Source organism: Miniopterus natalensis, chromosome X (assembly GCF_054644295.1).
Source record: "Miniopterus natalensis isolate mMinNat1 chromosome X, mMinNat1.hap1, whole genome shotgun sequence".
NCBI classification, from domain to species: Eukaryota; Metazoa; Chordata; class Mammalia; order Chiroptera; family Miniopteridae; genus Miniopterus; species Miniopterus natalensis.
The window spans coordinates 79,022,433-79,166,611 of NC_142103.1; the positions used below are offsets into that span (position 1 = coordinate 79,022,433).

Consider the following 144,179-nt stretch of genomic DNA (forward strand, 5'->3'; position numbering starts at 1 on the left):
CTAGAGTTATGTTTGCTTCATGTGCCAATTTAAAAAATATTTTTTCTAACACATAAATTTAGTCTATTTACATTTATTGTTATGACCTACATCTTTCAACTCTATCAATTAATGTTATAATTTTTTTATTCTGTTATATTTAGTTTGTTTTGGTCTCTTTTTTGTTGATTATTTCTGATTTTATTACTCTTATATTTAGGAAATTTATATTTTCCTTGTGTTTACATTTATATTTATATCTTTCATAGTGACACCATTTTGTAATAATTACTTTGTTTCCTCTTTTTCCCAGATCAGTCTAGCCAGAAATATAACCATTTTACTAATATTTTTTTCTAAAACAGCTTTTGCTTTGATGATCCTACTTATTTAGTTATTTTCATTTATCAATTTTTATTCTTAGGTCTATTATTTCATTTCCTCTGCTCTTTGCATTTATTCCATTGCTTCTATTTTCATGAGTCAAAGGAAATAAATTTATTTCTAAATTTTATAGTTCTCTTATCAATGATTTAAGGCTATATAAGCAAATTCAATTTCTGACAACCACCACTTATTGTATATATATGGGTATACCTAAAACTGAGTTCTTGATTATCATTATTGACAGTCATTTCTAATTATAATTAAAGATAAAATAACTGTGTCAGCATGAAAATAGGTGAAGCCAAGTTGCTTTTAACTAATTTAAAAATTTGTATTGATTGATTGATTTTAGACAGGGGGTGGGGGCGTCATTTTGTTGTTTCCCTTATTTATGCATTCATTGGTTATTTCTTGCATGTGCCCTGACTGGGAATCAAACCCAAAAAGTTGCTGTATCAGAACGATGCTCTAACCCATTGAGCAACCAAGCTGGGGCTTTAATTTTAGATTTTAAATTCTAAATTAACCAAGAATACAATTTCAAGATGATACAAAAAAATGTTGACCAATGCTCTTTTAAAAAAAGACTTCTTTCTAAATGAGTTATTTTATTTCCTTATTGGAGATAATTGTTTACACACTAATTTTATTTTTATGTGAAACAGGAATCATTGCTGAAACTAATATTGCTCTGCCATGCATTTACTGAAAAATTAAAAAGAAAAAAATGAAGAAATTATCTAAGTAATTCAAGCAAAAGCATATCCATAGCTCACTATTTTTAGTGAAATGTTTGGCTACATTTCTGTGATGTGTTTTGGTTGCATGCAATGCCCCCTGAATCATTTTGACAATAGCTTCAAATCTCCATTTGGCATGGCCAATAAACATTTTAAACCTCAAATGAAAAATAAAAGAAACTGTGAAAAAGACAGTTGTTTAAAAATCCAGGGGCTATTATTTACAGTTCTAGGCCTATGAATCCTTCATGACCAACTAGGTAATTCTACTTCTAGGTACTGTTCTTTCTTTAATTTTGCTAGGGTAGAACCAAAATACTTTTGCTCCCATTTCACAAGGACTTTCACCTCAATCATTTAGTCTAAATTCTTGAAAGTGAAAGTAAGAATTGTGGTATCCTTATTCAATTTGGACACCAAAGTGAATATAATGGTTACCTGGCACTCAGTGAACATGGTGACAGGCTCCTGTCTATAAATAGGACATTCTGGTAATTCTTGTGAAAGAATAAAGAAAAATGTGACATTACTAATAATTGTGTAAGAATTCCTGGGACCTGAGTTGAGGTTTTATGTAAAATATTTTAGAAAATATCAGAAACCCAATTTTAAAACATTTTTGCTTATGCTTGCTTTATGCAAGTATTTTATAGATTTCCCTATACAACATCTCTGTAAGTTAGTCCAATATTGTTACTTTAATACTGCTGACCAACAATTGAGTTATAGGCTGAATATTTAATTAACCCATCAGAATTCTGAATGGCTTTGAAATTAGAATTCTTCATTCTGAAATTGAAATTTTTTGTTTTTATATTATATATCTATCTTAGTCTGCTAAGGCTATTATAACAAAATATCATAGACTGGTGGCTTAAACAACAAATATTTATTCCTCACAGTTCTGGAGGCTAGAGGATCCAAGATCAAGGTGCTGGCAAATTCAGTTCCTGGTGAAGGTCTGCTTCCTGTGTTGTAGTCAGCTGCTTTCTTGTTGTGTCCTCACTTGGCCTTTTTTCAGAGTGGGCTCATGGAGACAGATGTCTTTCTCTCTCTCTCCTCCCACTTCTTATAAGGGCACTAATCCCATCAAGAGGATACCACTCTCATGACCTAATCTAAACATAATTGCCTCCCAAGCTTCTCCCTGCCACAAAACACCATCACATTGGGGGTTGGGGCTTCAACATATGAATTTTGAGGGTATACAAACATTCAGTACATAACAATGAATATAGATACTGCTTTTGAGAAAAACATTTCTATAGTTCATGGGTTTCAATGAAGGAAGGAGAGGCCCTAGAACTGTGCTTATGATGTTTCTGAGAATATTGGGCTAGAAAGGAGCTCTTTATCATGTGTGTGTGTGTGAAGGTAAAGAATGTAGATTACCCCACAATGGAGAATTATTACCTTCCATAGAGATGAATAGAGAAGACAGATACCAGTATCTCTACTTAGGAATACTTATTCTTGATTGCAAGCAAACACTCAATCTCAGCTAAATATAGACATATGATTTCATCCAACTCAGGTAATGGTCCATCTGAATAACTAATTTTATTCTATTAAGATTACTGAATTTTGGAAATTGATTTTAAAGAAATTCTTCACAATATTGTAGAAGAGGTGATTAGTAGTATGTCAAATAATTTAAACCAAAGTTTTATACCAAAGAAGGAATTTCTGCTTTCAGTCAAGGTGAAGTTACAGGAACTATATTTATTCTACTATCTGAAACAACCCACAAGCCAGAAAAAAAATAAAACAATGCTTTTCAAGATACCTGACAACAGGTGATGAAGGATAGTGATATTTGTGAGATAGGAAACAAAGTGAGCCCTGAGATTCCTCCAATTTACTACCTTGAGATAGTTTCCAGGCCCTGGTAAAGAGAAGAAACTGAGATAGAGCCTGGCAGACTCTGAGTTTTAGAGATGAACCCAACCTTCTAGATACACGGAGACCGATAAAACTCACAAGACAAAATACCAAAGAAGAAATACAGGGCATAAATATTAAAAAGAAAAAACTGAAACTGTATTCACAGAAAAACCCCCGACCATTTCTGTAGAAAATCCAGTGGAATTTACAAAAAAGCTACTAGAACTACTAACTGAATTTAGTAAGTTTGCAGAATATAAGATCAAAACTACAAAAGGTTGTTGAAGGAAATTAAAGGAAAAAATAAAGGAAGCCTAAATAAATGGAGAAATATAGCTTTTTTATATATTGAAAGACTCAATATTCACATTTCAAATCTCCCAAAATTAACCTATAGAGTCAGTGTGATTCCTATCAGAATTCCAGTGGATTGTTTTATAGACATTTACAAACTGATCCTAAAATTAATATGAAAATAAAAAGGGTTTACAATAAACAAAATCACTGTGAAAAAAAAAAGAAAACATAGAGGGTTAACACAACCTCATTTTAAGGTTTATTATAAAGCTAGAGTAGTAAAGATGGTATGGTATTGCTGTCAAGATAGACAAATGAATCAGAGGTATAGAATAGTGGATTCATAAATAAACCAACACATTCGGACAATTTTTAAAAAACATACAAAAGTTATTCAGTGAGGAAAAGTTACTCTTAAAAGTTACTCTTAAAGTTACTCTTAAGGGGTACTTAAAAATTGAATAAGCTAGTAGTATATGCTAAATAAAAACTTCTATCTGTACCTCACACCATATTAAAAAATTAATTCCAAATGGATCAGAGATCTAAATGTAAAAACTAAAACTATAAAACTTCTAGAAGAAACACTGGAGAAAATCTTTGTGACCTTAGGTTAGGCAAAGATTTTTGAAATCTGATATCAAAAGCATGACCTATAAAGGAAATAATTGATAAATTGAAGTTCATCAAAGTTAAAAATCTTCTACTTTTACAAAGACACCATTAAGAGAATGAAAGAGCAGATGACATACTGGGAGAAAATACATCCAAGGCATATGTTTATTAAAGAACCTGAATCCAAAACTATTCTCAAAACACAATAATAAGAAAACAAAGAATCCAATTAAAAATGAACAGGTACAAAGAAATTTTCAAAGTGATGAAAATGTTTCATATGATACTGTGGTAGTTGATATATGACTCAATGTATTTGTCAAATCCCACAGAAATACACAAAACAAAGAGTAAACATTACTATATGTGTATATAAAAATAACAACCAGTTATTTGGTTCTTGTAAGGATAAAAAGAAAAGAACTGTATATAAATAGTGTACTCTAGTTGATAAATGGGTTTTACAAAGGAGTATGCTATTTTGAAGTTATGTTGCATGTGTGCTAGGGTTAAACAAATCAGTAAATAAATTGTAGATAATGAAAGCTAGGTCTCTCAGAGTCAGAAAAGCTCAAATAGGCAAAGGGAGAAGGCCAGAATGAACACTGGGGTTCTGGATTAGAGTTGGAGATATTGGTATAAATTCATATTTTTATATTCATATGTATGTTTAAATAAAGATATAATTATATATGTGTGTACCCATAACCAGCATGCATATATGTATTTTCTAGCATTGTCTACTAAAAAGGCCTAAAAACAATGACACCCCAGTTAATGAGTATACTCAGTGTCCAGATCTTTGTTTCTAGATGACATTCTCAAAAAACAAAAATTAAAATTAAAAGCTGGCTGGTAGTTCAGTGGTTGAGTGTCAACCCATGCACCAAGAGGTCACCAGTTCAATTCCCAGTCAGGGCACTTGCCTGGGTTGCTGACTCCAACCCAGCAGGAAGCCGTGCAGGACACAGCCAATCAATGTTGATGTTTCTATCTCTCTTTCTTCCTCCTTCTTTTTCTAAAATCAATAAAAACATATATTTTTTAAATAAAATAAAATAAATAAAAACTGAGTCACCTTGGAGAAATTGGTGATACTGGGGTTGGGTCAGAAAAAATACAAGATGACCTTGGAGCTTCTTTTGTGTCAGAAAGGGAGTACTCACAAAAACAAGCAAACAAAACCATGTTAAACATACACAAGAGCCAACCTGAAAGATTCCCTAAATAACTAAATTTGGAATAAGTTGAGCAACAAAATAAGTAATTTAGTGTTGGATTATAGCCCAAAGAATAAAATAAATATACTACATGACCTCATTGATATAAATTAATGACAGAATAAGTAAATAAACAGAGGAGAGACAAATATCTCAAATAATAAGTGTAGAAGGAATGAGACAAATAAAAAATCATCACTAGCATAACACAGTAAGAATTGCTGCAGGGAAGAGCCAGTAATGAAGGCTAAAGTTATTGAGTGAATATTTTAAAAGGTATAAGATATTAAAGTAGCTTCACATATCTTTCCCATAATATTTTTCATTAATTATCAATTATATTATACATAAATTATATAAAGTTAATTACATTTATTAATTAGAGTGGTGGTTTTAACATATAGCCACAGATTCTTAGATATGCCTTCCTCCACAAGATGGAGTTTAATTCCTCTCAGCTTGACTGTGGGCTGGACCTAGTAACATACTTCTAACTAACAGAGTATAAAAAGGGGACAAAAAGAAACTTTAGAGGAAAAAATTGCAGACACCACCTTAACCAAATGGTCTAGGTTAACATAAAAAGGGATTATTCATATCGATATCATATGCCATTGATATGATGTGGTGAGAAGGGCATTTATATCTCTACAATTCTTTCCAAACTCCAGAACACCAATCTACTCATAAGAAAATATCAGACAAACCCAAATCAAGGAACATTCCACAAAATACATGACCTTTGCTTTTCAAAAGTGCCATGCTCATTGAAAACTAGAAAAGATTTAGAAACAGCTGTTGATTGAAGGAAACTAAGAAGATGCCAAGTAAATGTGATAAGGTATCTTGGATTGCCTTCTGGAAAAGCAAAAGGCCATCAGTGGGGAAACTAGTGATATCTGAATAAAGTCAGAAGTTTGTTTAATAGCATAGTATCAATGTTAAATTTTTAATTTTGATAAATGTGTTATGGTTATATAAGATGTTAACATTAGGGATAGCTGAATGAAAGGTATATTATCTTTACAACTCTTCTATAAGTTTAAAATTATCTTTACAACTCTTATATATTATCTTTACAACTCTTCTATAAGTCTAAAATTATTACAAAACTAAAAGATTTACTAAAATGAGCTTTTTAAACTGACTCTTCACCAAAGGAGATATACTGATGACAAATAAGCAAATGTAAAGATGATTGTTGTTACTCATTAGGGCATTGTAATGAGACACTGGTACAGACATATTAGAATGTTTAATTTTAAGAAAAGAAAAACTCAAACTAGCCATATTGAATGTTGATGAGAGTATAGAACAACTGGAATATTCATAATTGTTGGTAGGAATGTAAAATAGTACTACTGTTTTAAATAACCAGTTTCTTGAAAACTTAAACATACAACTACCATATGACCCAGCCAAGAAAAAAGAAAGCATAGTTTCATACGTAGAATAGCACATAAATGTTCATAGCACTTTTACTTGTAATAGCCAAAAACTGGAAACAACTGAAATGTCCATTGACAGGTGAATAAACAAATTGTGGAATGTTAATTTATAAAATACTGCTGTGCAACAAAAGGAACAAAATATTGATACAAACTAACAGGGTAAACCTAAAGTAATTATACTGACAGAAGTAAGACAAAAAATATGTATTGCATGAATCCATTTCTATAATACTCTAGAAAATGCAAACTAATCTGTAGTGATGAACAGCAAATGGATGGTTGCTTGTGGAGAGAGAGGTTGGGCATTGGTGAAAGTAAAGGATTACCAAGAAGCATGAGGAAACTCTGGGAGTGATAGAAAAGTTTACTACCTTGATTATGGTAGTACTTTCATGGGTATACACAGGTCAAAACTTTTCAAATTATACACTTTAAATATGTTCAGTTTATTATATGACAATTATACTTCAATAAATCTATTTAAATATATTTATTTCATATTTTAAACTTAATTTTGATAATATGTTAATTTTATTAATTAGCATAATCAATGTATAATGTCAAATATAATTAAATAGTAGTTGAAAGTATTGGTTCTCAGACCTCAGCATACATTGAAATCTGCTTGTGGGCCTTTTCCAAAGCAGATTTCTTGGCCTAACCCCCAGAATTTCTAGTTCAGTGGGTTTGGAGTTGGATCTGATATTTTGCATTTTAAAAACGTGCTCCCAGATAATGCTGACTTTGAGAACACTGATATGGGTTCCAAGTATGGTCTTTGGAATAAGAAACACCTACATTTTAATCCTGGATACACTGTTTACTAATTGTATGACCTCATACAATTTTTTAATATCTCTAAGCAACAGACTCCCTTAATGAAAAATGGTAATGATAATAATTGTCCCACAGGGCCATTGTATGAATTAAATGGTTAAAGTGATTAGCATAATTATTGACATGTAATAAGCCAATACAATAACTGATAGTTTGTTTTTGTTTTTGTCAGTTTGGTCCCATTTCTCCATTGATGAACTGGTGGAGAAAATAAATAGTGGTGGTGTCTTAAAATAGATTTCTTTCAGATGACAGTGGTTTTTACCATAAGAATTAGTTGGTAAATAAAAAAGGGGGACATCTGCAATGCCTTCAGAAATAAAGATAAATAAAAGAAATAAAAAAATAAATAAAATAAATTTAAAAAATAGGTAGTTGGTTTCTTATTTTGAAAGAAGAGAGGCACAGAGGGGCCCCTTTGAGGCTTCAGAGTTGAATCTGCATTTCCCATCAGTTATTGCCATGTATCTACACACATTTTAAATGAATTTAAATATTTGTATTTTGCAACAAATTCTTTTTAATTTTGTTATTTAATTTTACTTATTTTATATGTTTTTTAAATTGACTTTTAGAGAGAGAGGAAGGGAGAGGGAGAGAGAGAGAAACATGGATGTGAGATAGAAACATCAATCAGCTGCCTCTTGCATGCCCCCTTCTAAGGATCATGCCCACATCCCGGCATGTGCCCTGACCTGGAATCTAACCAGTGACATTTTAGTGCATAGAACAACGCTCAACCAATTAAGCCACACCCGCAAAGGTTTGTTATTCATTTTTAGTGTTCCTCTTTTATTTGTGATGATTTCATGTGTGTGTTTTTTAAAGGTAAAATTGCTTCATAACCAATTTGTTATGTGGTGAAAATATTTGCAGTAAAATATGTCTATAGCTAAGATGCTAGAGCAGAAATAGTAGAGAGAGTAATAACCATTAGATGATAAATATTATAATTTTTATGATATATTAGAGACCACCCAACAATGAAAAATGCTGCACTCAGCATCTTGGAAAGGGCAGGTCTGCTTTTCCAGAAGCACTGTGGTGATACAAATGTCTGTTGTATTAATAATTATTTGGATACAGGTATTCCCCTTCTCTCTGAGTTCACATTACTCCCCTTGGATTTTATGAAAGACCTACATTAGTATAGTACCTGTTTTCACTAACCAAAAGAAATCTGAAGAGATCTTTTGCTTTTACAAAGAAAAGAAAAAAAAGCCATTACAGTACTGATGTAGGTGTTTCATAAAAGTAAAGTGGCATAACATGAATTTTCACAAAGCAGGAGACACTCTTCACTTTATGCCATTTTGGCTTACAAAAAGTTTAATAGGAACTCTACTTTCTGATAGTGAGGGAAACCTGTGTAGGTAGAGATGTGTTCCCTATATATTTTTTCACCCTCCTCCTTTAAGCATGTGACTCAGCATGCATCGAAGAGCAATTTATTTTACCAGCCATCTTTTCCCTTCTTCATGTCTACTGAGGCAGAAACAGAGACTGCTATATTTGGTGTACAGTGTTGTTGGTCAGGGTCATTTATATGTCATGCGTTTATATGTCACAGAAAATAAAGGGAGATGAATAACAAAAACAAAAATTAGAGAACACTCTCAAAGTGTGCTGGTAAGACCACAATGAGACCAGTAATGGGACCTCTATTTAACTGACAAGTTTTTCATATCTTGTTTACTGAAGTTTTCCTCCAGATTACATATCTTGTTTACTGAAGTTTTTCATATCTTGTTTACTGAAGCTTTTCATATCTTGTTTACTGAAGTTTCCTCCAGAAACTTTCATCGTGATGACATATGTTGCCCATTCAGATTTTTTTGACTTGTCAGTGGTTTCCTTGACTCTTAGAATAAGGTCATAATAAAATTTCCAATTCAAAAATGAAGGGACTGAGGCCAAGGACTGATAGTTGGAAGGTGGAAATAGGAGAGAAATTTGTTTCAAAGAAAATGGCAAAAACAGCCTGTATATCTTTAATATCCAGCACCAGGTTCTGATTTTTAAAATTCAGATGAACATTGTATTTATTTATTTATTTTAAAATATATTTTTATTGATTTCAGAGAAGGAGAGAGAGATAGAAATATCAATGATGAGAGAGAGTCACTGATCGGCTACTTCCTACACGCCCCCTACTGGGGATCGAGCCCACAACTCGGGCATGTGCCATGACAGGAAATTGAACCTCAATCTCCTGGATCCTAGATCATGCTCAACCACTGAGGTACGCTGGCTGGGCGAGTATTTTTTTTAAACATGGAAAATTTTTTGACATTTTAGGTTGCATCTAAATAGTTTAAAACATTTAAAAATATTCTCTGATAAAAATGTAACTTAACATCTGAGTTTGAGGTTTTTTTAATTTATCTTTATTGTTGAAAGTTTTACAGATGTCCCCCTCTTTCCCTCATTTATCTCCACCCTCCCCAGGCCTTCTCCACACTATTGTCTATGTCCATGGATTATGCATACATGCATGTAAGTGAGCTTGAGTTTTAAAAAAATATACTGTGCAATTATTTTGTAAGGTGATTTAGAGAAGGTGAAAAAATTCTTTCAGAGAACATTTGGAGAGTGTAGGGTTGGGGAACAGATATGCATGCCCAGCTCTAGAATTTGTTCATGCCAAGGCAGAGCAATAGGTATCCTTTTGAATAAGATTTTGATGAGCCACAGGAAAAGAAACTGCGAGAAACTTTGGATTGATGGTCTCATTCTTGGACCTTGGGTTTAAAGCCCAAAAGTGAGCACTAGCAGTAAGGGTCTTGAGGAAGACAGTTGACACTTTGAAGTAGGGAATAATTGATATACCCAGATTTCATGCTTGGATACTGGGAAGGGATACCCACTTTGGATGAAGTATCAGATGGCATCCTCAAATCTCTTAAATTGCCCTGAGAAAGAATTGGTTTATGTATCTATAGAAGGGTGAGCTGTGCATAAAATTGGGAAAGTAAACTCTCAATTAAAATAGCTGTGATAGTAGTGGTGGGAAACCCTCCCAAATTAGAAGAACACAGTCAATCTGTGTGTGTGTGTGTGTGTGTGTGTGTTGTGTGCATGTATGAAGTGATGGGCACAGAGCAGCAAAGGGTCCAGTGCCACTGGGCCCATATTGGTAGTGAAGGTAATGACAAGACTTAGTATAATACCTGATCATTAAAGCCCCACAAAGCCGAGAAGATGTGACACCAACAGATGCAATAGGGAAATTATAATGGCCAGCAAGAGGCCATAAGCCTATACCGATTCATTTGGAGAAAAAGAGGGGATTTGGGGAGAGGGTGATTTGTGGTCTAAGCAACTTTTCTGGTGGGGTGCTGCAATCCAGTAAGTATTTTCATTCTGATTGCTACTCTAATGCATGTGAATACAAGTACTCCTCATGTGCTGTCACCTGGAGAAGCAAAGGTTACTCAAACAGAGTATTGTCAAAATGGCTGAAGATTTAGTAACAGAGAGAGAATCAAGCTTGGCAAGTGTGTATGGAGAGCCATAATGCATATTATATTCTTGGTGAGAGTGAATACACACACAAAAATCAGAAAAAAGTTAAAAACATAAGGGTCATCAATTCAATGAGCAATAATCAAGCACTTACAATATATTAGGTACTATGCAAAATGGTAGGAATACCAGGCAAGTAAAAAATATCCATGTCATATGTAAATAACTATACTACTGTTTCTGCATGACTAGAGCTATAACAGATGAGAAAATGAAGAGCTTTGGATGAAAGAGCAAGAAATTTAAATAGTTATAAAATAGTGGCAGGGTGGACTATTAAAAAGAAGAGTGGATTTGGGGTTAGTAGTTACTAGTTTGGGATGTTAGTCTTGATTATAGCCTTTTGAAATTAGAAAACCATATCAAGAGAAGTAACTTACACAAATTGCATGGTTATGGTATTGTTAGAATAGAGATCAGCTCTGTTACTGCTAGACCATGCTCCTTTCATTCCACCTTATTTCAGGGCCATGTATTACCAGGACACTTTTACAGAAATATTTTACAAAGAAAAGGAGAGAGACTAGCAGCCGTGTGTCATTTGGTCTCTGGACTTATAGAGCCTGAGTTTAGAGAGGATGACAGCATGCCTTAAAAGCTACAGCCTGCCTATTATTAAATAGTAAAGACATTTTTTCTTTTAGCAGTCTTTTGGCTCATAACACAATAAGACTTTTCAGTTAAGGTGGTTTCAAGAGGTGAAGAAACTGCACAAATGCTTTACTGTAAAATTCAAACTAAAATTACCTTTGTCATAAGGAAAATAATCTTCTTAACGAACACACCCTGGAACACTAACAGCAGTACACTCAGGTCATTTGGAATTAATCAAGTAGTTAGTGACCAATCAACTTTCTTTTCACCCTTCCCCCACCCTACTGCAGTGCAGTAATGTGTCTGCTTCCAGACTGAAAATGTATTCCTAGGGATATTGTATCAGGCAAGTGAAAGCAATAAACTTATCTTGGGTACCTGTTCCACTTCTGAAGCTAAAATAAAAAAGGCACTAAGTCAATACCCAAACTTTCAAGCCAGATTCCTGATTACTTGAGAAACATTTTGACCATACTGTGGAATGTGATTTTCCTTAGGTGCATTCTCCCTACCACCAGTTAATGCTAGTTACAAGGTATTGTTGATCCACAGCATTAAGCACACTCTACTGGCAACAAGCTCTAAATGGGGGAGAAAATTCTGTCCTATTGGTTGAAATAGAATTTCAGGAGCTATCTATAAAAGGTGGCTCATATGACAGAAACATAGTTCAAGAAAGTTGTTAAGAACAGGAGAAAAGGAGCTTAGTGCAGCCTTCTTCCTGAAGTCTACATTTTTTTTTTTTTTTTTTTTTTTTTTACTTTGGGCCCTCCCTTCTTAGTAGGCATCTTCTTTCTGAGGGTCCACATATATATGATTGAATGAATGAATAAACAAACAAATAAATAAATAAAAATGGAAAATAGAAAAATCTCTTGTGCAGAAGAGTTCCAAATAATTTATGTAGCTACTTCACCTCAAGGACATAGAGCATAACTTTTTACACCTTAAATATAAGCTACATCTAATGACTTGATTCCACAGATTATAGCATACAAAAGAAGGATCAAAACGAGTAGCTTTACAATAAAGAAACCTAACAAACTTCAGCCAGATGATCAAGGTCAACATCAACAGTGATCAGTCATTTTGATAGTTGTATATTTGGTATGATGTTATGAGAATGGCAATTTACCTCTGTGATCTTCCTCCCTAAAACCTGCAAGCACAGTGCAATCATAAGAAAAACTTCAGAAAAACCTCAGTTGAAGGACATTCTACAAAATATGTTTCCAGTGTTCCTCACATCTGTGAAGGAAGGTCATTAAAAAAAAAAAAAAATCTGAGAAACTATTACAACTAAGAGGAGTCTATGGAGGCATAATAACTCTATGTCTTGTGGTATCTTGGATGGTATCCTGGAAGAGAGAAGGGACATTAAGTAAAAACAAAGGAAATTTGAATAAAGTATGGACTTAGTAAATACTGCATAGACATTGGTTCATTAATTGTGACAAATGTGCCATTGCAATATAAGATATTAAAAATAAGAGAAATAGTGTGGTGTATATAGGAAATCTCTGTACTATCTTTGTAATTTTCTGTAAATCTAAAAGTATTTCAAAATAAAATGAACAAAAGCTAATTCAAATTACACAGTACCAGTTCCCTGGGAATAAGAGGGTCTTAGAAACTAAATATGGATGTCAGACCTTTGCTTATATATAAATATATTTTGAAGTAACCCACCTGAATCCAATGTGTTGAATTACAAGCCATTCTATATCATTTTCCATTACTTGGGTTGGCACATATGTGGTGAAGGAAGTGGCTAATGTAGCTTCTACAGTAAGCTACAGGTCACCTCTTCTCACCCCAGTACTTCCAACCCACCTCCTCTACCCCCTCAGAATCAAGCAGCACTAACTAAAAGAAATACCACTTTAGCCCAGATGGCATGACAAAGTGGTTGAGCATTGACCTCCGATCCAGGAGATGGAGGTTTGATTCCCAGTCAGGGTACATACCTGGATTGCAGGCTTGATCCACGGTGGGAGGCGTGCTGGAGGCAGTGGATCAGTGACTCTCTCTCATCATTGACATTTCTATCTCTCTTTCCCTCTCCTTTTCCCTCTCTGAAATCAATTAATAATTTTTTTATTTTTTTTAAAAAAGAAATACCACTTTAAATGACCTCTTTAAGAAAGTGATATCACAACAGGTTAATTTACTAGATTTTCACTTCTGACAAAATGAATTTAATTATTTTAATTATTACTGTTATTTTTTAATGTTTCTCTGCTCTAGCCAGTGGAAGTAAACTATCAAATTCAATAAACTTGTGTTACTTTTTTGCCTAAGTTTTTAATTTTAGTATTCTTCTCTAGGTCAGCACTGAACACTACTCTGGTTTACCTTAATATAAAAAAAAAAAAAGATTGTCTGGGATAATTTAAGGAAAGTTTGTACCCTAAATAGAGTTTGCCCTTATTTCTTGTATCCCCTTTTAGATGATGTGACTGGAGTCAGAAATTTAGTTTTATTGTGTTTTCCTAAAACAGAAACCCTACCAGTCTAGTCCTTCTAAAATAGGGCCTCTGACGTTGTTCTACCTTTCTTCCTTCACTTTTAAAAATTGTTGTTTACTCAGTGCTTTGATTTTTGACATTTGTCAAAAAGGAAGAAATTCATATTCTTATTTATATTAATGTGTGACTGGTAAAAATGAGTGCTATTCTCTTTGAAGTTATAACACATTAAAATGTGAATGAACAGTGTGACTAGCAGTTGTGTGAAATTATTTAGTACAGAATTCCTCCTATCCCCAAGTTTAGGGAGATCATCCACTCCGGTTTGCCAAGATAGTTCCACTTTATGCCTGTTGACCTGAAATAATTATTAGTTGAACTGACTTTTATTCTCAAAATTATCTCTATTTGTATGATAAATTATATGAACACCTTACTAAAATCATACAAGGCAAAATCCTGCTTCAACAAATTAATTTTTGTATATGAAGTGCATAAATGGTGAGGAAGCCAGTTAATGCTAGTTACAAGGTATTGTTGATCCCAAGCATTAAGCACACTCTATTGGCAACACATGCAATTTTGTTGCTGATAGATGTAATTAATTTGTTCCCTAACTCTGTGTTATTTTTTTTCTCACTCATTTTTTTTTTTTTTTTAATATATCTTTATTGATTTCAGAGAGAGGAAGGGAGAGGGAGAGAGAGAAAGAAACATCAATGATGAGAGTCATTGATCGAGCCCGCAACCAGGGCATATGCCCTGACCGGGAATCGAATCCTGATTGCCTGGATCCTGGGTCGACTCTCAACCGCTGAGCCACGCCCGGCCAGGCTAACTCTGTGTTATTTTGATATAAAGTCAAATCAGGGGAAAGAGAGTAAGTCATAAACTGACCTCTTTGAGAAAATATCCCTTTGCTGGTTGAAGTAGTGTTGCCCCAAGACCCATAGCATTGTGTGCAGCTCCCTGAGACAGAGTGATTTTCCTCCAAAATTTTGGCTTTGTTCAATACTTTGAGGGCCTTGGGGATCTGAAATTTAGAGTTGAGGTTTTCAGACATATTATTTGTAGAGGAGTTCTAACATATGAAATAAAAAGAAGTGTTAACTATTCTGCCCTCCCATTCCTCTTTCTTCCCATATATATCCATGACATGACCCTAAGAGAACTTTTGACAAACGTTTCTAGGGTGAAATAATGAGGACTATACTGGCAATATAAGTACTAGTTCTGCATGCAGCATTTGCTATGATGAGGAACCCATCCTCGCAGGCCACCACAAAGCCAGGGACAAGGGTGAGGAGGGAAAAAAAAGAGTGGAAGTTAGAATCATCATTTGTCTCCAGAACCAACATATCCAGTGGCCAGCTTCAGAAAAAGATATCTGACCAGGAACCAGGACCTGCTGAGCCAAATTCAGCTTCTTGTGCTCAGCACCTGCACAGCAGCCTATACCCTGCAGTCAGGGTCAATCCTCACAGACAGCTAGCCTGAAGGTCAACCGCACAAAAAACTGGCCAATAGCAATCAAGACTTAATTAGAAGAAGAAGAACTACATAATTCACAAAAGGGAAATTTCTGGAAGGCCCAGATCAGGTGACCAAGGAGACTGTACCACTGGGTCCCACAGGACACCTACTACATAAGGCCAGCTTTCCAAGACTGGGATTCATAGCAGACCTACCTAATAAATATATAGAAACAAGCACAAGGAAGCAGTCAAAATGGAGAGACAAAGAAATATGCAGCAAATGAAAGAACAGGAGAAATCTCCAGAAAAAGTTAAATGAAATGGAGACAAGAAATGTACCAGATATAGAGTTTAAAAAAGTGGTTATAAGAATGTTCAAAGAGGGGGGATTAAAGATGGCGGCAGACTAAGTGGAAGCTACACTAACACTACCTGGAACAAACTGGAATTACAATTAAAATATAGAAAAAACACTCCCAAGTAATCAACTTCAACTGAAGACAAGCTGGGGAGTACCCTCTTAACCAAGGAGGAAAAATGGAGACCTCATAGAGACTGGTAAGAAGCGTGGAGGCATGAAGGCTCCCACAGGCAGCGTCTGAAGATCTGAGGGATATCTCAGCTGTGGGGGAGTCCCAGTAAGAACTCTGGAGCTTAAACTCCAGGCTGGGTTTCCTAGCCAAGAACACCAGAGCTGAGAAAGGTGGCGACATAACAACTGGCTGTGAAAAGCAGCCGGGTTTCTGTCTGCCAGGGAGAGATGGCTGGAACTGCATGCACACTCTTAAAAAGCCAACACAGAAAGTTTTGTGTGCAGCCACTCACCTTGGGTTCCAACTGAGGGAGGGCAGAGTGGACTGGGAAGTTTCTGCAGTCTGAGGCTCATTAAGAGTATCAGATTAATCAGCCTGTAGCCAGAGACAGACTTCAGAGTGCCTTGAGTCTTTTCTTAATCTGCTCCTGGACCCAGGTCTTGGAAAAGCAGAATTTAGTGTGCATCTTGGACCTGTCCAAATGCATGCAGCCCAAACAGAGGGGACCTCAAGCTGTATATTTTTGATAGCTCCAAACAGAGTACTCAGGGCCAGTCACAAACTGTGTCTGACATTGGCCTGCACCAGAGACCCTCCAAAAAGACTGAGAGTCCTAGCAGATCTACCTAATACATAGAAACAAACCCAAATAGGCAGCCAAAATAGGGAGACAAAAAAGCAAGCTCCAAATGAAAGAACAAGAAAAGTCTCCAGAAAAAAAAAAAACTAAATGAAATGGAGATAAGCAATCTATCAGATATGGAGTTCAGAATACTAATTGTAAGGATGTTCAACAGCATGAAAAAAATATGAAAACTACAAAGGAAATTAAGAATGACATAGTAGAAATAAAGAATACATTGGAAGGAACAAAGAGCAGATTAGAAGAAGCTTAGGATCAGATCAGCCAATTAGAAGACAGGGTAGAAAAAGTTACTCAATCAGAGATCCAAAAAGAAAATGATGATTAAAAACCTGGATGACAGTTTAAGGGAGTTGTAGGACAACATGAAACTTAAAATATTTTCATCAAAGGAGTGCCAAAGGAGGTCAAAAGTAAGCACAGGTTAGACAACCTTTGTGAAGAAATAATGGTAGAAACCTTCCTTAACCTGGTGAAGGAAAATGTCACACAAGTTCAGGAGGCACAGAGAGTCCCAAGCAAGAAGAATTCAAAGAGGCCCACGCCCAGACACATCATAATTAAAATTCCAAAAATCCAAGACAACGAGAGAATCTTAAAAGCAGCCAAAGGAAAGTATTTCTGTTACCTACAAAGGAGCTCCCATAACGCTGTCAGCTGACTTCACATCAGAAACTCTACAGGCCACAAGAAAATGGCATGAAGTATTCAAGGTAATGCAAAACAAGAATCTGAAACCAAAGCTACTCTATCCAGCAAGGCTATCATTCAAGATAGGTGGTGAAATAAAGAGCTTCCTAGACAGAAAAATCTAAAGAAGTTTATCACCATCAATCCAGCATTGCAGGAAATGTTAAAAGAACTGTTGTAATTAGAAGTAGAAATACAGAGAAAGAAAAACATAAGCATAATGAATTAAAATGGCAATAGATAAGTATCTATCAATAATAATCTTAAATGTAAATGGATTAAATGCTCCAATCAAAAGATATAAGGTGGCTGAATGGATAAGAAAACATGATCCAAATATATGCTGTCTACAAGAGACCCACCTCAGAACAAAAGACTCACACAGGATGAGAGTGAAAGGATGAGAAAATTTCCCATGCAAATGAGAATGAAAAAATGCTGGGGTAGCAGTACTTGTATTGGACAAAATAGGCTTCAAAATGAAGACCATAATGAGAAACAAGAAAGGTCATTACATAATACTAAAGGGATTGATTGATCCAACAAGAAGATATAACCCTGATAAACACATATGCACCCAATGCAGGAGCACCTAAATTTATAAAAATTTTCTAAAGGACTTTAAGGGAGAAATTGGCAGCAAAACAGTCATACTAGGGGACCTTAACACCTCATTGATTTCACTGGATAAGTTTCCAGACAAAAAATTAACAAGGAAACAGTGACCCTATGTGACACCGTAGATCAGATGGATTTAATTGATATTTAAAAAACATTTTGCCCCAAGGCTGAAGAATATACATTCTTCTCAAGTGAACATCAGTAGATGAGTGGATAAAAAAGCTGTGGTACAGTTACACCTTGGAATAGTATGCATCTGTATAAAAGAAGGATCACATCCTTTGGGACAGCATGGAGAGAAGCGGAGAGTATTGTGCTTAGTGAAATAAGCCAGTAAGAGAAAGACAGGTACAACATGATCTCACTCATATGTGGAATGCAATAAACAAAATTGACTGATGAACAAAATAGATCCAAAGACATAGAAGCATGGAACAGACTGAGGGATCTCAGAGAGAAGGTGAGGTAGGAGAGTGGGTAAGGAGAGATTAATCAAAGAACTTATATGTCTATAAGCATAACCCATGGACACATATATTGTTATGGGGGAGGCCTGGGAGTGGGGTGGATGCAGTGTGGAAGGGATCAATGGGAGAAAAGAGGGACATCTTTAATACAACAATAAAAATAAATTTTTAAAAAAAGAATGCTCAAAGAACTTAGTGAGAATTTTAACAAAGAGATAACAAGCATATAAAAGTACAGAGAAACCATAAAAATGAACCAGTCAGAAATGAAGAATACTTTAAATGAAGAATACACTGGAAGAAATAAACAGTAGGTTGGATGAAGCAGACGATCAAATCAACAACTTGGAAGACAAGGTAGCAGAAAACACCCTATCAGTGCAGCAAAATGAAAAAGGAATTATAAAAAATGAGGGTATTTTCAGGGACTGTTGGGACAACATGAAGCATAACAACATCCGCATCATAAAGGATACAGTAGGAGAAGAAAGAGAGCAAAGGATCAAGAAGCTATTTGAAGAAATAGTGACTGAAAACTTCCTTAGCCTGGTGAAGAAAAAGACACAGAAGACCAGGAAGTGCATTAAGTCCCAAACAATATAAACTCAAAGAGGCCCACATTGAGGCACATCATAGTAGAAAAGGCAAAGACTAAACCAAAGAAAGAATCTTAAATTGTTTGCGGGTAGTTTTTATTGCGCGCTCTACTACCAGTCAACGTAAAATGTATAAATACATTTCCTGCATACAATGTGTTAAAAGAAGCAAGAGAAAGTTAGTTACCTACAAAGGAACTCCTATCAGACTCTCAGTTGATTTCTAAACAGAAAATTTTAGACCAGAAGGGCCTGGCATGGAATGTTCAAAGTGATGAAAAGCAAGGACCTAAACCAAGATTATTTTACCCAGCAAGACTATCATTTATAATTGAAAGAAAGTCCTAGCTGGGGAGCTCAGTTGATTAGAGAATTGTCACAATATGTCAAGGTTGAAGGTTCTATTCCCAGTCAGGGCACATATAAGAATCAACCAATGAATTCATAAATAAGTGGAAAAATAAATCAATGTTACTCTCTGTGTGTCCCTTTCTTGTTCTCTCTCCAACATCAATAAATAAGATGTTAAAAAACTGAAGGAGAAATAGAAAGATTCCCAGACAAAAATGCTACAGGAGTTTGTTACCACCAAACCAGCATTAAAAGAAATATTAAAGAGTCTTCTTTAAAAAGAGCAATAATAATAATAAACAGAGATACATATTTAAAAGAATAAAATGGCAATAAATATGTACCTGTCAATAATCACTTTAAATCTAAAAGGCTTAGATACTCCAATCAAAAAACCCACAGCTGAATTAATACAAAAACAAGACCCATATGTATGCTGTCTACAAGAGACCAACCTCAAAACAAAAGATGCACACAGACTAAAAGTAAAGGGATAGAAGAAGTATTTCATGCAAATGGAAATTTTAAAAAGCTGTGGTAGCAATACTTATATTTGGCAAAATAGACTTGAAAACAAAGGCTATATTCAGAAACAAAGGAGGGCACTACATAATGATAAAGGGAATAATCCAACAAGAGGTTATAACCCTTGTAAACATTTATGCACCCAGCATAAGGGCACTAAGTATACAAAGCAAATCTTAATTGACATAAAGGGAGAGATTGACAGTAACAAAGTCATAGTAGGGGACTTAAACATCCCACTGACTTCACTGGATAGATCTTCCAGGCAGAAAATCAATAAGAAACAGCAACCTTAAATGACACACTAGATCATATGGATGTAATAGACATCTTCAGAGCATTTCACCCCAAAGCAGCAGAATATACATTCTTTTCAAGTGCACATGGAACATTTTTTAGGATAGACCACTTGTCAGGACACAAAACAAGTCTTGATAAAAACAAGAAGATTGAAATCATATCAAGCATCTTCTCTGACCATAATGATATGAAACTAGAAATCAATCACAGGAAAAAAAGTGAAGAACACACAAAAACATGGAAGCTAAATAACGTATTACTAAACAATGAGTGGCTTAACAATGAGATCAAGGAAGAAATAAAAAGAGATCTTGCAACAAATGAAAATGAAAACACAACTGCTCACAATTTATAGAACACAGCGAAAACAGTCCTAAGGGAGAAATTCATAGCATTACAGGCCTACCTCAAGAAATAATTTTAAAAATCTCAAATAAACCATCTAACTTTACCTTAAAAGATCTAGATAAAAACAATAAGCAAAGCTTAAAGTGAGTAGAATAAAGGAAATAATGAAGATCACAGCAGAAATAAATTAAATAGAATTAAAAAAATAATACAGCCCTGGTAGGTTTGGCTCAGTGGTTGGAACATCACCCCATGGACTGAAGGGTCTTGGGTTTGCTTTTGTAAGCATGATCTCTGGCCCTGTGGGGGATGTGCAGAAAACAAGCCAATCAATGACTTTCTCATCATTAATGTTTCTATCTCTTTCTCTCCCCTCCCTTCATCTCTCTGAAATCAATAAAGACATATATATACATATTGTTTTTAAAAGGCCACATACAAAAAACCGAGAGCCAACATACTATTCAATGGGCAAAAATTAAAAACATTTCCCTTAAGATCAAAAACAAGACAAGGATATCTTCTTTCACCACTCTTATTCAACATAGCATTGGAATGCCTACCCACAGTGATCAGACCAGAAGAAATTAAAGGCCTCCAAATTGAAAAGGAAGAAGGAAAACTGTCATTATTTGCAGATGCCATGATACTCTATATGGAGAACCCCAAAGAGTCCACCAAAAAACTACTAAACTAATAAATGAATTTGTAAATTAACAGAATACAAAATAAATATCCAAAAGTCAGTTGCAGTTTTATACACCAATAGTGGACTATTGGAAATAGAAACTAAGAAAACAATCCCATTTACAACTGTACCAAAAAAATAAAATGCCTAGGAATAAATTTAACCAAGGATGTGAAAGACCTGTACTCAAAAAATTATAAGACAGCAAAGAAAGAAAATGAAGATACAAATAAGGGGAATCATATACTGTATTCATGGATTGGAAGAATTAACATCATTAAAATGTTTATACTCTCCAAAGCTATCTATAAATTCAATGTAAATGCTATCAAGATACCAATAGCTTATTTCACAGAACTAGGACAAATATTTCAGAAAGGTATACGGAACCACAAAAGACCATGAATAGCCACAGCAACCTTGAGAAAGAAGAAAAAGTTATAAGAATCCTGCTACCTAATATCAAATATACTACAAGGCCATAGTAATCAAAACAGCATGGTTTGGCTTAAAAACAGACATATAGATCAATGAAAAAGAATAAAGACTCCAAAAATAAACCTACACTTTAAAAAATATATATCTTTCTTGATTTCAGGGAGAAGAAGGGAGAAAGAGTGAGAGATAAAAACATAAACGATGAGAGAGTCATTGATTGGCTGCTGCCTTCATGCCCTCTACTGGGGATTGAACCCACAACCCAGGTATATGCCCTGACCAGAATTGAACCTCAATCTCTTGGATCATAGGTTGATGCTCAACCACTGAGCCATGCCAACTGGGCTACACCCACACTTTTATGGTCAATTAATATCCAACAAAGGAGGCAAGAACATACAATGAGGTAAAAATAGTCGGCTTAATAAACAGTGTTAGGAAAATTGGACAGACAAGTCCAAAAAAAAAAAATAGACCACCTTCTTAAACTGTACACAAAAATAAACTCAAAATGGGTTAAAGACTTATAAGACTCAAAACTATAAGAATAGTAGAAGAAAACCTAGGCAGTAAAATCTCAGACATTTCTCACAACAATATTTTTTCTGATATGTCTCTTTGGGCAAAGGAAATAAAAGAACAAATAAACAAGTGGGGCTATATTAAACTAAAAAGCTTTTGCACAATAAAGAAGACCATGAACCAAATGAAAAGACAAACCACTAAATAGGAGAATATAATCACCAATGATACATTTGGTATGTGGTTAATATCCAAAATTTATAAAGAACTTATACAATTCAACACGAAGAAACAAACAATCTAATTTAAAAATGGGCAAAGGACCTGAATAGACACTTCTCCGAAGAGAACATACAGATGGCCAATAGACCTATGACAAAATGCCGAATGTCACAAATCATCAGAGAGATGCAAATTACAGTTAGTGAGATATCACCTCACACTTGTCAGAATGGCTATCATCAAAAAATCAACAAATAAAATACACATTGGGTAAAAATGGAAACATGACAAGTAGATGCTATTTTTAACTAATAACATTACAGCAGGAAAAAGATTGGCCCTGTTCCATCTAATTAGCACAATCATTAGCCAGCATACAGGTGAGTAATTACTAGATGTTAGATATTCCTCAGAATTCCTACATTCTGAGAAATAGGGATTGTGTACAACAGGTTCTTGTTAGAAAAGAAGCCTAGAAAAAATACTCAGCCATGAGTCACTGTTAGTGTTATAGATAATATTGCTATCCAACAGTCTCAAAACTTAATGACTAAATATTATAATGATTTCTGCTCAGAGCTTAGCTAGTTCTGGAACAACTAGGATCTCCTTCATCACCTAATAGTCCAGCATCTTTTCAAAACTGTTCTGGCTTAAAAAAAATCCAAGAAGAAAATCCTCAATGTACAAGGTTTATTGATAACTGATAACTTAAGAAATAATCAGAATGTCTGGACTCTAATTCTGGTTTAGTCTCCAATATTGTCAACTTGGGTATTTGTTTTAACTTCTGTGGACCTCAGATTCTTCTATGAAATCAACAGTTGACTAAATGATTTCTAAACATCTTTTGCAGCTTATTTACAAAGAATATGTTATTCTTAGCTGTTTCTCAGGAAACTTTGGAGGAATGTGGAAGCACAGTAGAAAATGGCATATTCATTGTTACCACTTCATGGTCCAAACCAACCCATTCTCAAATCTTATTGTCCCCTATCAGAAATTCAGCAGACCCACTTCTGTAGTGCACCAAACTTTCCTTTTACTTTCTAAGCTCAGCTATTTTTTTCATTCCCATCATAGAATGTCAGTTTATCCTGAAGATCTCTTGAATTCAAGTCTAGTGTACCACTTTTTAATTGAATGTATGGGGTGACATTGGTTCACAAAACCATACAGGTTTTAAGTGTAAAAGTCACTAAACATCATCTGCACATGGCATCATGTGACTATTGCCCAAAGGAAAGCCTTTTTCTGCCCCCTTTTATCTCCTCTTTGCCCACTTCAACCTACCCCCACCCCTCATTCCTCTGGTTATCACCACACTTGTCTGTGTATATGTGTTGTATATACCAGAAGAAGAAGAGAGGGAGAAAGAATGAAGAGCCTCTTCAAGCAAGCAGTTGATGAGAACTTCCCAAAGCTATGAAAAGAGCAAGATCCTCAAATCCAAGAAGCAAACAGAACACCTAATTTCTTCAATTAAAAAAGGTCTTCTCCAAGGCATATTATATTAAAACTGTCAAAAATTAAAGACAAAGTTCTCAAAGGAACCAGGGAAAAGAAAGAAGTGACCTACAGAAGAAAATCCATCAGAATTTCATCCGTCTTCAGAGCAGAAACTCTACAAGTCAGAAGAGAGTGAAACCAAATATACAAACTACCGAAAGAGAGAAATTACCAGCCAAGAATAATATATTCAGCAAAGTTATCCTTTAGACATGAAGGAGATAAAGACTTTTCCAGACATACAGAAACTGAGAAAATTTATAACCAGAAAACCTCCAGTACAGAAAATATTAAAGGGTGTTACTCTATCTGAAACCAAGAACAAAAGGTCAAAAAACTACAAGTAAGATCATTCATAAACAGGGATAATTTGTGACAACAAAAATATAAAAGGGGAGAGAGTAAAGGTCTGAATTTGCAAGGGAAGATGAAGATCAGATGCATTCAAAAGAAAAAGGACTACTATATATATAAACCTATATTTTGCAAAAACCTAATGGTAACCACACACACATGCACACACACACACACACACACAAAATCAAAAAACAAAACAAAACAAAAAAATAACAGAAAAAAAAAAAGAGACACATAACTTAAAAAAGGAAACAGAGAAAACATGTATGGAATATTACCAAACAAAACACTAGTAGGAAACACAAAGGAAAAGAACCAATGGAGAAACAGAAGTACCAGGAAAAAAAAACAAAAAACGGTAAAATGGCTATAGGAAATCCTCAAACATGATTAAATACTCAAAATATTAATGGACTGAATTCACCAATAAAAAGCAGAGAGTAGCAGATTGGATAAACAAAATAAAACAAAGCAAACACATATTAGCTTCAGGATACACATCTAAGCTGTTAAAACAAAAATAGACTAAAGGTGAAAGAGTTGAAAATATTTCTCCAAGCAAATAGCATCCAGAGAGAAACAGGTGTTGCCATATTTATATCTGACAAAACAGAATTCAAGATAGCAAAAATAACAAGAGACAAAGATGGACATTTTATAATGATAAAGGGGACACTACATCAAGAAGACTTAACACTTTTCAATATATATGTAACCAATCAGGGAGTACTGAAATATATAAAACAGCTACTAACAGAACTAAAGGGAGAAACTAACAAAAACACAATCATGGTAAGGGATCTAAATACTCCATTGATAGTTCTAGCAAGATCAACTACACAGAAAATCAATAAATACTGGCCTTAAATGACACATTAGACCAAATGGACATAATTGACATTTACAGAGTATTTTATTCCAGTGCAAAGATTATACATTCTTTTCCAGTGCACATGGGATATTCTCAAGGATAGACCATATTCTGAGTCACAAAACTAGCCTCAACACCTGGAGATTATTATGCTAAGGGAAATAAACCAGTTGGTGAAAGACAAATACTGTATGATTTCACATATGTGTGGAACCTAATGAACAAAAATAAACTGAGGAACAAAATGGAAATAGAGACATGAATACATGGAACAGTCTGACAGTTGTTAGAAGGGAGGGGGAGGGGAGACTAGATGCAAGAAGGTGAAGGGATTAACCAAAGAACATATATACATAACCCATAGACAAAGGCAAGAGTGTGGTGATGGCTAGAGGGAAGGGAGGGAGCTAGGGCACAGGGGGGTGGGCAAAGGGGGGGGGATGGGAACATCTATAATAGTGTAAACAATTTAAAAAGTAAAAATAACATGAATCTCAACAAATTTAAGAAGATTGAAATCATACCAAGCATGTTCTCTGAACACAATGTTTTGAAATTAGAAATAATCTGCAAAAAGGAAGTAAAATAACCCCCAAATATGTGCATATTAAACAATGTAGTACTAAAAAATGACTGGGTAAAAAGAAATAAAAAGTGAAATCAAAGGTACAGACAATAGTGTGGTGAAGGCCTGAGGTAGGAGGTAGGGATGGGTTAGAAGGGTTAATGGAGAAAAGAAAGGGACATCTGTAATACTTTCAACAATAAAGATAAATTTTAAAAAATGATATATAGAGACAAATGAGCATGATAATATGACATATCAAAAAGCATGGGATGCAGCAAAAGCAGTAACAAGAGGGAAGTTTATATCATTACAGGCCTCTCTCAAGAAACAAGAAAAATCCCAAGTAAATGACCTAACATCACATCTTAAAGAACTAGAAAAAGAAGAATAAAAGTAACTCAAAGTCAGCAGAAGAAATGAAATCATAAAAATTAGAGCAGAATTGAATGAAATAGAGAACAAAAAGACTATACACAAAAGTAATACAACAAAGAGATGGTTCTATGAAAAGATTAATAAAATTGACAAACCCCCAGCTAGACTCACTAAGGATAAAAGGGAAAAGACCCACACAAACAAAATCAGAAATGAGAGAGGAGAAGTCACCACAAACATCACAGACATACAAAAGATCATACTAGAATATTATGAAAGACTATATGCCACCAAATTCAATAACCTAGAAGAAATGGATAGGTTCCTAGAAATATGTAATCTTCTTAGGCTAAATCATGAAGACATGGAAAGTTTAAATAGACCGATCAGCAGAGAGGAAATCGAAACAACCAACAAAAACCTCCCAAAAAATAAAGGTACAGGACCAGATGGTTTCACCAGTGAATTCTACCAAATGTTCAAAGACTATTTAAAACCTATCCTTCTCAAACACTTCCAAAAATTTGAAGAATAGGCAATACCTCCTAATACAGTTTATGAGGCCAGTAGAACCCTGATACCAAAACCTGGCACAGATAACACAAAAAAGGAAAACTACAGACCAATATCACTGATGAATACAGATGGAAAAATCCTAAACAAAATACTAGCAGATCAAATGCAACAATACATCAAAAAAATAATGCATCACAGTCAAGTGGGGTTCATTCCAGGGACACAAAGATGGTTCAACAAACACAAGTTGATCAATGTAATACACCACATTAACAAAAGAAAGGCTAAAAATCATATGGTCTTATCAATAGATGCAGAAAAATCTTTTGGTTAGATACAACAACCAAAGCATCCTGCAATAGAGGACTGGATATTGATGTGGTGCATGTACACAATGGGAAACTACTCAGCCATAAGAAAGGATGAAATACTGCCATTTGCAACAATATGGATGGACCTTGAGAATATTATGCTAAGTGAAATAAGTCAGTTAGAAAAAGCTAAGGACCATATGATTTTGCTTATATGTGGGACGTAAAACTAAATCTAGTGGACACAAGCAGCAGTGTGGTGGTTGTCAGGGGAGTGAAGGGGTTCCTAATATATAGTGATGGAAGAAGATTTAACTTTGAGTGGTGGGCATACAGTGCAATATACAGATATTGTATCATAGAAACCCACACCTAAAACCTGTATGATTTTATTAACCAAAGTCACCTCAATAAATTTAATTTAATTTAAGAAATTAAAAATGGAACTGCCAGCAATTTCACTTCTGGGAATTTATCAGAAAAAACACAAAACCTAATTCAAAAGAATATATGCACCCCTATGTTCATTGCAGCATTATTTAAGATAGCCAAGATTTGGAAACAGCCCAAGTGCCCATCAGTAGATGAGTGGAGAAAATGTTGTGGTACATTTACACAATGGAATTCTACATGACTATAAAAAGGAGAAAATTTTACCCTTTATGACAGCATAGATGGATGTGAAGAGCATTATGCTAAGTGAAATAAGCCAGTCAGAGGAAGACAAGTGCCATATGATTTCACTCATATGTGGAATTTAATGAACAAACTGAACTAGCAAACTGAATAAAGGCAGACTCATAGAGTAGTCAGATAGTTTTGGTGGGGAGGTGTGTGTGGGGGGGTGGAGGGATTGATAACAAAAAAAAGAGAGAAAGAACTCATGGAGATGAACAACAGTGTGGGTATTGGAGGGGGAAAAGGGTGGGTAGAGGTGGAAGAGTGTACAGAGGGGCTAAATGGCGACAAAAAAAATAAAATAAAAGGAAAAAAATCAAATACACCAATACATTTAAAAAATAACTCATCATGATCCAGTGGTGTTTATTCCAAGGGAGCAGGCTGGTTCAACATATGCAAATCAATCAATGTGATACACCACATCTACAAAACAAAAGATAAAAATCATATGATCTTATCAATAGATGCAGAAAAAGCATTGGATAAGATACAACATCTATTTATGATTAAAACACTCAATAAAATAAGAATAGAAGGAAATTATCTAAAATAATAAAGGCCATATACTCTAAACACTCAGCTAATATCATACTCAGTGGTGAAAAACTGAAAGCTTGCCTCTAAGATCAGGAACAAGACAAGGATGTGCACTCTCACCACTCTTATTCAGCAAAGTTCTGGAAGTCTTAGCCAGAACAATAAGGCAAGAGAAAGAAATAAAATGCATCTATATTGGGAATGAAGAAGTAAAAGTGTCACTTTTTGCAGATGACATCATTCTGTATATAAAGAACCCTAAGGACTGCACCAAAAAACTATTAGAAACAATAAACATATACAGTAAAGTTATAGGATACAAATAAAAGTACAAAAATCCACTGATTTTCTATATGCTAACAATGAAATTTCAGAAAAAGAAAATTTAAAAAAATTATTTTGCAACTTTAACAAAAAATAAGATACCTAGCAATAATCTTAATAAAGGATGTCAAAGAACAAAATACCAAAAACTACAAAACATTATTAAAAGAGATTGAAAAAGACAATGCAATGGAAAAATATTTAGTGTTCATGGATTGGAAGAATCAACGTAGTTAAAATGGTTATAGTATACAAAGCAATATACAGATTTAACTCAATCCTCATCAAAATACTAATGCCACTTTTTAAAGAAATAGAAAGAAGAAAGCATCAGATTTGTGTGGAACCACAGAAGACCCTGATTAGTCAAAGCTGGAGGTGTCACACTACCTGACTTCAAATAATACTACAGAGCAATGATAATCAAAACATCATGGTATTGGCAGAAAAACAGACATACAGACCAATGGAACAGAATTGAGAGTTCAGAAATAAAACTACATGAATATGGGAAAGTAATTATTGGCAAAGCAACCAAAAACATACAATGGAGAAAAGAAAGTGTCTTCAGAAAATGGTTCTTGGCCCGGCTGGGCAGGGCTCACTGGTTGAACATCAACCTAGGATCCAGGAGATCGCAGTTCAATTCCAGGTCAGGGCACATGCCCAGGTTTCAGGCTCGATCCCTAGAAGGGGGTGTGTGGGAGGCAGCCAACCAATGACGACTCTCATCATTGATGTTTTTATCACTCTCTCCCTCTCATTTCCTCCCTCTGAAATCAATAAAGATATATTTTTTAAAAATGGTTCTTGGAAAATTGGAAAGCCACATGCAAATGCTTGAAAAAAGACTGCAGTTTCTCTCCATGTACAAAAATTAATTCAAAATGGATTAAAGACCTAAATGTAAGATCTGAAACAATGAATTACATAGAAGAAAACATAGATACAAAACTTATGAACCTTGGTTTTAGAGAAGGTTCTATGAATCTGACCTCAAAGGCAAGGGAAGTAAAAGCAAAAATAAATGAATGAGGCTATAGCAAACTAAAAAGATTCTGCACAGCAAAAGAAACTGGCAACAAAACAAAGAGGCAGCCAACCAGATAGGAGAATATATTTGCAAACAACTTCTCTGACAAGGGGTTAATATCCAAAATATGTAAAGAACTCATACAACTAAACATCAAACAAACAATGCAACAAAAAAATGGAGAGAGTACCTGAATGGACACCTCTCCCAAGAAATCATACAAATGGCCAACAGACATGGCAAATATGCTCAACTTCACTAACTATTAGGGAAATGCAAATCAAAACTACAATGAGATACCACCTTACACTTGTTAGAATGGCTATTACCGACAAGTAATAACAAGTGTTAGAGAGATTGTGGAGAAAAGGGAACCCTCATTCACTGCTGTTGGGAATGTAAACTGGTACAGCCACTATTGAAAGCAGTCTGGTGATTCCTCAAAATATTAAGAATAGAGCTACCATACGACCCAGCAATCCCTCTTCTGGGTATCTACCCAAAAAATTTGAAAACATTTATTCACAAGGACATATGCGCCCCTATGTTCATTGCAGCATTATTCATGGTGGCCAAGACATGGAAACAACCAAAGTGTCTTTTGATAGATGATTGGATAAAGAAGATGTGGTATGTACATATATACAGTAGAATACTTATACAGTATTCTACATATATACAGTAGAATACTTCTCAAATATAAGGAATGATGAAATACTGCCATTTGCAATGACACGGATGGACCTTGAGAATATCATGCTAAGCAAAATAAGGTAATCAGAAAAAGCCAAGAACCATATGATTTTGCTCATATGTGGCATATAAAACTGAAACTCGTAGACACACACAGCAGTATGTGGTTACCAAAGGGAAAGGGGGTAGGGGTGGTAGCAAAGGGCAAAGGGGGACAAATATATGGTGACAGAAAATTACTTGACTTTGAGTGGTGGGCACACAATGCAATACACAGATCTTGTAACAAAGAAATAAACACCTGAAACTTATATAATCTTATTAACATGTCACCCCAATAAATTTAATAAAATAAAAATTGAAAATAAATAAATAAATTTTATATATTTCGTGAGAGGAAGATCTATAATTATTTCAAAATATTTAGCCAGTATTATTAACATTAGCTATTGAATAATCAAGCTTTTTCTCATTATGAAGAAAATTTGTCCTTTTTACTGTACCTTTTGAGTTATGTAGGCAGTGCATGAATACATTACCATTGTGAAAAACTTTAAGAAAGTACATAAAAAAGCAAATTACCCAACTCAGTCACCAATGGCCTGTCAATTTCATTTTTCCTCCAGAAGATATTTTATCAGTTTTGTGCTTATCCTTCTAGTTTCTCTCTATTCATTTAGAATCACATGTGAGCATGTCAAATATATAGTATTGTTTTATGGGGGCTTATACATGAATGTATTCATATGGTATACATTGTACTATAATGGTTTTTATTCTTCAGTTACATCATAGGGATTATTTTGTAGCAGTGCCTTTAAATAGACTTGATTATTTTAAATAGTTTCATAGTCTCTCATGTTATAAATAAGAATTTAATATATTACTTTCATATTGAGGTTTTAAGTTACTTCTAATTTTTCACACAGATAATTTTTTTCAATAAACTTTATATGCATCTTTATACTCCAAAGTATTTCTATATAGAGATTGCCATATAACTGGAAGTGATACATATACTAATACATATATATTCATATATATATAATTCAAAAGGTTTCATCAAGTTTTACTTCTCCTGATGTGTAAGATAATAAATGTCTCATTATCATCAATAAAACTAAAGATTTTAGTTTTTCCCCCCAGTTTTATTGAGATATAATTGACATACATTACTGTATAACTTTAAGGTATACATCATAATGGTTTGACTTACATATATTGTGAAATGATTACTGCTATAAGTTTAGTTAGCATCCACCATCTCATATAGATACAATAAAATGAGAAAGCAAAAAATAAAATAATAATAAAATAAAATAAAAATTTCCTTGTGATGAAGACTGTTAGGAGTCACTCTCTAAACAATTTTCATGCATATCATAGAGCAGTGTTAACTTAGTCATCAAGCTGTACATCATGTTCATAGTACTTATTTATGTTGTAACTGAAAGTGTGTACCTTTTTGATCACCTTTCTCCTATTCTCTCTCCCTCTCTTACCTCTGGTAACCACAAATCTGTTGCCATTTTCTGTGAGTTTTTGTTTGTTTGTTTGTTTTTTATTCCACATATAAATGAGATCATACAGTATTTGTCTTTCTCTTTCTGACTTATTTCATTTAGCATAATGCCTTCAAGGTCCATCAATGATAGGATTTCCTCTTTTTTCTTGGTTATTGCAAATAGTGTTGCAAGGAACATGGAAGTGCATATAGCTTTTTGAGTTGGTGTTTTCATTTCCTTTAGATAGTTTCCCAAAAGTAAAATTGCTGGATTATACGGTAATTTTATTTTTAATTTTTTAGTATCCTCCATCTTGTTTTCCATAGTGGCTGTACCAGTTTACAATATAATTGGATATTTTATTTTTTCATCTTTTCTGCTTCTAAGTATGTCAGTATCATATTTGAGTTTGCAGTTATCTTGTAGTTATCCATTTATTCAAGTCAGGAAATATGTCATATCCTTTGACCCCTTCAACCTCAATTGCTACCTATGTAAAATAAGAAATGTAGAACTCTTCTTTCCCCAGCCCTTCCTTTCATACCCCCTAGTCTTAGAACATGGTAATCTGGCATTTTAGAGCCAACTACAAAATATATATTTCAATTATATCTCATCCCTTTCAAAAACTATTTTTTATACTTCCATTCTCTTTTGTAAGTCTACTTTCAACAATAACTGTATGTTTAACTAGTAGTGCTGCTTAAATTTGGATTATACCACTATATTTCTTTCTTATGCTATTTATTTTCATCCCTCAATTGGCAATGGAATAAGTATTTCCCTTATGTTAAATGAATAGTCTTAGGGAAGGTTCCCCAGAAACAGACTTTGAGACAGAGATGTACATGCTGCAAAATAACTGCAGAGTGATCTCGAGAACAGAGATGGGATGGTTCTTCAGAGCTGTCCCAAATTTTGGTGTGAAGGGTCAGACCTTTGTACATCTACACAGACCATCCTATCCTATGGGAGAGTGTAATCTTGGGTTCCCATCTGCTAAAGACAATACATAGAGAGGGACTCAGCCATGAGCTCTCAGCAGCCAGCCCTCCCAGAAGTTGACAGAATGAGAATCTCTGTTTTGAAGTGGGAGATCTACAGCAGCAACTATAAATAAAAAATTCACCTGAAATAGAATATTTTAACTCCCAAATTTTTCTCCTCAGAATTGCAGAGATGCTGTTTCTTGATTTCTGGAACTTTATGGTGTGGGGAGGGAATATGAGGCTGGGCAAATTCTCATTCTTTCCTGGCTAACCTATTTTTTTCTGACCAAACACATTTTTTCCTTTTTTTTCTCAGAGTTCAAAATGTGCATCAGAATATCTCAGACATGAGTGTCTTCATTAATCATTCTTTGTATTCAGCAGTTGAAGACCGTTTTCTTCTGTTGTACCACAAATTATTGCAATATTTCTTGTCTTCTTCAAGAACACAGATTTTCATCAGAAAAGTAAGTCTCCATGCTCTTGATTTCATAGTTATCTTCTTCTCTTTCTTTCATATTACCTTTGGCTACTTTTTCTATCTTCAGTGAATGCTTATTAAATCTTTTCTCATCAGCGACTGAGGTTCCTGCAGTGTTAAATCTGTTGTTTTCTGATTGGGCTGTGAATTTAAATTTTGTTATTACATTTTTATACCTCTTGATGTCTTTCTCTCAAGCTACTTTCCACTTTATATGAGTCTATATCTCATCCAGTCTTTTGTCATCTCAGTTTTCCTCTCATCTCACCTTTTCCCTTCTTATTAAATCTATATTTTCTTTATTTTTCTTGAGAACAACTAATGCTTTCTTGCTAAACTTTTTTTTAAAAAGTATGATTATATACTGTAGCTTCAAGTTAACACCTTGCTGACTGTTTATTTTGAGCCAGAACTTCCCCATGCAGCCAGTTACTTTCCACACTTGAATATTAAATGAAAGCACCTGAATAAATTTATGTGTATTTTATTTTGTCATATCTTATATTTATACTACCATAAGTTGAAATTAAATGTATTTTGTTTTTTAAATATTTTTTGAGTGTGATATGTTGTATAACATGTGTCTACATGCATTGGTACTAAACAAGTTTTACATACATATCATGTTTCACTATGCTTTACCTTAGAAAAATATACTTTACATACCCTAGTGGGATTTTTTTTTTTTTATCACTGGTTACTATATTTTATAAAACATTATCTTTTAATTTTCCTGATAATCTGAATGGCAAATCTTTATTTGGCACACATAATGAAGAGGAAAGCCAGGTACGGCCAAAATAAGTGCTGAGAAGTGAAGAGTGAAGTGCAGACACTAGTTATCTCGTGACCAGTCAACGACATTTGGGAATGGAGACATGAGTTAACTCATGACTGGTTAGCAAGGTGTATTCTTTTTCTCTGATATAATCAAATATTTCTTGTTAAGACCCACATTTTAGCTTGGCTTATTTTCACTTGTAACTAAATGATAAGAATCAATCCAGGCTCAGTGTAGATTCCCCTTATCCTCTCTCACTGTTCAACTGATTGCTAAGAGTATCCCCTTTTTGTGATATTTAGCTGAATGACAATTGACATACATAGCTCCTAACCAAATATCTAGAGTCCAACAACCGTTAACCTGTTGCAACACTCCTAACCAAGAAAGGAATTTCTCCTGATCCTGTGAATTTACATTATGGAGTCCAATTGATTTCTGAATAAGAAGTTTTCTAGGATTTTATGGTTCTTTTATTTTATGTATATATTTCATTAAAATATTGCATAACATCCCAAAAGTTTTAGCATGCATAGCCCTGCTGCATCTCTTCCAGCTTGAGATTTCAGAAGGCAATTTATGACCATTGTGGTAATTCAGCACTGGTTATGTTGCATTTCTAGGGACTTAAAGACTTTGAAAGGCCTAGAGATGTTTCTGTTTCCTTGACTTAGACCTAACTAACATATTTAATTTTTCAAATTAGTCCTTTTGCTTAGTAGAAATCCCTCCTAGGATCTTGGAGTTATTAATTCCCAGAGTTGTGGTAATCTTACATGCTACTCCATGTTTGTTTATTTTTTATGAGTATTTCAATGAAGAAAGTACAGAAAAGCAAAAATAATGTCTTAACAAACAACTATCATAATACATTTGTCCCTGGCTACACAATTAAGTATAATTTAATTATATCGTGAGGTCATTGTTCTTTGAGGAAACTCATGCCCAAGTACAAGATGAAAACCGTTAGGAATAGAAACTTTAAGAGTCATCATTTTACCCGAAAGTTAGTTTTATGATATATTTCTGTGAGACTATGAACACTCTATATGAAGAGTTAGTGGCAGAGACAGTAGGAAATTTTTAGAGATGAAATACCTAAGGAAGTGATACTGCAGTTAATCAGTGTTTGACAGTAATTGTTTTCATTTATGGCACAATGTGCCTGATTAGACATGTCCACTATGAAGACAATTGGCATGGTGTTTGCAGAGTTCAGTAATCCCCAAGACCACTCACTTCCAGCACCAACTGCAAGTTTGAGGACTCCCAAGATCAAGTTTCAAGTTTAGATTCCCCAAGAACTCCCTCAGGTTCAACAACTTACTAGAAAGGTTTTTAAAAACCCACTAAAGGCATGGTTACACTGTAGTAAAGTTAAAAGATACAGATTAAAATCAGCCAAATAAAGAGACACATGTGGCAAACTCCAGGAAAGTTCCAAAGTGTGAAGTTTCCAGTTGTTCTCTCCTGGTAGAGTCATAAACATCATTAATTTTTCTTGGCAACAATGTGTAAAAATACACACAGAATATTACCAACCTGGAAAGCTCAACTGAGCCTTGGTGTCCAGAGATTTTACTGGGGCTCAGTCACAAAAAGCCTGGCTGGCTGCTGGCACATGGCTTGCCTTTAGTCTCCAGCCCCTTTGGAAATCAAGCTGATACTACATGGTACAAAGTCCCTACTATACATCACATTGTTAGACTGTCCAGTGTGTCCTAGGGCCCTCAGGTAAACAAAGACATTCTTATCAGTCAGGGCATTCCAAGGGCTTAGGAATCACCTCCCAGAAGTTGAGGGCAAGGGCCAGACCTCTCTTTGGGTGAGGCTAAATTACTTACTACACAGTGTCCAAACATCTAAAATAAGTTCAAGTTAAAAAATTATATAAGAATGATGGAATTAAATCTTATTGAATTTCAGAAGACAGTTAATGGTAAAGGGGCCATTAGACTTTAAAATATGAGCCCATGAATGGTCTGTGCTTTGTAGTTGACATAAGCATCTTACATTGCAAAGTCACACTTCCAATGTGACTTTGTGCCTGATCAAATACAAATACTAAAAATTGATTTCTGATTGGAGTCTCTTGTTAAATATTTGTGTATTTTCCTCTCAGAGCAGAAAAAAAATCATTAGAAATAAGGAAATAGATTAGGTGACTGAACTATGGACTCTGATCCATAAATCCCATATAAAAATACTATAAGAATAAATTGTAGGCAAAGTACTTTATGTGTACTGGAATTTTATTCTAATTATTGGAAAGTAGTAAGCCGTACTACTTAACTTGAAAGAGAAAAACAGCAAAGCAATTTAATTTAGAACTTGTTAGTCTTATTAGGTCTTTTATCTCATGGTGAAAGTGCTGCTACTAGAAACTGGCAGAAACATTCTGGAAGGGATGCACTGACACTTTCTAAGGTTGAACAAAGTAAACATACTTGTTTTTGATTAGATGTTCAAGAACTATCTCTATATGTTTATCTCTATCTCTATCATTTCTATCTTTCTTTACAATGTGTTAAATGAGGTATAAATGTCCAACACATAATCAAGATGTGCTCTCAGAAGAGCAAAAATAAGCTCTGTGAATAATTTAATTGGGAGACAACTTAAATGGAAAGAACAACTCGGTCTACACTTGGTTTTTTAGTATCATCTATATTCTCTTTCACAAGATGAGTATAGTAATAAGACAGAGCAGGAGACCACTTGCATGGCATAATTTGGGGAAGGACAAAGTAAACTGACTTTTCAATTATTGATTTTTAGTGGAGCTCAGTTCTTCCCTTCATTCCTCACCCTTTAAAAATACACTCACAAAGAAGTCACAGACATTCACTCAGGTGGGGGTGCAGGAGACTGTTTCTCCTTCCACTGTGGAAATATGATTGTCTGGGAGCAACTCCTAAAGAACCTCTTTCTCCTCCTCTCCCAGAAACCTGTGAGGTGAGTCAATCATATGAACTTTGCCCTAGGTCTTAACAAGATATTCACAGCATTTCTCTTTTCTCACTCATTCTTCTGTGGATTAGGTTGCCCTCTTTTCACCTTTGGAATGCTAATATACTTTCCTAAAAACTTATATTTCTTACTTAAAGATCATCATAAGAACTGTTAGTATATTATTTTTCTCATCTTTAGTCTATGCAGTTGGTGATTACTGGGTTTTGGTAGAATATCTATACTCAACTCCACATGTATCAGACTCTACTGTACTCCTGATCTACCAAAATAATTGAGAGAGATGATAGTCAGTGAAGGTGATGTTATAACAGATAATTTTTGAATCTCAGAGGCTTAATTAAATTAAATTGTATTTCTTTGTCATAGTATCCTCATCTAATATAGTCAGTAGGGGAAATATTTTCTTAACATGGCCACTTATGAACCAGGAAAGAGAGTGGGATAGATAAAGAGTTTTATGGCTAGGCCTAGAAGTAGTTTACATAACTTTTGAACATATTCCAAATCAGAACTCAGACACATAGACTTGACTGAACTTCAGAAGGAGCTGGATAATGCAGTTAAAGCCTTGTACAGGAGTAAATGAAAATGGGTTGAGCCCTGGCCAGTGCGGCTCAGTTGACTGGGTTTTGTTCCATACACCTCAAGGTCTCCGGTTCAGTTCCTAGTCAGGGCACATGCCCGGGTTGTGGGCTTCATCCTCGGTAGGGGATGTGCAAGAAGTGGCTGATCAGTGTTTTTCTCTCTCATGAATGTTTCTCTCTCTCTTCCTCTCCCTTCTTCTCTCTCTGAAATCAATAAAAACATATTTAAAATAAAGAAATGGGTTAGTGAACATAGACTAGTGGCTCTGCCACAGTGGTAATTTATTGTTCATGTTCTTGGGAACAAAATAGAATAGGCCTCACATGACCCCAAAGTTACCCAGTATTGACCAATTGTTTCCACTATAGCATTTGAGAGTCTGCCTGCTGATGAGAATATGAAAACTCTGGAAAAGTAAGACAAATGATCACACTTTTATGGTAATTTTCTTAAATATTTTTATAATATAATTTTGTAGTTCATTACTCAACATTTAAAAAGAAAGGTGTAGCAATTAGAAATAGTTTCAAGGGGTAATTAGGCACAAAGAAAACAAAATATTATGACTGTCAGATACTCAGAGCCCTATTAAGCATGAGCATTATAAGGCTAAGCTTTGAATTGCACATACATTTTGAATTCTAAGATTCTAAGGAGTAGACTAGGAGAGCAGTTCTTGTGCTAGCTCCAGTGGCTAGTTGAATAGTACAGCTGTGTATGAGTTGTTGGAGAAAGGCAGGGGTTAAATAAAGGGCACTATCCCATAAAGATGGCAGCATTGGCCAGCTTTGGTAGCTGGGATTAGGGTCAGAGGTAAAACAGGTGTTTTTTGAAAAGTTTAGAAGAATAATCTTAATTATATAGTAAACTATGTTTACATTCTTTAATAAAATAATCATTGCACAACTGAGTTTGCTTTGTTGGTATATATTCCCTTTAGTTCCTTAGAATCCTGTTGATCAGATCAGCTGAAGTTCACTACATGATTTCCTGTCTTCATCAGCGAGAAGTAGTGATTTTAAATTATAAGTACCATATGATTTCACTTATATGTGAAATCTAATGAACAAAGTTAACTAACATACAAAATAGAAATAGACTTATATACATAGAGAGCAGACTGACAGCTGTCGGGGGGGGGGGGGGGCTGGGACCTGAGTAAAAAGGTGAAGGGATTAAGTAAAATAAACAAAAACCTCTCATAGACAGACAACAGCATGGTGATTATCAGAGGAAAAGGGGGTGGGGAAAGTTAAAGAAAGTAAAGGGGGAATTAATGGATGATGAAGGGAGACTTGACTTGAGGTGGTGAACACACAATACACTATATACTTGATAGTATAGAACTGTACACCTGAAACTGATATAATTTTATTAACCAATGCCACCCCAATAAATTCAATAAAAATTTTAAAAAATCATTGCAAAAAAAAAATTATACCTGCAAATTCTTTCTTATACCTTCCATTAAGAAATAGAAGCTAATTTCTATCTCGGAATATGGACTGGCCTGAGTGACTTGCTTCTAAAAAATAAAATGAAACAAAAGTGGTGATATGTGACTTCTCAGAACCTGGCGCTCTGCTCCTCTTTGGGTTTTTTGTTCTTAGAACTCAGGTTCCATACTGTGATAAAGCTCAGGCCACACAGAGACTCCACTTGTAGGTATTTGGCTCACAGCCCCAACTGAGGTCTGAGCTGAGAGCAAACATCAACAGGCAGAAAGAAATCTGAGTAAGGAAGCCTTCCAGATAACTCCAACTCCAGTTACCATCTGACTGTAAGAAATACCCCAAATGAGAACCACCTAGCTATGCCTATTCAGTCTCCAAAACTGTGAAAGATAATGATGATGATGATGATGATGATAATTATAATAATACTTTTTAATACAACTAAGTTTAGGGTGATTTATTATATAGCTAAAGTTAACCAAAAGAAGAGGCAATACCATGGAAAAACCATTCTCATTTTTCTCAAACTCCTGCATGCATCAAAGGTAATTTAAGGTACGGTATTTGAAAGACTGGAATACTTGGAGCCTGGGAGACAGAGAGGGCAGAGTGATTCAGACTGACTGGGCCTTGAAGCCCAGCTCTACAAATCAGCAGTACTGCCAAGGAGTAAAGGAAAGCTGCTTTCTCCTGCAATCTCCAAAAAGGACAAAGAAAATAAAATAATGTTGGAACTACAAAATGTATGTTCCCTAGGTCTTATGCAAAATGTGAATAAGTAAAAGCATCTTTGGAAAACTTTGATATTTTTATTCTTCTGTAATAAACAATCTAATTAAAAATGTGTGCTAACAATGTAAATGTGTGTTCAAGACAGGTTGTAACCAGTCTTACTTTCCTCCAAAACTAGATGTCTGCCCTTAAGCCATTTATTCTCTCTAAATCCCTTTTCATTATCTACACAATGTTGATAACTTACCCACCTTATAAGATTATTCTAATGAGATGTTAATGTATGTATTTCACTGAGGCTAAGACTTGACAATACCCAGGAAATATACAGTAAATATTAGCCAATTTTATGCAAAGTATCAACACTATCAGCAACATGTTACTCCATGGAAAAATCGCTATTGACAATCTATGTCTGATAGGCCTCAATTTGGTAGTATTTGTGCATTTGTTTCTCCTCTTGAGAGTTGGAGCAGACACCAAGTTGCAGCTTAGCTAAGTGCTAGCTGCATGATCATGAGCAAGTTTTTCAACCTCCTGCATTTCCTCATCTGTAAAATGGGATGATAATAGCTACTGTACAGGATGACTGCGAGAGCTCATGAAGCTATATGGGGACAATAGCTGCCTTAAAGTCAGGAAGAGGGACAGTTGTGTCTTTTCTCATCAGTGTCATTTGCATTTTCCTAGTTTATGAGTTTCAAGGAAAGTTATCAGAAACTAAGTAGTTAAAAAAACAAAACACTCAGTAAGTATTTTCTGTAAGTACAACTAGTATCTTTCATTTTGCTTCCAAGTGGTGTGGGAGGGATATGACACAGGCTCATAATAGCGGCACAGAGCCACGTACAATCAACAATAAAGCCAGTGCATGGTAAAATCACCACATGGACATGGCAAAGTTCCAGAGCTGGTGCTGCTTCCCCTCTTTTTTAAGCAGTCTGAGATTGAGGCTTTTAAAAGGGTCATTAGCTCTGGAGTAACAGGCAAATCTATCAGCTCATTGAAATTAATTCAAGATTTTTAAATTATTCCCTGATTTTAAAAAATGTTATTTTTCTCCCCACTGTGCACCCTGTTGGTCAGAAGTGGATGACTATATATATAAACACCCGTTGAATATTTCTGACAAGGGCCTCAGTTGCTGTAGCTCTGTAATAAAATTAAATTTATAATTGGATTTGTAGACTCTCAATTTTGAATAGATTTATCTTCAAGTGGACCACTTTTCCTGTATTTAATATCAGCAAACAGCACCCCCACCTCACTCTCCACTCCTTGTAAGAGAATTGTCATGTAAATGACAAAAATCCAAGCTTTGTTTTAATTTACATTAATTATTCTTTATTTTTCTTAGTAGTAACATGCTAAATATTTTAGATTTTCAATATTTATTCAGAATCTGTATAGAATATATGTTATTCTTCAATATGTACTTTAAGAATGTATTAATATTTAAGAACCCAGACCTTCAGATTATACCTCAGTTTGGCAGAGGTAATACTACTCAGTTTTAATATTTGGACTTAACTTATATTTCTTCTCCCTAAACAGACAGTTTTAACAGTAAATAATTGAATTTCATATCAAAATACAGTAGAAAAATAGAAAGCAGATTTGTAAATACTAATTATTCAAATTCAATATATTGGTTTTGAATATATTGATTTTAATTGTGTCAAGATTCAGGGAAATTGTCTTTTTTCTCATTGACTTTTTTTTTTTTTTATATATATATTTTTTCATTTTTTTAAATTTTATTTTTGTTTAAAATTCTCATTGACTTTAATATTGTCAACATTCAGGGAAAATGATTTATTTCTCAACATTTTTAGGAGCACATTAACTTGTGTTAGATTACAAGAAAAATGAGAAATTCAGTAACAATAAGAACTACTGTAATGAAAGAAAAGTAGCTGTTTGAGGAAGAGAACCATTTCAATATTTCATAAGTTTTCAACCAAAAAAATGTTCTTCCCTTTGTAGAGCTTCAGCACTTTCTCTTCCAAAGCTTCAGAACCTTAGTAACATACCAATTCTTGTTACCTTCTATTGATCTTTGACTCAAGAAACAAAATTTGTGGTTGAATGTATGCTGATTTCTATAAGTCATTTTCACCTTGTGAATCAGAATGTTTTAAAACTATATGTAAGATAAAAACAATAATATAAGTAAAACTCATGTATTCCCCTTAGCCATTTTAAGAAGAAGAAGAAGAATATCTTTGAATACTACTCAGCTATAAAAAAGTTTGAAATATTACTATTTGTGACAACATGGATGGATTTTGAGAGTATCATGCTAAGTGAAATAAGTCAGATGGAAAAAGACAAATACTAGAAGATTTCATTCATATGTGGGGTAAAAAATGGAAAGTAACAAATGAGCAAAGGAAACAAACAAACTGACAGGCACAGACAATGTTATGGTGGTTACCAGAAGAGAATGGGTGAGGGGGATAGTAAAGGCTAAAGGGAGTCAAATATATGGTGACAGAAAAAGACTAGATTCTGGGTGGTGAGCACACAATGCAATATACAGATGATGTACAAGGTGTTCTCAAAACATGTATACACATTTTAACAGCATATAACACTTAATTTTCACTCCTTTTCAGGTTTGAATGTTTTGAAATAATGGGTGAAGCCAGACTAAGCTTTGAACAAAGAAAATGTATCCGCTAGACTTTTTTATGGGGATACATAAAAGATAAAGTTTATGGTACAAAACTGGCAACAGTTGACAAATTGAAGGCATACAAATACCTAATGAAATGTTTTTTTTTTTTATATCTTTATTGATTTCAGAGAGAGGAAAGGAGAGGGGGAGAGAGATAGAAACACCAATGATGACAGAGTCATTGGGGATCGAGCCCTCAACCCGGGCATGTGCCCTGACCGGGAATCGAACTTCGATCTCCTGGATCCTAGGTCTACGCTCAACAGCTGAGCCACACCCAGCCGGGCTAATGAAATCATTTTTGATGTTTGCAATTCCATTGCTTCACATCAGCAGTGCCTGAACCAGAACGGTCATCAGTTTGAAAACAGGCATTACAAAAATTATGCATTTCTATAGATTATTTTAAATTTTGAAAATGAACTGTATGTTAGTAAACACTGTATAATCATTCAAGGTGTGTATACATTTTTGGGGACAGCCTATATTACAGAACTACACACTTGGAAACTATATAATGTTATTAACCAATGTTATCACAATAAATTTAATCAAATAAAAAAATAATATCTATGAGAACCCCTGTGACAACTACTCTGAGCTCAACCCCATTTTCTCCCCACTCAGATGTATGTTTTGGTTTTTCTTTCTTTTTTTAACTTTTTATTGAATATATTGGGGTGACATTGGTTAACAAAATTATATAGGTTTCAGATGTACACTCCTATAGTACATCATCTATGAATCGTATTGTGTGTTCACCATCTCAAGTCAAGTCTCCTTCCATCACCATTTATGCCTCCGTTACCCTCTTCTACCTCCCTCTACTCCCTTTTCCCTCTGGCAATCCCCATACTGTTATCAGTGACCATGAGTTTTACTGTTGTTTTTGCTTAACCCCTCCACCTTTTCTCACCCATCTCCCAAACCCCAATCCCCATTATAGCATTGATTTCTAACTTAATTGTTTTGTGCTCCAAGAACATAATATCTGGGATCTTTTGGAAATTATGGAGACTTGTTTTATATGCCAGTACATGATAAATTTATATATACATAAATATATGTGTGTATACATATATATTTCATGTGTGTTTGAAATTGATCTTGTAAAGAATTTAAATTTGACCAAAAGATTGTGATAAAAATTTTAGCTGCTGAGTTAAAACATTTAATGATTATAAAACTTTGGTTTTTTCATTTCTCTTTGGGTTACTATTACTGAGATATTATTAACTTCATCAAATATATATTCTAGTTTCTATTTTTCTTATCAGCTATTTCTATTCTGCTGTTATACACATTCACTGAATTTTTTATTTTTATTTATTATATTTCTGACACTTTGAAGTGCCTTGATTTTTTTCAAATCTGTTTATTTGTTTGCATAGTTTATTGTTTATTCATATTTTAGCACCTTTTTATATCTTTTAATGTATTAGACCTATTTAGAAAACCTATGGTCTTTTTAATAATTCAATATCTGCATCATTCTGGGCTTGATTCTGTGCTCTGTGGTTTTTGATGTTTTGCACTCACCATGTTTGATGTTCTACTCCTTGTAACTGTGAACTCATATTTTGGGGAACATGATCTAAGAGAATTTTTTTGAGGTAAGGATTGAAATTCAGTTTGTTCAAAGGTACATTTATTTTTGTCAAGTACCTGGAGCATGTTTAGCTCAGGAGCACGTTAACTAAATCTCCTTAGGTTTTATTGGGTCATCCAGATTGTGTGAATTCCTCTGCAATCTACTAGTTGCTACATACATTGTCAAAGGAGATTTTTTTCCCCCTCAATTCATTACCAAATTTTAATATAAGCATTTTCTTTTAGTCTTCTTGTGGGAAAGGTGTTTAATCCACTCTTATTTGGGAAGTATAGCCTGTTGGGTTCCAGCATTATACATGAATGTAGGCATATGGGTGATCTTCTAATAGACTCTTTGTTCTGGATGGGCTCAGAGCTTTTTATTTTATATCCCATGTCTATGAAGCCAAGACATCTTAAGCTCACTTTCACCTGGTTTGGCAAATGCTCCCAAGATCAAAGCTAGATTAATGGTTCCTTCACCTCTGTAAGTTCCTACTTTAATTTAATTTTCAGCTCACAGTAATGGTTACTAATTTGAGAGTTCATTGATATATCACAAATAATTGAATGTTTTGTATATAGATTTTTTAGTTATATTTAGTGGGAGATTTTTTACGGTATGTAGACTGCTATACTGTTGTGTAGGAAAGTGATTTTCACATGGTTTTATTCTCACATTCCCTCAATTATATCTATTTTGTTTTAGAGATTTTTTTAAAAGCTCTATTTTTTAGGCAACTTTGTGAAATTGCTAACAATTTCTGTTCTTTCAAAACTGTAATACATTAAAAAGGACCCAAATTTTATATTTGATATGTACAAGTAGAAAAGTACATTTTGTACATATAAAAAAATGTTTCCCTGATAGTTGAAATGCAATTATTGTTAGGATTAAGGAAAAAGTAAGTGTAGGAATATTGTAAACTTTATTATTTTTTAATTGCTTTGCCCTCTCCTGTAAGTGCATTATCTAACTCCACTCATTGCCATATAACTTGCCATACCTTCTATGGGAACAGTGTACATTCCCAATTCGCTCCTGGTTGAATGAGGGGGAAAATTTGAACTTTCCTTTGCATTTAACTAATCAAAATTATTTTGTACCTGTCATATTGAAAAGACTGTGCTAGGTGTGGAAAATATAAGAATCAATGAGACTTCCTCTCTGCCCTAGAATAGCTAACAATGGCATGGAAAATATAGGTGCATTTTTTAAAAGCTGAAATGCAAGGTAAACAGTAAAGAGTGTTACCAACTGCCAAGAGAGAATAAGGGAAAGGAGAATATATTCCATTAGGAGAAGTTGGGAATGGTATACTTATAAATGTTTAACAACTGACCCTCTAAGGATAAAAGCCCCAATTTGTACCATTTGCCAATTTTCATGGTATAAATATTTTCACCATGGCCAATTTCAAGCTACCAATGTGATGTCTATTGGCTCAAAAATTTCTGAAAATGTAACAGTTGGATTTTGCAAGCTGGTACAAGGTGTCTCCAGAACACTGCTGTATTGGGCACAGTTTTTTTTAGCAGGACTGAGGTGTGTCTTGAAGAAAAGGTAATATTCTGGTATATGTATAGGGAAGGGCATTCCAGACAGAGTGGACATTTCTAGAAAAGGCAAAAAATGTGGGAAAATCTAAAATATAATTGAATAATTCCTGATATGCCACTATGGGTGGTTACAGTATACATGGTGGAAAGAAAGAGTAGAAGGGGTCACAGTAAAAGATGGCTGGGAGCTCCTTTGGCTGGTATTTGCCTCAAAGCAGATTCACTAAAATGACAAAAGACACATACAAACTTCAAGCTCTTGGTCTTTGGCCTAAAGATTTTTTAAGTGTAGAAAGAGTGATACAACTAATAACAATGTACCCATCATTCAGAACTAAGAAATTAAACAATAACAATATTAGCACAGCTGAAGAATACACACACAGACACACACACACACACAAATACCAGAAATAAAGAGAGATATATACGGCAGTCCTCCTTTCTTATCTATGGCTTTGCTTTCTGCATTTTCAGTTACTGGTGGTCAACTGCAGTCTGAAAACATTAAATGGAAAATTCTAGAAATAATCAATTCATAAATTTTAAATTGTGTGATGTTCTGAGTTGTGTGACAAAAATCTCATACCATCTTGCTCTGTGCAACCAAGGATGTAAATTATCCCTTTGTCCAGCATATCGACCTCACATTCTCTCATCACTTAGTCATTGTATCATCTCACAGTATCATAAAAAGAAGAGCTAGTACACTACAGCAAGATATTGTGAGAGAGAGACAGACTACATTCACACAATTTTATTATAGTATATTGTAATAATTGTTCAATTTATTATTAATTATTGTTAATCTCTTGAAATTTATATAATGTTATTAACCAATGCTATCCTTTTAAACCCAATAAATTTAATAAAAATTACAAATTAAAAAATTAAATATCATGAAAAAACTAAATAAGGTCCTGTTTTGAATTGACTTTTCAGGAATCTGGGGCAATTCGATGTTTGGCTACCTTAATTTTTATCTAGGAGGTAGGAAGGAAAAAATGAGGTTAGAGTATTCATTGAAAAAGATGCAGTTGTCAGTCATATTAACTGAAAAGATGGTGTGATGGTGTTTGGTCATTCTATGATTGTCTAATGTCTCTGTTAATATATCTGTTCAGGCATCATTAGTGGAGTACAAAGTGTTTTACTGTTTTGTTCCATTGCAGCCATGGGGAATTCTTGCTGTATGTTGATATCCTGAAATGTTTTTGTCCAGTAAAGAAACACCATGCCCTAACTAGAATCAACTGGACCAGCTACCAGGTATCAACTCTCAGAGTCGTTCTACTTTTTTAAAGAACAGTTTTAGTGAGATATAATTGACACACAAACTATACATATTTAAAGTATACTGCCCAGCCTGGCATGGCTCAGCGGTTGAGCGTTGACCTAGGATCCAGGCGATCGGGGTTCGATTCCCGGTCAGGGCACATGCCCGGGTTGCGGGCTCGATCAATGACTCTCTCATCATTGATGTTTCTATCTCTCTCTCTCCCTCTCCTTTCCTCTCTCTGAAATCAATAAAGATAAATTTGAAAAAAAATAAAGTGTACAATTAGATAAATTTTGACACATATACATTCTTCAAACTATCACCACAATCATGATGAATACATCTATCACCCCAAAAAGTTTCCTGGTGCCCCTTTGTAATCCCCCCTCCTCCATTTCTCCTTTCTTCCTGAAACAGTTACTGATCTAACTTTTGTCACTAGAATAGTTGAAATTTTCTAGAGTTTTATAAATTGAACCATACAATATGTACTCTATTTAGTTGGTATTTTTTTCACTAAGCATAGTTATTTTGAGATTCATTCATGTTATTGTGTATCAATAGAAAGTTCCTTTAGCCCAGCCGGGCGTGGCTCAGCGGTTGAGCATTGACCTAGGATCCAGGCGATCAGGGTTCGGTTCCCGGTCAGGGCACATGCCCGGGTTGTGGGCTGCAGCCGATCAATGACTCTCTCATCATTGATGTTTCTATCTCTCTCTCTCTCCCTCTCCTTTCCTCTCGGTGAAATCAATAAAAAATAAAAAATAAAAATAATAAAATAAATAAATAAATAAATTAATTAATTAATTAAAAAACAAAAACAAAAACCCGGCCAGGCATGGCTCAGCGGTTGAACATCGACCTAGGATCCAGACGATCAGGGTTCGATTCCCGGTCAGGGCACATGCCCGGTTGGGGGGTTGATCAATGATTCTCTCATCATTGATGTTTCTATCTCTCTCTCTCCCTCTCCTTTCCTCTCTCTGAAATCAATAAAGGTATATTTTTTTAAAAAAAAAGTTCCTTTACATTGCTGAATATATTCCATTGTATGGACATAACCACAATTTATTCATCTGTTGATGGACATTTTGGTTGTATCAAGTTTTTGGCTATTACAAATAAAACTGCTATAAACATTCACATACAAGTCTTTATATTGGCATATGCTTTCATTTTTCTTGGGTAAATACTTAGTGGAATGGTGGAATAATATGGTATATATAAGTTGAAAGATTTATGAAACTTCTGGACTACTTTTATCTTTCTTAACTTTTTGAGTTTTATGTAAGGTGTTGAGTATCTTAGAATAAAATATTTCAATAGTTGGGGAGAGGGGAAGAAATGTTGTTTGAAAACTATCCTTACAGGTAATCTATTTTGTTTATAGATGAGGTAAATGAAACCACAAAGTCTATATGAATACCAATAAGTAGATATCAGATCCAGACTAAATTCCTGGTCTTTTTGTACTGAGGTCTTGCTTTACCTCCAGGATGACTAGCTCTTCTTCTGTGAAAAAGAATAAACCCAAAGATCAAACCAGAGTTATTTTGCTTATATTTCAGGCAGATTTGTGGTGCAATTACTGTGATATATTTTATTTTATTTCAAAATGCCTCACTCTCCATTATTTTTGTTATTATAGGTCAGATCTCTATCACCTTGTGTCCAAATTTTTTTAACATCATTCTTCCTTGGCTCTATGCTCTCCCCATTCCACTTATCTATGTACAGTGATGATGGATTAATTTTCTGTCACTGATTTCTTACTTCTTACTCTATTAAATTCAATCTGCTCTATCTAGTTTTGAATGCTGTCTCTCACTTGAAATTACTGATTATGCCACTCCTGGGCTTATTTACCTTGTATGCTCTTTAGTCTCCCCAGTGTCCTAAAACATCCCATGCTCATTGTGACATCCTTGATTTCATTTCATTACTGGAAAAGCTTCTCAAATATGTGTAGCCATAAGACTAAATAGAAACCTTTTCACTTGTTAAACAATAATGAATTAAAATAAAAAACAAAACTGAAAAATATAATCAATAAAACTAAAATACTAACTTAATATGATCAAGGATGTTTCTCCAAACTAAGTTGATGATGTTATTTTTTACAAACATAAAAATATATATTTGAATGTTTATTATTATTTTTTTATATTGAGAATGATGGGACATCAGATGTCCCATTGTTATTTTTACTAATGCAATTTTTCAATTTTAACACTGATCTAATTTTAAATCACCAATCTTTTACTTTGATGGTATAATCAATTTAGTACTGTACTTCAAAATCCAATACTAAAAAATTAAAAAGTAAGTTATCGCAAGTTTACTACTTACTATTCTTCCCTTTCTTACATTAAATAAAAAACGATTGTGCAATGAATTCATTGGTATTGTGGAATAATCCTGACTACAATGGCTCTTGCACTTTTTGTTTGATGAGACTTGTATTCTAAGAACTACTTGATGACTCAATTCTCCATCTGAACCTTTGTAAAAAGTCCTCCATGCAGTAGGTACTAATATACTTGGGCTTTACTTGTGAATATGATCATGCACAATCCTTTTTCCTAGAAATCTTTGGCAGTACTTGGTCATGAAGGTAGTCATCCAGATTATCAAGATTAAGTTTCTTTATATATTTTTAGACTGCAATTGAATTGAAATTTTCAATTTGTGTAAAAAAAAAAAAATCTTATTCTTTGTCCCCTAAAAATGTGTCTAAGGAATAATAAATAGGAGTCTGGAAACCATAGAATGAAATATGCTTACCAGATATTGCATTTTATAGTACAGTTGAGAAACAGAAGTCCTGTGTCAAAAAATCACCTAACTGATTTTTTCATAGAGGAAAAAATATAGAACAAAGAAGGTCACAGCGTACAATAGGCGAGTAAAAAAAGGCTTCATCTTCTCTCAAGCCTTTCTACCTAGTCCCTTTACCATGTGGCAAACAAATTAAGTTAAAAGATATGGTGAATTTATTTTTTCATTTTTCAAGCAGTCATTTTCATTTTTTGTAAGTGCCTGGAATGTAAAGAAATATGAATATGTGATTTCAAAGTTTCTCTTTGCTTTCTCTGCAGATAATAACATCCATTGTGCTCAGCAGTCTTCAATAATGTGATTCTGGATTCACAGCAACAAATGAGAGGCTGAAAAATCATTGGTTACACAATTCATATAATTCTAGAGGAAGTCACCCATCTAATAAATGCAATAAGGTTGTTAGGCTTGCGGAGGAGGAGGAACACAGGAGGCCAGATGAGAAGGTAAAGTCAATTGTAATAGAGCATCTGCATACAGATGGGCTGAGCTCCAAATGACATCTGCCTCGAGTGATTGGGGAGGAAGACTCTTTATAGGGTATAGGGCGAGAACTTTGGCCCCTGTGTTTTTTCTGAGTGGGAGTGGGAAGTTACCAAGCATAAGGAACGGATTGTTGCTTGAGTTCGTCTAAAAGTTACTTTCTAATGCAGGGGAGGAGTGAGCCCTCGGGAACATTTTTTGTCCAAACCTAACAGTTATAAGGCAGAATAGAATGTCCAAGGGAGCAAACACAATAGGAAAAAGAGAAAATGGGAAGTATAGGAAAAGAAAAGGAGAAACACAAAGAGAGAGAAAATGAGAAATAGAGATAACATGCCAACATCAGAGCAAGGTGAATATTCTCCTTGGGAGCTGGGAAAAATATTCCATTTAATGCAAGCAATTTTAATTGTAGTATTTTTTGTTAATAACTTTGATATATGAAGTCCTTTAAGGACAGTAATTACAGAGTTTTTATTGGTAAATATTTAATAATAGAGTTCATAATGTTAAATTAAAATTTATTGAGGTTAAATTAATGATGGTTCATATTGCTAATAAAGGACATATTTTATGACTTAGTACCTTCATGATTTTTTTATGCTGAACTCTAGATTTTTCTCAGATCTCACCAGTTTTCTATTATTGTCCTTTCTCTGTTATCAGATCCAATCTAGGATACCATGTTTTATTTAATTGTCATATCTCCTTAGTCTTCTCTGGTCTATGTCAGCTTCAAAGTACTTTCTTATTTTTTATGACCTTGAAAATTTTAAGTAGTGGTCAGCTATTTTTTAAACTGTCTCTAACTTTGGGGTTTTTTCACATTTTCCCCATGATTAGATTGGAGTTATGGGTTTGGAAGAAAAATTTCAGACATAAAGAGCTCTTCTCAACACATGATATCAGGGAGTACACGATATTAACAACATGACTAATAACTAGTCATATTAACCTAGTTATCTTGCTTAAGGTAACATTGCTATGAAGTTACTATTTTTCCCTTTTCTAGACTGTGTTTTAGAAGTGAGTTAGTAAGTCTAGGCCACACTTAATGTTGGAGGGAGAGTGAACTAGAATTATTAATCTCTACCTCCTAGTATGGAGAGTATCTAGAAAATAATATACAAAAGATTTATCTCCTCCATCATTTATTTATTCATTCAACCACTTATATCGGTAAGGACATTTTTATTGTTTGGGTTACAATCCAATACTAGATTATTTATATTGTTGCTCAAATGTTCCAGCTTGGGCCATTGAAAGATCCTTCAGGTTGATTCCTGTGTCTCTTTGAAGTGTCATCATACTTTTGTTTTTTGAATGCTAGCCTACTTTCTGGTACTAAAAGATGCTCTAGCTTCATTTTGTATTTCCCTGCCACAGCCCTAGATTCAGCTATTTCTACAAGTAACACTGGTTCTTTTATTGGAAAATTGTCTTTACTAACCAAGATAGGGACTCTGGATATGCTTGTACCTACTGGGATATCATTGTTTCTGGGCCCTCTCAACAGAGAAAGCTAGGAAAACATGCATGTGTACTTTTTATTTATTATTTATTTATTTATTTATTTATTTACTTATTTATTTATTTATTTAATTATTTCTGTCTCTATCTATCTGTACCTATATTAAGCTACACATTAGTTCACACTGCTGTCTCCAACTCTAATCTATTACTCCATGGACCATTCTAGCCTTCTGCTCTTGCATATCAGTTACTTTTATCACAGTGAAAAACCTGACTCCCACCATCAACTATCCATTTATTTTTGTTCAATTCCAGTATATATGTAAAGCAGTTTCAGAATTGTTAGTCCATATCTGTGAGAAAAAAATTAATCAACTAGAATACAGTGTTTATATATAGTTATTTTTGTCTTTAAACTTACAGTTTCCAGTCAAAATATTATATTGTTTTTCAGTTATTTAAGTTCCCCTTTTCCTAGTCCCATCAGTGAATTTATGCTATATATTTGTAGTACTTTTATATTAACTTATCACAGTCTACATTCCAACATTGAAGTTAATTCTTTGTGTTATACATTTCTGTAGGTTTTGACAAATGCATGGAGACTTATATTCACGATCCTTTTAGAAGCTCTAAAGGAGAGTGTATTTCATGCTACTCTCTTAGCTTCTCTGTTGACTACCAGCAACTTTTGGCATTCCTTTGTTTAGAACTGCACAACCTATGGCTTTTATGTCTCTTTTGTCCTTGTGTCTGCATGTGTGTATCTAAAATCTCCACTTTTCTCTAATAAGGACACCCGTCATTGGATTTAGGACCCACCCTAAATCTGGGATGATCTCATCTCCAGATCCTTAACTTAATCACATCTGCAAATACCTTATTTACAAATAAAGTCACATTCACAGATATTGGGGGTTAAGACTTCGAAATACATACTTTTTGGAGGCACCATGTGTGATGATTAATTTTATGTGTCAACTTGACTAGGCAATGGAATGCCCAAATATTTGATAAAACATTATTCTGTGTGTGTCTATGAGGATTTTTTTGGATAAATGAACACTCTAATTGGTAGACTAAGTATAGCAGATTGCTCATCCTAAAATGTGTGTGCCTCATCCAATCAGTTGAAGGCTTGAATAAAACAAAAAGGCTGAGTAAGAGAAAATTTCTTTTGCTTAACTGCCTTTCAGCTGGGACATACGTTTTTCCTGCTTTCAGATTTAACATGAAACATGGCTTATCCTGGATCTCAAGCCTGCTGACTGCAGATCTCTCTCTCTCTCTCTCTTTCTCTTTCTCTTTCCCTCTCTCTCTCTCTCTTTTTTTTTTTTTAAATATATTTTTTATTGATTTCACCGAGAGGAAAGGAGAGGGAAAGAGAGAGAGAGAAGCATCAATGATGAGAGAGTCATTGATCTGCTGCAGCCCACAACTTGGGCATGTGCCCTGACCGGGAACCGAACCCTGATTGCCTGGATTCTAGGTCGATGTTCAACCGCTGAGCCAAGCCTGGCGGGGCTCTCTCTCTCTCTCTTAATCTCTCTCTTTCTCTCCCTTTCTCCAGTGCATGAATGATGACTGTTCATAGCAGCTTTGATCATAATGGTGAACAGGTTAGTAGCAGTTAAGAATGAGGTGGAGAATGGCAGCAGGAAAGAGGTTGCTGTAGTTTTAAAGGGCAACTTTGTGAATTCTTTAGTGATTGCAATATTCTGTATCTTGAGTGGTGGTACATAGAGAAGCAATTAAATTGTGCAGAGCTAAATACACATGCAAATAAGTACAAGTTAAATTGGAGATATCAGAATGAGATTGATAAACTGTATTAATGTCAATATTCTTGTGATATTTTGCTATAGTTTTGTAAAATGTTTTCATTGGGAGAAACTGGGTAAAGGGTACAAAGGATGTCTCTGTTTTGTTTCTTATAACTCTATGTGGATATAAAATTATTTCAATAAAATTTCCAATTGAAAATTCAATTGATTATATTTCTGTGAGTCAACTTCTGGGTTGTCCATTTCATTCCATTGATTTATGTGTCTATCTTACTGTCAGAATCACAGTTTTGATTACTGTAACATTATGGTAAGTTTTGAAATTTTTGTAATTTTCTTATATACTTTTCAATTGTTCTTGTCTATTTACTCTTTAGCTAAATTTTAAAGTAACTGTGCCAATTTACAAATATAGGAGTTTTGATTGAGATTGAGTTAAATCTTTAAATGAATTTGGACAGAAATGCAACCTCTAAAGCATTTAATTTTTCATCCAACAATATGTATGTTGTTTTAGTTTTTTCAAATATTTTCTCTTATTCAGTCTTATTCATAGAGATTCTGTATTTTCATGTCAAAGCTGTGCCTTTTGGGTTCTATTATATGGTACTATTTTTGATTTACTCTTTTAAATTCAATAATATTTTCTGGTATGTATGCAAGTGAGTTATTTTTTTATTTTAATTTTTTTTTGCATTTATCCTTATCCTGACATTTTATGAAACTCTTTAATTCTAAAGATTTTTGGTTGATTTTCTTAGGTAAAATGTTTATCTGTGGATAATAGTTTTTCTCTTCCTATCTGTAAATTTTGCCTGTTATTTTGGTGTGTATATTTTGTATGCTATTTCATTGAATATAACTTACATAACTGGAGCATAAACCCACTAGGAAACCCAGGATACAGTGTAAAATAGATTCAGGTGTATGTATAATAGCCCAAAGGTATTTCACCTAAAATATGAAGGAATTGGTATAGTTAAACTAAAACTCTTCTCAATCACTGATTAAGACATACATATGTAGCAAGTGTGTGGGCTTGGGCTGGGAGGGAAATGCAGGGCACTTCAAACCTGTCCCAAAGTTGAATAAAACAGTTTTTGAAGAATCAGAAACTTTCTTAGGCAAAAGAATTTAGGTGCTGACAGTTGGATATTCAACATGAGAAAGCCTTTAAGGAATATGAATGGGGCATCTACTTGAGACTTCATTTTTTACTCTTCTATGCTCCTCTCACAAATTTTAGCTGTACTCTCCCCATTTGTCCTGAGGTCATTGTAGTTAAACTTGAGAATGCAATGGATATAATTATCTGAATGTGAGAACATGTGTGTTTCCAAGGCAAGGATCTCACTGCCATGGCCATTGATGATGAGTCTTAGGCAATTTCTTTTCCTGATGTAAACCATTTTATTTGAGCAAACAAAAATGAATGGTTCTACAGGAAAAAAGCTAGCACAGTCAGCATGAGTGAGAGTGATCTGGAGTAAAACCTTTTGGTGTGGGTTTTAATGAAGTTGGATTTGGAGAGGCCAGTCAACCTGCAGGCCTTTCAAGTAATTGGCTCTGGGAGTAGCAGCTTCAGAGAATTATGAATGTCTCCTCGCAACCCAGACCTCAGATATTGTCTATTTCTCATGCCCTTGAGAAACAATTGGATGAAGTTGGAGATTTCTTAGTTTTTTCTCTTCCAACTCTTTTAGATTCTTGCTCTAGAATAATCACTAAAATAAAAATAAAACTTCCTGCTCTTCAAACGACTGGTGTTTCTTTAGGTTTTGTTCATTTTCTATCTTTCAAATTTTGATATCCTTATCAATGTACTTCTGAATTGTAATTTTATTTAAATACTGTCCTCTCTTTGTGAATGATTTAACTCATCTGCAATCTTTATTAGGATGTTCTTTAAATCAGAATCCACTTAATAAAATGTTTAACACCACACTAACTTGGAAAGGTTTCAGATGGTCCATATTGTAGCATATGGTGTTGAAAAAAGAGGCATGAAGAAGGGAGTAGTAAAGGACTAATATGCTTACTATTAAATTGGGAGTCACTTAAAATTGTATTTATTATTGTTGTCATTTTAAACTAATATTTTTTTAATATAATGAGAATGAAGTTATACTGAGCATATCACTATACCTAGGATTTAGAGCAGTAGCAATTTGCTAATAAATATAAATAACAGAAAGATAGCTGATAAAATGTATTGATGCTTAAATAATAAAGTACTTCCAAATATTTTTGAATGAAACCAAATAAACTTTGTTTTCCAACTTAATAATAAGTTCTTTTTAAAGCAAAACCCACATCTTTTGAATTGGTAACAACGGATGGCCTGGATATTAATTAGAGCCTGGTGATGAAATATCAAGTAACAACTACAGAGATCACCACTGCTGTTGTCCTTTGAAATTTGAAATGCTGAGTATGGCCAATTTCATTACCAAGTTCTCTGAAGAGAGAAAAAAGAGCCTCTGGTAGACTTGCCTTCCATCTTTACCTTATTTATAGTCATCCATCCCTATAAAGCAAGTTGAATGTAGATGGCACATTAATACTTATACCTATACAGAGATAGGGTAATTCAGGAAAGGTGCGAATTTTAAATTTAAAGTAAATTTCTACTGGTGGAGTTTACCACTGGTATTCAAATTTAGGAGAGTATAGCAAAGAAAGATTTGCTTAAATCAATGAATGGTTTGAAAAAAATATTTTTGAAATTCAGAAGGTGATGCAGAAATCATAGAAAGTAATGGGAACTGAATTATAAAATGATGTAACCAATTTTTGTATATGTTCCTTTATTTTCATTGCTCTAGTAGTTGTGAAATTTGTTTTAAAGGTCCAGTCCAGGTTAATAATGTGTACTTGGTTAGCACTGGGATATTAAATAATGGTCCCTAATAACATCTCGGAGGATGAAGGACTGTAGAAAAGAATGGAGAAGAGAAAAACATTCATATACTACCTACCAAAGAGTGAATCCAATGTTTATGTAAGGCAAAAATAACAATAAAACACAATAGCCCATTCAAAAATCCTTAGGTATGGAATGAAGAGGCTTTTCTAAGGAGAATAGACAAGTACAGATGTTTAGAATGTTGTACAAACATGTTTCTTATAAAGAGCACCTTTACCCGAAACAGAGCAAAGGAGCCAGAAATGATGCTGAAAAACTTGCTTCTTTGAGGAGAGGAAATTGAGGAAATTTCTAAAAATGTTTCATCTAAATCAGATTGGTTATTAATGGAATAGATTTCAGTTATCTAGAAAACTTATTAATTTGAACGTGAATCAACATAGTATAACAATGAGTTCTTCTTTGATATTTCTCTCCAAATAATATAGAATGGCTGTAAAGTATCAAGGAAGGATATATAGGTCACTTTGGCTCAAGAATATCAGGATACAAGCATGACCAGAAAAAAATTTCAGGTAGCATGGACTACGAGGTTCATTGTATGCTTCTTCCCCCTCACTACCGAAAGTAATTTTGAAAGATAGTTTTTTGGGTTTTTTTTGTGGTATCTCGTGGTTTTTTAAATGTTTTATTGAATTTATTGGGGTGACATTGGTTGATAAAATTATATAGGTTTCAGGGGTACAATTCTATACTACATCATCTGTATACTGTATTGTGTGTTCACCACCCCAAGTCAAGTCTCCTTCCATCACCATTTATCCCCCTTTACCCTCTTCTACCTCCCCCACCCCCTTTCTCTCTGGTAATCACCATACTATTGTCTGTGTCTAAGAGTTTTGTTTTGTTCTGCTTAATCCCTTCACTTTTTTCACCCAGCTCCCCAAACCCCTCCCCTCTGACAGCTGTCAGTCTGTTCTCTGTTATCTATGAGTCTGTTTCTTTTTTGTTAGTTTATTTTATTCATTAGATTCCAATATAGGTGAAATTTATGTTACTTGTCTTTTCTCTGACTGGCTTATTTCACTTAGCATAATACTTTCCAGGTCCAACCATCCTGATCCAAAAAGCAAGATTTCCTTCTTTCTATGGCTCAGTAGTATTCTATTGTGTAAATGTACCACAGCTTTTTTAACCACTCACCTACTGGTGTGCACTTGGGCTATTTTGAGTTAGTGATTTTAGATCAAAATTGTTGTTGATCAGCCCTACTCAGTGGTTAAAGCATTGGCCCATGCACTGGAGGGTCGAGAATTCCATTCCTAGTCAAAGGCACATACCTGGGTTACATGTTTCATCCCCGGCCTGGCTGGGGTGCCTGTGTGAGGCAACCAATGGATGTGTCTCTCTCACATCAATGTCTCTCTCTCTCCCTCCCCTTCCTTTCCACTCTCTCTAAAAATCAGTGGAAAAAATATCCTCGGGTGAGGATAACAAAAAAATTGATGGTGGTCATAGTCAGACTTAGTTATATTACATACTTTTTAAAATATCAACATTTATATACATGTCTTTCATTCTACAGTAAAAGAAAACTGGACTTTTTACCTTGTTAGATTTTTCATCTTAAGCAAAACAACTATATAGATTGCAAATTCAATTCTAGGAGCTAATGGAAACCATTAAAATCTACTTCTATAACCTAAAATTCTTGCAGTCTGGTTCTTAAAATTATTACAAGGACTTTTTTGTTTGTTTGTTTAAAGAGCAATAGCATTCCACTTCTTAATCATACTGAGATCAATATTAAATAACCAATGCAACTCTTTAAAAAAGCTATATAGCAATAAATTTTCACCTAAACTAAGATTGGAGTAAATTGATTATATTCAAGCCTCAGCAGTCTTCCTCACTATGTTTTATGACATTAAACCATTGCTATTATATTTAACACTGCATAGGGTGAAAGGTAACAAATGTCTTCTACAGTGTTTATGAAAGCCAAAAGGAAATGTTTTTGCAGTAAATACACACTTTGGAAACTTATTGCTGTAAATTGCAGAAGGGCTAAATTATTTGGGAGAAGACTAACCTATCAATAATTCATTCTGCCACTATAGGTGTCAGTAAAAGCTTCTGTAGAACCAGTTAATAGCATTGACAGTCATTGTGTTGTTGAGAGTAACAAAACAGAAACATATAGTGCTATATTCTTCCACTGTTAGACAATGTGGAAAATAAAACTATATTGGTAGAAGGAATGGTAACCACTTCAAGAAGGCTAAGAATGTATCAACAATATTTTGTTGGTTTGCATAGTGTTTGGTTTCTAAGATTTCAAGAAGCTCAATCAAAGTTATACATTCTCTTTTATGGCACTTCATTATAATTAAAAAGTAGATTATCTAATTGGTAGCTTGCTGTCTGTCTTTTCTAATAGAACCTAAGTTCCATGAGAACAAAAGACATGGTCGACACATATGTTGTCTTTATCAATGTATTGCCTAGCACTGAGTCTGACACATAGGAATCACTCTATAACATTCATTGAATAATCACAAAAATTAAACACATGAGTAATTAATTAGTACAAATATAAAATTGGGATGATTTATAAATAATCTTTAAAAATTACATTTAAAACATAGAGCAAAATGATAAAGAGTCATCATAAGTCTCATTTATCAGTTATGAATTTTTGCAATTGGTCTCTTGAGACTTGTTACAGTTAAAAGAGAGATTCTATGATCACCTCAAGGTGCTGAAACAGGATCATGAGCCTTCAGACTATCCAGAACAGCAGTGTAACTTTCACTCAGAAATAGGAGTTGGGAAAGATTTTTCTCTTTGGTTTGGAGAGGTTGTGAGTAGGGGTATGCAGGAGTGAATTCACTCAGGCACATTCAAGAACCACTACCACTTTCATAATTTGTCCCAGCCCCCAACCAAAAGCAGATCTTGAGATAGGGACCTGGTGCATGCATTTTATTTGGGAGGTGAACCAAAGCCATATATATATGGAAGTGGAAAAAGTGGGACGAGGGTGGAGAAATGTGAATAGAGGGTGTCTTAAATAACAGGTAACTGCAGTGGGCAATGGGATTCAATCCTGCTGGGAACCCTGTAGGAAACTAAAACAGTCCCTGACTTACAATGGATTGACATTACCTTTTAACTTCACGATGGTGTAACAGCGATATGCATTCAATAGAAACCTTACTTCGAATTTTGGTTGTTTCCCTGGGCTAGTGATGTGCAGTAAGATACTCTCTCATGATGCTGGGCAGTGTGCAGTTCCTGGTCAGACCTGATCCTGAGGGTAAACAATTAATATTCTACAGTTTACTGTGTTGCCAGCATTTTTTGGATATTGTATTTTGTGTTTTCACATCTTATCATGTCTGCAAAACTCCCACCTCTGTCTCTTGCTTCTGGTGAGAAGAGGAAGGCAATTAGCCTAGAGATGAAACTCAAGATAATTGCCCAACTGTAGGCTAATGTAAGTGTGGTGAGCATGTTTAAGGTAGGCTATGTTAAGCTATGAGATTTGGTAGGTTAGGTGCATTAAATAAATTTTTGACCTAAGATATTTTCAACTTATGATGGCTTTATCGGGATACAAACTTATCGTAAGGAAAGGAGCATCTGTATATGCAATACACTCCAAAATTTTCCCACAGAGGGAAGGAGAAGCTGGGGCATTTCTCTACCAACTCTGGTCCCCAGTTGGTTGAAGGTTGTCCTGAGTAGCATTAACTATTTGCAACTTCTGGTTGCATCTGCATATACCTAAGCAAGCTCCTATCTCAGGGAGAACAGCAAGGAGCCTCAGGCACTTGAGATGGGAACATACTTAGGAACTGTAACAGACAAACTCAGAGGTGTTTGAAGAGACATGGGGAAGGGCAACAATAGTGTCTGCTCAACCACTTTACCTGTGTCTTATGCTTTCATATTTACAAAGGTCTTCTTCATATAGTTTTAACTGAATCCTTACAAACTCTCTGTGCTGTTGGAATTATTTCTAACATTCTTCATTTCACATTGAAAGAAGGTGACATTTTGAGGAGGTGAAGTCTTCTTCTCCAAGCCATAAATATCTCAGACAAGTCTTGCTCTCAATCCTCTGACTTCAAATCCCACAGACTTTGCCCCATAATACACCATCTCAAGAAAGATAAATTGGTTGACTTCTAAATAAACAATGATACTAGTCAGTACATGATATGCCAACCCTATAATTTATTACATTGGTATTTTATGCCTCTTGCAGCTAAGGCAGAGAACAGTGGCTCCCACTTGAGGTTGAGACTAAAAATAGAGCCCAGCAGAAGAGTCAACTACAAAAGAGACTGTTTCAGCTAAAAAGAATTCTGTTAGAGGCATGTTGAAAACAGCTCAACATTTCTAAAAGAAAAGAAATTACTTTTGGGGATGGAATCTTTTGAGGAGAAATACATTGTCATTAGACAACTTGTTCAATAAGAGCAAAGAGGCTCTGGCCAGGTAGCTCAGTTGGTCAGAACACCGCCCCAATATGCCAAAGTTGTGGGTTCGATCCCTGGTCAGGACACATACAAGAATCAACCAATGAATATATAAATAAATGGAACAACAAATTGATGTTTCTCTTTAATCTATCTCTCTCTCTAAAAATCAATCAATAAATAATAAAAAAATAATATCAAAGAAATGTTAGCAGATGACCATGTTCCCTGGAAATAAATGTACATTAACAGTTTATCTTTTCTCAATCATCTGGAAACTCACACAACATGAGTGTTAGGGGGCTATACTGTGTTTAGCTGTATCTACCTTTTATCTCTTGGAGAATAAATTTATTTTTGATTTGGGTAAGGCATTAGTCTATTTCAGTCTATAGCTGATGATATTTTCCTAAGAAACATACAGTAATATATCATTAATTTGGGGAAGCTTGCAAGAATCTAAATGCCACATAGGTAAAATTTGCACAAAGATTTTGACACATTTTCATAGATGACATTATCTTAAAAGAAGATTTCAGCAGTGAAAAAATATTTTGTTTCTTCAACAGTATAATGTGGCTACTGGGACATTTTCCTCTAAGGTCTTTTCAAGATTAAGAATTTACAATCTTAGTATTGAATAAAACATGTCAATACTAGGAAATTCTAAGAAAATCCTATCAGCTGCACCAGCCTTATCTTTGACATTTTGGAGGTACACTTAGGTATTCTAGTTTTCCATGCAGAATTCTTCACAAAATTATCTTATTCTTCATAAGATGGTGTAGTACTTACTCTAGAGTACACTGGAATCCTGAGTATTCTGGGATTGATGAATCCTTTCTATCAGCTGCTTCCCTTGCTTCTTCCTCCTCTTCATATTAGCACATTTATCAGGCAAAGCAGTGAAGTAAACAGAAAGAAAGAAAATGTCATTCCACTTCATGTTGAATTTCTTGTTCCTTATGAGAAGACTGGTGTCTTATACGGAGAGTGATTTAGCATTTTGATCCTGCTTTTCCAGAAAAGGAACAAATAAATGTCAGAGAGACTTGACAATAACCATTTTTCCTTCTATCAGAAAAAGTAATTAACAAATAAGCAATCTCGGAAGAACCTTGATTTTGCTAATTTTCTTTTGGTTTGTGCTCATATGTGTATATGTGTGTATTTGAAAAATAATGAGAATCTTTTGTTTAGAGCAACATTGATAAAAATATATTAAGATTCTCATATGGTTGATACAAAATTCACATAAAGTATAAATAAAGAAGAGGGAAGGAGGTTCCAGATAAGGAGGGGTGGACAAAGCATTTAATCATTTATCAGGGTAGAAGATATTACACCTCATATTTAAATATAAAAAGGTATGCCTCTAACTTTTTCATTTCTATCTATTTCAGTGCTATTTATTTGTTCAGCCTATTGTGTATCTACTACCATATTTTCAGAATAAAATTTTTTGTTTGGTTTTCTTTCATCTTTTAAAACTTTTTATTGAAGTGCATTACATAAAAAGTGCATAAATAATGTACATCTCAATAATTTTTTGCAAACTGATCAAACTTGTATAAGCAACAACCAGATAAAGGAATAGGATATTAGAGAACTCCAGAAGCTTCTAAGGGACACTCCCAGCAACTCTTCTACAAAGGTAGGCACTATTTTAACTTCTAATCACATAGATATGGTTTGTCTGTTTTTGAGTTTTCTATAAATGGAATAATACAATATGTATTCTTTTGTGTCTGGATTATTTCACTCAATAATATGTGAGAACCACCCATATGTTTGCATGTAGTTGTAAATTATTCATTCTCATTGCTGCATAATAGTCTATTGTTTGAAGATACCACAGTTTATTTTTGCTATTTTACTGTTGAAGGGCATTTGGGTAGATTCTTGTTTGGGGATATTACAAATAGCATTACAATATCCTCACATATGTCTTTTTAAAAAAAAATTATCTTTATTGTTGAAAGTATTACAGATGTCTCCTTTTTCCCCCATTGATCTTTTTCCCCACACCCACCCTCCACCCCAGGCCTTCATCTGCCTATCGTCTGTGTCCATGGGCTATGCATATATGCTTATATGTTCTTTGGTTAATCTCTTCTGGCTCTCCATCCTTCCTTCCCTCTGAGATCTGTCAGTCTCTTTCATGCTTCCATGTTTGTGGTCTTATCTTGTTCATCAGTTTATATTGTTCATTAGATTTCACATATAACTGAGATATGTGATACTTGTATATATCTGTCTGGTTTATTTCACTTAGCATAATATTCTCCAGGTACAACCATGCTGTATCAAAAGGTTAGAGATCCTTCTTCTTTAGAGCTGCATAGTATTCCATGGTGTAAATGTCCCACAGCTTTTTTATCCACTCATCTACTGATGGGCATTTAGGCTGTTTCCCGATCATAGTTATTGTAAATTGAGCTGCTATGTACATAGAGGTGCATATATTCTTTTTGATTAGTGTTTCAGGATTCTTAAGATATATTCCTAGAAGTGGGATCACTGGGTCAAAAGGCAGTTCCATTTTTAATTTTTTGAGGAACCTGCATACTGTTTTCCATAGTGGCTGCACCAGTCCGCATTCCCACCAGCAGTGTACCAGGATTCACCTTTCTCCATATAGTTCCCAGAACGTGTTATTTTTTGATCTTTTGTTGGTAACCATTCTGATAGGTGTGAAGTGATACCTAGATGTGGTTTTAATTTGCATCTCTCTAACGATTAGTGACTCTGAATTTTAAAAGGCATCCAAATTGGAAAGGAGGAAGTAAAACTGTCATTATCTGCAGATGACATGATATTGTACATTGAAAACCCTAAAGACTCCATCAAAGTACTACTAGATTTGATAAATGAATTTGGCAAATTAACAGGATACGAAATTAACATCCAGAAATTGACAGAATTTTTATACACCAATAGTGAACTCTCAGAAAGAGAAACTTAAAAAACATTACCACTTACCATTGCAACTAAAAAAATAAGATACCTAGGAATAAAATTAACCAAGGATGAAAAACACCTGTACTCAGAAAATTACAGGACAGTGAAAAAAGAAACAGAGGAAGATACAAACAAGTGGAAGAATGTACCATGTTCATGGATTGGAAGAATTAATATCATTAAAATGTAGGTACTACCCAAAACAATCTATAAATTCACTGCATTTCCTATTAAAATACCAACAGTATATTTCACAGAATTATAAAAAAAACTCAAAAAATTTATATGGAACTGAAAAAGACCCCAAATAGCTGCAGCAATATTGAGAAAGAAGAACAGAGTTGGAGGGATCACTTTACCGGATATCAAACTATACTACAAAGCCATTGAAATAAAAACAGCTTGGTATTGCTGTTTTTATTTTAATGGCTTTGTAGTATAGTACAACAACATACATATAGATCAATGGAACAGAACAGAGACTCCAGAAATCAACCCACATCATTATGGTCAATTAGTATTTGACAAAGGAGGCAAGAGCATACACTGGAGGAAAGACAGTCTCTTCAGTAAATGGTGCTGGGAAAATTGGACAAGTACATGCAAAAAAAATGAAACTAGATCACCAACTTACTCCATACACAAGAGTAAATTCAAAATGGATAAAAGACTTAAATGTAAGTCACACAGCCATAAAAACCTTGGAAGAAAACATAGGCAGTAAAATCACAGACATCTCACATTATGGAATTTTCACTGATCCATCTCCTAGGGAAACAGAAACAAAGGATAAAATAAACAAATGAGACTATATTAAACTAAAAGGCTTCTGCACAGCAAAAGAAATCATCCTCAAAAGACAAAGGAACCCCATGTAATGAAAAAACATCTTTGCCAAGGATACATCTGATAAGAGGTTAATTGCCAAAGTGTACAAAGAGCTCATACAACTCAACAAGAGGAAGACAAACAATCTAATTTAAAAATGGGCAAAGGACATGAATAGACACTTCTCCAAAGGGGACATACAGAGGGCAAAGAGACATATGAAAAAATGCTCAATGTCACATATGTCTTTTAATAAATATATGTATACATTGCTTTTCTGTGTGTATTTATGAGTGGAATTGTTCCATCATAGAGTATGAAAATGTTGATCTTTAGTGCACACTGCCAGCTTTCCAAAGAAGTTATATTAATTTACACTCCTGCCAGTGTTTTGGTTTTTTTTGTTTGTTTGTTTGTTTTTTTGCTGTCTTTTGCTATTGGTCAGTAATCAACAGAATGGATAAATTTCACAAATTATTGTTTTGAGTGAGGTGTTTGGGTGTGGGAGAAAATAAAGGAAAGAATAAAAAAAGGAAGCCTGTGCTATTTTTGCTTTTTAATATTAAATTTATTGGAGCAGCAATTGTTGAGATGAGCATTTAGGTTTCCGTTGTGGGTTTCTATGTTACAAGATCTGTATATTGCTCTGTGTGCCCACCACCCAAAGTCATATCTTCTCCCATTACCATACATTAAGACACCATTCACCCCAACCCTTTTCCCTCTGGCAACCACCACACTGCTGTTTGTGTCCACAAGTTCAGTTTTATATCCCAAATGAGTGAAATCATATGGCTCTTAACTTTTTCTGACTGACTTATTTCACTTAGCATAATATTCTCAAAGTCTATCCATGTTGTTTCAAATGGCAGTATTTTATCCTTTCTTATGGCTGAGTAGTATTCCATCATGTACATGTACCACATCTTCTTTATCCAGTCCTCTATGGCAGGACACTTTGTTTGTTTCCAGGTCTTGGCCACTGTGAATAATGCTGCAATGAACATAGGGGTGCATATATCTTTGCAAATACATGTTTTCGAGTTTTTTGGGGTATACATCCAGGAGAGGGATTGCTGGGTTGTATGGTAACTCTATTCTTAATTTTTTTGAGGAATTTCCAAACTGCCTTCCAAAGTGGTGGAACCAGTGTACATTCCCACTAGCAGTGAATGAGGGTTCTCTCTTTTTTTAAAAAAAAATATTGATTTCAGAGAGAGGAAGGGAGAGGGAGAGCAAGGAACATCAATGATAAGAGAGTCATTGATTGGCTGCCTCCTGCATGCCCCCCACCAGGAATCAAGCCCACAACTCAGGCACCTGCCCTGACAGAGAATCAAACCTCAATTTCCCGGATCATAGGTCAGTGCTCAACCTCTGAGCCATGTGCGCTGGGCAGGGTTCTCTTCTCTCCACAACCTCTCCAACACTTGTTATTACTTGTCTTGTTGATCATAGCCACTCTAACAAGTGTGAGGTGGTATCTCATTGCAGTTTTGACTTGCATTTCTCTAATCCTTAGTGAGGTCCAACATCTTTTCATATATCTATTGACAGTTCATATGTCTTTTTGGGAGAGGTGTCTATTCAGGTCCTCTGCCCACTTTTTCATTAGGTTACTTGTTTTTTTGGTGTTGAGTTTTATGTGTTCTTTATAAATTTTGGAAAGTAAACCTTTGACAGAGCTACTGTTTGCAAATATCATCTTCCATCTGGTTGGCTGCCTCTGTGTTTTGTTGTCAGTTTCTTTTGCTGCTCAGAAGCTTTTTAGTTTGATATAGTTCCATTCATTTATTTTTCCTTTACTTCCTTTGCCTTTGGGTCAAGTTCATAAAATGTTCTCTACGACCAACGTCCATAAGTTCGGTACTTATATTTTCTTTTATGTAACTTGTTGTTTCAGGTCTTACATTTAGATCTTTGATCCATTTTGAGTTAATTTTTATACATGAGGACAAACTGTAATCCAGTTTCATTCTTTTGCATGTGGCTTTTCAGTTTTCCCAGCACCATTTATTGAAGAGACTATATTAATTCCATTGTGTATTTCTGGCCCCTTTGTTGAAAATTATCTGCGCATACACGTGATTTTATATCTGGACTCCATTCTGTTCCACTGATCTGTGTGTCTGTTTCTGTGCAAATACCATGCTGTTTTGGTTATCGTAGCTCTGTAGTATAATTTGAAGCCAGGTAGCATGATATCTCCAGCTTCATTCTTTATTCTCAGGATTGCTTTGGCTGTTTGGGGTCTTTTATGGTTCCATACAAATCTGATGATTTCTGGTTCTATATATTTTTTTAATGGCATTGGTATTTTGATGGAGATTGAATTAAATCTGAATATTCTTTGAGTAATATGGTCATTTTAACTAATGTTGATTCTTCCAATCCATTTTGTTGTGTCTTTTTCGATCTCTTTTAATAATGCTTTGTAATTTTTGGTATATAGGTTTTTCACTTTCTTTGTTAAGTTTATTCCTAGTTATTTTATTGTTTTGGTTGCAATTGCAAAAGGGATTGTTTTATTCATTTATTTTTCTGAAGTTTCTTTGTTAATATACAGGAAGGCAATGGATTTTTGTAAATTGGTTTTGTATCCTGCAACTTTACTGTATTTGTTTATTGTTACTAATAGTTTTTAGGTGGAGTCTTTAGTGTTTTCTCTTTACAGAATCATGTATTCCACAAAAAATGACAGTTTTACTTCTTCCTTCTCTATGTGGATGTCTTTTATTTATTTCTCTTGCCTTATTGCTGTGGCTAGGACTTCCAGAAATATGTTGAATATGAGTGGTGAGAGTGGACATCCTTGTCTTGTTCCTGATCTTAGAGCTAAAGCTTTCAGTTTTTCACCATTGAATATGATATTAGTTGAGTGTTTATCATATATGGATTTTGTTATGTTAAGGTACTTTCCCTTTATTCCTATTTTATTGAGTGTTTTAACCATAAATGGATGTTGTATCTTATCAAATGCTTTTTCTGAATCTATCGATAAGATCATATAATTTTTATCCTTTCTTTTGTTAATGTACTGTATTTCATTGATTGATTTATATATGTTGTACCATCCTTGTGTCCCTGGAATGAGCCCGACTTGATTGTGATGTGTTATTTCTTTGTTTTATTATTGTATTCGATTTGCTAGTGTTTTGTTTAGGATTTTTGCGTCTGTATTCATCAGAGATAGTGGTCTGTAGTTTTCTTTTGTTGTGTTATCCTTGCCAGGTTTTGGTATCAGGATTCTAAAATGTGTTAGGAAGAATTGCATCTTCTACAATTTTTAGAAGAGTTTGAGACAAATAGGTTTTAAATATTCTTTGAAAATTTGGTGGAATTCACTGGTGAAGCCATATGATCCTGGACTTTTATTTTTTGGGAGGTTTTTGATGAGTCTTTCAATTTCCTTGCTGTTGATCAGTCTATTTAGATTTTTTAATTCTTCATGATTCAGCCTAAGAAGGTTATATATTTCTAGGAACTTACCCATTTCTTCTAGGTTATTGAATTTGGTGGCATATAACCTTTCATGATATTATAGTATGATCCTTTGTATATCTGTGATGTCTGTGGTGATTTCTCCTCTCTCATTTCTAATTTTGTTTGTATGGGTCTTTTCCCTTAGTGAGTCTAGCCAGGGTTTTGGCAGTTTTATTAATCTTTTCAAATAACCAGCTTTGTTGTATTACTTTTGTGTATAGTCTTTTTGTTCTCTATTTCATTCAATTCTGCTCTAATTTTTATGATTTCCTTTCTTCTGCTGACTTTGAGTTGCTTTTGTTCTTCTTTTTTTAGTTTTTTAAGGTGTGATGTTAGGTCATTTACTTGGGATTTTTCTTGTTTCTTGAGAGAGGCCTGTAATGATACAAATTTCCCTCTTGTTACTGCTTTTGCTTCATTGCAGACCTTTTAATATGTTGTATTGTCATTCTCATTTGCCTCTATACATCTTTTGATCTCATATTTTATTTCTTCTTTGACCCAGTAACTTTTTAGTAGTATGTTTTTAAATATCCATGTATTTGTAGGTTACTTTATTTCCTTTTTGCAGTTGATTTCTAATTTCAAGGCATTGTGGTCAGAGGATATGCTTGGTATAATTTCAATCTTCTGGAATTTGTCAGTGCTAGTTCTGTGACCCAACATGTGATCTATCCTTGAGAATGTTCCATGTACACTTGGAAGCAATGTATTATCTGATGTTCTGGGATGAAAAGCTCTGTAAATGTCCATTTTGGTTATTTGGCCTAGTGTTCCATTTAAGGCCAATATTTCTTTATTGATTTTCTGTTTGGTTGATATGTCTAGAGCTCTCAGAGGAGTATTAAGTTCCCCAAGTATGATTGTGTTTTGAACTGTTTCTCTCTTTAGTTCTGTGAGTAGTTGCTTTATATATTTCAGTGCTCCCTGGTTGGATGCATATATAGTAAGAAGTGTTATGTTTTCTTGACGTAGTGTCCTCTTTATCATTATAAAGTGTCCATCTTTGTCTCTTGTTATCTTTGTTGTCTTGAAATCTATTTTGTCAGATATAAATACGGCTACACTTGCTTTTCGAAGGAAGTTATTTGCTTGGAGAATTGTTTTCCACCCTTTTACTTTGAATCTACCTTTGTTTTTGCAGCTTAGATGTGTGTCTTGTAGGCAGCATATGGTTGAGTTTTTTTGTTTTCTGTTTTTGTTTTGTTTTGTTTTGTTTTGTCCACTCTGTTCCTCTGTCTCTTTATTGGTTAATTCGAGCCATTTACATTTAATGTAATTATGTATGTCTGAGTATTTCCTATAGCTATTTTATCTTTTGTTTTCTGGTAGCTTTGTAGCTCCATCGGTTCTTTTTCTTTGTCCTTCTGTCTCTTGCTTTTGTTTGGTGAAAGAAGTGTTTCATACTTCCTGCCTCTGTGTCCTCTTTTTTAAGCTTTGTGTCCTGATTTGGGGATTTTTGTATGTGGTTACCATTAGGTTTATAAAACAGAAAGTTGCATATATAGAATTTTTTTTTCTCTTGAGTGCATCTGATGTTCACCCTCCTTTGCCAGTTCAGACCTTTATCTCCTCCCCCTTTATGATTTTGTTGTCACAAATTACCCTTGTTTATGGCCTGGCCTGGCATAGCTCAGTGGTTGAGCATTGACCTATGATCCAGGAGATCGTGGTTTGATTCCCAGTCAGGACACATTCCTAAGTTGCTGACTTGATCCCCAGTGGGTGGCGTGCAGGCGTTAGCAGATCAATGACATCATTGATGTTTCTATCTCTCTCTTTCCGTATCCCTTCCTCCCTCTGAAATCAATAAAGATGTAAAATATTATACTTGTTTAAGCTGTAAGTTTTTTAGTGATCTTGACTTGTCATGTTGTGACCTTATGTTGTTTGTTTCAGGTAGAATAACTCCTTTGAGTATTTCCTGCAATGGAGGTTTTCTGGTGATAAAATCTCTCAGCTTCTGTATGTCCGGGAACATCTTTATTTATTCTTCATACTTAAAGGATAATTTTACTGAGTATATTATTTGTGGTTGGTAATTTCTCTCTTTCAGATGTTTGAATATTTAGTTCCACTCTCTTCTGGCTTATAGAGTTTCTTCTGAGAAGTTGGATGAAATTATGAAGGGTTTTCCTTTGTAGGTCACTTCTTTTTATCCCTGGTTCCTTTGAGAATTTTTGTTGTCATTAATTTTTGACAGTTTTAATACAATGTGCCTTGGAGAGGGCTTCTTTGGATTGAGATAACTAGGTGTTCTGTTGGCTTCTTGGATTCCAAGATCTAGTTCTTTCCATAGGTTTGGGAAGTTCTCATCTTCCACTTGTTTGAATAGACTCTCTGTTCTTTTCTCCCTCTTCTCTTCTTCCAGAATGCCTATTATACTAATATTGCTTTTTCTAATTGAGTCATATAGGTCTTATAGAGTTCTTTCATTTTTCTTTAGGCTAAGGTTTCCCTTTTCTTCCCTCTGCATCATTTCTAGATTCTTATCTTTGATATGACTAATTTTTTCATCCACCTGTATGGTTCTGATTTCTATGTTCAGTAGCTCATTCCTAATCTCTTTCATTGCATGCCTCATTTCCAGGATTTCTGATTGATTCTTTTTTTTAAAGTTTCAATCTCTCATAAAGTACTCATTTTGTTCATAGATTTGTTTTCTGAGTGTCTGTATTTTCTCGCATCTCATTTAATATTTTTGGAACAGCAATCTTAAAATCTCTGTCATTTATGTCACATATTTCCCTGTGTTCCAGCTTGCTTTCTGGGGATTTTTCATTTTATTTCTGATTATCTTTGTTACTATGGTTATTCATGGTGTTTGCTCCTCTCCTTTGTCTATACAAAAATATCTGTGGTATAGCAGTGTTCTCTGAAGAGGTCTTTCTATTATTTTTCTGTTGATGGCACTGAATCACATGATTATTTTACTTCTGTGATCTCCCAGACTTTACCTCAGAGGCTTCTGTAAGGCTGTACAACCACACTGCTTGTGAGTGGAATTTGTTTTGCCCTTACTGTAATGGCTGCCCCAGATGCCCAATGTGGGCACCAAAGCTGGGGATCAGTCAGAGGGACACAGCAGTTTCACTGCAATAGCTCTTGGTTTACAGATAGAATGTCCCTTGACTGGACACCCAGGTCAATGGGAGGTGAGTTTTGAGAGTCTAAGGGGTGGCAGGGCTCTGTGGTATAGTTTTTTGTCAGAAACACCACCAACAACAGTGGTTATCTACATACATGGCAGGAACCTGTACTCTGTCAGGTGTCCCCTGGATAAGTCACTGTTTGCTCTGCTTACCTTGCCTGATGCCTCCCTACAGTTCTCTGTTTCTCCCAGCTTAAAGGAGCACCTGCTGCCACCAGCTCCTCCCCCCCCCCCCCCCCCCCGGACCACACCGCACCATGAGCTCCTGGCTGCAGGGCTGCATCTGAAGGCCATCTGAGCTCTCCTCCTTTTTCATCTCCCCACTTATCCTGTTTGCCCACCTTTAGATGTTTCAATATGTGGGTCTCTTAGGTGTGCCTCTGTGTTGAGTAGTAAATTCATTGTTGAATTGTAGTTGGTTAATTTGTTGAAATTTCAGGAGGAGAAGCCAAGGGTATTTCTCATGGTGCCATTGCTCTGACATCACTCAGATGAGGACCTGCTGTTTTCATTACAAAGATTTAGCTTTAAGAATTGGAAGAATGAGGTGCTTGAAATCCACTTATATGAGAGAATTTAAAACCTCATAGGAGAGAATTTTTGCAAAAAAGTAGAGTCAGTTCTCTTTAAAACTTTGTCAATAGAGGGATTTTGAGGACAACATAGCATTTTTAAAAATAAAATTTATATCCTACTTTAACCATGTAACTAGGGGAAAGCAGAAAAATAAATAAGCTTTATCCTGATTTTTTATAGCATTGGGGTATATTCAGATTGCTTTGGTAGTTATGCAGAAAGGTTATGATTCCAAAAAGAGACTAAAATGTTCTATTTCCCTTGCCATGGATCACCTTGGGTCTTTGGAACATTTCAGAGTCTCAGGAGCTTCTTTGCATTCATGACACAAGATGTCACTCATCACTGATCCATCAGATTATGGCAGGACATATCAGGCCTGCTCATAAATAGGCACCTGGGTATCAGAACAACAACAAAATATACTCCTCAAGGAGGATATCGTCCTCCAGGGAGTCAGAACCCAAGAGGAAGAAAATATCAGACATGCCACTATAAGAGAGCTTGCTTTCTAAATTACTTTCCATGTTGGCTTGCTAGACACATTTCAAAGGGGGAAATCCATCCTTTCACCTCAGGTTTTATCTTTTTTATTAATTAGTTCATTAATTAATTAATTCAACAATGTGCCCTTTTAATACTAACAATTCACCAAGCATGGTGCAAGACTGTGAAGATAAAATAGTAATCCAAAGTATTTGATTCCTATATCCATTGAGTATTTTGCCTATCAGGAGTCTGTGTAGTAACATTGACTAAAAACTATATTTTGCTAGATAATATCCTGGCATTCAGAATGATCTGACTACACTGGGCACTCAAACTGAAAATAAAGGTTTAGATTGGATGTTTGTTTTGTAAATATGAAATCAGAGCCACAAAATGAATGTGCTAAAGAAAAATGAAGATGGCTGTGTTAGCTCCCTTTGTAATAAATATATTTGTTTGTAAGGACATGGTCCAGTCAGAGACCTAAAGTTAGCACATGCCATTTCATTTCCCCTGATTTTGTCCTAGTTTGTCAAGTGGCATCATTACCTTCTGTAAGTTCGCTTACAAGGTTACTTTGGGCATCAGCAGATATAATTTCACTCAAAGCACTTCAACATCAGAGTCTGATACAATGTAAAACATCATTGCCATCATGGACATCATTGTAAAATGATCAGTATTACTCAATGTAAAGTGATAAATGTAACATCCTCTACATTTACAACCTATTCACCAATGTGGAAAACAGAAGCTTAATTTTTGGTTGTTTTGTTTTTAAACATTCTATACTATTCAACCTCATGAGAATTGCACGAAGTGTATAGCTGACAAAATGTCTGAGCCTTCAGGCCCTCTTGCCTCCACTTCACTTTACAGATGTGTAAATTTAAGTTCTGATGTATGTGTCCATCCACTAGGGATCCCACAGTAAAAGAAATGGGATAGCTGAAATTCATTAGAAGTGTCAAACATACATTTTAATAAAGCTAGTAGCTTAAAGATAGTAGCAAAACATAGGCCTATGTCAAGTACAATAACAAATAAACAAATAACTTGAGACACAGGCAAAATTCTGAAAATGTGTTAAATTTAGTATCCTGTAGCATATGTTAAAGATAGAATAAATGCAGTATATGATGAAAAAAATCAATCTACTCAGAGAGAGAAAAGGATGGAAAGATCAAGTAATAATCATTACAAATAGCTGACAGCTATGTCATTTTCTTAAATCAACCATCCATTGGTGAGAGTATGGTTCAATTCCGGCCCTGTCAGAAAATGCAGATAATACAGAAAATGCATGTAAAACTCATGACTATTCAGTAGGTTTACTGGAAAACTATAGGTCTGGCCTGGCACTCTGACAGAATAAGTATGTGGCATTAGCTTGGGGACCCTTCTGTCTGTGATTCTCCTTGCTTGAACTTGAACTCTGGTGAGAGAGAGAGAGAGAGAGAGAGAGAGAGGGAGAGAACCTTTGGCAAACATAAGATTCAAGTGGTGTGGTCTAAACTGTGTGATTTGCATATCTTTTTTATTCTTTTTCTTTCTTTTATTTTTATTTTTATTTTTTTAAATATATCTTTATTGATTTCAGAGAGAGGAAAGGCAAGGCAGAGAGTCAGATAGAAACATCAATGATGAGAGAGTCATTGATCGAACCCGCAACCCAGGCATGTGCCCTGACCGGGAATCTAACCCCGATCGCTCAACCGCTGAGCCACACCCAGCCGAGCTCTTTTTCTTTCTTTTAAATCTGCAGTGTTTGTCTTTATTTTGTTCTTCATGTTTTTAAAGTGAAAATAAACAATATTGGGTCATTTTTATTATTTTAAAAATATTTCTTCTGTGTATTTATAAGCCTTAAAGTTGCTCTAAAAATTTCAAAAGTATTAAGAGTACTCTTGATTTGCACATCTTAATTTGGTCCACAAGCCTTTCCATTTAGCGTCCTCTGGAAAAGTTTACATGGAGTCTACTATTGCATGAAGATAATATCACACATGACAATATTCAAATGACCTCCTTTCTAAGTCACATGGACCAAGCCATACCAATGATGCAAAGTGACAAACTCAGTCAAGTTGCCATCAGGAAAGCAAGGACTCTGATTTGAAAGCTACTGCAATAGCAGGATATTAAAGCCTTGAACTGAAATCTTAGAAGGCTTCTTGCATAGTACTAAATAAGAATTCCTTGAATTCAACCAGGATTTCTCTAAAAAAATGCTCATTTATTTTCAAATTGTAAAACCACCAATGACATGCTCAAATATTTCAGTAGACTGAAGAATGACATATTTATGTTTACAACACATTAACTTTTGCAAAGGATTTTAGGATACCTGCCATGTTTTGTCTTCCATTTCTGTGAGACAAAGATAACGGAAGTGGAAGCCAACATACTGCTTTCCTTTTTGAGTAAGAAGGTAATATCAGTTGAGGAATAAAGGAAAGAATACAATCTCAGAGTTATTGATAATGTTCTTTTGAGCTCCCTCAATAATGTGGAATTCACAATGTTCATTGACAGAAAAAATGAAAATGAAACAAATAGTTTCTGGGTTTATCTGATCCTAATTTTTTTCTTTTAATCTGATCTTGATTTTCTCAGTAAGATTTAATAGTTTATAAAAATTTGAATACTTAAAAAATTACTTATTATGGAAACTTTGAAACTTAGAGAAAATAGTATAATGAATCCATACTTCCAAGACCTAGAGTTAACAATTTTTAATATTTTGCCATATTTCTTTATCTGTTTTTGACTGAAGCATTTGAAAGTAAATTACAGACTTCGTGATAGTTATTTCAAATGCTTCAGTTTACACTTTTAAAGATGACCTGATTCTACATACCACAATATCATTATCAAGCTTAACAAAATTAATTATTATTTTTGAACATAATTTAATACCTGATCTATAGTTACATTTTTCCAGTTGTCCCCAAAACATCTTCTACAGCTGGTTTGTTTAAATGAGGATTACAGATTCTATTTACTTGTGAGATCTCTAAAGTCTTTTAATCTACAACAGCTGTCACACTCTCTTTTTCCATAACACTGACTTGTTAAAAAATACCAGACCAGTTATTCTACCTTCTGGAAGTATCTGTTTTCTCATGGTAAGTTTATTAATTTGTTCTCCCATCTTCTATATTTTATGAAAACTATAAATAAAATCTATAAGTCTGATTATTTTGAAGTTAAATATTTTGTTGTAAGAATTCACCATATGTGTGCTATGGACTTTTTATTTTATCACATCAGGAGGCACATAGGTTTTGGTTCTAACTTTCATGTTTCTTGTTTATCAAAGGTAATTGTTGATTGTTGAAATATTAATTTCATGTGCTTTCATTCCAGGCTGAAAAAAATGGCCATCGGTACAATAAATCATTAATTTGATAATAATTAAATTGTTTTTGTCATTAACTGAACTAATCAATTAGTGGATATTAACCGTATCATATAATCATAGGTGCTATACATTGGCTTCTATTTTGGAACAAAGACACCTTTCATATGGTCTTTAAAAAAAAGCACCTCTCAAATAAAATGTAATCATTGGGTGAATAATTAAATATGGAGCTTTCATAGAAAGATATTCCTTCTACAACATGGTGAGCATATTTATTAAAAAACATGGCTTTCTCCCTAAATGCCTGGATCAATCTTTATATATTGACTTCATATTAAGCTTTTTGCTTTATTTTGTTTTTGTTTTTGTTTACAGTTTAGGACTCATGAAAAATATCCTTTAAATTGCCTTCCCTTGCCTGCTCAGGTTACTTAATAGAAGCACTGGGGAAAGTTTTCCATTTATTACTTATGGCACTTTATTGAAAAACACCTTCTATCAGCAAATGTGTTTTCTATGTCAGCAAACCAAAACACAGAAGAAATATTTTTTCCCCCACTGTTCATATTCCTCTTTTTATTTTGGCCCTCTAAATTAGTTTCTGGTTTCCTTGGATGACGCACAAACTCAGAGTTGGAGGTAAGAATTTTAAACGTATTAATTTTGGAATGATGTTCCATTGTAAAAATGTTTCAGAGTGCTTGCCAGCCCATTGCCAACTCTTTCTCCAGAAATCACTTCTCCCCTCTCACATTCCTTTCCTCCCCTGTTGTTATTTGATCCACCTTGAGTAAATCAATTAGCAAGAAATTACTGAGGTGAAGTTTGAATCTTATAAATTCAAAGTCATGAGGGGAATGAGAAACTTGAAGCAGAAAAAGCTGGTCTTCAGAAAGAAAAGGGCTGCAGATTCACCAAGAGCCCTTGAGAACACCGAGAGACAGAACCAACTCAGTTTTTCCGGGACAAAGAAAACAATTTTGTTTTTTCAATTACAATGTAAAGAATCATTCTCTCATAGATTCTCAGTTTCTTGTACCAGTTCCCATGAGATCTAGCTGTATTTTTATCTTCAATATTTCTTTATATTTACAATGTTACATCATCTTGTTTTTAATTTGACCAATGGCAAGTTGATTTCTGTCACTTCCAACCAAGAAAGCTTGCAATGTAGTATAATAGATAACACCTCTTGGTTTTCTAATTTAGAAAATGAGAACAAATGAAAAGAACACCTTCTTCTTCTTTGCAGACCTCCTTTGCTAAGCCTGAATTTATTTTTAGCTTTGGATAAGAACAGTTGTATCTTCAGAATCTTTCTTTGTTAATACCAGGAATTGCTGTATTTCTCCACGGAATTTTGCTTAGCTTTAAATTTTGTGGTGAACATGAGTTATGAAGGTGATCAAGCTTGTCTTTTTCATTTTCATGTCTACAAAGCTTAAAGATAATTTTGAAACCACACAGAGCAATGGCTTAGAGCAGTAATTTTCAATCTTCTCCATCTCATGGAACATATAAACTAATTACTAAAGTTGTGCAGCACACCAAACAATACATTTTTTTGCCGATCTAACAAAAAAATATTTATAATTTTGATGCATTCACACCAGACAGCTATTATTGTGTTGGTTGTTGTCATTTTTTATTTCTCAATATAAGGGAAAAGAGGTCAGTGCCCCTGACTAAATAGTTAGATATTGCATGTTTTAAAATTTCTTGTGGCACACCAGTTGAACATTGCTGGTTTAGAAATTTGTAATATGTGATTTTCATTAAGCTCATTCCTGGATTTATTTTCCAAAATTACCTTTGTTCTTCCTTTCTTCTTTCCTTACCACCCATTTCTATCTTTTATAATCTTTTCTTATTTTATAAACCTTTTAAATAAATATAAATTCATGAATTAATATCACATCTAATGAGCCTATATCACAGCTGTATGCATCAAAGATGTTTCATAAATCAATACCTGTTGAGTCTTCTTTCACTTAAGGTCACAAATATTCTTCTGAATACAATAAGCAGTGAACCTAATAGAAGACAATTTTATTTCATCTATATCATTACCTATTCCTTTTCTCTAAAATAAGAGCCCTAGAAAATCCAATTTGAATTGGATGAACTTATGATGTGTTTTATATTAAAAATATTAGGTCAAACCACATCGAACTTCTGATATTCTACCACTTTTAACTTATAGAAAAGGCAATTTCATGTGCTTCAAAACCATATGATTCACATGATTCCTCACTCTGTCCAACAAGGACAGAAACAATGTTTAATCTAATAAGTGTTTCTGCTACCTGAATTGTGATCTCTGAATGTTATTTCTCATTAAAAGGAACAAGGATTCTTTGGAAAAATAGCTCATTTTATCTCTGGGACAGTAAATGTACAAGATAAGCTTGAAATAGCTTGCCATACCATAAAGCAAGGATATAGACAAAAGTTATTATGATTGGGTTAAAAGGACTCAGGAGCCCATTTAATGTTTTTGATGATTCTTGCACAAAAATTAAGTCAAGCATTTCCTCTTCGCATTTTCAGAACTATGGCAGGTTGAGGGAATTTGACTTGAACTAGTTAATCAATAACAGCCTTTGTTGGTCATTTTCTCTTTCTCATTCTCTAGGAGAGTCATTTCTCTAGAGGATTGGTGAGCAATATTTCATTGATGAGCTTTCTTTTAGAACAATTACCACTTAACTCCAAAGAAGATCAATGGGTTAAAAGAAGGTTGTAATTTACATTTCTGGTCAACATAATAACATGTCTATATGACTATGGGTATATTGAACTTTGGAGTTATCTATAAAAAGAGATGAAGGTCCTTTAGCTTGGAAAAAAAGTGAAACAAATCTGCGTGGGAATCATGACCACAAATGATTGCCAAATGCTTCAGGGCAAAGGGACCTTCTTAATGAAGTCTAGTGATTACTGTAAGGGGAATTTAACAGATCCTCCTAAGATACTATCAAGTGCTTCAAAGGAAACTGAATAATTGTTTGCCTCTGGTAAGTCTGACATCAACTGAAAGTGTAGATAAACATATTAGAAATGTGTATAGGTGCTCCTACTGTACTGGATCCCCAAGTCTTTGTATATCTGAGAACCAAGGGAAACAAAAAAGGTTCAGAATTAATCCTGAATTTCTTCTTCGCCACTTCTGTCAACAGATTGATGCAGAGAAATAAGTAAGGTTATCTGAAGCCTTTAATCATTCTTGCAGCTGGTATTTTCTACATTGGACATGGGACAAGTTCTCCGGACATGAGAATAAATAAGCAACGGAAGCTTTTGCAATACAAAATGCTTTCCACTAGGGGAGGTAGAAAATAAACTGCTGAGTGATGTAGGTAGAACTAGACTAAACTGGGAATAAACCTCTTTTATTGGAGTAAGTACAAACTAGCAATGTTTTTTCCCTGAACAAATATTTGATTATTTTAGAATTTTTCTCTATATTTCATTCCCCATATAATCAACCCTCTGTTAATTTTACCTTTATGTACTTTTACTATATTGTTGTGGCCATTGCTGATCCTACTATCCAGAAAGTCCTTATCACCTGCCTAGCCTACCGCTACAACCTCCTAATCCCAGCCTTTTCCATTCCTTCCATTCCAACCTATTGCCACACTCTTACCATTTTCTTCTTGAAAAACAAACTTGATCGTGTCCTTTCTTTGTTACAATGCTAAATTAGTATGGTTCAGACACCCAAATTTGGCATTAAAAGGCCTCCCCACAATTTTAATGCTTAACTATCCCAACTTTATCTCCTGCCATACCCTTTCTGCCAGTCTTTTATTTCTGGCCAGGATTCCTCTGGAAATATTTCCTAACTCCACTGACTAAGAGCATTTCACATTTCACTATAACTGTACATTCTCAGGGCAAAATAACAAATGCAAATATTGAGCAGAGTTAAGGTCAAAAGAATACCCAAAACTTTGTTCTTTGCAGAAGACAAAGATTAATAAAGAACTTTAATAAAACAAGGATATCAGGTTATTGGAAGTAAATAGCATAGACATTCAAGATACACTAAAACATCTTCTTTTTCACATTCCCTGAAATTTCTTGCCTCAAAATCATTGTTCTCACTGTTCCCTCTCCCATTTGCCTCCCCACACTTCATAACTTTCTGTCAAAGTCTCATGTTTCAAGGCCAAATTTCAATTTCACATGTTCTAAAATCATGAGCAAAATTAGCATTATCAGTTCTAATAGTCCCTTAGCACTTCATTTGAACCAATGTGCTAGTATGCTTTCTTATTGTTTTCTGTCTTTATAATTCACCTTCTTATTATGTAGAAAATGTTTAGAAAACATTTCTTATCTTGCATTCCCCACAGTACTTGTCACAATATTTTATATGCTGTAGGTAATAATAAAAGTGCTAAATTGAATTGATTGCATTGAATGGAAAAGAGGAGAAAACCAAGACATACCTGTCTTACATCACCAGTTTTTTCAGGACAACTTTTCACATTGATCCTATCCTGAGGGACTATTGGTAAAAAAATTTTCTGTCTTTGGATGGATATCTCAAGTCACTTCCTTCATTTTAGTAACTGTAAAATATGAGGCACAGATTAATCTCTTGGAGGTAGCCACTGTGAATGATTCCTGTTTTTATAGTTGGTATGTATAATCAAAAGTAGTTTAGAAGTAAAAAGTAGCTTCTATCCAGGAATTTATGACTGACATCTAGAGCCATACTGCATGGTTTGGGGATTATACAGATGGTTGAGTTCTGGCTCTGCCCCTTATTATTTGAATAACCTTGGTCAAGATGTTTAACCTCTGTGGAAAGTTAGTTCCCCAGGAAGTGATGGAGTTTTTGGTAAAGGATGTTTATTTAGGTGGAGCTTGGTATCAACACCAGTGGAAGGGATGCAACAGAAGCAGGAATGGGAAAAACGAGAAGTCTAGTTGTAATGTAAACCCAACAACAGCCCTCACCAATCCCTTGAGGGCCTCTGAAGCTAGAATGCTCCTACAGAGTTGACTCAGGTGGATCAAGATATCAGGCCTTTATATTCCCACATAGTCATTGGAAGTGGGTAAATATTTAACAACTGGCTTTCTGAGGAGAACAAATGACTAATATGTAGTGTTTGCTGATTTCTATAATGTAAATATCCTTATCCATGCTTATTTCAAGCTATAAACTTTATGTCACTATACATCATATTAGGAAGAGATGTATACAATGGGCTCTGACAGTACATGCAGGCTCCAGCACACACTAAAGGGGGATGACCTTGGATGACGGATTTCTTTATGAAGTCCAGACAATGTAGATAAGGGGCCACTTGCCACTTCCTGTGTGAACATCAGTCTTTCTATATTCTCTCCGCTATAGGGAAGCACAAGTTTAATTCCTACATAGACCTAACAGTTCCTACAAGGGCCCGGCCAAAGGTTTCCTTCAAGGCCACTTAAAACTAGCTATTTTCCACTCCAAAGGTGGGCTTAGAAAATTCTAGGTCTTAAAATAGTATTGAATGTTCTTCCCATGTGGAGACATAGAACTAAAAACATAGTTTACTATTATTTTTTATCTCTTACTACAGCAAGAACAAAGCAGACATTGAAATCGCTATAGAAATTCTGCTCCATTGGCTTATAGTAAATTTCAACTCTTCTCACCATCCTCTGAAATCTGCTCTTCTACTTTCTGACTATAACAGTGAATTGCAACATCTTTAGCTGAGTTACTACATATAGTAAAAAAGAAGTAGGCCTTACATTTCATACCACTCTCTCCAAAGTTCTCATTATATCCTTTCTCTCTGGACAGGCACTCTGTCAATATAATTTCCCTTGAGGGCCATTGTTGAGCACAAAAAGCAATCCAGGGGTGTTAGGGGAGTCATATTTCTTGCCCTTACTGAAGTAGAGGCAGAAGTACATGCTACTGGAAACTTTCAGTCCTGGGCTCCCTTGGGAAATCCTTATTGACTGACGGTCAAGCTTTATAGCCCCAGGGGAAACTGGTGTCTGGACCCAATGGGGGCAAAAACATTTTCATTTTTTCACTATAACTGTTTCCCTCCAGGGCAAAAATAAAAGATTAAATTAAAATATTTGACAATGGTTAAGTTTAACAGTTTCCAGAATTTTCTTAACAAAGAATTCTCTGTGGATGTATTTAGGAAAGTAAAATTTTATAAAGAATCCTCATCTTGAATATTTAAAACCAAAATAAAAGTAAATTTTATTGGGTAGTAAAGTTGAATGGCAAATTCATACCCATACATGGTCTATAATATCCAAAGACAATACCAATAAAATGATTCCTTAACAAAGCATCTCTCTGTTACTTTTTGAAATAAAATTAATGGCATAGAATGTGAAAACTCAAAAGGATTTTAAAGATATTTCACAGAGGAGAAACTGAGCCTTAGAGAAGTTAAATTATTTTTCTAAATATATTTCACTTCCAGGAACTCATGGCAATCCTTGTGTATCTAGGAACTAATTACTGTTCCCTACCTCAAGACTAAGTTTTTCTGGAAAACTTGGAAAGAATGGAAAATATTTGACTTAATCGCTGCCCTCATGTTATTAACAAACAAAAGTATATTTTTCCTACTTCTCAAAATTTAAGCTTCACACCACTGACTGAGAAAAAAATATTTTTAGGAGCCAGTAATTGAAAGGAACACAGATAGCTATCAACAGAAGAATAAACACATTGTGGTATATACATATGACAGAATATTACTCAACAATAAATATGAATAAACTACTGATAAACACAAAAACGTGATACACCTTACATACATGTTAAGCAAAAGAATCCGGATCCCAAAGAGTAAATACTACATTATTCCATTAACATGGATTTCTAGCACAGTTAAAACTGACCTATGGTGATAGAAATCAGAATAATAGTTCCCTACTAGGAAAACTTTCACAGGTAACAGAAATATTTTATATTTTGGTTGAGGTCTTAAATATACATATGTATATATTTGTCTCTGTCATAACTCATTGAACACCAGATATGTGTATTGTGTCTGTGTATTCAAAAAATATATATGATTGAATAGAGTCATGTAAATAATTAGAAGAAATGTTTAATCATTTCAAAACATTAAATTCACTTTTATAAAAAAAACAACAGGAAAATCAATTTACAGTTGGGAATTTTTTTTTAAATATATCTTTATTGATTTCAGAAAGAGGAAAGGAGAGGGAGAGAGAGATAGAAACATCAATGATGAGAAAGTCATTGATCGAGCCCGCAACCCGGGCGTGTGCCCTGACTGGGAATCGAACCCCAATCGCCTGGATCCTAGGTCAGTGTTCAACCACTGAGCCATGCCCTGCCGGGCCAGTTGGGTAATTTTATGCTTCTAATTCCTGTGATCAACCTTTTCACTCTCTCCATTTTATCACCATATGTAATTTGGGAATTTCAATAGTTTTTCTTTTTTTTTTAATTTATCTTTATTGTTGAAAGTATTACAGATGTCCCCTTTTTCCCTCACTGATCCCCACCACCCCACATCCACCCCACTCCCAGGCCTTCCCCATACCAATATCTGTGTTCATGGGTTATGATTATAAACATATAAGTTCTTTGATTAATCTGTCCCCACCCACTCTCCCACCCCACTCCCAACTTCTCTCTGAGATCCCTCAGTCTGTTCCATGCTTCTATGTCTTTGGATCTATTTTGTTTAACAGTTTATTTTGTTTATTACATTCCATATATGAGTGAAATCATGTAGCACTTATTTTTCTCTGATTGGCTTGTTTCACTTAGCATAATACTCTCCAGTTCCCTCCATGCTGTCCCAAAGGATAAGAGATCCTTCTTTTTTACAGCTACATAGTATTCCATGGTGTAAATGCCCCACAGCTTTTTTTATCCACTCATCTACTGATGGACATTTGGGCTGCTTCCAGATCTTTGCTACCGTAAATTGTGCTGCTATGAACATCCATTTGTTTCAATGTTTTTAGTGTTTTTATTGTAGTTGAGTTGTAATTTCATGCCATTGTGGTCCGAGAAGATGCTTGATACAATTTTAATCTTCTTGAACTTGTATAAACTTGTTTTGTGTCCTAACATGTGGTCTATATTTGAGAATGTCCCATGTGCACTTAAGAAGAATGTATATTCTGATTTTTGGGGGTGGAATGTTCTACAAATTTTAATTAAATCCATCTGATCTGGTGTGTCATTTAGGGTCACTGTTTCCTTATTGATTTTTTTGTATGGAAGACTTATCCAGTGAAGTCAGTTGGGTGTTAAAGTTCACTAGTATGACTATATTGCCATAGATCTCTCCCTTAAAGTCCTCTAGAAGCTTTTTAAAATAAATTTAGGTGCTCTTCTATTGGGTGCATATATATTTATTAGGGTTATATCCTCTTGTTGGATCAATCCCTTTAGTATTATGTAGTGACCTTTCTTATCTCCCATGATGGTCTTCATTTTGAAGCCTATTTTGTCTCACATGAATATTGCTTTGCAGCTTTTTTTTTTCATTTCCATTTGCATGGAAAATTTTTCCCTCTCTTCACTCTCATCTTCTGTGAATATTTTGTTTTGAGGTGCGTCTTTTGTAGGCAGTACATATTTGGGTCTTGTTTTCTTATCCATAAAGCCATCTTATGTCTTTTGATTAGAACATTTAATTTATTTCCATTTAAGAATATTATTGATAGATACTTATCTACTGCCATTTTAATTCTTTATGTTACTCTTTCTCTCTATTTCTACTTCTAATTACAGCAGTTCCTTTAACATTTCCTGCAATGCTGGTTTGATGGTGATAAACTCCTGTAGCCTTTTTCTGTCTGGGAAGCTCTTTATTTCACCATCTATCTTGAATGATAGTCTTGCTGGATAGAATAGCCTTGGTTTCAGATCCTTGTTTTGCATTACCTTGAATACCTCATGCCATTCTCTTGTGGCCTGTAGAGTTTCTGATGAAAAGTCAGCTAATAGCCTTAAGGGAGCTCCTTTGTAGGTAACAGATTGCTTTTCTTTTGCTGCCTTTAGGATTCTCTCATTGTCTTGAATTTTTGGCATTTTAATTATGATGTGTCTGGGCGTGGGCCTCTTTGGATTCTTCTTGTTTGGGACTCTCTGTGCCTCTTGAGCTCATGTGATTTTTTTCCTTGGCCAGGTTAGGGAAGTTTTCTGCCATTAGTTCTTCAAACAAATTCTCTACTCCTTGCTTACTGTCTTCCCTTTCTGGCACTCCTATGATGCGAATATAGTTACATTTTACATTTTACCACAGCTCCCTTAAACTGTCCTCCTGTTTTTTAACTCTTTTGGTTTTTTTTTCTTCTTTTTGGATCTCTGATTGAGTGATTTTTTTTCTCCCCTGTCTTCTAATTCACTGATTTTATCCTCAGCTTCCTCTAACCTGCTGTTTATTCTTTCCAATATATTCTTTATTTCTACTATGTCATTCTTAATTTCCTTCATAGTTTTCATATCATTTTTCATGCTGTGGAGCATCCTCACAATCAGTATTCTGAACTCTATATCTGAGAGATTGCTTATCTCCATTTCATTAAGCTCTTTTTCTAGGGACTTCTCTTGTTCTTTCATTTGGGGCTTGTTTTTTATCTCCCCATTTTGTCTGCCTGTTTAGGTTTGTTTCTATGTATTAAGTAGATCTGCTAGGACTTTGAGTCTTTTGGCAGGGTTTCTCATTCAGCCTGATGTCAGGCGCTCTTTGTGACTCACCCTAAGTACCCTGTTTGGAGCTATCAACAACCCTCGGCTTGAGATCTCTTCTGTTTGGGCTGGATGCATTTGGACAAGACCAAGATGCACACCAGAGTCTGTTTTTCCATGGCCCTGGTCCAGAAGCAGATCAGGCAAAGGCTCAAAGCACTCTGAGGTCTGACTCTGGCTGCAGGCTGATTAATCTGTTTCTCTTAATGAGCCTCATGCTGTAGAAACTCCACAAGGTGGGGCGGCTGGTTGTTATCAGTCTCTTAACAAGCTTCAGGCTCTAGAAACTCCTCTTGGTAGGGTGAGAGGTTTTCCAGCAGGGTGGGGCAATTGCTTCCCCCTCCCTAGGCAAAAGCAGTAAAATTTCTGCCTGTGAAACGTATCCTCTGCAGTATAGGAGAATGACTCAGCACAGGACTCCAGATGAGTGCCTTCTGATCTGTATCTCCTTGAGCCTAGATTTTCCTCACACAGCTCCCGTCCACTCTGCCCTTCCTCTGCTGGAGCCCAAGGTGAGTGGCTGCACTTGAAACTTTGTGTGTTGGCTCCTTAAGATGGTGCCTGCAGTTCCAGCTACCTCTCCCTGGAAGACAGAAACCTTGCTGCTTTTCACAGCCAGTTGTTATGTGGGCACCGTTCTCAGTTCTGGTGTTTTTTTCTGGGAAGCTCATCCTGGGGTTTAGGCCCCAGAGTCCTCAGTGGGAACCCCCCACAGCTGAGATATCCTTAAAGACTTTCAGCTGCTGCCTGTGGGAGCCCAGCCAGCCTTCTAGCACCTCTACACTTGCTACCAGCCTCTATTTGGTCTCCACTTTAAGTCCTTGGTTATGAGTGTGCTCTCCAGCTCATCTGCAGTTGCAGTGGATTATTCATGATGTTTTTTCTTTATTTTAGTTGTAATTCCAGTTTGGTCCTGGGAGAATGTCAGTGTAGCTTCCACTCAGTCTGCTGCCATCTTTACTCTACCCTCAATGTTTTTTCAATAAAGGCATTTGTTTATATCATGAAGATCAGCAGATTTTTGTGTATTTGCTTATTCTGTCAATAAGTAAAGAGTATTTATCTACATAATCTTATTAACCAATGTCACCCCAATAAATTTAACTTAAAAATAGTACTTTAGAATGCTTATTTTTACCAACTCGAATTACTTATATCAATCAAAAATTATTTTATCTGCAGTTAATAGATAACTTGACTAAAGTGGCTTAAAGCATAAATACAGTTTTGTAGACTTAATAAAAAGCCCTGAAGTGGGTCGTGTCAGAGATGGACCAGCATTTTGTGTACTTTTTAGGACCCAAGTTCTCTCCACCTTTTTATTCTTGTTAACAAGATGAGGGCTTTTATACTCAAGCTTGTTACTTCTCCTGGACTGGGTCACATTTCTACCCAAAACAGAGTTTCCTTAGCAAGGAAGGAGAAATATATTTTGAATGAGCAGCCAATAGCATATGCCTCAATTTTACTGCAATATTTTAAGAAAAGATAAGCCATTGCCATTTACTATATGCAAAAGGAAAATGTTGTAAACAATGACCTAATTGTATTTATTCCAGTGAACAGTGCTATCATTATAATCAGAGTGAGCAGGATTGCTGACATACTTCTAACCTATAAAGCTCCCTTATAAAATTTTAGTCTAAATCACAACTCACACAGTAGTTCCTGTTTTTTTCCACCTGCCATTGTTTTCCAAAAATTTATTGGCTGAACTTATAAATTTGTCTTCTTGATAACTGGAGAATTAGCTTTTCCCATTCTATTTTTTAAATTCCTGTAGGCATTTTGATTGGAAAGGAATTGCATTTACTAATTAATTTTGGTAGAATTGAAAATTATACATAGTTTTGGAAGTATTAAGTAAAAGCATGTCCTCTGTACATTGATGAATCTATCTATAAGCAAGATTCTTGAAGGGGCTGACACTGAACAAGGGGGTTGACATTGAACAGGATGGCTGACAAGGATCAAGTGGTTTTAGCATTTAGGAATCAGTGGAAATAAAAAGAATGAAATTATAATACATATTCATCAGCAAAAATATAAAGAGAGAAGCAGGAGATGACCTGGCATTACATTTATCACTATTCATAGTGACTTCCTAATTGGAAGATTCCAACATAAAATGAAAATGAGATTTACCACTTTTATTTTATGTTGAAAACTAAATTGAGATTTACCATAATGAAGAAACATTATTTGGCACTAAAGGAACATTATTATGCTACCAAATGCTAATATGCTGCAATAAACTCTGTATTCAGATATCACAGAGAATCCCATGATAACAAAAGAGAGGTCTTGTGTCATCCATATGAGACATGTTCTCCTTTTCATAGTATATCATGTCTCCCCAAAAGTGAGTCATAGAGTAACTCAGCTTTCTCCCACAGCTAAGAGTTAATATGAGAATTAAATTAGATATTGTGTGAAGAGCTTGCTTGATACATTGCCAGATATATAGTGTGGATTTAATAAATGGTGGTTATCACTATAAATAGAGAAATATAATGATAGATAGTATTAGCTCCATTTTGTAGAAAATGTGACTCAGACTCCTTAAATAGCTTTTCTAAGTTTTTCTAGATAATACACACCTACTTGACTCCTAAATTATGCTATTCTCACTCCCACTATACTTTGCTGCCTGCATTATTTACGAGCATCTTACAATAAGGAATCCATTACTCAAGCCCATTTTGTTAAAGACAATTATATCAAGGTGACAAATTGCCCCCAAATATAGATATATAGTATGATCAGTATGCTCATGAAAAGATGAAGCAAATTACTTGAATATGAAAGGTTCCTAAAAATGTGGAATCTATGAACATAAAAATCATACTAAACATCTTGAACTACATTTACATGGTTTTGAGATTGTCATAGAGTCATAGCTAGTTAGATCTTGAAGATCACTTAGTCCATCATCTTTAAATGATCAAGTGAGGAACTTGACAGTGTGATCACATTGGTGATGTAGACCTCTTGATCCATTCCTAGTGATTCCTAGTTCAGTCCAGTTCTTTAAACTAATATGATAGAAAGAAAATGTGAATTGTACTAATCCATGTATAAAAACCATAATTTTATAGTAAAATTATAAGTATGCACTTTATTACATTTTAAATTATTTTAAACATTGTTTTAAGTTTAAAGTTTTTCTTGTTTGTAATTTTATTTTAATTGTCTTTGATATAGAGTTTAAATTGAAAAATCTCTAATGATAAAAACAAATTGTACAAAAACGTTTATTGAAAATACAAATTTTCAAGGTTACTTAGATGGTAGTTGGTATTTTAAATATACACAACTATTATAATAAATGTCATTGCGAAAATTAAGACAGTGCAGAAGTAAACAAAGCAAAGGTTTCCTTCTTTCCCACACTATTGCTCAGCAGTAACTACTTTGAAGAATTTGGTGGGCATTCTTTCATTTCTTCATCAATTCATTTACATATGTCAAATTTAGAATTTTAGCTTTGGAAATTAGCTATCTAAATCATTTTCTTCTTGTTCCTTCAAAAGCATATGTTTTGGTAAACTTTCTGTGTCAGTACAAACAGATGTACTTTATTCTTTTTAACTGCTGCATATTTTCAATGGCATAAATATAAAATGTACTTGATTATACACTTACTGATGGTCATTTAAGTTGTTTTTTTCTTCTTCACAATTATTATTCACAAAAATGCTGCAGTTAATCTCCACGTACATGTTTCTTGATGTACTTGTGTGCCAAGTCTTTCTTGAGAGTAGATACCAGGAAGTATCTAAATGTGTTTACATATTTTGCCAATTTATACAATCACCAATGAGAAAGTCTCACTCTCCACATGTGTGCTAACTCTTGATGTTACTGATTCCTTACCTTTTAGATGACGACCAGATGATATTTCAAGTTTCAATTCATTTTAATGATTGTAATTCACAGTATGATAGTAGAATACTTATATTTTTCTCTTTTATCTAATTTTAACTTTTGTGTTGATTGTGCTTTTTATTTTATAGTATATATTTATATATTATTGTGTGTAGGTAGGAAAATAATTTTTCCACCATTTTCTGGTTGAGCTAATAAACATGACACAGTTTAACAGGAAAAAAATGACCAAATTTATTATATATGTACATATGGGGGTTCCATGAGAATATGAGAACCTAAGACACACTGTGCAGTTGAGGCTTATATGCCATTATGGATTTAGCTGAGGGAGGCAGGGGTTTAGGATTTCAAAAGGAAAGTAGGCAGCTTGAGGGAAGATGGTGGTACTGTGAGAAGCAGCAGAGCAACCCCTGCTCCCAGTCATGGACTCGATTTACTCTTAAAATACTACGTAGACAGCTTGGAAAAACCAGAGAAACATACCTAAATGAACATATTGTGAGTAGGGAGTACTGAAGAAACATCATAGAGTCCAGAAGAAGAGAAAGGGAAAACATTATTTGTTTTTCCTCCTTTTTAAATTTTATAATAAATTTTTAAATTTTTAAATAATTTTTAAATATTTTTTCTTATTTTATTTTAATTTTTTTAAAGAATTTTGCTTTGCTTAGCTTGTTTTTTTGTTTTGTTTTGTTTCTCTGTTTTGTTTTGTTTCTTGGCTTTGTTTTATCCTTTCATCTAATATCAAGACTTTCTTGATATTCCTGCTTACTGCCTGGGACTTTATCATTATAACCAATAAGGTGACTGCTTTCCTCTATAATTTCCCCCAACCTCTTATTAGACTCCCTTCTTGCCCAGGCTTTATTTTATCTCTCTCTCTCCTCTCAATCCATTGGCATCTTTCTTTCTTTCTTTCTTTCTTTCTTTCTTTCTTTCTTTCTTTCTTTCTTTCTTTCTTTCTTTCTTTCTTTCTTTCTTTCTTTCTTTCATTCTTCTTTCTTTCTTCTTTCTATTTCCCTCTCTTCTGTCTTCCTGTCTTTTTGTTCAATTGTTAGTTTCTCTTATTCTTTTTACTGTATTTTTAGTTTTTTATTTTCAACTCTTATCCTATTCCTATTCTCTTCCTTAATTGTGTGCTGGCCTTTCTGTCAGAATCCTTTCTCTGCCTCTATTATCTCCCAGTAGCTTCTCAATTTTTTACATTTTAGTTTATTATTATTATTTTCTAAATTTTCATCACTATTAACAATATACTTCTCTCTCTCTAAACTTTACTTTTCTTTCTGTTTTTTTTTTAAGCTTTTTTTTTGTTTTGTTCTTTTCTAGAATTTGTGTTCTCCCTTCACTCTCCAAGTTCTATTTTCACTTGGGCTGTTTTCATTGTCACTGTCAAGATATTTTGTATGATACCCCTTGTTTCTTGGAAGTTTAGTTGGGTATTATCCTGACTTGCCAGCACCCATACAAGAGCTTACAGGATGAGATCGGGGCTGAGACACATAGTTAGCCAACCTGAGAGGAGAGTCCTCTCAAGGACTGGTCAGCAAAACTCTAGACCCAACCACAACAGAAGAACCCAAAGGACCCACAAAAGGGACATGCCTAGAGCAAAGAGCTCAGAAGTATAAGGAAAACATACCTCTGGGCTCCACTGGTCGCACAATACAAAATCCTACCCCACAAGACTGGGAGACAGCAAATATATCTAAAAATAGATACAAACACTAAGAGCATTGCAAGAAATGCTAAAAGCACTGCTCTAAAGAAAAGAAGAAATAGTGAGAGAAAGGTACATCAGCATAAAGGGGGAAAATGGCATTAAATAAGTTTATATCAATAGTAACCTTAAATGTAAATGGAATAAATGGTCCAATCAAAAGACATAGGGTAGCTGAATGGATAAGAAAACAGAACCCAAATATATGCTGTCTACAAGAGATCCACTTGAGAGCAAAAGAATCACACAGGCTAAAAGTGAAAGGATGGAATAAAATATTCCATGGAAATAAAAAGAAAAAGAAAGCTGGAGTAGCAATTCTTATTTCTGACAAAATAGACTTCAAAATAAAGAGCCTAGCAAGAGACAAAGATGGTCACTATGTAATACTAAAGGGATCAATCCAACAGGATGAAATAACCCTTATAAACATTTATTCACCCAATACAGGAGCACCTAAATATATAAAAAAATTCTTGGTGGACTTTATGGGAGAGATTGACAGCAACACAACCATAGTGGGGACTTTAACATCCCAGTCAGCACTGGACAGATCATCAAGACAAAAAATCAACAGGGAAACACAAACCTTATATGATTCTCTAGATCTAATGGATTTAATTGACATTTACAGAACATTTCATCCCAAAGCAGCAGGATACACATTTTTCTCAAGTGCACATGAAACATTCTCAAAAATAAATCATGTGTTAGGGCACAAGGCAAGTCTCTACAAATACAAGAAGATTGAAATCATATCAAGCATCTTCTTGAATCACAATGCCATGAAACTAGAAATCAACCACTAGAAATCAACTCAAAAATATTCGAACACATGGAGGCTAAATAGCATGCTATTAAACAATGAATGGGTCACCAATGAAATCAAGGAAGAAAATAAACACTTCGTGGAAAAAAACTTAAATGAACAGACAACAACCCCAAATCTATGGGAAACAGTGAAAGCAGCCCTGAGAGGAAAATTCATAGCATTACCTGCCTATCTCAAGAAGCAAGAAAAAGCTCTAGTGAACCATCTAACATAACAACAAAAGAACTAGAACGAGAACAGCAGAAAAGCCCAGAGGAAGTAGAAGGAAATAATAAAGATTAGAGCAGAAATTAAGGACATAGAGACTAAAAATCAATACAAAAAATCAATGAAACCAAGAGCTGGTTCTTTGAAAAGATAAATAAGATTGATGCACCTTTAGCCAGACTCACCAAGAAACAAAGAGAGAGGACCCAAATAAATAAAATTAAAAATGAAAGAGGCGATATAACACCCAATCCAACAGAAATACAAAAGACTGTAAAAAAATGCTATGAGTAACTATATGCCAACAAATTGGACAACATGGACAGCATGAGCCACCCAGAAACAGTGGAACACAGAGGGGAGTTCAACAAACAGGCTTTTGCTTGAATACTGCCTACCATATTTAACTCATATATGCTAAGGTGAATAAGCTAAGGTTTCCTTACTGAAGAAGGTTTTTCTATCTGAATTCATTTAGAGAGGTAAGGGGAAGGGTCAAAGTTTCTTTCCGAGTCTTTTGTTTAACCAGCTTAAAACTAGTATCACAAAATTCATGTTTTGGGGTGGCAAATTCTGGTCCCTCTCACTTCATATTAATCCATTATATGTTATATGAAACAAATATCTTCTTCCAAGCATTTGTTTCTGGGGGGATATGAAGCTTTCCTTTAATTTTCTTGTGATAAAATCATTATTTTTAGCATCTGTTTATTTTCTACTTGAAAATTATAAAAATACACTTTAATTTTTATGCCTTGGTTTTTGAGATTTAGCTATTTTATCCATCTTGAATTTATTCTTGGCATATGTAAATGTGGAGGATTATGTGCTTTTTAGTAAAGTTGTAAAATTATGTTACATAGTAATAAGCATTCAGAAAACAAGAACTCAATTGCTAAACAAAAGAAAGAAAGAAAGAAAGAAAGAAAGAAAGAAAGAAAGAAAGAAAGAAAGAAAGAAAGAAAGAAAGAAAGAAGAAAGAAAGAGAAAAGAAAAGAAAAGAGAAAAGAAAAGAAGAAAAGAAAAGAAAAGAAAAGAAAAGAAAAGAAAAGAAAAGAAAAGAAAAGAAAAGAAAAGAAAAGAAAAGAAAAGAAAAGAAAAGAAAAGAAAAGAGAAAAGAAAAGAAAAGAAAAGAAAAACCTTCTCATTTTCCCCATTGAGAGGGTGTCTGTTCATTTATTGGGAAGATAAATCTGTCCATATTTATTATGAGGATTTATATGTTTGCACATGTTTCTCCAGTCTTGGTTATAGTCTTTATTTTTCAAACTTTGTGTTAATTTGTATTTAGCATATTTTATCTTTGAGTTAAATTGTCTTTCCTTCATTTTGTTGAGTTTTCAACTTCTTTTCATTCACTATTCCCTTGCAATACATCCCATTTCTGTATTTAAATTGAAATTTTAGCCCGGCTGAGCATGGCTCAGTGGTTGAGTGTTGACCCAGGAACCAGGCATTCGGGGTTCGATTCCCGATCAGGGCACATGCCCGGGTTGCGGGCTCGATCCCCAGTCAGGGGCGCGCACGAGGCAGCTGATCAATGACTCTCCCATCATTGATGTTTCTATCTCTCTATCCCTCTCCTTTCCTCTCTATGAAATCAATAAAGATATATTTTAAAAAAAAAGAAATTTTAATACACATAAAAATATACATAAATTTAATTATATATTACTTTATGTTTAAATGTGAAAATGCAGAGTTAATCATTAGTTATGACATCATCTTTCTATGAAAACAATGTTAACATGCTTTCACTTTCTTCATTCCACAGCCAACCCACAACATATACACATGTAAACACAAACACATATGCATGTACTTTTCATGTTCAGGTGAGATTCTCTGGAGTTTTCAGTCTAGACTAATATTAAATTTTGTGACTTGATGCATCAGCAAATATTTAAGTAGCCATACTGTGCTTGGCAAAATGAAAAATAAATCTCAGGAAAAGAAGATATTGACCTCAAGAAAAGATAGAGATAGGGTAAATCTCTTTAATGAAGGTTTTGTGACCCACAAACTTTCTAACTCCTTAAATGTCCAAAACACTGTTTATATTCACACTTGAAAAATATATGTTTCTGCATGTGGATATGTGTGTATATAAGCATATATGTATACAAAGTTTTGTACATGCATGTATTTACACACACGTGCATAAGAATGTTCATAACAACATTATTCATAAAAACCACAAAGGGGAAATAATCCAAATGTTCATCAGCTGATGGTTATATAAACAAAATTTGATATATACATAGAATGGAATATTATTTGGCCATAAGAAAAAATGAAGTACTGATACATTCTGCAATATGGATGAACCTTGAAAACATTATGTTACATGAAAGAAGCCAGACACAAAAGGCCACATATTGTATTTAATTCATATTAAATGTTTGGATTAAGCAAAATCCATTGAGACAGAAAGTAGATCAGTGGTTTCCAGGGAATGTGAGAAATGTGGAATAAAACTCTAGATATAGGGTTTTATTTTATGGTGATGTAAATATTTTGGAATTAGATATTGATGATAGTTGCACAACATTGTGCATATGCTAAAAATCACTGAATTGTACATTTTAAAATGATTAAAATAGTAAATTATATGTGATGTGAATTTTGTCTCAAAATATTTTCAAAACTTGTAAAATTAGCATAACACACCATAATAAGCGATACACTAAAATATTCAAGTAAAATTTTAATCATCTTTCCACTCAATTCTATTATCCTGCTCCTCTAGCCTGGAAACTAATATACATAGCCAAATGTGAGTCCATTTACTCTTTTTTACCCAGTCCACTCAAATATTAACATGTGACATGTACATATGTGTGTACACACATATTTTTATTTATTTTAACACATACAGGAATCTGAGAAATGAATTGGAGATGTCCAAGAAGAGATTATACAGGATTCCACAGGGTAGCACCATCTTGGTGGAATCCCAAAGGTTGGAGTCTGTTCCTTATATTTGCAAATTTAGCAAATTAATTTGTCAGTATACTCTGTGTTTATCAGGGTCAAACTTGTGAGGCTGGTGTGTAAATTGCTTTTAAATAAATTCATGGCTAAAAAATTACTCATAAACTAGAGTGAGGCATAATTTATTGTCTAAATTTTGACACTTTTAAGATTGAAAGGGGGAACTATACATAATTAAGCTGGGACTGTGGCTATCCAGGACAAAACAAGACATATGGTCACTTTATCCATAACTCAAACACTGATCTCCGCGGTCCAGTGCATAGTCTACCTTGAATCAAGGTCTCTGGGAAACCCAAATAGTAATTTAAAAGTTGCTTGGTTAGTGCACACTTAGAGCCAAAGGAGATGGATAGCTCTGGCCATGGATAAATCTGTTGTAGTGGGGCAGGCAAACACAGTGCACCAGAATCTGTTTTTTGATTGTAATATAAACATGTCCTTCAGGTCCAGTGTGTCTTCTTTTTGGACATATTTTTTTCACTCCTCTTTTATAGGTTCACTTTCTTTTATCTTCAGATTGGATACAATGCAATTGGTTGTAATTTAACTGTCTAGGTTAAAAAAATTCCAGTCTTGCCTTCCAAAAGAGATACCTTAGTCACCTAGACTTGAGTATTTTCCAAATATCAGCCACATCCACATCAATCATATCTTAGTTTACAGCTACAGGTGTTTAATCTCACTTATTATTAGACACAAAATTATCTTCTGAGAATTAAACCAGAGAGAAGGATATCCTTAAACCTTCTGACTCCATCCATACATACTGATAAAAACATTTCTTATATTATGCAAAACTATATTAAGGTGATGTGTAATTTATAACTAAAATAAAACATATTATTAAATGAGATCAAAGTGTTTGTTGTGGCAATTTAGAATAATTACCACCAATTTACATAAGCTTGGTCAGTGATAAGTAAAGAAGATATATAACAACTGGTTAAAAAACTGAACCTATAATTAGAGGAAGCAAGGTTTTGGCTTCCGTAAGATGTAGATGAGAATAACAGGCTTAATCAGAGCTTAGTTTAGATGCCACCAGTGAACAACTGCAAACATGTGCTTATAAGGGCATTGACAACATAGTAAAGGCCAAATCAAATGCTATTTAGAAAATAGCACTTGTAAGACATTCTGGGAAAACATTATAATAATAGAGGAGTAAACCTTGCACAAGAAATATTGAACATTGAACGTATTAATTAAGAAAGCAATTGAAAGTAATGATTAGTAGAAAATTTTGCAAATGAATTCACAGGAAAGAAAAATGAAAATTGTTATCTTAGAGACACTAAAACTTTCAGAGAAAGTAGAATGACTGATTTTAGTAATCAAGGATTTTGGATATACACTGACTATTTTATCCAAGTAAATCATCTTTTTAAGTCAGTTTTGGAGGCAATGCTTCTATTCCATTGCATCATCCATCTAAACTGAATGCCAATGAATGTTTGTAACCTTAAAGACTAAAAGAGGGATTAAATAATATTGTGTAAGGGCAACACTATAAACTCCAGGACCAGGGAAGAGTAAAGTTAATTTATTGAAGTATAATAGCAAATGTATGTGACGAAAATTGGGAAATGAAATTGACAAAGAAGAAAGCTTTGGAAGAATATAAATATCTATATTCATAGGTCAATGCTCAACCGCTAAACCACGCTGGCCAGGCTATGCTTACCTTTCTTGATCTCCTTTTGTCCTCCTTTGTCCTATAATCCCTCCATTCAGAAGAAAGGGGCTCAATGTCTTTCCTTACACTTATTCTGGAGCATTAAAACTCATATCCTAGTCTTCATACAGCAGAAATATTTTCTCAATTTCATGGAAGAAAATACAATGAGCATAGCCTGGTCTTATCAAAATAAGATTGAGCTATGATGTAGTAATAAGAAACTCCCAAGTTTCAGTAGATTAACACACGAAATATATTTTTTAACACATACAATCTAGTTTAGGTCAGGTGACTCTACAGTGCAACTGTCTTCATCAGATAACCCAGCAACACATACTGCTTCAATCTTGCATCTCTGCCATTTTAATGCACCACTTCAGGGAAGGGGAAGATTAAAACAGAGGTATTTGTTTGAAAGGGAAGATTAAACAGAGGTATTTCACTGTCAGTCCAGAAGAGCCATCCATTACCTCTGCCAGTAGTCTATTGCCAGTAGTAGATGTATGGGCTCACTAACTTCAAGGAGTTCAGGAGGGTATTGGTAACAATAGAAACATCTATCAAGAGCTTCCATACTTTATCTTTGAAATGCTAACGGAATTTATGAAAATTTCTTCCTCTCCCCAAAGCCAGGTTTTCAAGCTTATTATTTTCTTACAAAGGAAAAAAAAAAAAAAAAAAAAAAAAAAAAAGAAAAAAAAAGAATTTGACCCATTTATTTTTCAATTAAGTTCAATATTATTTTAAAAATGTGAAAAAAATTAATTTGACCTTATGCTGAGACATGAGAAAGTTCTCTGGTGAGTGTACCTATCCTTCTCCTGAAACACTTAAACTCAATGCTTTAACAGGCAGGAAATTCCTAGAGCCTAGTTGTAGAATGTGTAAATATATAGAAATGTTTCAAAAATATGGTCCCTTTTTATGATGATATTAAAATATACTATTAGGCTTTTGTAATAACTGGGAAATAATGTTCAGTCTATGAGCATAAAAAAGTGCAGAATTGGCTGAGTTTAATAAAAAAGTTCATCCTTATAATGAGTTAATTTAACTTCATGTTGCAAAGTAAGTGAAACCCTTAAATAAGATAATATATAAGTAAACAAAATCCCCTTCCATTTCCTAGTGAACAAACTCATTCAGTGAGGGACTATGAATTAGAAATAAAAAAAAAACAACTGGTATCTAAGTATAGACTTCAGAATATGGGACTTTTGGTTGACTATTTAAATATGTGATACTCTTTGAGTAAGTCAACACAATATTCTCCTTCTGTTAAATGCATTATTTAGAAAAAATCAAGCAGTAAACTTCTAAAAAATATGCTGGAAGGCTTAATATAAGAAGTGTCTTTTAATTCATTTGACGAAGGTTCAGAGACACACCTTGAATGCTGTTGACATAAAAAGCAGTTTCTAAACAATGAACCACAGTAAGAAGCAATGTTCACAGATTTACCTATAAAATCATACACTTCTTCCTCACAAATATTTATCCTGCCAAATTTAATTGAGCCAAAGGAGATAAAACTGTTCAAGCATGGAAACCAGTAATTATTTGCAATTCATAAAGAGGATTATGCACATGCAACACTTCTAAAGAAACTACCTGTCTATAAAATAACAGTTACAACAAAGTGTCCTACAAATAGGTACTTTTTGTTTTTATTTTTTTTAATTTCTTGTTGAAAGTATTGCAGATTTCCCCCCTTTCTCACCTATTGATCCCCTCCACCCAACATGCGCCCGACCCCCAAGCCTTTCCCATACTATTGTCTGTGTCCATGGGTTATGCATAAAAGCATATAAGTTGTTTCATTAATCTCTCCCCACCCACTCCCCCACCCCTGCGTTCCTACTGAGTTTCATCTGTTCCATGCTTCTAAGTCTCTAAATCTATTTTGTTCTTCAGTTTATTTTGTTGATTAAAGTCCATATATGAGTGAGATCATTTAACACTCTTCTTTCTCTGACTGGCTTATTTCACTTAGCATAATACTCTCCATGGTGTCCCAAAGGATAAGAGATTCTTCTTTTTTACTGCTGCATAGTATTCCATGGTGTAAATGTACCATGGCTTTTTTTATCCACTCATCTACTAATGGGCATTTGGGCTGTTTCCCGATCTTAGTCATTGCAAATTGCTAGCTATGAACATAGGGATGCATATATTCTTTCTGATTAGTGTTTTGACTTTCTTAGGATATATTCCTAGAAATGGGATCACTGGGTCAAATGGCAGTTCCACTGTTTCCCATAGTGGCTGCGCCAATCTACATTCCCACCAGCAGTATACTAGGGTTCCCTTTCCTCTACATCCTTGCTAGCACTTTTCAATTGTTGATTTGTGGATGGTAGCCATTCTTACAAGTGTGAGGTGATACCTCGTTGTTTTAATTTGCATCTCACTGATGATTAGTGGCTTTAAACATTTTTTCAAATGTCTCTTAGCCATCTGCATGTCTTCTTTGGAGAAGTGTCTATTTAGGTCCTTTGCCCATTTTTCAGTTTGTTTATCTTCATTTTGTTAAGTTGTATGAGTTCCATATGTATTTTAGATATTAACACCTTATCCGATCTATCATTGGCAAATACACTCTCCCATACAGCGTGCTCCCTTTTCATTTTGTTGATGACTTCTTTTGATGTGAAAAAGCATTTTATTTTGATGTAGTCCCATTTGTTTATTTTTTCCTTTGTTTCCCTTAACCTAGGAGATGTATTGGCAAACATATTGCTATGAGAGATGTCTGATATTTTGCTGCCTAAGTTTTCTTCTAGGATTTTTATGGTTTCATGTCTTACACTTAAGCCTTTTATCAATTTTGAGTTTACTTTTGTGTATGGTGTAAATTGGTGGTCTAATTTCATTTTTTTTGCATGTACCTGACCAATTTTCCTAATACCATTTATTGAAAACACTGTCTTTACTCCATTGTATGCTCTTGCCTCTTTTGTCAAATATCAGTTGAGTGTAATGGCTTTGGTAGATTTCTGCATTATCTGTTCTGTTTCACTGATCTATATTCCTGGTTTTGTGCCAATACCAGGCTGTTTTGATTACACTGGATTTGTATTATAACTTGATATCTGGTATTGTGGACCCTCCAACTTTTTTCTTCTTTCTAAAGATTGCTGCAATTATTAGGGTTCTTTTTTTATTCCATATAAATTTTTGGAGTATTTGTCCAAGATATGTGAAATATGCTGTTGGTATTTTAATGGGGATTGCATTGAATCTATAGATTGCTATGGGTAGTAGGAACATTTTAATGATGTTAATTCTTCCAATCCATTAACATGGTATATTCTTCCACTTGTTTATATCTTCCTCTATCTCTTTTTGCAACATCCTGTAGTTTTCCAAGTACAGGTTTTTTACCTCCTTGGTTAAGTTTATTCCTAAGAATCTTATTTGTTTTGTTGCAATTGTAAATGGGATTTTTTTTTTAGTATCTCCTTCTGAGAGTTCATTATTAGTGTCTAAAAATTCCATCTGATTTCTGGGTGTTAATTTTGTATCCTGCTACATTGCCAAATTCATTTATTAAATCTAGTAGTTTTTTGATGGAGTCTTTAGGGTTTTCTTTGTACAATATCATGTCATCTGCAAATAATGACAGTTTTACTTCCTCCTTTCCAATACCTTTTATGTTTTCTTCTTGTCTGATCACTGTGGCTAGGACTTCCAGTACTATGCTGAATAAAAGTGGTGAAAGTGGACACCCCTGTCTTGTTCCTGTTCTTAGGGGAAATGGTTTTAGATTTGCCCATTGAGTATGATTTTGGCTGTAGGTGTGTCATATATGGTCTTTATTATTTTCAGGTATGATCCTTCTATTCCCACTTTACTGAGAGTTTTTATCAAAAATGGGTGCTGGATTTTGTTGAATGCTTTTTCTGTGTCTGTTGTTAAGATCATGTGATTTTTGTCTTTCAGTTTGTTTATGTGATGTATGACTTTTATTGAATTGAGAATATTGTACCAGCTTTGATTCCGTGGAATAAATTCCACTTTGCCATGATGTATGATCTTTTTAATATATTCCTAGATCTGATTTGTTAGTATTTTGTTGAGGATTTTAGCATCAATGTTCATCAGGGATATCAGCCTGTAATTCTCCTTTTTTTGTAGTATCTTTATCTAATTTTAGAATTAGGATAATGCTGGCCTCATAAAAGAGCTTCAGAGTTTTTCTTCCTCTTTGATTTTTTGGGAATAATTTGAGGAGGATAAGTGTTAGTCCTTCTTTGAGTGTTTGATAGAACTCCCCTGTGAAGATGTCCAGGACAGGGCATTTGTTTGCTGGGAGTTTTGCTATTACTTCTTCAATTTTATCAGTTGATATTGGCCCATTCAGGTTCTCTGATTCTTCCCAACTCAACTTTGTAAGATTGTATTTTCTTTGGAATTTGTCCATTTTGTCCACATTGTCCAGCTTGTTGGCATATAGTTGTTCACAGTATTTTTTTACAATCCTTTGTATTTCTGTGATGTCAGTTGTTACATCAACTCTTTCATTTCTGATTTTGTTTATTTGGGTCCTCTCTCTTTATTTCTTGATGAATCCAGCTAAGGGTGCATCAATCTTGTTTATCTTTTCAAAGAACCAGCTCTTGGTTTCATAGATAGATGATATAGATAGATGATAGATAGATAGATGATAGATAGATGATAGATAGATAGATAGATAGATAGATAGATAGATAGATAGATGATAGATAGATAGATAGATAGATAGATAGATAGATAGATAGATAGATGATAGATAGGTAGATAGATAGATAGATAGATAGATAGATAGATAGATAGATAGATAGATAGATAGATGATAGATAGTAGATAGATGGATATAGATAGATATATAGATATAGATATGGATATAGATATAGATGATATAGATAGATTAGATATAGATATAGATAGATTAGATATAGATATAGATACAGAAATATAGATATGGATATAGATATAGATATAGATATAGATATATAGATGATAGATATATATTGGCTCTATGTCATTTATTTCCACTCTGATCTATATTATTCCCTTCTCTCTACTTACGCAGGGCTTTTCTGGTTTTTCTCATTTTAGGTCTTTAAGTTGAAGGGTTAGATAGTTTATTAAAAGTTTTTCTTGGTTTTTTCAAGTAGGCCTGTAGTGCTATGAACTTCCCTCTCAGGACTGCATTTGCTGTGTCCCTCAGATTTTTGGTTGTTGTGTGTTCATTTTCATTTGTTTCCAGAAAGTTTTTTATTTCTTCCCTGATCTCATTGGTAACCCATTCATTGTTTAATAACATGTTATTTCGCCTCTATGTGTTGGAATGTTTTTGAATGTTTTTACTGTAGTTGATTTCTAATTTCATGCTATTGTGATTCGAGAAGATGCTTGATATAATTTCAATCTTCTTGAACTTGTAGAGGCTTGTTCTGTGTCTTAACATGTCTTTGAGAATGTCACTTGTGCACTTGAGAAGAATGTATATTCTGCAGCTTTGGGGTAAAATGTTCTGTAAATGGCAATTAAATCCATCTGATCTAGTGTGTCATTTAGGGTCACTATTTCTTTGTTGATTTTTTGACTGGAAGATCTATCCAGTGAAACCAGTGAGGTGTTAATGTTCCTTATTATGACTGTATTGTTGTCAATCTCCTTTAAAATCCTCCAGAAGTTTTTTTGTTGTTGTTGTTTTAATATATACATTTGGGTACTCCTATACTGGGTGCATATATGTTTACCAGGGCTATATCTTCTTGCTGGATCGAATCCTTTAGTATTATGTAGTGACCTTGCTTATCCCTTCTTATGGCCTTCATTTTGAAGTCTATGTTATCAGATATGAGTATTGCTACCCCAGCTTTTGTTTCATTTCCATTTGCATGGAAAATTTTTTGCATCCCTTCACTCTCATCCTATGTGACTCTTTTGTTCTGAAGTGGGTCTCTTGTAGATAGCATATATTTGGGTGATGTTTTCTTATCCATTCAGCTACCTTATGTCTTTTGATTGGACCATTTATTCCATTTACATTTAAGATTATTATTGATAGATGCTTATCTATTGTCATTTTAATTCTTTATGCCTATGTTTCTCTCTCTATTTCTACTTCTTATTACAGCAGTTCCTTTAACATTTCTTGCAGTGCTGGTTTGGTGGTGATAAATTCCTTTAATCTTTTTTTGTCTGGGAAGCTCTTTATTTCACTATCTATTTTGAATGATAGAGTAGTCTTGGTTTCAGATCCTTGCTTTTCATTACCTTGAATACCAGATATTATTCCCTTCTGGCCTGTCGAGTTCCTGATGAGAAATCAGCTGACAGCCTTATGGGAGCTCTTTTGTAAGTAACAGATTGCTTTCTTCTTGCTCCCTTTAAGATTCTCTGTCTTGAATTTTTGCCATTTTAATGATAATATCTCTGGGCATGGGCCTTTTTGGGTCCTTCTTGCCTGGGGCTCTTTGTGCCTCCTGAACTTGTGTGACTTTTTCCTTGACCAGTTTAGGGAAGTTTTCTGCCATTATTTCTTCAAACAGATTCTCTACCCCTTGCTTACTTTCTTCTCATTCTGCTACTCTTATGATGCAAATATTGTTACATTTTGCATTCTTCCACAGTTCTCTTAAACTGTCCTTCTGTTTTTTAAATTTTTTTTTCTTTTTGGACCTCTGATTGAGTAATTTTTTCTACCCTGTCTGGTAAATCACTGATTTGATCTTCAGCTTCCACTAATCTGCAATTTATTTCTTTCAATGTTTTATTTCTGCTATGTCATTATTAATTTCCTTTATAGTTTCCATATCTTTTCTCATGCTGTTGAGCATCCTTATAATCAGTATTCTGAACTCTATATCTGATAGATTGCTTATTTCTATTTCCTTTAGCTCTTCTTCTGGAGAATTCTCTTGTTCTTTCAATTGTCTTTTTTTGTTTGTTTCCCCATTTTGGCTGTCCTCCTTTTTCCTGGGCACACAGCCTCAAGTCAGTGGTCAGCTGTCAGTTCCTCTGACCTAACTCTTCTAGCACTCCCCTTTTCCTGGTCTGCCCCAGCAGGCTTTTAGCCTCAATTCAAATAGGCTCTTTTTAATAGTCTACTTACCTGCAGGAATAATGCATACATCAGTTCCCTGGGGGATGTGGTGATGACAAGTCTTGCCCATGCCCATCTGTACAGTACACAAATTCAGGGGTCACAGCTCAGCTCTACTCTTATACAGCCAGTGTCAGGTTTAGTTTCTAAAAGCTTCATCTTAATGCCAAGGAACTAAATCAGCAAGGGTCATCTATGCCCTGGTAAAGTTGAAACAAGACATATTTCTGAGTCTTCCATGTTGACAGTTTTCCCAGAGGTATTCATTGGATCAATTGTTGAAATTGTCCTTCCACTGTTTGTAATGCACAAAACCCTAAGATCCAAGCAATAAGGCTAGCTATGTATATATGAGATTAATCCATTAATGAATTTTATCTAGTAAATTTAATTAGGCATCTACTATGCACCAAATAAGGTTAATAAGTACATGATGGAATCAAGACTAAAGGCCATACCTGTGTAGACCAGAAATCAATAATGTATGCTTAGAGTAAGTGAATGAGAGTAAATAAGTTATTGTTCAATACCAGTTATTGTGTAGCTCGAAGACTCCTCTGAAATGGTAAGAATAGAATGTTATAAAAACTATACAAAATTAGTTTGCCATTCAGAGAAATGGACAATGAAGATATTTGAAGCAGTCTTGGGAGCATTTATTCATACAGAGAGACTAATGATATCACTGAAACATCACCATGCCAAGAAATTTCACAAATGTACAATGAGACTTTAAGTAAATAAGCCATGAAAACACCACATTTAGAATAATAGAAAATCTACAAACTTGAAATGCTTTGGGAGATTTTGTGGATTTAGGAGGAAGCTTTAAGAGAATTTACAATAGCAACGAACACTGATGCATTCACTAACATCTGCAGAGACTTGATTCTTCAGGACAGAAAAATATGCTTCCCATGAATTGTGACTCTATTATTTGACCATTAACTACAGAATTTATATGAGTGCAGGATCATTGCCCAGATCCAGCACACAGTTGGAACCATTCCAAACCTGCAAGTAATTCTCAGGCCATTGAGGGGACCTTAATTCTGAAAGCCTGAAAATTATTCTTAATTAGTTTCCTTTTGACATCAATGCACAATACATGATTAAATGTAACATTTATACCTATCAGGGACAACGCATTGGGGAACAAGCTTCCTTGGGGTCAGCACTCAGATAGGCAATCCTTCCAAGAAGAGCGATAAACTATAATTTGGTAGGAAGAAAGATATGTATTCATCTCATGGTCAGCCCTCATACTTTATAGATTTGTATATTAATTTCATTCACAAATACACAGCTTCATTTCTTCCCAATCATCATCCTGAAGTGACCTTCACAGAATTCTGGGTGTGGATTGAGTTTTCTCATCATTTCTTTTATTTTTTTACAACATCCATCCCTCACTGAATGCTTATTTTATGACAAGGGAATTTAAGTTTTCTACTCAGAGATATTGCACTGAAATGTGTCTTGTGTCTGTACTGCAATCTGCTCTTTTGAGTTTAGCTATAAACAAATATTCTCTAAACAATCAGGACAAAAGGACAGAAGTAATAAGTCAGACATCCAGCTGTGTAGGGATTCTAAAAAATATATAAGCATCCCAGACATGACCATCATATGTAATTTGTGAAGTGACTGCTCTTTTCCAACATCATTCTTGTTTATTTTCTGGGTATTTTAACTCTCCAAATTCAATTAATGTGGTTCACTAGATTAAGGGTGCATTTTATTAGTTACTCAAACCCTTCCTTCCTTCTTCTGCAGATTCAAGGCAACTGGAGGGCAAGCTAGGCTAGAGGGACCTTCATTAATCCAATGAGATTTAACAAATTATCATGCCTTGATGATAAAGTAGGAAGAGAGGGGCTTTAAGTGACTTGCAGTTGCCACAGTAAAAAATCTGTTATTTACAGGCAGTTCTAAGTGTGCATGTCAAGTGAGGAGGTGTGACAGATGTTTAGTGTAACTAATAAAAGGTTGGGTCCCCAAATGACAGAATTCAATTAATATAATGGTGTGGGGATGAGAAAAGGAAAAAAATACAACTGTCTCTCCTTTCACCACTCTAACATACCAAAAGATGTGCATGTCTGCCTCTCTGTTTACCACATTTGGAATAATTTCTGCAAACTCTTTCCCTCCCTATTCTCCCTTACCCCCTCTGAAATGTCTTTGGCATACATGGGAAATGACATCTATTTTTTAAGCTCTTGTTCCAATGAAGAAAAAGATCTGTATGATATTTTGTTCATTTTAATAAGATTTTTATATTCAGATATTCCTAGCATGTCTTTATAATTTCTTAGTGTCTGAAATGATTCTAGTATAGCCAATATCTTTCAAGTAAAAACAGCAACCTTAGCTGACAAAGACAATACAGATCTTACTCTTTCCAAGTAATAGAAGCTTTCAAGATTCTTGTGTGTATTTTTTAAGTAATCTAATCTGCCTGAGGTTTATTTTTCCTTAGGAACTATGTTCTCAGCACAGTCTGGATTTTGGACCTAAATAATGGTTTTTGAGAAAATCATAAGGTCAACTTCTTAAGTAAAAAATAGAAAAAAAGCCAAGGATTTAATTGCTAATTGTACCCAATAACACAAAAGTCAGGTATGCTTGGGGTTCTAATGGATGTCCATAACCTTTCATACTTTTTCCAAATCTAATAATAAGTATGGAGCACTGATTTCCTAATATGTATGTTTTGGTTGCTGCAGTATATGCTTTGATCACATCTGGCTTTTAAGGAGGAAAGTGCGGGATGAAGGTTGAATTTAAATGATTATGTCCTTTTGCAATGTCAGTCCCTTCATTATCTGTGGTTGGAACCAGTATTTTTGTGCCATCTTTAGGGTCCACTTAACCTGAGCATCTCCTTCTTCCTCCCTTTCTCCCTTTCTCCATTGTTGTGTCCCAGAGCAACTGATTTTCCTACTGGGGCACTTTCCACTGATATAATGGGTATAATTTGGGAGCCTTTGATAGAAGGACTTGAAAAAGTCATTAACTTGATTTTGCTTCATTTGTTTTCCATATCAAAGAATCCCAAAGAGAACTGCTGTGAAAAATAAAAGCATCTTAACTGATTGCCTTGAAACTTTTCATTTCAGACATCACAGAGAGACCTGAGCTCTCCATTGAGGATGGACAGATATGAAAATCCATCTGTTATCTAAGGCTAGATTTCCCCCAGCCTGTGTCCAGATCTAATTTTTTTCTCTCCTATAACCTTCTGCCATTGAGTATCCACTCTCCCTTTGCAGTTTACAACCTTGCTTTTCCTTGGAAATTAAAGATTTCAAATCTCTGTTGTATTTTTCAGTTTAAAAAAATCATTTTTCAATTAGAATTTACATTTAAAATTATTTTGTATTGTGAGTATTTTAAAACAATTATATTTTGAGATTTACTTTTTCTTAGAACTTTTAGCTTGAAGAGGAGTTCACCTGGATAAGTAGTATTTTACCATTTGTCTAACTCATGACATCTTTTTCATTAGGTTCAAACACTGGTTACACCATTTACTATTTGAGTGACCACAAGAAAGTTACTTAATTTATTTGCTTATTTATGTAGTGAGGATAATAACTATACCTACCTGATAGTATTGTTGTGATTACTGATTAAATGTGTTGATAACTTTTAAACTATTTAAAATGGTGAGGAGCATATAGTAATCTTTCAGTATGTGTTAGTGATTGTTTTATCACTATTACTAATAAGAATATGATTATTTCTAAATTTCAAGGTAAAAGTAAGCTTTCAGTACACTGGCTTTTTTGATATTAACATAAACTATGAGCATAGGCTGCTTACCTATATGAAAAATAAAATATTCACTAACATTTTAGGTTCTACAGTTTTTATAAAAGTAAAAAAATGTGAAAGGAGGTTTTCTAAAGCTAGATCTTAAGAAATGGAACTTGAAACACTTCTATTTACAAGAAAAAGATGATGATAGACTAGTTAGAAAAAGTTGAACATAAATAAGTTTAGTGTAATGACCAAATGCTTAGGATTACATGGGATAAGAAAGAAAGCTGTACAGGTTATTAATGCAGAGGTGTGTGTACGTGCTAGGTAAGTGTTAAGTGAGCATGAAGAGGAAATAACTATCATCAGGTACTTTTATACTTGATCTTGTTCCACAACAACTCTGTGAGATCCTGGGTTATAAAGAATCTAAGACCTAAATAGGCAAAATAACTAAACATACACCTTCTGATTCTAGTACTTATTAAAATCCAGTGTTCTTTTCACTCTATAGTAATTGCATCTTTACTAGGCAAATAAGATAGAAAATAATTGATAGACATGGCCCCTTCCTTCTTGAAGCTTCCAATTTAACAAAAAAATACTAATTTTTAAAAAAATTAATTAAAAGTGTAACTACCAATTCATACTGCTTAATCCCTTCATCTTTTTCACCTAACCTTCCTGACCCCTCCCCTCTGACAACTGTCAGTTTTCTGTATCTATGAGTCTGTTTCTATTTTGTTGCTTTGTTTATTTTGTTCATTAGATTCTGCATATAAATGAAGTAATATGATATTTGTCTTTCTCTGTCTGACTTATTTCACTTAGTATAATACCCTCTAGGTCCATCAGTGCTGTTGCAAAAGGTAAGATTTCCTTCTTTTTTACAGCTGCACAGCATTCCATTGTGTAAATGTACCACAGCTTTTTTATTCATTCATCTACTGATGGACACTTGGGTTGCTTCCATATCTTGGCTATTGTTTCAGAGTAGCTACAGAATAGCCACAGAGATCTAGATTATAGCATAGGGAATATAGTCAAAATATCAAGATAAATATGTATGGAGTTGGGTGAGTACTTGAAGCAGCAGGGGGACTACTTTGTAAAGTACATGATTTTCTAACCACTTTGCAGTACATCTGAAACATACAGAATAATATTGAATGTAAACTGTAATTGAAAAATTAAAAAATATAAAATCTAAAAAAAAAATTAGAAGTGTTAAAAAATAAAAGGAGAATTTCTGGGTAGCTGAAAGCAATGGTGGCCATCAAGTTACCAGTCTCCTACTAAATCTTCCCAAACAATAATAGGTAACAAGATGGGAAATGTAAACTTACACAAAAAAACAGTCATCAGCATAATATGAAGATATAGAAAGCCAGAACTTCAAAGTAAGATTAGATTTTTAAAAATTTAAATCAAGAAATCTCAGTGTAATCTCCCATGCTTCCATCTTAAGCCCTACCTTCCAGACACAAGGAAAAGGGAGAAAAAATGAGCAGAAGACAGAAAAGGGAGGCTAAGGAAGAGGTATACAAATGATCCAAAATTAGCCCCAGAAAGATTAAGTTCTACCTAAGTCGGAATATTCTAAATAGAGCAAAACAAGGGTTACAGTAAAGGGTTATCAAAATATATGTTTTTTTTGGGGGGGGGCACATATCTTCTAGAAGAGGAAAAAAATGTCAATAAAGGAGAGAAACTCCACTGGGCAATTAGATGGTATAAAGGGAAAATAAAGCTAGAGAGAGAAATGTAAGTTCCTACAGGATAGAAGGAAATAATAAAACCAGAAAACACACAGCCCTTCCAACCCACCAAAACAAACAAATAAATGTGCTTAAAGGGTCTGGACTTTGTTATGTTGAGAGAAAAGACATCAGTAAACTGTGAATCTTGTAAAACAACTTCAATGCCACTGTAAGAGATGAAAAATAATTTTCCATGCTACCTTTCTAAGTTCTTCTGGCTAGAATCATATTTACATGAGACACATTAACAGGGAAAATGACTAAATTTAGCACATATGTATACACAGGGGTTCCATAAGAATATGAGATAGACTACAGATCAGGCAGTTAAGGCTCATGTGCCATCTTGAGCTAAGGAGAGGCAGGGTTGTAGCTTGGGACTTCAAAGGACAGAAGGGCAATTCACATGGAGATGGAAAAACAAATGTTTGGTAAGCAAATGTTTGCTGGGTCATCTTTAACAATGGGACACCAAGGATTTTGATGAAAGCCTTGCTAGATTCTTATTTTTCATACCTAGTTTATATTAAATTATAATTATCTATAATGATAGCTTCCTTCTTGGAACAGTTCCTCTATCTAAATTATTTTAGGCAGTTAGGGGGAAGGTCCAAGTATGGCTCAGTGGTTGAGGATTGACCTATGATCCAGGAGATCGAGGTTCGATTCCTGGTCAGGGCACATGCCCAGTGGGGGGAGTGCAAGAGGAAGCCTATCAATTACTTTTTCATCATTAGTGTTTCTATCTCTTTCTCTCCCTCTCCCTTTCTTTCTCTGAAATCAATAAAGATATATTTGAAAAAAACAACAAAAAACCAGATTAAAATAATCAGTATCTTTAAAAAGACGTATTTTGGGGTGGCAAACTCTGCTTTTCTTCACCACACACACACACACAAAATGAACAAAAGGAAAATCAACAAATTCAGAAAAAAAAATTTCACACATGAGGCAAAGTTCTCATTAGAAAAACAACCATAAATCAGAAAAAAACTGTGAAAATTAAATACAATCAAATATATATTTGAGGATATGAAAAAACACCTTGTAAGAAATTTTAAAACCTAGGAAAGGAAATAGTAAAAAAAACAGGGTGATATAGAAAGAAAGTTGATTTATTCAGGAAACGTATTTTACACAGACAAAATTATATTAGAAATAAAGCATACCCAAGGGATAATAAATTCAAATGAAATTTAATAAGGGGTATTAAAGAGACACAAGAAAACAACCAAGATAATGAAAAAGAAATAAAGAAGTAAAGCGGGTCAGAGAAATAGTAAAAATGAATGACAGAAAAAGAAGGAATGATATTCATAGCATTAGAGGCTACTTACAGCAGTGAGTTAAACCCATCCACACCTTGATTAGAGCCTTGTGGGAAATCTTGAGCTAGGGGTACCCAGCTTGTACATGCCAGAATTTTTGTCCCACAGATATTGTAAGATTAAAAAAAAAAAAGTGTTTTGCTTTCTGTATGAAAACTTGGATGGAGAAGGTCACAGACTTGGCTGACATTAAAGGCAGAAGAAATATTTGAAAAACAATGATTGAGAATTTTCTAAAAATAATGACACACATCAAATCAGAGCTCCAAGAAGTGAATAGAACTCCATGTATGATAAATACCATACACATAGACACATCCAATACCCCTGTACACATCATTTTTCCACTGCTGAAAAATAGAGAGAAAAATATAGAAAACAACCAGAGAAGAAAGACACATCACATAAAGAGGAACAGAGAAGTGAAAGCTGACAACATGACTGAAATTCTGATGTGTGCATCTATAAGTGTTTATGCAACCAAAGAAGAGGAATCCTGAAAAACAGCTAGCGAATCCACAGCAACACCCCATATATATTTCACCACCTCTCCAGTATAAATATGATCAAAAGCAGCCTGGCAGTTTACAAATAAGCTTTGCCTCCATCTGCACTACAACTGGTCATTATATTGGCTGGTGCAAGGGTGTTTATGTCTTTGTGAAAAGTGAGATAATGGATACAGTGCAATTTGGAAAAGGTAGACACATATGTTAGCCAAAGAATCCACCATGAGATTTTCTTCCAAAAATTGGAGTGATTATACTTTCAAGATTGACAAGCTTGATTTCAGCAAGATAAGGTTCTAGATTTAAGAAAATTTCTAATCCATTGGGACCGCTCACTTTAAGAGCAACATTTTGTTACCCATTTCAGTCTGTAATAATTGCAAAGGTAACTGGGAAAAAGACATGCTAAAAGCCAGAAGATTTACAAAACAGTTAAATCTTTGTGGGCAAAAACAACAACAAAAAAAGTCACTTCCTGAACTAAATGAAAAACTAAAGTTTAATTTAAATGGACCAAAAAGTTAGGAAGCTCTGCTGAAATAGAAATACCTGCAAAAACAGCTCATGACCTGAAACACCCAGTGGCTTTGCCAGAAGAACTCAGATCTGAAATAAAGACCAAATCAGAGCCCATCCCAAGTGCTACACAGTTTATGCCTGACTCCAAGCTCATGGATCATGGGCAGTTCCATCCAGAAAATGTGGACATGTACAGCTGAAATAGTTTACATGGAGAACTACAAGATGTGTACAGTTCCAAATAATTGTAAAAAATTATCCAATGGGTAATGGTGACACATAGAGCATAACTTAAAGCAAAGTTAACCCTTATATCTTCTAATGTATACTTTGACCAATCACATAATTGATACAAACCGTGAATACAATCCAAACAATATTAAACAATTGGTGAAGAGGCAGAGATAGTAATATTAGGATGTGTTTGATGATATTTAAGGGAGTTTATAAACAAAAAATAGAGTAAATATGTATTTTCAACAATAAAGATAAACTTTTATAAAATAGAATAAATATGTGAACAGTTATGAGACTAAGATCTGAAAAAATATGTATGTGTATATATCAATACTTATATGCACATATATTTACTTTAACTTTTTCTAATTAACATCAGTTAAATTAAAATGGTTTGTGGAAGGATATGTTCCCTATCCTCTTTTTCCATTTCTCAGAGCTGGAATAAAATATCTATATTTTGTGACAAAAGAAAATAATGGTGGTTTTAAGCCAATGGTTTTGGGGTTTATTTGCTTCATAGGAATGGAAAGTGGGCACAGATATTTTTACTTGGAAATCTGGCACTGCCATAATAAATAACTAAAATATAGGCATGGCATTGAAACTGGGCAACAAATTTTGAGAAGAGTGTTAGTGTTTTAAATCCCTTGAACACACTGTAAAATTTTGGGCTTTGAGGAAGATGCTAGTGAGAGGTCAAAAGAAAGTGAGAAAAATGTATTAGAAACTTGAAGAAAAGAGATACTTGTGATGAAGTGGGAGAATATATATATATTGTCTGAAGTTATGTTGAAAGTAGAACATGTACCTAATGAACTAGATGATCTAAGGCTATTTCTAAGCAAAATGTTCAAGGTGCCCTAGCTGTCTGGGCTCAGTGGTTGGAGTGTTGGCCTGTGGACTGAAGGGTCCCGGGTTCAATTCCAGCTGGGGGTGCATGCCTCAGTTGCAGGCTCATCCTTGGAGCCCCGTTCCCCTGTAGAAGGCAACCAATTGATGATTCTCTCTCAAGTTGATGTTTCTCTCTCTCTCTCTCTCTCTCTCTCTCTCTTTCTCTCTCCCTTCCACTATCTCTGAAAAACAATGGAAAAAATATCCTCAGGTGAGGATAAAAAAAAAAATGTTGAAGGTCCCACCTGGCTGCTTCTTACTGTTTATAATACAGTCATAGCTGCATATATGAGCATAGTCCCATAAGATTATAATGGAGCCGGAATATTTCTAATTCTTAATTATGTCGTAGTCATCATAAAGTCATAGCACAATACATGATATGTACAAATACCATTGTGTTACATTTGCCTACAAGATACAGTACGCTAACATGCTGTGCAGGTTTGTAACCTAGAAGCTGTTGGAAAACATAATTTGTCACCCAAAATATGTCTATTTGGCATAAGGATTAGCTTGGGCTAGTTAATTTTAAGAAAAGCAAACATGGGAGAACTCTGAAAATCAAGAAGTTACCCTTTGTGAAAGACATTTATGTGGATAAAGTAAATCTCCATTTGTAAGGGTTTCTCCTTGACTGTACCAGGAAGAGGAGAATGGCCATATTTCTAGAAACTCTCATTAATGCAGAAGACAAAACTTAATTCTGCATAACAACCTTACCCTTCTTTGCATTGCTTTTCCTGGTCACCTCCCATAACTGACTCTTCATTCCCAGCATTTTTTAAGTGTTCAGCTGAAGATGGTATTTAAGGTGGTGGCGTTAGCCATTTTGATATTACTCAGTTTTCCTGAGTCTGTCCCATGTATACAGAAGGTATAGATATTATTAAACTTTTGTTTGTTTTTCCTGTTAATCTTTTATTACATGGATGTCTCACCAAGAACCCAGAAAAGTAGAGGGAAAATTATTTTTCCTCCCCTACAGAAAATAAACTGTACCATATAGCTTGGGTGTGTAGTAGACTACACCATTTAAATTTGTGTAAATGCACTCTATGATGTTTGCACAATGATGAAATTGTTTGTTCATGTAAGAAACATCTAAACATGTAGAGAATTTTTATGAGTTTATTTGAGCCAAACTGATGATATGTATAGAAGCAAGATCTCAACAGACTGAGAAAAATGCTTCCCAGAAAAACAATTTGTAGTTTCCTTTACACATTTGGAATTAAGGAGGGACCATAAAGAATATTACATGAACGTGGATGAAAGCAAGATGGGAAAATTTCTATGATTAGATTTCAGGGTAGTTAACAAGATTATATGCTCTCCTGAGGGTGGTTATGCTTCCTAGGGGTCTGACAAAGAGATATTTCAAAGGTATGTTAACCTAGATGCACAAAAACACCATATAGGATTTTGCTTAAGTTGAAGATAAACTCTTTATAGGCCTGTGATATTTCTTTTGGTTAAATTTATTACTGAGTCCCTTTTTTGTTCACACAATGACACATTTCTCAGAATGTATCCCCATCATTAAGCAGCACATGACTGTAAAATGTGAGAGGAAAGAGATAAATTGAGGGAAAGATGGCTTAAAAAAGAGCTAAAACTTATGGTTTAAAAAATTCTCAGCCCCTCCAAATGGCAAACTATGTTAAAATTTAAAAATGTCTCTTGATCAAAGATCATATCCAGAGCATATCCAGAAAAACATTGTCTAAAAATGAAGTCAAAGCTATTATTGTAAACTTCTTTGTTAACACTTAAGAAATATCAAAGGTTTTATTTAGATCTTTAAAGTTATATTCAGTCACACACAGGACCTTTAAAGAGATTAAGTATGTACCTCATAGATCCTTTAAATTAAAACTTTTTTTATTTGCTTTAAATCCTCACTAGATGACATGCTTTCATTAATTTTTAAGAGACAGAGGAAGGGGGAGATAGAGAGAGAGAGAAACATTAATGCAAGAGTGAAACAAACATTGATTGGTTGCCTCACACACACACCCCAGCTGAGAATTGAACCCACAACCTGGGTATGTGCCCTGACCAGGAATCAAATCTGCCACCTTTCTGTGCACAGGACAATGTTCCAAACAACTTAGCCACACTAGCCAGGGCTAGATTAAAACTTTGAGGATATTGTCCCATAACCCACTCATCAGAAGCACAAGATAAAAAATAAAAAAAATTATCTCAAAGAAATTTGTAGGTGTGGCTATTCTCTAATGCAGTACATCCCTGTGAAATTTACAAAATACCCATATTGTTAATAAGAAAACTATATCGCCAAGAATACTGCCAATTTGGACCATGAGGAACAGAGATTAAAAAAGAGGCTCTTGGATTCCTAAAAGTCTAGTGCTAGGTAGAAGGTGAAGAAAACGATTTAGCAATAAATACTTACTCAGTGAACCCCAAAGCCAAGCAAATGTAGCCAAGCACCCATGCCTAATAAAGGAACATCTCACATTTGCTTGGCAGGATTTCTGTAGACCAGTGACTATTTTGTGCTTCTCATTTCTCCCCTTTTAAATAGGAATATCTATAGCATGTATCCTATGCTTGCTCCACAGTTATATGTTGGGGTGTGTTGGGGGAAAATAGCTTGTCCCTTTAATATTACTTTCTACAGAACACACCCAAAGAGCTGCATGTGGACCTGATTTAGATGATGAGAGTCTGAACTTTAAGCTGTTACTGTAATAGTTTATGAATTTTGAGAAACATATTTTGTGTGTGGAATTAAAGTGAGTCATTGAGAGCCAGTAGGCAGCCTCTAAGATGCTTCCTAAGATCCCTACTTCCTTCTGGTATTCAAGCCTCTCTATAACATCCTTTCCTTGAGTGTAAGCTAACCTTATGACCAGATTCTGATAATTAGCATATGGTAAAAGTAAAGGTATGTCACTTCAAAGATTAAGTTACTAAAAGATTATGACCTATGTCTCACTCACTCTCTATTATTTGTTCTGAGAGAAGATAGCTACCATGTCATAAGCTGCCCTTTAGAGAGGGTTACGTGGCTAGGAACTGAAGTCTCCAAAAAGCCAGCAAGGACCTGAGGTCTGACAACAACTACCAAAACTTGAGAGTGAATCATACCCCCATTTAAACCTTGACATATCTTAGCCTTGGCCAGCAACTTGATTCCAGTCTTGTGAGAGACCATGAGACAGAGGATATCAGCTAAGAGACTCCTTGATTCCTGACCCAAAGAAACTGTGCCATAATAAATGCTTGTTGTTTTAAGCTGCCAACTTTTAGTATTACTTGTTTGTTAAGCAATAACTAACACACTCATTTATTAAAAGAAAAATGTTTTTAATTTTCTCACAAAAAACAACCTAACTATATGCCTTAGACAAGAAATACATCTAGAACTAAGTGATTCATAAAGCCAAAACTGGGGAATAAGAAAATATACTAAGCAAATGCAAACAAAAAGAGAATAGGCATAGAGATGCTGATATCATATAAAATCTATATTAAACTCAAAAGTATTAATTGTGAAAAAGTAGGAGAATTTTTGTTTGTTAAAAGACATTATACAGCCCAGCTGGCATGGCTCAGTGGTTGAGCATCAACCTATGATTCAGGAGATCCCAGTTCAATTCCTGGTCAGGGCACATTCTCGGTTGCAGGCTCGATCCCCAGTGGGGGGTATGCAGGAGGCAGCCAATCAATGACTCATCATTGATGTTTCTATCTCTCTCTCTCTCCCTCTTCCTTCCTCTCTCTGAAATCAATAAAGACATATATATTTTTTAAAAAGACATCATACATCATCAAGATAAAATTAATATGAACATTTATCCACTAAATTACACAGCAATTACATTTCAGTAACAAAAACTGCAGGATATACAAAGACATATAAACAAACACTAATAATAAAACATATTACAGTAATACTCTCAGTAGAAGACAGATCAAATGGACAAAAATACGAAAGGGGACAGAATACCTAAACAACATAACTAATAAGGTAGATGTTACAAATATATATAGAACTAAATATTCTAATATACTTTCTGCTCAAGCACCCATGACACATTGACAAAATTTGATCATGTATTAAGTCACAAGAAAAACATCAGTAATTTATATTATGTAAAAATATTAAAAATAACATACCTGATTATGATACAATAAAACTGGAAATTACTAATGAAAACAAACAAACAAATAAACAAAATAAATTAGCTCTTCCACCTGGAAATAAAAAAATCTTTCTATTAAACAACTCATGGGGATCTGGGAAGATGGTCACACTATGACAAGACACAGAGAGCCAGTGCTCCCAACCACAGACTCTATTTATCACTAAAATGCTGTGTAACCACATTAGAAAAACCAGAGAAATATACCTGAGTGGTCATATTTTTAGAAGGGAGCACAGAAGAGACATCATAGAGTCTGGTAAGAGTGGGGACATAAAAAGGGAGCATCCCCCCCGAAGCCTGTGATGGGTTCTGAGGCCCTACAGCTAAGAGGCTGCAAAGCTCCCTCCCCTTGGGAGTGTGGCCTGGCAACCAAAATCTGGGATTTCAAACCCAGAGTGGGGGAGAAGGGAAGGAGAGCCCATGAGCTGAGGGCACTGGGACCCAGGGGAACAGTGTGCCTGCGAGGAGGAGACCTCACCTTCCCAGTGAAATAAAGCTTCTCATGGTGGCTGTGAGAGGCACCTTTCACACAGGATGCTGGCCACAGGAAAAGCTGTCCCACAATGTGTGGCTCCCAAGTAGAAAGGAGCCGGAGGGTTGCCCTGAGCAGCCACATATAGGGACCATCTGTCTTCCTGTAAGGCATCGTGTTGAACCCCAGAAAGCATTTATTCTGTGTGGTGCAGGGAAGGAGAAGAGAGCCCTCCTGCCACCAGAGAGGGTCCAGAGCCACCAGAAGGGCAGATTTGGACTCCAGCCCCCAAAGCTGCCAGTGGGGAGAGTTGGGTCTTAAGCCACCAGAGCTACTGGGTGTGGTTAATTGGGGTTTTCTGACCTGCTCTGAGAGGAGCAGGGATAGTGTCCAAGGATCTGCCCCAGCTTTACTGAGATCAGCTGTGTGTGTGTGTGGGGGGGGGGCTGGCTATGTGACCCATCCTGCTTGGTACCAAGACGCAGGGGCAGCGGGACCTCACAGAGTGGATTCTCTGCTTGTGTGTTGCTTTATGCATTTTTGACTTTTTGATTGCTGATCAGGCATCCATCTTCCTGGCTTGCATTGGGGAGACAGACCAGCAAAAGCTGGGATTTGTGACTGCATAGGAGAGTGTTTGAAATATGTGCCCCATGTGACAAGCTAAACAGATCTGGGAAAGGAGGGGTGGAGCACCACCCCCAACAAGAAAGGGATTGGTTCAGCTCACAGATATCCTCATAGGGCACAGTACTGAGGGGAAAGGGAGAACAGCTCACAGGATGACAATTCAAGTATAAGTCTCACAGGTACTATTGTCTAGGACAATAGACCTCCTGAGGGAGGTGCAGGCGAAGTGGTCACTGGAATTTTTTTTAATCAAACACAGTGAGCCCAGGTTGCTGAAACTGCCCATATGGAAAAGGCAACAGACTGGTCAATCTGAAACTGCAGCAGGACATTGTACAGGGAACTAGAATTGGAAGATAAGGTAGAGACCAATGAACTGGCTTTGAAGCAGAGACTAACTTCCCCACAGTGAGTGCCTGATGGACAAACCACTAATTAAAGGTAAGAATATCCTGAGCAACACTAGCTAGCCTGAACCCTAAAGCCTCTTCAGAAGACTCTGGAGTAAAACTAGGCAATCACAAGAGGAAGGCAAAATAGCTGACAGGGGAAGGCGTCCCACAGAGAGCCTCAGATTAGGCAACTACCTAAGGACACCAAAGCCAAACCAAGACAGCTCCTGTCACTGGCAGATACACAAGAACCCCCTAGGAGAACTGAAACCAGCATACGAAGCAGTGAACCTCAGGCAACATAAGCTACCCAGATGAAATTTACCTGATTGAACTTTATTTTTTTATTTTGATTTTTGGTTAGAAAAAAAGAGCTAAAAGAAATTTTTTTCTCTTTAAATTCTTTAATATTTTTTAAAAATTTTAAATTTTTAAATTAAGTTTTGAAAAATTTGATTAGCTTTGCTTGTTTTTTGTTTTTGTTTTTTGCTTTGTTTTGTTTTGTTTTTTGTTTTATTATCATGATTTTATTGATATTCTCTGCTTAATTGCTGGGACATTATCATTATAACCAATATGTCTACTGCTTTCATCTATTGTTTCCCCCATATCTCTTATTGGAATCCCTCCCTGCCCTTCCTTTATCTCTTCCTTTCTTCTGGTTCCATTGGCATAACTTTTTTCTTTCTTTCTTCTTTTTTTCTTTTCTTCTCCCTTCTGTATTCCTGTCTTTTTGTTTGTTTCTTTCTTTTTGTCTCTTTATTGTATTTTTTTTTTATTTTTCAACAATTTTCCTATACCTATGTTCTACCCTTAATCTCTTGACCACCCTTCTTTCAGAATTTTTTCTCTGCCCCTTTTATCTCCCAGCAGCTTCTCTATTTTTTACTTTTTATTTTATTTTATTTTATTATTTTTCATTACCATTAGCAATATCATTTTTCTTTCTTTCTTTCTTTCTTTCTTTCTTTCTTTCTTTCTTTCTTTCTCTTTCTTTCTTTTTTTTTCTTTAGCATTTGTATTCTCCCTTCACTCTCCCAACTCTACTTTGACTTGAGATGTTTTCATTGTGATTGTCAGAATATTTTGTAAGATACTGCTTGTTTCCTGCCAGTTTGGCTGTGTATTGTCTTGCTTTGCCAAAACCCATACAGTAACTACAAGATGTGGTTGGGGCTGAGACACACAGTTGCCCAACCTCAGTGTAGAGTCCTCACAAGAATGGGTCAACAACAATTTAGGCCCAATCACAACAGGAGAGCCCAAAGAATTCATGAAAGAACATGCCTAGAAAAAATAGCTCAGGAATATAAGGAGAACACACCTCTGGGCTCCACTGGAAATACACTACAAAAACCCACCAGATAAGACTGGGAGATAGCAAATATATCTAATATACAAATACAATCGCTAAGAGCCACCAAAATGGGGAGACAAGGAAACAATCACCAAACTAAAGAAAAGGAAAAATCGCCCAAAAAAGGTCTTGATGAGATGGAGTTAAGCAACTTATCAGAAAGAGTTTAGAGTAACAGTTATAAAGATGTTCAAGGAAATTAATGAGAACAAAAAGGCACTTAATGGAAACGTTCAGGAAATTATTGAAAACATGAAAAAAGAGCAAAATATCACTAATAAGAGCCAGGCAGAAAGGAATAATACTATATCTGATATCAAGAATATGCTGGAAGGAATTAAAAGTAGGTTCAAGAAAGCAGAAGACAGAATAAGTGACTTAGAAGATAAGATAGGAAAAACCACTCAATCAAAGCAGCAAAAAAAAAAAACTCTTAAAAAGCATGAGGACAGTCTAAGTGAGATTTGTGACAACATGAAGCAAAACAGCATTCACATCATAGGGATTACAGAGGGGGAGGAATGACAGCAAGGGATAGAGAACTTGGTGGAGGAAATAATTACAAAAAATTTCCTTACAATTTCAATGGAGAAAGCCACACAAGATCAAGAAGCATAGAGGATTCCAAAAAAGACAGACCCAAACAAACCTACTCCAAAATACATCATAATTAAAATGGCAAATTTAAGGACAAAGAGAGAATATTAAGGGCTGCAAGAGAGGGACAAGCAGTGCCATACAATGGAACCCTCATAAGACTGACAGCAGTTTTCTCAACAGAAACCCTTCAGGCCAGAAGGTAGGGGCATGAAGTTCTTAAAGTAATGATAAGCAAGAACATGCAACCAAGATTGCTTTATTCAGCAAGGCTATCATTTAAAATTGAAGGTAAAATAAACAGCTTCCCAGACAAAAGAAGACTAAAGGAGTTCAGTACCAACAAACCAGCATTGCAAGCAAATGTTAAAAGGACTGCTTTAAAAAAAAGAAGAAAAATTGAGAGAAAGGTACGCCTATATAAAATGGAAAAACAGAATTATATAAGCATACATTAATTGTAACCTTAAATGTAAATGGAATAAATGCTCCAATCAAAAGACATAGGGTAGCTGAATGGATAAGAAAGCAGGACCCAAATATATGCTGTCTACAAGAGACCCACCTGAGAGCAAAAGACTCACACAGGCTAAACATGAAGATATAAAAAAATATATATATTCCATTCAAAAGGAAATGAAAAAAAAAAAAAAGTTGGACTAACAATACTTATTTCTGACAAAACACACTTCAAAATAAAGACCGTAACAAGAGACAAAGATGGTCACTTCATAATACTAAAAGGATCAATCCAACAGGGGGAAATAACCTTTAAAAATATATATGCACCCAATATAGGAGAACTTAAAGATATAAAAAAATTCTTGGTAGACTTTAAGGGGGAGATCGACAGCAACACAATCATAGTGGGGGACTTTAACACCCCACTGTCAGCATTGGACAGATCATCAAGACAAAAAATCAATAGGGGAACACAGACTTTAATGACACACTAGATCTAATGGATTTTATTGACATTTATAGAACATTTCATTCCAAAGCAGCAGAATACACATTCTTCTCAAGTGCACATGGAACATTCTCAAAAATAGACCACATGTTAGGGCACAAAACAGGTCTCTACAAATTCAAAAAGACTAAAATCATATCAAGTATCTTCTCAGATCACAATGGCATAAAACTAGAAATCAACCACTATAAAAAACTCAAAAATATTCAAACCCAAGGAGGCTAAATAGCATGTTATTAAACAATGAATGGGTTGCTAATGAGGTCAAGGAAGAAAATAAAAAAACACTTCCTGGGAAAAAAATGAAAATGAACAGAAAACAGCCCAAAATCTATAGGACACAGCAAAAAAGGTCCTGAGAGGAAAGTTCATAGCATTTCAGGCATACTTCAAGAAACAAGAAAAAGCTCTACTAAACCATCTAAAGCAACAACTAAAAGAACTAGAATGAGAACAGCAAGAAAAACCCCAAGAACGTAGAAGAAAGAAAATAATGAGATCAGAGCAGAAATTAATGACACAGAGTCTCAACAAAAATGCAAAAAATCAATGAAACCAAGAGCTGGTTTTTAGAAAAGATAAGATTTTTGCACCTTTAGCCAGACTCACCAAGAAAGAGAGAGGACCCAAATAAATAAAATCAGAAATGAAAGAGACGATATAACTAACCCAACAGAAATACAAAGGATGGTAAGAAAATACTCTGAGTAACTGTATACCAACAAACTGAACAACATGGGTGACATGGACAAATTCCTAGAAGCATACAATCTTCCAAAGCTGAATCAAGAAGGGGCAGAATACCTAAATAGGTCGATAACAACTAATGAAATTGAAACAGTAATAAAAAAAACTCCCAGCTAACAAAAGTCCTGGACCAGATGGATTTACAGGCGAGTTTTACCAAACATTCAAAGAAGTAATACCTATTTTCCTCAAACTATTCCAGAAAAGTCAAGCACAGGGAAAACTCCCAAACTCTTTTTATGAGGCCAGCATAATCCTACCCCAAAACCAGATAAAGAACCCACAAAGAAAAATATTACAGCCCAATACACCTGATGAACATAGATTCTAAAAACCTCAACAAAATACTAGCAAACCAGTTCCAGCAGTACATTAAAAAGATCATCACCAAGTGAGATTTATTCCGGGGAGGCAAGGCTAATATAATATCCACCAATCAATAAATGTGATACATCATATAAACAAAATGAAGGACAAAAATCATACTATGATATCAATAGATGCACGAAAAAGCATTTGACAAAATCCAGAACCCATTTTTGATAAAAACTCTCAGCGAAGTGGGAATAGAGGGAGCATACCTCAACATAATAAAGGCCATATACTACAAACCTAGCCAACATCATACTCAATGATCAAAATCTAAAACCATTTCCTTTAAAAACAGGAAAAAGACAGGGATGTTCACTTTCACCACTTATTCAACATAGTATTGGAAGTCCTTTCCACAGCCGTTAAAGAGGAGAAAAACATAAAATGCATCCAAATTGGAAAGGAGGAAGTAAAGCTGTCATCATTTGCAGATGACATGATATTGTACATAGAAAACCCTGAAGACTCCACCAAAGTACTACCAGATTTGATAAATGAATTTAGCAAGATAGCTGGATACGAAATTAACATCCAAAACTCAACGGCATTTTTATACACTAACAATGAAATCTCAGAAAGAGAAATGAAAAAAACAATACCATTTTCAATTGCACCTAAAAAAATAAGGTACCTAGGAATAAACTTAACCGAGGATGTAAAAGACCTGTACTCGGAAAACTACAGTACCCTGAAAAAAGAAATAGAGAAAGGTATAAACAAGTGGAAGAATATATCATGTTCATGGATTTTAAGAGTTAATATCATTGAAATGTCCATACTACCCAAAGCAATTTATAGATTCAATGCAATTTCTATTAAAATATCAACAGCATATTTCACAGAGCTAGAACAAATATTCCAAAAATTTATATGGAACCAAAAAGAACCCTGAATTGCCCCAGCAATCTTGAGAAAGAAGAGAGTTGGAGGGATCATCTTACCGGATATCAAACTGTACTACAAAGCCATTGTAATCAAAACAGCCTGATATTGGTACAACAACAGACATACAGGTCAATGGTACAGAACAGAGACCACAGAAATAGACATACGCCATTATGGTCAGTTAATATTTGACAAAGGAGGCAAGAGCATACAAAGGAGTAAAGACAGTTTATTCAATAAATGGTGCTGGTAAAATTAGACAGCCATATGCAGAAAAAAATGAAACTGGACCACCAAATTATACCATGCAGAAAACATAAAGTCAAATTGGATTAAAGACTTAAATGTAAGTCACAAAATCATAAAATTCCTGGAAGAGAACATAGGCAGTAAAATCACAGACATCTCACATAGTGGAATTTTCACTGATACATCTCCTAGGGCAAGAGAAACAAAAGAAAAAAATAAACATATGTGACTATATCAATCTAAAAGGCTTCTGCACAGCAAAAGAAATCAGCCTCAAAATACCAAGGAACCCCATAGTATGTAAGAACATATTTGCCAAGGATGTATCTGATAAGGAGCTAATTTCCAAAGTGTACAGAGAACTCATACAACTCAACAAGAGGAAGACACCCAATACAATTTAAAAATGGACAAAGGACCCGAATAGACACTTCTCCAAAGAGGAAATACAGATCGCCAACAGACATATGAAAAAGTGGTCAACATCGCTCATCATCAGAGAGATGTAAATAAAAACCACAGTGAGATATCACTTCAAACCTGTCTGAATGGCTACCAGCAAATCAACAAATGCTATGTGCTGATGAGGATGTGGAGAAAAGGGAACTCTAGTACACTGCTTGTGGGAATGCAGACTGGTGCAACCAGTATGGAAAACAGTATGGAGTTTCCTCATAAAATTAAAAATGGAACTACCTTTTGACCCAGTGATCCCACTTCTAGGAATATATCCTAAGAATCCTGAAACCCTAAGCAAAAAGACTATATGCACCCCTATGTTCATAGCGGCACAATTTACAGTAGCTGAGATCTGGAAACAGCTCAAGTGCCCATCAGTAGATAAGTACATAAAAAAGCCGTGGTACATTTACACCACAGAATACTATGCAGCTGTAAAAAAGAAGGATCTTGTACCCTTTGGGACAGTATGGATGGACCTGGAAAATATTATGCTAAGCGCAATAAGCCAGCCAGAGAAAAATGAACATCACATGATCTCACTTAGATGTGGAATCTAAAGAACTTAATAAACTGATGAACAGAATAGATTCAATAACATGGAAGCATGGGTCAGACTGACAAATCTCTGAGGGAAGGTGGGAGTGTGTGTGGGGGGAGAGATTAACCAAAGAATTTATATACATATATGCGTAACCCAAGGACACAGACAATGGTGTGGTGAGGGACTCAGGAGGGTGGTGGGGCATTGTGGAAGGTGTCAATGGGCAGAAAAGGGGACATCTCTAATATTTTGAACAATAAAAAAAAATTCATTTGTGCAAAGGACACACAGACTGAAATTACAGAATCTATAAGAAAAAAAAATAATGAAAACAGTACACATCAGAATCTACAGAATACATTTAAAGCAGCCATCACAGGAAAATTCGTAGATTTACAAAAAAACTAGGAAAAGAATAAAGTAAACCAAATAAAAAAAAATCACTAAGAAACAAGATATAAAGTTTAAGGCAAAGGTTGAGACAGGAAACAATGGACCTAAAAGCAGAGATTGAGAATAGAAAGGAACAGACCTCATAAATAAATCAATATCATATTTAAAAAATAAATAAAACAGACACATCACTAGCTAACTTGTTTAATAGCAAAGATAAGGCACAAATATATAAAATAAGAAGCGACAAGAAGCAAACAATTACTGAAACAGAATAGTATTTTTAAATCATGAGACTACTTTGGAGACTTCCACATAAATGAATTTGAAAATCTAGAGCAAATGGATAATTTCCTAGGAAAATACCTATTACCAAAATTTACGCCACTGGTGTTAGACCAATTTTTATTAAAGAAATAGAGAAAATCATTAATGAGCTACAGGGCCAGAAAGATCAAACCCTTAAAGATAATCTCAATGCTCTATATATTGTTCCAGAGCATTAAGAATAAAGGAAAACTTCCTAATTACATTTATGATACAAAACCTGATAAAGACATTATAAGAATAATATTTACAGGCAAAATATCACTCAACAATGCAAATACAAACAAGCAAACAAAAGATAAAATGCTAGCATACAAAATCCAACGTTACAGTGAGAAAATAATATACCATGACCAAGTGAGATTTATTCCAGGCCTATGGGTCAATATTAAAAAAATTATTAGTATTATATACCAGATTAACATACTGACAAGAAATGAACACATATGATTATCTACAATCTACATAGATGCTGAAAATACCTTTGACAAAATTTAACAACCATTCATGATAAAACCTGTCAATAAAATAAGGATAGAAGGATATTTTCTTAAGGAAGGTATACTTTAGTTCTAAAATCAGTATTTTATTTAATGGTAAAGCACTAGAGGCATTTCTACTCATATCAAAACAAGGCAAACAAACAAAAGAGATAGAACAATTTCCTACTGTCTCTTCAACAATTTTGTCAGTCAAAATTGCAAACTGCAGTAAAAGTTCTCTCACCTGTGCCTCTCCTACTTAGGGTTTAGGTAATAGCAGTTAGAGACAATGTTCACAGGTTCTGCAGTGGATACCAATAACAGAGTGGCTCTTACAGTCTTTGTGAAATGAAGGCAAAAGGAAAAGAAAGGAGGAAGGTAGGGATGGAGGGCAAGGTTGAAAGAGACCTGGCAGTGAGAACATCTGCTATCAGAGGCCGAATGATCTGACCAGGACATGGGAGAGTGATAAGCAGTAAAGTCAGGTTGCTTCATTCTGGTGAAGGAATACACTGTTGGCTCGGCTAACTGGATTTTCACACAGTCTAGCAAGTCCCACTTTCTTTTTGAAAGCTTCTCACAGAAATAAACAAGCTGTCTGCAAAAAATGTTCTCTCTGATCCCTCCTCCAGGAAGTGTTGCCTAAAGCAAATCCCTGTGAATTTGGAAGAGTTGCTGGGTTTGATAATATTTTCCCTCCTTGTTTCTTTCTTCCTAGCCCTAAAGGTAGAACTGCAGCATTTGAAGATAACTAAATTATGTGTTCCAATATTCTATTATAGAAGAGGGAATTGAACTGGTTTTTAAGCCTAAGCTAGGCTACGGAGGGAAGGAGGAGAGAATGGGCATGAGCAAGTCACTGAAGCAGGACAAATCCCTAGTACTTCCCTCGCAGCAAGAGGTTAGGTGGGTTACACAGTCTCCCAGCTATCTGAACAAGCAACTCCCAGGACTTACCTGATATCTTGTCACTCCCTTACCCCCTTCTTTGTACATATGACAATTCTATAACATGTAACTCTTCCCATCTACTTACATATTCATGTTTTGGTGCCTCCTTTAGGATTCTCAAAGCCCATACACTGGTGTTGGTTAGCACAGTAGCTTTCTGCTTTTCTAAGGAGCCTACTCATGATTTTCCATCATAGGCTGGATAGGGGCAGAAGGACACTCAGATAGGGCTTCGTGCCAGCCCTCTCTTCTTCTCTTCAACCAGAGTACTGAAGGTTTACTTGTATATTTTGGATTTCAGGCTAACTTTCATGTGAAAAAACAGCTCCACACCCCTCTATGCCCAATTGTATACCAAGTGAGAATTATTTGGAATACATATAACAAATTTGCTAGATTATAAGGTTAAGTATATACGTAATTCAACAGAGTATTGTCACATCGCTCTTCAGAGTGGTGTCACAGTACACACTACCATCAGCAATGAATTGGGGTCACTATATTCTCACCTCCTTGTCAATATTTGATATCACCCAACTTTCTAAATCATGCCAGTCAACAGGCATAGTTAATATCGCATGATAGGTCCATTTTATAAATTGATACTTATGTCATTTTCTGTTTGTTTTAAAGGAGCTCCTTACGTAATCTGAAGGATTCTTTGGTTTTAGACATTACCACGATTGCTCCTATGTGCAAATTATCTGGTAATTTTAACTATGATGTGCCTCACTTAACAAAAACACGTAATTTTGAGGTAATCAAACTCATCAGTTTTTGCTTCATGGTATGTGTTTTAGAGGGTTTTGTTTGTCTATCAACCCACACAAGGTGACAAATATATTCTATACTGTTTCAAATTAATTTTGATAGTTTTACTTTCCCTCTTCTATAATTATTGTTCTACATATTGACTACAAGCTAATAATACTCTGAAGAAATGGAGCATATTTTGTTGGGAAAGCAATTCAGATCATGACATTTCTCCATTCAAAACCTGGCAATATCTCTTCAGTTTAGAGTAAAGGCCAGAGTTCAGTCAATGGTTTAAAAGTTCCTCTGTGATTGCTGCTCCCCTCTTACCAAAACAAGCATGACTCTCACTTCTTTCCCCACTCATTCTGCTCTAGCCACAGTGGCCTCCTCCATGATCCTCAGATATCTTAGGTTGTTCTTTATTTCTGGAATTTTCTTCCTGTATATATCTGTATAAAGAACTTCTTCACATTTTTGAAGTGTTTGCTCAAAAGTCATTCTCTCAGTGCATCGTCCATCCTCACCACTTCTAAACTCTCTTGCCCTGACCTACATTTTTTCTATTTCTTCATACCCACTAATCATTTCCTTACATAATATATAACTTATTTATTATCCATATAGTTTATTATCTATATCCTGCCACTAGAATGTGAGCCCCATAGGAGCTGGAGATGTTATTTTTGACCCAGTTATAACCTGGGATCTAGATCACTCTATCGTCTGGCCAAGGGAAGCCCTTTGTTATAATTTGCTGAATGATGAGTTATGTAAATCCTTCCCAGTGAGTGGTGACAGTAACAGTCACCATTCTTCTCTACAGACTCTATAGCTAGTGCTGTGCCTCACAGAGCATGATTTGTGGTATCACTATTGACCATGGGGCTTCCAAGCCCTATCTGGAATTTCTGTACAATATCCTTTTTCATAATTTCCTTGATTTAACCAAAGTTTTTTGGTGTTGTTTATACCACTTATTAAAAGGTAGAAATATATACCTGAAATAAATCAGAAAGAAAATGTCATTTAACTCAGGTTTCATTAAAAATTTTTATTAATTAATTAAACTAAATATGAGAAATTGTCAATTTTCCACCAAAATAGAGAGTGTCTTGGAGTGGTGTGGTAAATGGTCAAAAATGGTCACAACACATTCTCTTCTGCTCTTTGTCAATGTAAATTGTTCACTTTTCCTATCAAGAGATGGAGCATTTTCCCCCTTTCCTCAAGCCTGGACTGACTTTTTGACTTGCTTTAACTAATAGAATGCAGTGTAAATGACGCTGTACCAGTTGCAGGCTTAAGCCTTAAGAGATCTTATAGTTTCCATGATTGCTTTCTTAGAATACTGAAATCAGACTGTCACATAAAGAAGCTGATTTATCCTATTTGAGGATGAGAACTAAGGTGCCTCAGCTGATAGCCAGAACCAACTGCCAGACATATGAGTGTGGATCTTTGCATCCTAGCCAGTGCTCTAGTTGTATGAGTAAGCTCAGGTGAAACCAACAGAGAGATTGCCCTGTAAGCCCACAGAATGGTGAGAAATAATACTTTGTTTTTATTTAAAATCACTAAATTTGGGCATGGTTTCTTATTGAAAGGGACGAGATAGTGCCACCCCAAAATATGCCACTTTGGCATAAGGATTATTTAAATCTGAAGGTAACTGATAATCAACAGATTCAGAAAGAAGGCTTTTCACAGCTTCCCTTACCTACCTAAAAGTAGAACCTCCCAAAAGAACTCAAAAGAACTTAATTGACAAAATTCCCTCCCCAGGAACAGGAGACAAGAAACAGCCCTTTACATTTTCCAAAGGTAATTTGTTTTCTCCTAGGAACCTTTCCTTGCCCTAACCTTCACCTTTTAAGGTGGTATACAAGCTCCAATTCTAACCACCATTTTGAGTTACTCATCACTGAGTACTCCTGCATGTATGCCACATTGCACACATAATTTTTTTCTTGCTAATCTGTCTTTTGTTAGTTTAATTCACAGACCCTCAGACACTGAACCTGAGAGGGTAGAGGAAAAGTTTTTTTCTCCCCTATATTATATAAAAGCCTTAACTGGGTTCAGTCATGTATACTGTTCAGATATTCTCAATAACACATTGAGACTATGTTCTTGAAAGAACTCCTAGTGTGAAAATGGTGGACATAATGTACATTCCAAGGACAATGGGAGGTTTGAAGAGTGTCTGATTGCCTAGGTCCAGCTCATTGGTCAACCTGCAGTCATATTCTCTCAATAAACTCCTCTAACAATGGGTCTAGGCTAGCTCTCTATAGAATGTCCTACATGCTTGCTTTATCTGATTGTTTCTTCATGGTATAATTTAACTTTTCTTCTTCCAGTCTGTGATATAGACAAAGATTTATATAGAGGTTTAAATGATGCTGTGTGCTTCATGTTGCATGATATCAAGTTCATAACTCTAGGTTATCCCACTATTAGTGGATACTAAGTTTGATCACTTGGTTCAGGTGAGGGATTATCAGTTTCTCCACTGTTAAAATACACTTCTTTTTCCTTCACAATTTGTAAGTAATCTGTGAGCTAATACTTTAACACCATGCAAATATTCTATTTTCCTACTAACTTTTGTCTCGTAGTCTTAGAATCTACTGATGATCCTTCCTGAATTATATATTACATTGGGGATTGCAAAGTGGTGGTTTTATAATTTATCATTATTTTTACACTTAGTAGCTGGCATAGCTTTCAAAGAGTCTCTCTCCATATTATTACAGACACTGGGATTTTTACTTATTATTTTTGCTAAAATAAATTACTGTTATTTAAATTTTTGATGCTAAAATTGTCCCACTTTTGGCCAGTAGAGGCTCTTTCAAGCCAGCTTCTATATCCTTTTTGGCATGATCCCATTAGTCTGTGAGCATTTTATAGTTTTCTAGTACACTAAGGTGTTCTTAGTTAGGCTCACTTTTCACTTTCCTGCCCCATATCTAGAAGCTGTCATGCGTAGAAAGAGAATTCCAACATGGAAGAACAACAAGTTTAAAAGCCTGAGGGAAAATCATGTTAGCCTTGTGAGAAAAGTAGAAAGGAGAGCAGTGTGACTGGAATAGTTAGTGACTAGGTATATATCTAGGACTACAAGATGGAGTCAGATCTTGTAGGGTCTTGTAGGTTAAAGTAAAGGTTTCAAATTTGACTTCAGCAAATGGGAAGCCATTAGAATGTTTTGAAAAGAAGAGTAACTTAATCTAGTTTACCTTTAATGGGATCCCTCTGGCTTCTTTGTGGAGACAAGACCAGAGGGCACAGATAAAAGCAGAGAGACTAGTTAGGACTGTATTTTATTGTTTTAAGGGAAAGATGAGGTGGCTTTGACAAGAAAGACTGATCAAAGCATGAGAAATGTTTGATTCTTAATACATTTTGAGGCTAGAGCAAAGATGCTGTGGGATGCAGGAGAAAGAAAAAAGCCAAGAAAGTTAGATCTCTCATTCAGTGTCAGAAGTGTTGTGAGTAAAAACTCTTCAGAGCTCTTAAGTATGGAATTGATTGTTCTTTTTTTCAAAACATAAGTTCAGGCTTCTAATGAGAGCTAATGCAGTGGAAGCTTGAAAGTTTAAACTGTTTTTCAGTCTAAGCATTCTCTGGTGTCCGTCTCTGCAACTCAAATTTAGTTCAAATCCGTATTTACTTGTTCAAATCTGACACGTATAACAAAATAGTAATTTCCAATTCAGTTAACATTTGTAAAGAATATAAAATACATAAAATAAATTACAGGTTTCCAGCTCAAGAAAAAAATCACAGTATAAACTACCATCTAGATCAAGAACTAGGACATTATCAGCACTCCACAAGTGATCTTTGTGCCCCCTCCCAGGTGCTAATCCCACTCTCTTCCCTAGAGGTAACCGCTATTTTAATTCCCAACCCCATAGATTTACTTGGCCTGTGCTTGAATTTCATATAAATTGAATCACGCATTTTGTAGTTTTTATGTCTGGATTTTTTTTGCCCAACATTATATTTATGTGAGTGATTCATCAGTAACATTGCACATAGTAGTACTTCATTAATTTTTATTGCTATATTTTGTATAAAATAATCAATTTATTTATTCACTCTAGTGATGGATATCTCAGCTATTTCCTGGATTTGGCTATTACAAATAATGCTGCTATGAGCATTCTTGTACATGACTTTTGATGCACATATGTATATGTTTCTTTGGGTATATATCTAGGAGTAAAATTATTGGATTATAGGCTATGTGGTAAGTAGTTAAAGCTTCCAGTTTCCAAAAATGGTTGTATAAACTTACAGTAGTATCAGCACTATATGATGGTTTTAGTTGCTCTACATCCTCACAGTACTTGGTATTTTCATTCTTCTTCATTTAAGCCATTTTTAAAAAATATATTTTTATTGATTTCAGAGAGAGGAAAGGAGAGGGAGAGAGAGATACAAACATCAATGATGAGACAGTCATTGATCTGCTGCCTCCTGCACGTCCCCAACTGGGGATCGAGCCCACAACCCAGGCATGAGCCCTGACCGGGAATCGAACCTCGATCACCTGGATCCTAGGTTGACGCTCAACCACTGAGCCACACCCGGCCAGGCCATTCAAGCCATTTTTAGGTGTATAGTTGTATCTCATTGTGGTTTTAATTTGCATTTCTTGATAACTAATAAGATTGATCACCTTTTAACATATCTGCAGGAATAAACAGAATTTATGCATTTAGTGTTATAAATTCCCTCATGCATAGCTTTAGGTGCATTTCATAAGTTAGCTTGTATTTTATTTATTATTTAGTTTGTAATATTTTATAATGTGTATTGTAATTGCTTTTTAAACTCATTCTCTATTTAAACTTATGTTGTTAAATTTCCAAACACAAGAGTATTTTATTGTTATCTTTTTATTTCCACATACTCTGAATGATTTCATTCATTTGAAAGTTATTCTACAGTCCAACAAATGGTAAATTTTGGTATTTGTTTTGTGTGTTCTTGAAAATAATGCACAACTGGAGGAGGAAAACAAGCTGGCGGAATAGGTAATAGCTGCACCCTCCACCTCCCGCAACCATATCAAAATTATAACTAAAATACAAAACCACCAGCACTCAGAGCCTCCAGAAATCTGGCTGAACAGAAGCCCTACAACCAGGGCACTGATGGAGCACGGAGATGGTAGGAGGGGCGGAGACACGGGCAGATCGGGACTGAATAGGAGATGCCTCAGGCCCACACTCAGTGCTGAGGGTTAAAGCCAGGAGGGAATCTAGGCGGTGGGGATTTCCCGGAAGAGTGAGGGGTCCCAGCCCCACAGCAGGCCCCCAGCCCAGGGCTCTAGGGCAGGGAAGAGACGTCCCCACAACTCCCGGCTGTGAAAAACAGCAGGGACTGTCTCTGAGGGTCGCAGAGGCTGCGGGAGCCCCAGGCAGCTCCTCTTAAAGGGCCCGTGCACAGACTCACTCAGACGTGCTCCCTCTGAGCCACAGCACCGGGCAGCTGCTTGAAAGGAACCTGGGACAGGTGGAGAAGAACTAACTTGCCTGAAATCTGGGAGAGAGGTGGAGGGGCAGCCTCCTCCCACGAAGAAGGGCTGGCAGAAGCCATTGCTCCTTTGGCGAGTCCACCCTGCACATAGCTGGCAGGCAGGCACCATATTTGAATCACCAGCGCCTGACTCACACCTTTGGCCCCACCCCAGTGATTCCTGGAGGCCCTGCCCCTCCCTACTTGCAGGCTCATCCAAGCCATTTCCTGGGGCTTTTCTGTGCAAGTGGCCTCTCCAGTCTCATGCTTAGGTCTTTCTTAAAATCTCTCAAACAAGCAGCAGCATGACCAATACAGCTTGATATTAGCAGCAGCCTGCATTGGCTCATAGCATGGCCTCTCCTGGACACCTGCAAGTCCAGCACAAGTAGCAGCCACCTACACTTTGCTGTGTAGCTCATGCTGGGTGGCCCTGGGCAAGGCACTGGCACAGGCTGCCTTTGCACCTCCCTGGAGGCTCCAGAGACAGTGCACCTGGTGGTCAGACTCGACCACACTGGATTGCAACCCTACCACACCCACAAGTGACACACTCAAGAGGCACACTTGGTGAACACAAAAGCTCCATTGAAGTAAATCCTGCTCCATAGGGGTGTCTCCAGCATAGCAGCTCTCTGGCTGTAGTTGCAGCTGGTCCTCACAGCCGATTGGCCTGGGGGTCAATTCCTCCCAGTGACGCCAACAGCAACCAAGGCTCAACTACAAGAGGACAGTGCACACAGCCCACACAGGGGAGCACCTAGAAGGCCCAGGTGACTGGGGAGGCTGAGCCACTGGACCCTACAGGACACCTACTACACAAAGCCACTCTACAAAATCCAGGAGACATAGCAGCTCTACCTAATACATAGAAACAAACACCAGGAAGCAGCCAAAATGCAGAGGCAAAGAAACATGTCACAAAGGAAAGAACAGAAGAAATCTCTAGAAAAGGAACTAAATGAAATAGATCCAAGCAAGCTAATAGACACAGAGTTCAGAATAATGGTTATAAGGATGCCCAAGGATATTAGTAAGAGTATGACAAAAATAATTGAGAAAATCAATGACATAATAAAGGACCAATTTGAAATGAAAGCTACACAAACTGAAATGAAGAATAATTTACAGGGAATCAACAGTAGAGTAGAGAACACTGAGAATCAAATCAGCAATTTGGAACATGAAGAAACAAAAAACACCCAACCAGAAGAGTAAAAGGAAAAAAGAATCCAGAAATATGAAGAAAGTACAAGGAGCCTCTGGGACAACTTCAAGAGGCCCAAGATTCATTTTATTGGGGTGCCAGAAGGAGAGGGAAGAGAGCAACAAATTGAAAACCTATTTGAAAAAATAATTACAGAAAACTTCACCTACCTGGGGAAAAAAATAGACTTACAAGTCCAGGAAGCACAGACGGTCCCAAACAAGAGGAACCCAAAGAAGCTCACAGCAAGACACATCATAATTAAAATGCCAAAGGTTAAAGACAAATAGAGAATCTTAAAAGCAGCAAGAGAAAAGCAGTTAGTTACCTATGAGGGAGCACCCATATGACTGTCAGCTGATTTCTCAACAGAAACTTTGCAGGGCAGAAGGGAGTGGCAAGAAATATTCAAAGAGATGAAAAGCATGGAACTACAACCAAGATTACTCTACCCAGCAAAGTTATCATTTAGAATTGAAGGTCAGATAAAGAGCTTCTCAGACAAGGAAAAGCTAAAGGAGTTCATTACCACCAAACCAGCACTACAGGAAATGTTGAAGGGTCTTCTTTAACGAGAAGCTAATCAACAAAAGAATCTGATGAACTAAATAGATCCAGAGACATTGATGCACGTAACAGACGATCATATTTCAGAGGGAAGAGGGAAGGGGGGTGGAGGGTGGGAAGAGATTAACCAAAAAAGTTATATGTATATATGCATAACCTATGGACACAGACAATGATGGCGTGAAGGACTGGGGAGGGGGTGGGAGTGAGGTGGAGGGGGTCAATTAGGGAGAGGAAATGGGACACCTGTAATACTTTCAACAATAAAGATAATTTTTTTTTTTTTTAAAAAGAAAGTAATGCACAACATATAATTGTTGGGGTCAATCTTCTCTTATGTTAAATTAGAACAAGCAGGAAAGCAAAAAAAACAGTGGGGTTCTAGAAGATTTGTAAATATGATACGAAAGTTTGACCTTCTTTGGCATGTATAAAAGAAGCAAAAAATATTCCCTGACCACAATAACACAAAAGTTGAAATTAACAGCAAAAACAGAAGTTAAAAAATTACCAACCTCTAAAGTAAAATACAAATCTTTCCTAAACAACTGATATAAAAGGGAAAAATTATTTCAAAAAATAAGTACATTTATATAAATGGTACTTATCAGATAAAAATTAAAGCATTACTCAGAAAATAATCTTAGCCCTAAACATTTGCATTAATAAAAAATAAAAATACATTAGTCAAACTCAGTAAGTTAGAAAAAGAACAGAAAATTAAATCTAAGGGAAGCAGAAAGGAAGTGAAGCAAAAGCAGAAATTGTTGATATATAAAACAAAACTGCTATATTTAACACATCAATCAAAGAGCTTACTCTCTGAAAAAGTCAATAAAATGAATAACATTATTGTTTTATAATAAACTAAGCTTCGACTTTGGTTATAAGCAATCCCTTAATCCTAGTGGCTTAACACATACATTTTATTTGTCGTGCACACAAAATCCACTGTAGATTAGAAGTTTCTCCAAGGCAAATGTTTCTTTCCTGTAGCAACTCAGCAATTCAGTCTAGGGTTCTGACCTATGAACACATGCCCTCCATACTCATTGTCAGCAAGAAAGAGAATCTGAAAACTTTCTCAGGGGATTTTTACCCTCAGCCTGGTATGTCTCAACGGCTCCAAGGGAGATAAGTTTTATTACACCTTGAATGGAAGTACATGGCTCCAAGTCTAATACCCTAGGAATGTAAGGAGCCAGTGTATCTGGGGTAAAAGAAACATTTTCTAGCATGTCCATTTTATTTGTTCAGGAAGTCACATGGCTTGGAAACATGAAAATATTTGCTTCCTTACACTATTGTTTACTAGAGAACAATTAGAAGTGAAGCTACTTGGTTTAGGATATGCATCTTCAACTTTTCTAACCATTCCTAAATTACCTCCCATATTAGTGTTATCAATCTAAATTTCTACTGGTAGTATATTCAATTTACTGTTTCTCCACATCCTCTTCAAGAAATCATATTAACAGACATCATTTTGCCAACCAGATAGCTGCGACATGGTGTCTCACTGTTGGCTACAATTTTATTTTCCTGATTTCTAGCAAAATGGAGGATTAAAAAAAAAAATGTATTGGCTATTTAAACTTCTTCTTCTGTTAATTGCTTGTTCATACTCTGTGCCCATTTAGATATTGAGTTGTGTTATTTAATAGTTTTTAGGCATCAGTATACATTCTGCAAGTTAATACTTTCTTATTTACATGCATTGTAAATTTCTTATCCCAGTCTGTATCTTATCCCTTGTTTCTAATCTTTTCACTCTTCTAATGGTGTCTGGTTGTCTAAAATTTTTAGATATTTATTTAGTCAGAATGTATCAATGTTTTCTCTTATTAAATTTTTTTCCTAGCTTTTAAAATCTCCTCAGTTCCAAAGTCACATTTATATGCTCCTACAGATAATTTTGAAATTGTAGTTTGCTTTTCACATTTAAATTTTAATTCCATTTGGAACTTATTTTTATTTATTTATTTTTATTATTATTTTTTTAAAATATATCTTTATTGATTTCTGAGAGAGGAAGGGAGAGGGAGAGAGATAGAAACATCAATGATGAGAGAGTCATTGATCGACTGCAGCCCACAACCCAGGCATGTGCCCTGACGGGGAATCGAACCCTGATCACCTGGATCCTAGGTCGACGCTCAACCACTGAGCCACACCCTGCTGGGCGGAACTTATTTTTATTTTATTATTTTATTTTATTATTTTATTTTATTTTATTTTTAAAAAATATATCTTTATTGATTTCAGAGAGAGGAAGGGAGAGGGAGAGAGAGATAGAAACATCAATGATGAGAGAGTCATTGATCGGCTGCCTCCTGCACGCCCCCGACTGGGGATCGAGCCCGCAACCCGGGCATGTGCCCTGACCGGGAATCGAACCCCTGTCGCCTGGATCCTAGGTCGACGCTCAACCACTGAGCCACGGCCGGCCAGGCAGAACTTATTTTTAAATATCCACAGAGAAAATGTAGTGTCAGAGCCTACTAAAGTATAGGATATTAAAGGATAGCTAGGAGGCGGTCTGTGGAGAGACGGGCTTTCAGTACACTGGAGAGATGGAGGCAAAATTACTGGTCTTTGCAATGATTTTTTTTCTTCTCTCATTAGACAAAGGATTGACTATGTTCTTGTTGAATATAATTTTATAAAAGCAGTCTGATTTGTGAATATTCCTTAAACAGAAGCACTAGGTTGTTTATGAATGTTCTCTGGACTAGTGATGTAAGTCGACTATAACAGGGCAGTGGTGCAGTAAGAATTAAGCCATTATTTGCTCTGAGAGTTATCTCTGGCAGGTATTCATACTTTATGAATTTAGGGGAAGTGGGAAATAAAAAAAGCCTTTCCAATTTATGCAACATCTGCTCTGCCTCTGTTTGGCTATTGCACTTCCATTAAGTTCTGAAGTTGTGCCTAAAGTAATTGATACTTACAGCCAGTTTGGGGAGTCTCTTCCCACAAGTCTGTTATTCACTAGATTGCTAAAATATTCAGTTATCCCATCACAATTTATTTAGTAGTTTACTTTTCACATTGGTTTGTAATGACACTTTTTTCACATACCAAATTTCCATATATGCATACATTTGTTTTGGGGTTCCCTATTCTATTTCCTGGGTTTATTTGTCTGCCCCTGCCACAATAACTCACTGTGATTAATTACTATATCTTTATAATAAATCTTATTATCTGCTAAAGTGAGTATCCACACTTTATTTCTTTTACTGACTTGATTATTTTTGAGCACTAAAAGCACCCCCCCTCCAAATCCATGTGAATTTTAGAATTCTCTTACTAAACTCTATAAAAGAATTGTTGAGTGTTGTGATTGTAATGTGATTGAATTCAGAGATCAAAATAAACAGAATTGACATTTTCTTATATTGATTTGTCTTATTCATGAATATGGTTTATTCCTCCATTTAATAAGTTATTTTATGTCCTTATATAATGTTTCATAATTTTTCTACAAATAGATTGCATATATTTTGTTAGACTTTTTTTATAGTTTTTCTTGTTATTTTAAACATTGTTGTTTTAAAATTGCTTTTTCAAATCATGTGGCTTGATTTGAAATCAAGTGGGCCACTCAGGTCTTCAGAGAAAACCTGCTGGGAAGTACACAGTCAGCTGACAGCCTCCAGCTGAAGTACCTTTGAGATCCTCTGCAGTGTATGAGTCAAGGGCACACTCTCCTCAGGCAACTCCAGTCACACACTGAGCACATTACAGGTGCCAAGGCTTGGCCAATTCTACCCAAGGCAGAACTCCTCTAGAAGTTGTCCTAGAGTACCTTGTCACACTGGCCATGATTTTTCTTAACAATGCAACTAAGTTGGAGGGTATTCCTACATAATCCCTTGCCTCTCTTATTCATCAGGCGTCAGACATCCATTTTAGCATGAAGACTTTTCCCGTCTACTCCCGTTCCCTCTCTTCTTATCTTTCAAATGTTTTAACTACAATAAATCTCTTGCAATTATAATTCTATCTTAGCATCTCTTTACCAAAGGTCTTCAACTGACAGAATTCATTATCAAGAATGGTCCAAGAAAGCATGCATTAAGATGGGGTTTGGAGACTGATTAATTTACCACTTGGCTAAAAGAATGAACCTCATCCCAAGTGGTATGTGAAGTTTGGTGGCACAATTGCTAAACTTTCACTGGAAATGATTTGGAAAAACATCCTGATAAAGGGGAGCATCCTGACCAATATGTGATGGAAAGGTCTGGGATGAGCAATGTATAGAAAGACAAAGAGCTTAGATAATTATCACTAAGTTGCATTGAAACCCTACAGGATAACAATAAGAAAATGAAAGCATTTAAAAAATAAACACTACCTATGAGAACCAGGAGGCTATTTTGGTACCATACAGACACACCAGCTGAGGAAAAATATTAGGATCTGATAGTGAAAGTTGAGGAGTTTCAAAGACAAATCCATGCTTAGTTAAGATAGGTTTGTTACACTAAAGCCAAGGCTGTAGTTGGAAAAATCTGAAATCCTAGCATGTGGCATGTAGACTTATGGGTGAATATTCTTCTGTATGATAGCTAGGTTGACTCCCCTAAGTCTTCAGGAGCCTTGCAGTGGTGGCTAAGTCCACATTACTAAAAAGGTAGCAATTACCCTGTGTGGGAAAACACTGCAGAAGCCTCCCCCATGTAGGGCATAATACCCTCAGAAGCTTCCCCTATCTCCTCTCCTGGGTGCCAGACTGAAAGCTTGGGTTAAATTCCAACACACACTGTCTGGGGTCATGCTGTACCTAAAAAGAGAATAAAAAGATTGCTCCCAAAAGGAGCTGCAAGAATTAGCTAATATTTACTGGCAAGAACCAGAGGAGCACTCATGAGATTGGGTTTTGAGGGTGCTTGATCAAGTGGGCCAGCATATAATACAGGATAAGTAAGGGTTCACTGATTTTTGACCACTTTCTCAGGACAAAGGAAATAATATCCATGAAAGAACCCCAGAGGTGGGGGCAAAGTTGTTACCTGTATGGCTCTTAAGAGCCCAAGTCATAGTCCTGAGATAGCTAAACAAATTGGAAATTCCTGAGTTGCAATGGCTGAGTGGAGGATGGAATGAAAAGAGACAAGAAAGTGAGCATTCTGGAATGAATATATTATGTGAAGATCCACCAGTGGTTTATATTCCATGGGAAGGTCCAAAAGACATAGTATTCATCAAAGCAACCAGGTGTGCACTGTTGGAAAGAGCACCAGCGCTACCAAGGAGTTCAGTGGTGACTATCCTCTGTAGCCCAGGACTGATGTTAGGAGAAGTGGTCACATAGTTTGGCTCACTGACAGAAATGGGGATTACGGCCACAGCTCACCCAAATGGCACAGGCCTATTTAGGCTGTTCCTTTGTTTTTCACTCTTGCTCTTTCTCTTCCCTTATTCCCCCACTCAAGCTACCTAGTCTCCCCATCTGTAACTAGGTCAAATTCAGCAGTTGGCAGTGCTTATTCTCTGGTGATACTGGGGATATGGCTGATTCAGTTACAGACATAGCTGGCAGCTCTATCTTTGTTTTCCAGTGCCCACAGCCTGCTGTGTCTCATGAGTTGAAACCCTAGTTAGAAACTGGCAGAAACAATTTTCAACCTCTTTTCAGGAGAGATAGCTCCAGAGAAGGATCTTGATTTTTGACCACCTAATTAAATGGATATTTTAATTTATTGTTGCTTCTATTTGCTAAAAACCTGGTTACCTCCAGTTTCAGCTCTAGCTTGTGGCTTCAGCACTGCTCTTGTTTCTTTTTTTAAAAAAAGTATATTCGCATCTTGACTATAAGTCCAGTTATATCTTTTTACTTTCCCTCCTTGATATTTTATCTATAATTCAATGTGCCTGAAGCTCAAAGTATGTTCTTACAATATCACCTTGACCAAAGTCTGTTACTTTGTTACAGAAAAAGCATCCTCCTTTTTTTCTTCTTCTGTCTCTTTTTCTCCTTTTCCCTTTCTTAGCTTTTAAGGATTTCATCATTATCCTTGGTTTCTCTATTTTCACTAAGATGTTTCTAGGAAGTTTATTTTTATTCATCTTGTTTGGTACTTTGAATGCCTTTGATATGAAGACCCATGTCTTTCTTCAATTTTGGAAACTTAAGCATTATCATTTCAAATATTGAGACACCACCATACATGCATTCTTCTTCTAGGACTCCTGTGAAACATGTTTCTCCATTTCTCTCTTCCTTTTATCCATCTTACTTTCCTTATTTCATGAAAAAAAATTTGGATTGATTGGATTTTTCCTATATGCTATGTACACTAACAGGCATTGAAAATAAAGAAGCAAAAATATACATTGAAAGGCTTGAAATACTGTCCCAAATTTATAGAGAACTTAAAATGATTAAGCCAATGCTTTTGGACACCTGATTGGAGAGAAGGTGGGGAATGATCCTGAAAATACATCAGTCTCCTTATCCATGGGGGATAAGTTCCAAGGACCCCAGTGGATGCCTGCTACTGCAGACAGTACTGAACCCTATACATACTAGAATTTGGCCTATACATACATGCCTATGATAAAGTTTAATTTATAAATTAGTTACAGTAAGAGATTAATAGCAATAATTAATAATACAATAGAATGATTTTTAACAATATACTGTAATATAAGTTATGTGAATTTTCTCTCTCTTAAAATAACTTACTGTACTGTACTCATCTTTCCACTTAAAAAGAGCAGTTTATGGCCCTGGCCAAGTAGCTTAGTTGGTTGGAGTCATCCTGGTGTGCCAGGTTTGTAGGTTTGATCCTTGGTTCGTAGCCTGCAGGAATCGGCCAATGAATACATGGGTGGGTGGAGAAGATCAATGTTTCTCTCTTTTCCTCTCTCTCTTTCCCTTCCTTTCAGTCTCTAAAAATCAATCAATAAAATTATTTTTTAAAAAGAGGAGCACTTTATGGCTTCTCTTTGGCATATCCAAATTGCCAACATCACTACTCTTATGCTTAGGGGTCATTATTAAGTAAAATAAATGTTACTTGAACACAAGCCTTATGATACCATGACAGTCAATCTAATTGCTGAGCTGGCTACTAAGTGACTGACAGTCAGGTAACATGTACACTGTGGAAACACTGGACAAAGGTATAATTCACATCCCAGGTGGGACAGAGCAGACCAGTGAAAGATTTCATCATACTATTTAGAACATTGAGCAATTTAAAATCTATGAATTGTTTATTTTTGGAATTTTTCATTTAATGTTTTCAGAACATGGTTGACAGTGGGTAACTGAAACCATAGAAGCAAAACTGCAGATAAGGAGGGACTACTTACTGTACATTGTTTAGCTGCTACTTACATCCTTTTTTTCTTGACACCAATCCACAAATAGATCAATAATGGAAAGAAATTTTAACCCATTTCCTTATTCTCCGCTTTCAAATTATTCATGCCAACTGAATCAAACTCAAAAATTTTATGCAAGTTATTCCTGGAGGGCTCTTTCCATCAGGGTTACATGCTCAGTATGTATGAAGTCCAGCAGTGGGTGAAGGTATCCTAAACCTGGGAGTTCTACTACTCTGGAGAAGGCAGTTTACATGTTTTATATTTATTATTGATATTCTTAGGCAGTATTTATGTTTTAATTTTATTGGTACCAATACTAGTTCACTTTATTGACTTTAATATAAAAGCAAATAGCCAATACATAGGGAAATAAACATTAGCATATTTAGATCTAACAATTTACTATGTAACTATTTTAAGTCACCTTCAGATGGAAAATAGAGTATTACCAATACCACAGGAATAATCATGTGTTATTATATCATCACATGCCAGCCTTTAAAAATCCTGTTTCCTCCCCAAAGATAATCGGTGTCCTGATCTATAATATATTAGATCTTTAGATGTAGCAGTAGTTTATTAATTTTCTTTGCTATATTCTATTTTATTATAGTAACATACCGCAGATTATTATCCATTTTTTGGTTGATGGGCATTTGAGGGGTTTCCATTTTTGAACTATGAATATTATTATACTTATATGTGTGTGACATATGTATGCATTTATGTTCTATATATTTGAAGGATTGGAATGTGCAAGTTCTTAGGATATGTATATGTTCAAATGTAGTGAATGGTGCTGCACAGTTAATCAAAGTGATTTCACAAAAAACCCAGAAGTACGTGAGTAATAAAATTGCTGCACATCATTGTTAGTACTTGGTCTGCTCAGTCTTGCATTTTAGACATTTTGGTGGTATTTCATTGTGATGTGTGTGTGTGTGTGGGGGGGTGTATTCTATGAGTCTAAGTACATGTATAGATTTGTATAACAGCCACCATAATCAGGATAAAGAACTGTTTCAGCACCTAAAAATATCCCTCATTGTTAAAACCTCCTTTCACTGCTAATAGCTGGTATCTACTAATCTGTTTTCTATACCTATAATTTTGCCTTTTCCAAATGTCATATTAATGGAATCATACAGTACATAATCTCTTGAGATTGACTTTCTTTACACAATATAATGCCTTTGAGATTCATTCATGTAATGGAATGTATCAATAATTTGATCCTTTTTATAGCTGAGTGGTGTTCTACTGTATGAATATACCAGTTTATCTTTTAAACTGCTGATAGACATTTGGGTTATTTTCAGTTTTTAAAAATTATGACTAGAACTTCTGTAAGCATCTAAGAATATGTTTTTAACCCAGCCGGGTGTGGCTCAGCCGTTGAGCATCGACCTAGGATCCAGGTGATGGGGGTTCGATTCCCGGTCTAGTAGTGGGATTGCTGAGTCATATGATAAAGACATATTTAACTTTAAAGAAAATACCAAACCGTTTTCCAGAATGGCTGTACTATTTTCTTATTGTAATAACTTGATCCCTCATGTTTTGATTTTGTAATTTGTTAGGTCTGGAGCAATGCACCCTACAAGACTGTAGGGGAGGAAAAATAGTTTTCCATCTACCCTTCTGAGTTCTTGACTGGGGTTCCTATAACAAAAGACAGATTAACAAGAGAGAAGCATGCAAATGTGTTTAATATGTTTTAGGTAACACAGGAGCCTTCAATAGGAAATGAAGACTCAAAAAAGCAGTTAAGCCCCAACATTTTTTATGCTACGTTTGATGAAGAGTGAAAAGTTATGAAAAAATGCTATAACACAGCAATTTTCAACCGGTGTGCCTCAAGAGACAGGCTAGTGTGCCACAATAATTTTTAAAACATGCAATACCTGACTATTTAGTTAGGGGCACTGATCTCTTTTCCATTAGATTGTCAAATTAAAAAATGACAACAACCAATACAACAGTATTCGTCCAATGTGAATGAATCAAAATTATACCTATTTTTTTATCAGA

General features: G+C 35.1%; 1 pseudogene; it reads left to right on the forward strand.

The window, feature by feature from the left end:
* The first annotated feature begins 110,727 nt into the window (after positions 1 to 110,727).
* Positions 110,728 to 111,806, forward strand: LOC107541369 (MICOS complex subunit MIC27-like; annotated as a pseudogene).
* The last annotated feature ends 32,373 nt before the right edge of the window (positions 111,807 to 144,179 follow it).